Source organism: Rhinolophus sinicus, linkage group LG13, assembly GCF_036562045.2.
Source record: "Rhinolophus sinicus isolate RSC01 linkage group LG13, ASM3656204v1, whole genome shotgun sequence".
Taxonomy (NCBI): domain Eukaryota; kingdom Metazoa; phylum Chordata; class Mammalia; order Chiroptera; family Rhinolophidae; genus Rhinolophus; species Rhinolophus sinicus.
Genome location: NC_133762.1, coordinates 17669628 through 17805431, shown reverse-complemented (window position 1 = coordinate 17805431; position 135804 = coordinate 17669628). Strand labels below are relative to the sequence as shown.

The following is a 135804-nucleotide window of genomic DNA, read 5'->3' as shown; positions in this document are numbered from 1 at the left end:
TAGCTTTTTCAAATAATATGTTGCTAGTGTAGTAACTTTGGCTCCAACTGCATTCCATGTTCCCCGAGCATCTGAAGGTTTCTGAAGTGAACAACAGAAAGTTAATATGCAGAGAGTTTTTAACACAAAGGAAAGTGAAGGTCCTTGCTCTTTCAGTTGACCGGCAAGTCAAGTCACTGTCATCGGTCCAGTCACAGTATCAGGGCTTTGACGGAGAAGACGGTGGCAGGAAAAACTGCTTTGGGCGAAATGGCGCTGTCCTCTACATCCGGGTGAGCCGCACGGCCCGTTTCTAGACCTCTAGCTCCCCAGGTTCTGTGCTGTGGTCCAAAGGGGCACCCTGGGCTTGAACCACACAGCTGTCCTCCGGAAAGCAAACCCCGGGCCGGACATTGTACTTATTTTATGCCACGTGTTGAGAAAATCATGAAATCATTATTTGTAAATTATTTGAAATCATTATTTGTAAACCCACGGAGCCCACGCTTCCTCTGCCCCAGCCCTCTGGAGCGAGGCCTCCTCTGAGCTGAGGGCTTACGCTTTCTTCTCTCAGATTGTCGCAGCATTTTCCGATGCTTCTGCTCACCCTCATGTCTTAGGAACACTTTGAAAACGCCATGTGTGCATGTTGCAGGTGTGTCACCAGCCCCATAACACCCTTCAAAGGCTGGGGCCGTTCTCCTGGTTCTCCGTGGCTCTGGGAAGGGTGCTTAGCTGAGCCCCTTCCACTGCACCCCTCCCGAACTGGACAGGTACCCCAGGCCCCAGCCACTCTCCTCGAGTGTCCCTTTCACCCTGTAAACACTGTCCTGTTCCGCAGGTCCCCATGGGCACTTTGGTGAAGGAGGGAAACAAAGTTCTGGCTGACCTGTCGCGCCCAGGTGACGAGTACATCGCCGCCCTCGGTGGGGCGGGAGGAAAGGGCAACCGCTTTTTCCTGGCCAACGATAACCGCGCACCAGTCACCTGTACACCCGGACAGCCCGGTCAGGAGCGGGTCCTCTTCCTGGAGCTCAAGACCATGGCCCACGCGGGGCTGGTGAGTGTCACACTGAGCTGTGGAAAGTCTGCTGCTTCCGGTGGAGGAAAACACCACTGGCCGAGCGGGGAGTAACAGCCCCCCTTTCTCCAGTCAGCATCCTGTGACCTGGAATAGGAGCTGTGCCCTCAGCTGTCCAGCCCCCGTCCTGAGACTCGCCCTGACTTCAGGCCATCGCAGGCTGAGGACGTGCTGCAGCGTGTCCCCTCTCTTCCAGGTCGGACTCCCCAATGCGGGGAAGTCCTCGCTGCTCCGGGCCATTTCGAATGCAAAGCCTGCCGTGGCTGCCTACCCGTTCACGACCCTGAAGCCCCACGTTGGCATCGTGCACTATGAGGGCCACCAACAGGTAGCAGGTAGAGCTCCCTGGGGGGCTCCCCGGGCGCTGGGGAGGTGGCGTCAGGGATTCGACAGCTTCCCAGCTAAGACGGAGCCTTGTGTGTCCTCCCAGCGTTAGGGTCTAGGTTTGTTTCCCACCTCGTCCCCGGGCGTGTGTGGGTTCGGCCCAACAGTTGGAGTTCACGGCCAGCCTGAGGAGCGGACGCCTCTCACCGCCTGTGCTCTTCTCCTTTATCTGTGGGGACCTGGCTGCATCACGCGTGCAGACAGCGTGTGATGTTAAAAGCTTTGCCTGTACCATTCGGCGAGAAGAAAACTTTTCCCCGCAAGATAATGTACCCCTTAAAAATAGTAAGCCTGCTGGTAACATTATTCATATAGCACTTTATATTCACGAAGTACTCTGATAATTTCTACTGGTAATCAAATTATTAATAGATTGCAGGAAGCCATTTCCCCGGTTTTAAATCATTTTTGAAGCCAGAAAGACTGGCAGGTGTAATTCCAGTGAATAAGTATTCCTCTTTACATTGATCCGTCATCATGCCTGTCACCCAAATATTTCAAGGCATTTTGTAAAACTCAACACTGAAACGCCTCGGGTGGCAATTGGCCTAATGAGTCACTGAGGCAGTAAATTGAATGAGTTTGGTTTAAGATGTTCTTGGGAAGGAAAGTTCTAGAAGCCGGGGGCGGGGCCCAGCGGTCACCCGGGCCGCTGGCAGCCCTGCTCTGTGTCCCGCAGTGGCAGACGTGCCGGGCCTGGTCCGCGGCGCCCATCGGAACCGGGGCCTGGGGCACGCCTTCCTCAGGCACATCGAGCGCTGTGGCTTCCTCCTGTTCGTGCTGGACCTCTCAGTGCCGCAGCCCTGGACCCAGCTGGACGACCTGAAACACGAGCTGGACCAGTATGAGGAGGGCCTGTCCAGCAGACCCCACGCCATCATCGCCAACAAGATCGACCTCCCCCAGGCGCGAGCCAACCTGCCCGAGCTGCAGGCGCGCCTGGGCGCGAAGGCCATCGCCCTGTCCGCGGCCACCGGTGAGAACCTGGAAGAGCTGCTGCTGTGCCTCAAGGAGCTCCACGACCGCCACGTGGCTGCCGAGCTGCAGCAGGGCCGCCAGCCGCTCAGGTGGTAGCAGGCGCCACCTTCCGGGTCAGGTCGGCCTGCCCTCTGACGCCCCCCAGCCTGGGCCAGGCCCCCTCCGGTGGGGACACTGGGGCTGCTGACAGTCTGCTCCCTGTGCTCCCTGTGCGGACTGACATGCTGAGACGGGCGCGTCGCGGACTTAGCTCCGTTTAGGGGACCATGTGGCATGCGCAGGAAACAGCACAGCGGGACCGAGGCCAGGTGCCAGTCCGGTTCCAAAGCGTCAGCCCGCACGTGAGCCTCTGTCCCGCAGACCTGCCTTTCCATAGCTGTCCCCACGGCCTGCAGAGCGGCGGTTTCTACAGGGTGTTCTCTGCCCTGTGGGGCCGGGGACAAGGGTCATTTGCAGGTGTCCCCTCCCCTGTTGTCCCCAGACTGTGCTGTGCTCTGTAGGAGCCCGACACTGAAAAAGATTCACAGCTTTTGATTGACTGAATGCACCCAATATGCAACCCGGAATGTGGCTTCAGACTGGCATTTGCTCAGCAGATTATTGGCAGAGGGAAGGCCGAGTGCCGAGAGGAAATGCTGGGCCACATCTATGCAGCACTGTCACCTCCAGGACCCAGAAGGCGTCTGGGCCAGCGGCCGTCTCCAGCCTTGTGGCTCCCTGTGGTCAGCTCAGAGGACACGGCGGAGACAAGGCCAGCGTTTGTCTGACTGACTGATTCTCGGTTGGAGTGATGGCAGCTGAGGCTGAGTGCTCAGAAAGCACCCCTTCTCTGTCGTGTGGCTCGAGTCTGCACGGCCCAGTATTCACTGGAGCGCTGGCGTCCACTAACTGCTAACAGCTGCTGCCAACTTGCTCATCCAGCAACATATTCTCGAACTATTGTTTCCCTCAAATAAAGTCTGCTGCTTCTGACCTGACCCTGAGGGTCTTTTAGTGAATTGGACAGAGGTAACAGGAGAGGGGATTAGCCCTGGGGTCCTCTGTACCTGAGGGCTGAGCACACCGCAAGTGACATGCCAGCACCTGGGCTTCCGGGAGCAGTTGATTTGCTGGACCCCAAGACGCACCCCCTCCCTCCCCACAGAGCCCCCACTCGGAGGTGCTGTGATAGCGGAGAGATGGTGTTGGTGGCTGTGTGGCCACTCGCTCAGGCCCCACAAGGCCTTCGCAGAGTGAAGCCAGGCCTGAGTGCACGATTACCCACGGCCTGTCGTCACTGTGCCCCCCGCCACACGCGCTCTGCAGAGGGGAGACACTCAGAACACCCGTGGGGTGTCAGGAGCACCGGAGAGCAGGGTCTCTGTCCTGTTCCCGCTGTGCCCCCAGCAGAGGTATGATGGACACTTGTGCAGTGAACGAGGGAATGGCAGCTGCTATTAGGTGCATCTAGGTTTCTTTTACTTTGAAGATATTTGTAAAAGGAAGTGGTTGGTGGTCGCCAAGATGCTCACACCCCAGAAACCGCTACCCACGCTTCCAGCTGTTTCCACGACTATTGGTCTGTCCTGAAGCTGTTCAGCGTTGCCTTGTTTATCAGTCTTGGGCACCACCTGTCCACATCTGGCCCCCAGCCACACAGTGGCCTAGGGTTTGTGTTAGGCTGGCAGCGCGTGCGTGCTGGGGCCCTCAGTTTTCTAGACGCTAACATCCGCCCGCATTTACTGTCCTCATTTTCTCCCTGTCCCAACTTCTCTGTCCTTCCCCTGGTGCTGCCATCTCCCAGATGCTGCACTGGGCCAGCTCCCCCTTCCCTGGAGGTTTCCTCTCCAGCCTCCTAGCCCCACAGGATTGGCTGCTGAGAGCCCTGCAGTGACTCCGGGCGCTCTAGGGCTGTCCCCGTCCCCCTTCCCTCTCTCCTATTGGTGGAGTCCCCTCCAGAGGCTCCTTCTGAGCATCTTCCGCAGGCTGTCACCTGGCTGCTCACAGTCTCCAGAAGCAGGTCTGAGAATGGGGGTACCTAAGCTTCAGGGTGCAGAATTTCCTAAATTCCCATTTTCAGCCCTAAGGCCTGGCATCCCAGCTCCAGAACTCCTGAGTTCACCTGCTCCAGGGATCAAACCTCCAGGTGCTTGCAGGGCCCCCAAGGGTGCAGGCGGGGCCTGGGGATGCAGCTGCTGGCCCTGCCCTCCCCACCCCCAGCGGACCCCCACGCCCTCAGCCTCTGGAACGCTCTCCCTCCCCTCCCTTTGTAGAGTCTCATCCCTTCCTCATTCCTTTCCTGCTGCTCTGGGGCTTCAGATCGGAGCAGGTGGACACGCACCTGCTTCCAGGTGTGAAAGGCCAGGGAAGACGGGAGACCCACGTGCTCACTCAGAACTCGAAATCCGACTTGGGGCACCTGTGACCACCTCAGCAAATACCCCACTTTGTAATTGCAGCAGCCATAGTTTTCTGCTGTCCCTTGCTCCTGTAGGACGTGGTGTCTGGCCCTGCCTTCCTCCTGGGCTGCCCAGTGACCTTTCCTGCCATATAGGATGCAGGAAAGTGTGCAGCCCCACTGAAGCCTCTGAGCCTTGCAGCTCTCGTCTGCCGTCTGCAGCACCCAGCATGTGACCAAGGCTTGGCTGGCCTGCTGGGTGCGACAGGCCCACTGAGGCCGGGACAGCTTGACACCATCCAAAGGAAGCCTGTGGACCAGGAGGGGCCAGTGGGGAGACACCACCCACCTGCCTACCCTGGCTTCTGGGCCCCTGGAAGGAGGGCTGGCACGTCCCCACCCACTGCCTCCCCCAGTGCCTCAGCCAGGCTCAGCTGCCAGCCAGGCGTTGCTGCACTAAGATGGCCCAGCATTCAAAGTGCAAGCGTTTAAAGAGCATGAACTGGGTCGTGTTTCAGTTTGGAAACCGGCGTGACTTAGTGTCAGGGCAGTTCGGCTCCACCGCCTCCCTCCTCTTGACGTGCAAAGCCCATCTCTCTCCCTTCTTTTCTCTTGAAGGATCTTTTTGTGCCCCTCGGAGATGTGTGTCTGACAGACTTCAGACTGAGGCCCGACTTCTGGACACGCCTTGCTTCCCTGGGGCTGTGGGAGCCCAGCCCACTCCACATCCTGTGCCCATTGCTAGCCTGTGGGGAAGGGCCAGAGAAGGGCCAGCGGAGGTGACCCCTCTAGCCACCACCTGCTGGGAGGCGTGTGGCCCAGGTGCGCTCTGACAGGTTAGCACAGCACTGTCCGCTGGGCACAGGTGCAGGCCCCACGAGCTACGGGGCGGTTTCAGTAATGACAGGGACAGTGGGTGACCCCATACCTGGGGTCCCAGGCAGAGCAGCTCAGTGACTGACACCTGCACCAGTTACCCCACTGAGTGTGGCCAAGCCCATTCTGCAGAGGAAAAGAAACCGAGGCCCAGGAGCCACTGTCTGGCCACTTAGACCACGGGGACAGAGACGAGAGAGGGCCAGGTGCCCTTAGGATATCTGGGCTCCATGCCCAGCCTCCCCTGCCCCCGGCCTCAGTTTCTCCTCAAGCACAGTAAATGCCTGACCTGGGCAGTTGGGCAGTGGGCTTCCAGCTCCATGACCCACCTCGCCCCTGCTTTGTCTCCCCCACACCCGACTGGGCGGGGGCACCTCCCCAACCCCTGTGGACAACAGTGGAGAGCACAGTGGGCTCCCAGTTGTGCTTTCCCCTTCCCTTAAGGTCACAGAGCCGGGGCTCGGTTTCCTGCGAGCCCTCCCAGGTGTCTCGAGGACAGCTCTCCCCACTGTGCTCCCCATCCAGGACGGTGCGGTGCTGCTGCTGGACCCAGATGCCAGGGGGCAACCCAGGGGAGCTGGAGGGTGGAGCCCTGGTCCCACTGACTGCTGAGTGCGGTGCGGCCTCTGGAGGCTGCAGAATGGGCAGTGTGAGCACCCCTCCTGGGTGGCTGCATGGATGTAGGGTGCTTCAGTAGATGTGAATAGAAAGGTTATTTGCACCCCCAGGCCCAGCCACTAGAGTCAGGCTGGGATGGGGGGCCGTGAGGAGACAGCCACATGGCTTCCCCACATCTCCCTCCCTGGTCATGGCCCTGGCTCCCCAAAGAAAGCACTGACTAACAGCCTTTTGTGGGGGGATTTGGGGGTCACCTGCTGGGTGCCCTGAGAACTTAGGTTCTCCATCCCAGGCTGGGAAGGACCCTCACCCAGCATGTGCCCAGAACCGGCCCCTGGGGCTCCCCCAGTGCCAGCCCAAGGGGCCCAGTGGCCAGGAGCCTGTAGGCCCCTGCTGGGCCTGAGCCCCTCCAGCCTGGTTGTCAGCACCAGGAGGGCTGACAGGTGGCCCTGCTGGCAGCCAGGTCACCCACCTGCACGCAGAGCACAGTACTGCGTCCGAGGCATTGCTGAGTTCCCCATGGCCGCTCACCCCAGCGGGGTGCCCCTGCTGCCGCTGGGAGCCCACCACCAGGCTCAGTGAATGGGGCACGAGCAAATTGTCACTCCTCAGACAGGCTCCCTTGGCTTATGAACTGGGCCATCCCTGCTCTGAGTCCCCTGAGGGGTTAACTTCCCCTGCAGTCTCCTTCCCCCAGGGAATGGCCCCACTTATATGCCAGTTGTTTGTTTATCTGCCTCCTAGTAGCTGGCCAGGCACACAGTAGGTGCTCAATGAGCAGCCGCAGTAGCGGGAGGCGAGCTGAGCCAATGGTGAATGGCCCCCAGGCCTGCCCTGGGCCACCGCTTTGTCTCCTCCCAATGTCGGGTTCAAGGGGAAAGGCCCCCTGGTGTGTTTGTTTGCTGCAGGACAGGGACCAATAGGCTGGGTGACTTTCTTCTCTCCGACTCCGTCCCCATGCAGGAGCTCAGGGAGGGAGCAGCAGTTTCCAGAGATTGAAGGCAAAATTGCTTGAAAGCCTGTGCTTTTATCCTCCAATTTGTAGGCATTTAGCAGGACAGGGAGGGCTCTGGCTGTGCGGTGGGCCACAAGGCGCCGCGCGCACGCTCGCGGAGAACCAGTCTTTTGTCCTCGCTCAGACAGCTCTGGGCTTTGGGATGACGCCTGCTGGGGGTCAGGCCAGTGGTGCAGGGCCAGCAGGGAGGCCAGTGGCTAGTCTGCCCACAGCAGCACGGGCCCCCCACCCCCTCAAGTTACCTGTGCAGCCTCCCTCAGCTCTGGGCTCCACAGACAGCGTGTGCACTGTCCCTGCCACCACCTTCTCCAAGGGCAGCCCAGCCTTGCCCATCCCTCTGGTCACTATGGAGGGGGCCCAAGAAGAGGAGCCTGCCCTGACCAGAGGGGTGCCTGTGGTACAGAGAGAGCGAGCGAGGGGGAGGGGTGCCAGCTGAGGACTGTAGAGTTTTCTGGGGCACTTGAGAAATGAAAGTGCAGTACCGCTGCGGGGAGGAGGCTGTCATTCTAAGTGTCACTGTAAACAGCTCCTGCAGCAGTGGTGCAAGTCCGTTGGTGCTGTCCTGCATCTCCCCATGGGACGTGGGGCCATGGCACCCGGCTGTAACAGTCTCTGCCATGGGAAGAAAGGTGTGCTTAGAAGTGCTGCAAGCAGGGCCAGCACAGTGGAGAGAGGAGAGGCTGTCCTTGAAGTCGGCAGGGTGGGCCTTTATGGCTGGAAAGGAGGAAGGCTTCCTGGAGGAGGCAGCACCAGACCCCCATCCCCCCCAGTCTGGCTCTCCTGAGTTGGGCTGCTCTTGCCCCCCATCCTGGGGTGAGGTCCAGTGCCTGCCCCTTCCGCAGAGCTGACTGGGCTCATGTCAGGTCCTTCTCTCTGTCCCTATTTGTCCCCCATGATCCTGCCTCCAGGCCTTTGCACGGCTCCTCTACCAGGTAGGCCTCCCCTCCCTCCACCTTGGAGCTCAGCTCCAGCCCCCACGCCCTGGAAGCTCCCCAGGTGGAAGATCATGGCCAAGAAAGATGAGAACCCCTGTGCTGGGGGCAGGCAGGCTGCAGCAGGCGAGGTGAGCCCCTCCTGAGCTGGAACATGGGTCCGGCAGGTGGGGCGCTGCTGGGCACAGGTCCCTTATTAGGCTTACGCCCTGGTGTCTGCTGCCCACAGCATACCTCCCTGGGAAGAGAACACTGAGCAGGAGGGGGTACAGGTCTGCGCCACACATCCCTCTAGGAGGTCTCGGTCTACCCAGGGCCTGACTGAAGAACTGGAGCTCGGCCCACCCCTACTAGTCCTCAGCAATCAGCACCATTAAAAAAATACACTTTACTGTGGACCTTAAGGTCTGCAGAGCCGGCAGGCAGGCTGTGGGGAGTGGAGCATGCACAGTGCTGACGGGGTGCATGGGACATGGAGAATCAGCCCCTCCGCTAGGCACATCCTCCCACCCCGTCCCCTGTGACTGCCCCTGTGAGCCCAGGACCCTCAGGGCAGGGCAGAGGCCCTCCCACCGTCTACCCCAGGAAAGGCTGGTTGAGCGGATGGGCAGCCTGCTGGACAAGCAGTACTGAGGGACCCTGGCTACTCTCAGAGCTGCCAGTCAGGGCCCAGCAGCCCGAGCCGGGGGCAGGGTGGGCAGAAGCAGCTGGCGCAGCTCAGCCGGAAGCGGCAGCCTGAGGAGGGAGGGCGTGGGAGCCCACACCTGCCAATCCAGCCCTGAGCTCCTCAGCAATCTTGTCTCTTGATTAAACATCCAAGGAACATCGAGTTCACGGATGTGTTTTCTTGTTCTTTGTCTTCCTGAAACACCCAGAATGGGAAAGCAGAGAATGGCTGTGAGGTTCCTGGGGGCCACTTGGCACTTTGGGGGCAGAGAGAGCTGGAGGGAAGAGGAATGAAAGAGCCGGACCCAGGCTTATGCAGGGGATGGATGGCAGCAGAGCTGGGGGCCCAGGCTTGGAGTGGGGGAAGGTGTGCAGGTGTGTACAGACAGGTGTGCACGTGCAGGGGCAGACCGCTGGGTCAGGCAGCCTGGAGCACACAGCAGGCGTTTGCTTTGGCAAGGACACCAGCAGCAATTGTGCAAAGGGTGGACACCACAGTCCCACTGTGGGGGGTGGGCATTGAGGCTGAGACCGCTGGATTGTCCCTCCTGGGGTGGGGCTAGCATCTGAGTGGCAGGGCAAGCCACCCACATTCCAGCTCAGGCAGCGAGGGCCCCTCTGGCCAGCCCGCCAAGCTGCCTCCACTGCAGGCAGATGGCCCAAGAGGCTGCCTTGGCACGTAGGGTGGGCTGGAGACAAGGCCTGGTTCACACCCAGGGGCGCTGCCCAGGAAAGCCCGGGCCCCAAGATGCCAGGAGGGCCGCTCACTTCCAGCAGTGCTCTAGGGAGCTGTGGGGCTGGGCCTTGAGCTTGTGGGGACAGAGCAGCTTGGTGAAGGCGCGGCGGAAGCTGTAGTGGCACAGCGGGTAGAGGACCGGGTTGATTGCCGAGTTGGCCCACAGCAGCCAGAAGGACGTCTCGTACCAGTAGTCGGGGACGCAGTGGCCGTGGCAGGCGGCCCGGATGATCATCAGGAGAGTGTAGGGGGCCCAGCAGAGCCCGAAGACGCTCACGATGACAGCCAGCGATTTGGCCACCTTCTTGTCCCGCGACAGCCGGAAGCGCTGGGTGATAGTCTGGGACGCCATCTTCATGCGCTTCTCCAGCGACGAGGACGCCGATGGCTTGGAGCCCCTCTTGAGCGAGTGGGGCCGCTCTGTGCCTCGAGAGGAGCTGCCTGAGCTGGAGGAGGGCGAGGCCGCGGTGCCCCCTCTGCTGCCCCCCAGGGCCACTTCTCCTGCCTCGGTGCCAGCGGCCGCCTCGCCGCCTCGGCACCTGTGCAGCGGCACGGCCTCCCCACGCCCCTTCTGCCAGCAGCCCCAGCAGCCCCGCACAGCCTGCGGAGAGCCCTGGGCCTCGGGTGGGGGCTCCGGGCCGGCCGCCTCCCGCGCCCCATCCAGCCTGTCACGGGTGCGCTTCTGGATGTTCAGGTAAATGCTGAGGTTGAAGAAGGTGACGCTGAGGAAGGGCGTGAAGAACTCGAGCGTGGAGGCCGTGATGAGGAAGAACCAGTTGTAGAAGAACTCGGCGTAGCAGTGGCCCTCGGGGATGGAGCTGCCGCCCGACAGGTACTCCCAGCTCAGGATGGCCGGCCCGTACAGCAGGAAGGCCAGCACCCACACCAGCACCATCTTCCGCACCGCCTGCCGCGTGTCGCCCTGCTGGGCCCGGTAGGAGACCTGCCGGGTCGGGACGGAAGGAGACCCAGGTCAGCGCTGCCACCAGCTGCAGCAGCAGCAGCACTGGACCCGGAGCTCCGGGTGGCCTCTGGGTGCCAGCCTTCCTTCACAGGAGGCTTTTCCCTTCTCCTCGTCTCCTCCTTCCCTCTCCCCTCCCCCTGGAATCCTGGCTGGCTGATGACCTGTTACGCTGCCAGGCTGCCTGTTTACCACTCCCTCTAGCTGTGAGCTCACGCAAGGTGCTTGTGTTGTCCCTGTCTCTTGAATACCCACAGTGTGCCAGGTTCCGTGCTGGGCACTTTTCAGATATCATCTCATTTAATCTTTATAACAGCCCCATTGTTCTCCCCACTTTCTTTCTCAATGGCTCAGGGAGGGAGGGAGAGACCAGGTGCATCAGCTAAGGGGGCAGAGCTGGGCTTTGATCCAGGCCTATCAGACTCCGAAACTATGCTCTTTGCACTCTGTCCCATGGCCTCTCTAGACGAGGACGCATGTGGCCCCCGAGCAGAGGGCCGTCGGGTGCCAGATGTAGTCATCAAGGAGAAGCTGAGGGCGCAGGAGAGCCCTCTGCTCCAGTACCGCTGGCCACGTGCCCACATGGCACTGAGTGCCCCTAACTCATGGTGGCCACTCACATCAGGGACACCCATGGAGCCAGGAGCCATGACCATCTTCCTGGGGGCGGGTGGGGGGTGCCACCAAGGGCCTCTGGACCAGATCCTCCCTCAGCCTGAGACTTTGGACCTGCCTCAGAGTGGAGGCTGAAGTGACCCCCCTTCCTTCAGTGACATCTGATGCCAGGTCCAGACTGCGCCTCCTGCCTGTCCCAGGACAAGGCCTACCAGCAGCAAATGGCACCCACTGGACAGCTGGCCATATAGAGTGCCTGGCATGTCAGGTGTGAGGCTGGCGGGGACCAAGCCCACCTGGCACTGCCCACAACTCAGAAGTGGTGCCCCCTGCCCAGTGCCTCCGGTGGCCACTCCTGACCACCTCCCACAGGAGTGAACATGGGCACCCCCATCCCAGACTCACAGCACGGGTGACCGACAGGAAGCGGTCATAGCTGATGAGCACAATGTTGAAGACGGACGAGGTGCAGAGCAGATAGTCCATCACCAGCCACAGCTTGCACAGGCCCCGGCCAAAGGGCCAGCGGCCAGTCAGCACGTAGGGCACATACAGTGGGATGCAGAAGGCCCCTGTGGAAGAGTAGGGCCATGGTGGGCCATGGCTGCATGGGGCCTGGGGTCGGACCCACCACAGTACAGACAGGCAGGATCTGGCAGCCACCACCTTTCTGGAGCCAGCATCTGTCACCTTACCCACCCACTCCATCCGTCTGAGGCACACCCACTGCCCTGCAGCTCACCTTGAAACCCTGCCCAGCCCCCAGCCCCATTAGCGTCCCCTGGACTTGGGGACAGGAGGGAAGATTCTGGATGGGGACCTTTGGGCACAATGAGCCCCTGAGCCTGGATTGGGTACTTCCCAGGCTTCTGTCCAGCCCTCTCAGTCCCCAGTGGGAGAAAGACGGAGAATTTTTTCCCTCCCTCCCTCCCTCCCACTGGACCCCAGCCCCTATCCTGGGTTTGAACAGCCTTTCCTCATCAGCTCAGAAACCAAGAAAGCCGTCCTCCTGACTCAAAGGGCACTTGGCTGCCGCCACACCAGCCACTCCCAACGCCCAGCCCCGCTCTGAGCGTCTGGCAGACGCACCTCGCAGCCCCAACAGGTGTCTGGCGCTCCGACCCCCTCCTCGCCCAGCCTCCCAGCCGGCAGCAGTGCACGGACACGTGAGAGCGCGCTCCTGGAAGCATCTCCCCCCCACCCCACCCCCGCCTTCCCTACGGCCCCCTCCCCCAACACGTCTCTAACAACCCCCTTCCACATGCCTTCCTCCAAACCTCCCCCCAGCGCCCTCCGCGCGTCCTGAGTCCGCCGCAGCCTTTGTTTGGCTACCGCAAGAGCCAGCGCTGCGCCCGCGGTTGCTGAACCTGGCGCCTCGCCTTGCACCGGCCCGCTCCTGCCCCTTCCTCGGGGTCATCCCTCCCCAGCCCGTGCCCCGCGGCCTGGGAGGCAAGGAACTTAGCTCGCGCCCACCGCCCCTCGAGTCCCGGATGCCCCTTCCTCCCCAGGCCGGGGCCCCTAGCGGGGGCTCGTGCCTGAACTAAAGGCAGCCTAGTTCCGCGCTCCAGTCCCTGCTGGCCCGGCGGGCGGGGCGCTCCAGGGCTGGGGCGGGGGCGAGGGTTGGGGGCTTTACCCACGAGGAAGTCGGAGATGGCGAGATTGAGCAGAAAGAAGTTGTTCTGGGTGCGGAGGCTCGAGTCAGCCACGAAGGCGAGCATGACCAGCGCGTTGCCCAGCACCGTGGTCACGATGAGCAGCGCCATGAGCGCGGCCAGCACGGCGGTCCAGGCGGCGGAGAAGCCGCGCGCCGCGCCCGCCGCCGCCGCCGCCGCCGCCGCCTCGCTAGCCAGCGCCCCCGACGCGTTCAGCGGCCCGTCGGGTGGCGCGCGCTCCATGGCCTCGCCGGCTCACGCGGCACCGGGGCGCAGGGCCGGGCGCGGACCGCCGGCTGGGCGGGCGGGAGGGGCCCCAGCCCGGGAGTCTGGTGTTTGCGGACTCTCCGCCCGGCTGGATTCCTCGGGGGGTGCCCGGCACATGGTCCGCGAGCGCCGAGGCCGGGGCGGGCGGCACCGAGGGGGCCCGGGCCGGATTCTGAGCCAAATGGGGCCAGCGGCACGACCGCCGCAGCCGGAACGGAGCTGGAGCAGAGCCTCTGCAGGAGCGTCCCTACGACCCGAGTGCAGCGCGCTACCGAGTGCGCCCCGCGCCCAGCCTGCCGCCCCCCGCGACCCGCGCAGCGCCCCCGCCATTGGCTGCTACCGTCGCCCCGCCCCCGCCCCGCCCGGCGCCGGCAGCACCACGGACAGCGCCGCGTGCCCGCCGGGCCGCGGGAGCCCAGCCCCAGTGCTCACGGCGGCTGGCTGGGAGCCCATACGGGCACGGCGGGCGCGGGGCTAGGGACTCGCCTGCTGTTAGCCGGCCCGTGCGCACAGGAACCCGTCTCTGGGCCGCTCGGCCAGCCCCATGTCCTCTGCCCTGGTGGCCCCGGCCGCCCTGGTGGCCCCGGCCACCCAGGTCGGGAGCCGTGGCGCCTGTGTTGACTTGGAACGGGGGTAGGGGGCACACTTGCACCGCGCTCAGGGGAACTTACCCCGCGGGACCCCTCCTCTTTTCATGCTTGGAGCAAGCGAGTCTGAGGGAGGAACGTCTTAAAGAGAAAGAACGGGAAAGGTCTCCGAGAGCCCTTGCGCTGGCCAGGGGTCAGCTCTACACCCCCCGTCTGTGTGGGACTCTTGGTCTCAGTCTCCCCGTGTGCAGGGCCCAGCGCAGGGTCCAGGGTGATTTGCAAGGCGCGGACAGATGTGGGGTTACGTAAGGGAAGATGGGGAGCCAGTGGACCCCACCGGGAGGGGAGCGCACCCACCTAGGGCTCAGGCGGGGCCCCAAGTTTGGGGGGGGGGAGCGGCCAGCGGCTGGGAGCCAGCTACTGGTCCCCCTGGTGATCAGCGCGGTGGGGCGGTCACTGATGCAGGGACAGACGAGGTCACTGCGCTCAGGGCGCTGCTAAGGCGGTGGAGGTGGCTGCGTTAGCGCCTGCGGGTGGGGGTGGGGGAGGAGAGGCTGAGGGAGGGAGCTCCCCTCCCCCTCCATACGTTCAGATAGACAGGGTCAAGGACAGATTCAGCTGGAGACACTCACAGTGAGACAGACAGACATGCCCACGCGCAGGCACACAGACACCCACAGACCGGGGAAACAGCTCCCCAGCATCAGGCTGGGGCCTCCTGAGTGGCACTTAGACACACACACATCAGGCTGACAGCAAGGGAACAGCGCCAGAGGGAAAGGGAAGCAGGGAGTCTCCAGTCTCTTGCCAGTGGTGCACATCTGCCAAAGCCTCCGAGAGGATAGAAATGCATGTGTCTGCGTGTAGGTGTGGGGGGCAGCGAGGCTGCGGGGAGAGGCTGCAGATGGGACCCCAGGCACTAGCACACATAGGCACTCTTGTACTTACAGCAGTTTCTGGATCATGCTGGAATCCACCTCTCCTGCTAGCCCCAAAGGGTGCTTTAGAAACTTCAGGGAGTAGGGACCTGGGCTCCCTCTACCCCCTCCTCAGAGCTGGTTGCAGGGAGGAGACCCCAGACCCTCACCATAGTGGACCCACTCTTCCATGACTTGTTGCAGCCTGCACTGGGGGAGGGGCACGGGGCTGCAGCTCACCTTCCCAGAGCCCTCTCTGAATACTTGACTACACCCCTCCCCTCCACCAGCAGGACCTGCTCCTCCTACAGGTCCCCCAGCTGCCCCCTCACCACACCCCAATGAGCCTGGTGGTCAGTGCTGTGCCAGGACCAGACATCTAGTTGGCGGTGAGACAAGCCAAAGAAGAGAGTTCCTGGAGTGGTCAGTGAGAGCTGCTGGCCCGTCATCCAAGTCTTCCTGCATCTTTGGTGCTGGGTCAGGGCTCACTGCCCCCCAGCTCAGCCAGCAGCTCCCTGTAAAGTGGACCCCACCAACATCCTGAGGTCGGCTCTGGCTAAATAGGGCTGTGTGGGTACCCCCCACCCTGGCCCCAGCCCCAGCCCCAGGAACTGGAGTTGGATGAGGGTTAAGAGGTCTCTGTCACTCGCTGGCTGGGAGTGTCAGCCTCAGTGTCCCATCTTGGAAGGGGGAGTGTGTGTTGTTTGCTGTCCAGGGTGGAGGACCGAGTAAAGGGGGCGTCTGTGCAGAGACGGCCCCTTTAAAGTCTCAGTCAAGCTGAGCCATGGTTGTCCTTGTGACTGTCAGTGTTCTGGAGCTTTCCCTGATGGTCTCACTCCACAGCAGTTGGAGTGGGAATGGGCTCAGTTCAGATCAGGGCACTGGGCAGCCCAGCTGTGACCCTTGGGGGAGTTACTAAATATCTCTGAGTGTAAAGATCTTCCTCTGTAAATCTAAGCCATCAAGAACGGAAGGGCCAGGCTGGCCCAGAGGTTTGAGGGTGGCCATGGCCCATGGTGGTGAGCGCCCCCTCTTAGCACCTACATGCATGACCTCATTAGCCCCCATTCACCCTATCAGCTGGGTAGGACCAGTGGCCTCTGTACAGAGTCGAATCCACCTCCCAAGGTCACACAAGGGGCCACTCTCTTAATGGCCATACTCCTGGCCCAGCCCTGAGGTCAAAGTCCCTGAGGCCAGCAAATGCACCAACCCTTGGGGCCTTGACCTTGGCTGGACAGGAACCTAGTGTCCTCTGGGTCAGACCCAACCCAGCCAAGGCAATTCGGGGTGAATGAGGCGGGTCCCCATGTGGTTGTCCTGTAGGCTCTGTCCCAAAGAATGGGAGTCCAGGCTCCAAGATGGCGGAGAACGCTCTAAGGCCCTGGCAAACACTGGCTGAGGGTTGGGTAGAGGACAAGCCCCTATTCTGAGCTCACCCAGTTCCCCAGAGGGAGTGGCCTGGGGCCCTGGTTTCTCCATTGTTGAAACAGCCGGCATTTGGGTTGCAAGCTGTCCAGTGCAACAAGGAGGCCATGGGGCAAGTGCCCCATTCACACCAACCTTAGCCAGTTAGCAAAACCAGACCCTGCATCTCCCCACACGGAAGCGAGCTCGCCCACTGACCGAGTGATCCATCCATTCAGCCATCCACAGGTCTGACTGAGCGCTCTGTGCTGTGCTTTCACGGGGCGGGGCCACATCCGCAGTGATGGGTACCCCCCATGCCAGCTCTAAATGCTGGCTGGGGACAGTGAGTGCTAGCACGGGCTGGGGTGGCCATGGGATGTGGCGCTCAGTTCTACCTGCTGTGTGGGGTGCAGTGAGCTGACAGTCCCAGTGGCAGTGCCTTTGGGGTCTGCTGCTGAATTGGTGCTGAGGCGAGGGACATACCTTCCCAACGGGTGGAGCTTCAAGTTCCTGGTCATGCACTTTCTGTGGGCGGGAAAGTGGCCCGGGTGAGAATATCTACAGATTCAGGGGCAGTGGCCAAAGTCCCGGAGGGCAGGGGCCTGGAAGGAAAAGGACTGGAGGTGGAGACAGGGGTACGTATGGACATGTGACTATGGCAACAGCGTGGCCGTCCTTGTGTCTGTCACACGCAGACACCCACCAGGAAGCATCCACTGGAAGGAGACGGCTCAGCAAGGCCCTGTCCCAGGCCACCCCAGAACTGTCATGACCCCACAGATGGAGTGGTCACGCCGGAGGCCATCCTGGACCAGGAGCGTGGACTCCCACCTGCTGAGGTCCATCTGGCGGCTGCCACCTCTGAATGTGTGCCTCGCCAGCAACACAGGCCACGCTAAGGCCTGCAAATAGCACTTATTTTTTTAATTAAAAAAAAATTTTTTATTTGGAGAACAATGTGTTTCTCCAGGGCCCATCAGCTCCAAGTCATTGTCCTTCAATCTAGTTGTAGAGGGCGCAGCTCACTGGCCCATGTGGGAATTGAACCAGCAACCCTGTTGTTAAGAGCTCACGCTCTAACCAACTGAGCCATCCGGCAGTCCCAAATGGCACATTTTTGGAGGATAGCAAATCGCCACCTGGTGGCGAGTTGACCACATTGGGCCCTTGGGTACAGGACGGTCGTCACACACCTGCTGAGTGTGGGCTTGCCTCCCCTGCCCGCTGAGGCTGCACCATTGTCCAGGGGCATGTGGAGGCCTGATCTGTGGGTGGGGAACCCCACACAGCCTGGCACCCAGGCTGGGGCCCACTGCCTAGAGAAGGGCCCGCTGGTTGTGTCACCCGCCGGTCACACCATCCTGCAGCTGCTCACGCCAAGGGCAGTGGGACAGCCTTCCAGAGGCACAGCAATGGGGGCCATGCTGGAGGACGGGCACCATCCTGCAGGTGCTGAGCCTGTGCGTGGCACGACGTCTCCAACAAGAAGAGCAGGCACCACCCGGACCCAGCGGAAGGCTGGTATGGCCCCACTGGCCCCCTTCCAGTGACCCGCTGGGCAATGTGTGCCTCCGCCCTCAGCTGCAGGGCTAGGGGCCCATCCGCACAGGCCACACTCTCACCAGAGCGCCCAGGAAGGGTGCGTTGACCTGGGTTATGGCTGCCCCCAGGCATTTTGAGCCCCTCAGGCCCAGAGAGCAGTGGAGAGGAGGTGTCACAGTCTGGGGCTTTCTCAGGGCTGATTGGCCTCAGCAGCAGGAGGAAGCGGGGCTGGCACCCAAGCCACCAGGGGACGTGTGGCATTCAGGGCCCTCTTGGCACCAGGGTGCGCCTGCATGCCTGTGAGTATGAGTGGACAGTGCAGCTACCCTGCCAGAGAAGAAACAGTAACCAGGGTTCAGCGCCGAAGGAATGAGGGCATGGGTCACAACCCCAGGTAGGCCCCCAAAACCTGCAGAGGTGACAGCTGAGGTGGGGTGTAGGCTGCAGAGTGGAGGAGGGAGGAGACCAGCTGCAGCGACGGGGCTCACTGGCCTCCCCCTCTCCTGAGTCTCCCTGCAAGAAGAGAGGCTGGGCCACCCCTGCAGGAGCCCCCACGTGCAGGGAGAGAACCTGTGGCATGCAGAGGCGTGCTGCTCAGATGTGCCGTCCAGCGAAGAGGGCAGTGTGATGGCCCCAGATTCCAAATTCAAGGGGAGGGCACCTTCCTCCCAGGCTTCCCCCCTCCAGCTGGCTGAGCTGAGCACAGGGGACATGGTCCCAGCCGTCGTGCTGGACTCCTCTACGGCCAGTCTCTGCTGTGGAGCTGGCTGTCAGTGCCCACCCCCCCCATCCACCCACACTGCAGTGTTACCCAATGGCCTCTTGACCTCATACCCTGTCTTGTCTGCTTCCTGGAGGGCCCAAGTCCACAGAGGCCAGGTTCCACTTTTGAAAGGATGGTCAGGGAGGCTCCACTGGGAAGGAGAGCAAAGACCTACAGGGGCAGCAGGCAGCCAGGTGACGGTCTGGAGGGAGCAGCATCCAGGCAGAGAGGCCGTGCCTGGAGCAGAGGACTTGGGGTGGGAGCGTGTGCGCCTGTGGCTGGAGCAGAGAGCGGTGGGCGAGGGACAGGGCAGATGTGTTCTTCCCGCCATGGGAAGGATGCTGAGTGGGAAACCAGGAGGGTTTGAGACGTTTGACAGGATTCAGTGCACAGAAGTCTCTGGAAGGAGACGGCAGAGGCCGAGAGACCAGAGGGGAGGCTGCTGCGGTGCCCCAGGCGAGGGTCCTGGTGGCGGGCCGAGGGCGGCATGGACGCGGAGGCCTGGCCAGATGCTGGGTGCCTTCTGATGCTGACACATGAGGGTGTCAGACAAAGACAGGGCTCAAGGCTGCCCCAGGATTTCAGCTCAAGTATGTTGAAGGATGGCGTTCATAGGAATGAGCCGTGGAGTCTGCGGGAGGAGCAGACTGGGGGACGGTGGGGCAGCTTGATTGCCAATCGGATGTTCTGGAGAGAAGGTCGTCAGGCCCCCTAGGGCCCAGAGACCCTGCCCTGGAATTGGCGGCCTGGCCCAGCAGCGCGCACCCACCTCCTCCTGGGTCTGGAGACACAAAGTTGGGAGTTGCCAGCATCAGGCCAGCAGCAGGACACCGTCGCACGAATCCCATGTGTGCCCCACATCTAGTGCATCACAGGGCAGCAGGCTCTGCCCCCAGCCACTCTCACTGCACCTACAAAACGTTTCTCCTTCAGCCAACTGCAGGCCCAGCACGGTCACGTAGAGTTCTGCCCTTGTGCGTGGGTGCATGGCCCACTAGGAATGAGAAATAATGAGGGCAGCCGGGCAGCCAAGGCCAGCTGCAGGGCAATTGTCCTGCCAGCTCTAGCCACGGCACGTTTCCAGAGTGCTTGTCAGGGCTCTGGGGCAAGCGCCTGACCCCTCTTTAGGGGAACGCTGCTTGCCCTCTTTCTGTAGGAGCTCATGTGAGTACGGAAATGCAGATTTTTCTTTTTTTGTTCCTTGTCTTTTTTTTCCTCTTGGTGACATTCTGAGCCAGCTCCGGGTACGTCCTGATGAGCTCAGGGCCCAGATGTCATCAGAATGGCTTCCAAGGCCACCGACTTGGAATAAATGCGGAGTCCGATTTCCCCGCTATTAGGGACAAGGCTGAATTGGGCCCAGGGTCCGGGTGACAGGAAGGAGAGAGGACAAGTGAACAGGGACATAGTCACTGTGGTTTGGCTACAACTCAAACAGGCCTCAGGAAAAGGAGTGTTTATTGTGGCCACAGCGGAAAAGTCCAGAAGGTGGGCTTCAGACACAGCTGTATCCAGAAGCGGCTTCTGTCCTTCTGTCTTTTGCCTGGGTTTGCCTCATTCTCAGTCAGGAGTGTCTCCCTAAAGTCTCTTCCTGCAGCTCCTCGCTCATCTCGTGTCCTCTGGCTCACTCCCCAGGAGGAAGAGGGAGCTGCCAACAGCACCCCAGAATTAGCCCCGTTGGCCTGGCTCAAACAATCATGGGTCCACCCCTGTGGAGAGTATGGAGGGGAAGAGGTGTCAGGCAGGTGGCACGGTGGTCCCCTGTGGCCGCCCCCAGGGGTCCTGGGAGGGGCCTCTGCCTCTTTCCCCAACAGCGTCTTTCTTGGTAGTGCTGAGGAGCCTGGGCATGGTCCTGGGGGGCAGTGGGCCTGGGCACTGAGATCTCCTCAGCCTTGGTGGGGCTGCGCCATTCCTTTATCTGGACTCCTGGCCAGCAGCTGGCCCATTGCTGGCTGCCACCTGCCTGCCTTTGGGGGCCCTGCCCCAGCGCCGCGTGTGCCTGCTCTGAGCCCTCTGCCCAGCAGTGCCACCGTCACACACAACAGCACAGGAATGCGTTGTCCCAGCCTGACCTTCCCAGGCTGCCCTCCTTTTGGGTTCCTGCCCCCATTGGACCACTCCTGCAGTGACCAGGTGGAGTGGCCCTGTGACAATGCTGAGGAGGTGAGCTGGACCTGGTGACCGCGGTCCATTCTGCAGACCCCACCACAAGCCTTATCAGGGTCCCCTAGCCCCTGCCCTCAGGCAAGCTCAGCCCCACCTGACCCCTTTCCCCACAAGCCCCCATGCATGCCGCCCTCCCCTCTCAGAAGCCTCAGGGTTACTCCAGGTCTCTGAAATCTTGCCTGTGCTGTTCTATGCTGAGCCAGAGAGCGTGTGCGCATGTGCCGTGCTTGGCCCCAGCCCCTGGGCAAACAAGCAGCACCCTGACCTGCCATGACACCCTGCACCCTTGGGGGAGTGCAGGGGCTGCACTGAGGGGCCCAGCTGGAGGCTGCTTCCCGCAGGAGGAGACAGAGCCTGGCCCCAACGTGGTGCCTCTGTTTACCTTGGAGTCCCCCGAGGACGCAGGGCAGCTCCTGGGGAGTCTGTACCTGTCAGGAAAATGACGAATGAGCCACTGTCTCAGAGCGCAGGCTCCAGATCCAACTAATGACGACATTCCGAGTCCTTGAGGGAGACAGAGGGGCCTGGGGAACCCCCAGGGGCAGGGCGAGGGGTGTGTGTGTGTGTGTGTACATGTGTATGCCCACGTGTGTGTCTGTGTCTATGTATGTGGCATGTGGGTCTGGCTGTGTGTCTGGGTGTTCTTATGTCTGTTTTTCCAGTTGCATATATGCGTGTGTGTCTCTGCGGGTGTGTTTCTGACCCGAGCCAGGGGCAGGGCTCCTGGAGGAAGCTGGCGCTTGTCTTTCTCCCACCCTGTGGGGACAGGGCAGGTCAGAAACGTCCCCTCACTCCATGGAACCCTGACGGTAGGACCAGGTGGTGAGCCAGGGCAGGGGTCAGCCCCCACCCTGCGTCTGAGCCCCAATCTTAGCCACTCAGTAGCTGCACACACTCACACAGCTAGAAAACACGGGAAAGAAGCTGTCCCTCGTGGACAGTCCTCAGGATGCATGGGGGCCCAATGGGCAGAGGTGGGGCAGGAGCTCAGCAGGAGGAAGGGGCCAGTTAGTGGGGGCCAGGGGTCATGGCGGGGCCGGGGTACCCTGGAAGCAGCCTCTGGGGGCCCAGGAGCTTTGGTTAGCAGGCGGGTTAGGTTTGCTCAGTACCTGCCCAGCTGACAGGGTAGCACTGCACTGCCCCCTACAGCCTGGAAAACGATGACCAAGGTCACCAGCTGAAAGTGCAGCCCTCGGTATTCACTGAGGACAATGGAGTCCCAGCCCCCTGCCCCAGACCACAGCCCTGCTTTCCACAGGGGCACAACGGGCCACCTGGGTTCTCCCACAGCCCTGGGGAAGGGTACTATCTACCCCAGTGGGACCCCCTGCTCACTCCCCCACATCCTGGCCACATTTCACTCTGCCCACCTTCTCCTGGCATTGCATAATCCCCACATTTTCTAAATGTGCTTGGCTGATTCATGCGGACCTGGAAATATCCCTGTGACAAGTAACAATGTTCACTGGGAGGCTCTTCACTTCCCTGCGCTCAATTTTCCCATCTGTACAATGGTGCAATACTGGATAAGCCAGTGTCTGAAAGCCACATCTGGGGCTCCTTGGAGTCTGTCCTTGAGTGACTCACCTGTGCGACATCTGGAGGAAGTTCCCATCCTGGGGGGTCCTGATGAGGAGAGGAGGGCTCCATAGGCGTGTCCTCCCCACGTGTGGAGAAAAGGGCATGGAAACCTCGGCTCAACAGGGCACGTACCTGGCAGCTGGCTGGTGGTCTGTTTCCTGGATCAGGCATGGCTGGATCCAGGAGCCCCCATCTTTCAGCCCTCAGCTCAGCCCTTCTCTGCCCTCAGGCAGCTGTCCCCTCGCTGTGGCACCTCAGGCTGATATCCCAGAGCGCTCTGCCCCAGGAGCAGATGCAGGGCCTCATGCTCAAGCCCCTGGCCTGGCTCTCCCAAGGTGATGCAGCGATGTCCCAGCTGCCAGTCACGGGCTGCCATCTGGGGCTAGAGGTAGGTTCAGCCTGTGTGCGGGGGTCCCCGCAGGAGGGTGCGGGGATGCTCACAGAAGACAGGGTGGGTGCTGGGCAGAGCACTAGCTGCCCCCTCCCGCCCTCCAAGTGTGTGCCATTCGGCATCCTCTACCAGGTGCTTTCACACATTGTCTCCTCAGCCTCACCAAGCCTTGGGGAAACTGAGGCTTGGAGAGACCCTGTCTTACTTTTTTTTTTTTTTTTTAAGATTTTATTGGGGAAGGGGAACAGTGTGTACCTCCAGGACTTTTTTCCAAGTCAAGTTGTTGTCCTTTCAATCTCAGTTGTGGAGGGCGCAGCTCAGCTCCAGGTCCAGTTGCTATTGCTAGTTGCAGGGCAACCTTGTGGTTGAGAGGATGCGCTCCAACCAACTGAGCCATCTGGGAGGCAGCTCAGCTCAAAGTGCCGTGTTCAATCTTAGTTGCAGGGGGCAGAGCCCACCATCCCTTGCAGGACTCTAGGACTTGAACTGGCAACCTTGTGGTTGAGAGCCCACTGGCCCATGTGGGAATCGAACCGGCAGCCTTCGGAGTTAGGAGCATGGAGTTCTAACCGCCTGAGCCACCGGGCCAGCCCCGACCCTGTCTTACTTAGCAAGTGGCAGAGCCTGGACTTGCATGGGGCTGCAAGCTCCACCCCAAGCTCCGGCCACCTGCCCAGACTAGACCACCCCTGCCCACCTCCTGCCAGCATCCAGGGGCATTTACTGAGCACCTACTATGTGCATCTTAACCAGGAGCCCAGAAGACAGCATTGTTCCTGAGGCCAGTGAGTGGGTGGAGGTGCCAGGCTAGCTTTGTCCCCAGGGTGTGCCTTGGAGAGTACCCTGCCCTGAGGGTCCCCAGAGCCCTGAGCCGTGGAACTCCCAGGCAGACTGTTCTCCCTTGGCTGGCACTGTGCCCAGGGTGAGGCCTCTTGTCAGCCCTCTTGCCTCTTCCCCAGAACAAGCCTGGCCTGCTTGCCCAGCGTGCCACCCTGCCTGGAGAGGGCAGGGCCACCCAGCCAGCTGCATGCCCCTCCTGAGGCCTGAAACTGGACAGGCAGCACCCCATCGGCCCTGACTCCTGCCCTGAACCCTCCTCACTCAGGACAGCTACAGAATTGGTGGGGCCCATTGCAAAGCAAAGTGTGAGCCCCCGCCCCCAAATCAAGAATTTCAGGATGGTGAGAGCGGAGCAGTAAATTGAGCACGAGCCCCGTGCAACTAAACATGCTGCACCCCTGTGAGCCACGACACTCCCAGCCCGACACAGTCCAGCCTGCCAGGGCCACTTCTCATGCCCTCCACTGTGAGCCCTGAGGGCAGGCCTGGGCTGTGCCTGGCCCAGCGCTGTGACCCAGGGCCTGGCACACGATTGCTAGCTGTCCCTGTCACAGATGAAACGAGAGGAGTGTGCCTATCCCTAGAAGGACCCAAAAGCCCGCCAACTCTTACCCAACCCAAGCCCCCTAAACCCACCAGCCAGAGCGTGATTGCTGCTGGCCCTGCAGCCAGCCCCCTGCCCGCTGGCCCTGGCTGCTCTTAGGAAGAAAAATGGATCAGCTGCGCGGGGCCGCCCCATCCCCGCTCCCCAGACATGTGTAAGCTTTGTCCTCTCCCACCCCCCTGCCTGGCAGCTCCCCTGGCACCGTGGCTGGCCAGCAGCTCCAGCAAGTTAAATTTAACGCAGCCCAAGCTGTCTTTCCTCCTGCTCCCACTCGCCCCACTGGTCCCCTGCGCACAGATGCGCCCACACCCGTCCCTGACCACGTCAGCCCCTGGGAAGGGTGGCGAGAGCCCCCTGGGCCTGGGCCTACACATGGCAGCACCCCAGTGCCCACCCCATGTTGGGCCACCAGTGCAGGCACTCAGCAGGTACCATGATGAAACCACCTGCCAGCCATCAGGGCACAGCCAGGAAACAGAAACCACAGGCCCGCCATGAGTGCTTCAGCAGCCTCCAGGGACAGCACTGGGGCTCCCTGCCCGGCATGGTGCTGGCGCACGCAGTAGGGGACCAGACTGTATGTGGCGAGGGTGTGGGGCCGAGAGCTGAGACTTCTGCCTTGCGTCTGGCGCTGCGCCTTCTTCCCAGGCACTTGTTGTGATCCACACCTCTCAAGGTGTCCACAGCTCTGTGCCTGGCCTGGTCAAAGCTGGAGGACAGCTGGGGATCCCAGGCAGACCTAACCACAGGGCTCTGGTGGTCTCAAGGGTCTCCGGAGAGGCCAGTAGGCAGGTGCAATGGCAGGCAATGCACTCAGCTAAAATGCTGCTGTCCCATCAAGAGTGCCATGGGACAAAGTGCTGGCCAGTGAGATGTCAGCAGAAGTGCCTGATGTATCTTCTGGCACAGATCCTCAAAGGGAGCTGACTCACCTGGTGGGGCAGCACCTCTGCCTTTGTTCTTTCCCGTCCTCCTTCTTCCTGATCAAATATGCATGTGATGGCTAGAGCACAAGCAGCTGCATTGGGCCATGAGGTGCCAAGCAGGATGGAAGCCAGCACCGGGAGATACAATAATGCAGAAACTGGGTCCTGATGATGCCTCTACCCTGCCTAGACTTGTGTCACTTGAGAGAGAAGTGTGCTTCTACTTCGTTGAAGGCTCTGTTCTGGGTTTTCTCACATATGTAGCTATAACTTATCCTAAAGGCCAGGCAGCCAAACTGGCCCCAAAGCCCTCCCACTCAGACATCCTGCAAGAAATTCCGTAGAAAAAAAGTCTCCCAGTTTTAATCAATCCTGGGTCTTCAGGATTATGAATCTGTACCCTGGAGGCTCCCATGTACACGAGCGGGCCGGGCCCTCCCTGGGAAGCCCTGCACTGGAGTGGGACACTGGTTGGCTTTCCCAGACCTACTTGACCATGGAACCCTTTCCTCTGAAACACCTCATAACAGCCAGAAAGGCCTTGGGATTCCATGGCACTGGTTTGGGAATCGGGGGCATTTAGCTGAGACAAACACTCAAAGGTACGCAGACCAGTGCCAGGCACACAGTAAGTGCTCAATAAATGCTAGGGCTGCTACTGAAGCTAGAAGTGGAGCCCCATCAGCTCTGTGGGCATGAAAGTTGCGCCCCTGCCCCCTCATTCCTGCTCCTGCCCTGCCCTTTCTCTCAACTCTTTCACAGCCAGATTTCCTCCCAGAGGCCAGGCAGGGTGAGGAAGCACAGGGTAAGGAGTCGGTGAGCGGAGCGCATGCTTTCCATTTGGCAGAATCTAACGGCTGCAGATTGCTCAGGTCCCATGGCAGAAAGAAGAAAAAGCCCTTTGCCGCTGCTATTGATAACTCGTCTCTCTCCACGTGGTGGGTTCAACACTAAAAATACTCTCCTCCGACGACAGGGTGCCGAGTGCTGTCACGTTGCACAGGAGATTGGAAAGTCGTGTGGGGAAGGATCAGCTTGGGCCACGTGAGGGCCAGGGCTAGGCCTCAGTGGCCAGCCGTGCTCTGGCCATCCAGGCTGCATCCAGATAGAAGATTCCCCAGCATTCCATAGAAGGGAGTGGGGATGGTCTGCTCCAATGGCCTGGGGGCCATTGGGATAGAAGCAAGCCTCAGGCCGGGCTCCCCAGGTCAGGCTGGATGCCCGGCCCCACTAGAGCTCATGGGGCAGCTCTGGCCACAGCAGCCAGAGATAAGAGACCAGCCCAGGCCCAGAAACCTGCTGGGGAAGTGAGAGTGGAGTAGGGGAAAGGGCAGGAGGTTTGGGCAGGGCTGGCACTGCTGGCCCGCTCTGCTGTGTGGCCCTGGGCAGGCCCTTCCACTCTCTGAGCCTCAGTTTCCCCATCTGAAGGGGGAGCAATTGCCTCTGTTTTGCCTCCTCGAGGTGAGATAGAAGGGAGGAGGATAGTGCACGTGAGTGTGCTTCCTCAGGAGAAAACTAGGGCACGCGTTGCCACGTGGCTGGGACCTCTGACCCCAGCACACCAGGCTTCACGCCCACAGGATCTGCTGGCCGCTGAGGGGAGGAAGGGCTGCTTCCCGGGGGGCTTGTGGGCCATGATATCCACTGGCTCTCGCTGAGAAGGAGTTGGGATAGGATACCTCTGATTATCTCTGCCTGAGGGGTCAGTGGTCACAGACAGACGTGACTGTGGGGTTTACTCTTGGGTTTGGCCTGGTCTGAGAGCAGTTCCAGTGGTAGCAGATACCCCTCAAAAAATCTACTAGACCAGCACTTCTCAAACTCTGAGAGCCACACACAGAAGGACCCCTGGGGTCCTGAGAGGCTCTGGGAACTGAGCCAGGCCTGAGTGCTCAGCATGGAGAGGTCACTCTGACAATCCCCCACCATGGGGTAGGTAATCATTCAGTTGATATCATGAAGCACGAGGCCCCCGAGGTGCCAGCTGCCCAGGAACAGCTGGGCGTCATGTTCAGGTACAGATGCTGGCCTGGGAGGAGTGGGCATGGCTTGGCCTTTCTGACCACCTCCTGGGCCATGCCAGGCCGTTGGGTGGCAAGACCACACTGTGCAGGGGCCACTTCCTCACCAGGGGGCAGGGTCTGCACTTCTGCTGGACTCAGTCTGCTCACCTGGAAAGTGGGAATGGTGATACATAGTATCTCTATTGGCTGCTGCAAATGTGAAACTGGATGAGGCATGGAAATCACATCACTGGATACTGTCAGCTGTCATCGTCCTCCAGTCATTATTGCGCGGCCCAAATTGCTTTGTCTCCTTTTCTGCTCCTGTCTTCCATGCCATTCCTGGGAAATTTTGCCTCTGGAATTGGCCTCTTGACCTAGTGAAGATCATGAAAACGCTCCTGTGTTGGTCCCAAGGCACCGTTCCTCCAGCCTGGGGGCGGGGGGGGGGGAGCAGGGAGGAGGAAGCAGAGGCTGGTAGCCCAGCTTATTGTATCTGTTTAAACAGGATGGTCCGCGGTCATTCTCACTTAACCCCAGCCTCTCCTTGGCTCCCAGCTCTCTGATGCCGCCTCATGGCCAAAGGGTGGGCCGTGATGTTGAGCCCCTCAAGGGCCTGTGCTTTGCATGGGGGTCAGAGTCTTAGGGACTTGTCAGGGTGAGAGGCGTGGAGGATGATGGGTTTCGGCAGCCCTGCACAGGACTTAGGCCAGGCATGCAAGGGAAACTGTGAGCATCTCCGTGGCAACCGGCCTTGTCCCTGTCCTGGCTTGGGGGCCTGCACTCCACTCCCTTCCCTCTCCTGCTGGAGTGGGTTTCTTCATGGGTAACCATGGCAACGCCTTTGTTTCTGAGTCCTGGCCCCACCTCCCTCCTTGTTTCTCTCTGTAGCAGAGGCCAGTAGATCTCTTTCTCAGTCCCTGCACGTCGCAGTTGCCCACTGACAGCGGGCCCACCAGTGTGGTGGGCCAGCCCAAGGATGGGGGACCACAGGATTTCTTCCCCCAGAAATGCTGCCTGGGCCCTACCCCTGCCGCAGAGGGTCAATCCACTCACTTATGTCCTGCTGTTTATAGGGGATACCATCGTCTGCAGCCAAGGCCTGCCCTGCCCTCAAAGCACCCACATTCTGCTAGGGGCAGCCTGTGTGTCAGTCCCCCTCTGCCGGAAATGGGGAAACACGTTCTGAGGAGGGAGTTCTGGGGCTGGCTTTGTGGAAGAGGCAGCAAAGAGTGGGACCTGCAGAATGCGCTCTGCGAGCTGGGGATCTGTGAGTACTCCGTGATTCCCCCTCACTGGCTTAAGCAGAAAGGAAAATGTCCGCAACTGAAAAATCTAGGCTAGAGCTTGCTTAAAGTGCACCTGGTTCCAGATGACTCAGGCACATTTGTTCTTGCTTTCCTCTGGGTTGGCTTAATTCCCAGGTGCGCCCTCCCCTCAGGTTGACAGGAGGCCATCAGTAGCCCCAAACTTACATCTTTTTTTCCTTTAGCCCGGTTCTGGAGAGGTCTGCGGGCAGATGGGAGGGTCATTTGACCTCAGCCATCCCTCTTGAGCTCTCTGACCCCCAGCAGAAGTCCTAAGGCTGACCCTCACTAGCCAGCACAGGCTCACTTGCTCGCCCCTGAGCCAGCCTGGTTCACGTTACTCCACCCACCCAAAACCAGATCCATGATTTAAATGGGATGAAGGTGGGAGACACCTGGTTTGCAAAGGAAAATATTGGTGCTTAAAGGCTCAGAGAGGTTAGTTAACTTTCTCAAGGCTACACAGCTAGTAAGGATAAAAGCTCAGGGTCTGACTCCAGAGCTTCTGGGTTTAACCACGGAGAAACTGCAAGTCAGTGGGAGCCCCGGAAGGCTTTTAACAGGGGAGTGAACGGTCAGGGATGCAGCTGGAGCGTAAACTGGCACTGGTTTTTGGTGAGCGGCGACAGACATGACAAGGAGGGCAGGCGGTGGGGAGTCCTGCAAAGGTGCTTGAGCGGAGGTAGGCAGCTTTGGGAGGTTGACGCCCGCTTCTGCCCACTCCCAGGGGTTTCGAGCCGCCGGTGCAGCAGAGCCACCAGCCTGCTGAGTGTCCGCGCCCGGGCCACCTGACTCTGTTTGTAAACTCAGCTTTGCCAGCCACGCCCTTCCTCTCGCCCGCCCGCACCTTTCGGGTCACTATATGTATAACCCCGCCTCTCCGTGCTATGATTGGTTGTCCACATCGTCACTCCTCCGCGTGGGCGGGACTCCCGAGGGTGGAGGGAGGTGCCGCTCCGGCGAGGTGATTAGCATAGTCCCGCCTCCCGGCGCGGCTCTCGGGCCGGGCGCTGATTGGGCGGGCGGCGGTCGACGCGACGGCGCGGGGCGCAGCGAGTGGGGGGCGCCGGCTGTCAGTCTCCCGGGCGGCCGGCCGCACTTCCGCCTCGGTGTCAGTGGGTCGCGGGCTTGCGGGGTGGGGGCGGGGCGGGCTGCGCGGCTCGGCGGGCGCCAGAGGAGCCGCGGTCCAGGTGAGTGACCCCGGCCCGAATCCCAGCCCGGACCCTGCGTCGCCGGGAACGGCGCCCGGCCTCGGGCGGCCTGGTCTGGGCCGCGGGCGGGCGGCGGGGAGGTCGGGCCGGGGGAGCCGGAGCCCCAAGCCCACCGCCGGGCGACCAGGCCCCGACCCGACCCGACCCGACCCCCGCCCGGCGGCCTCGGGCCAGGAGTCCTGGCCCCGGATAAACTTGGGAGGAAAGTTGGCGGCGGGCGGCGGGGGCGGCAGGCCTGGGTCCCCCGTGGCCGCCGAGCCCCCGCGTCGCCAGGCAACTGCAGCCCCGGGGCCGGACCTGCGCCGCACCCGGAAGTCGGGTTTGGGGTGAAGTCGGAGGCCGGGCGCCTGCCCGCCGCTGTCACCCGCTGTCCGCGGTCAGGGGTCCCCCAGGTGGGCTCCCCGGCGGGGGCGTCTGGACCCCGGGCTTTGCTCGTGTGTTGAAGGTCTTGGGCGTCGGGGGGCCAGTAAGAAAGGGCACAGCGTGAAAAGTCGGTTCCCCACTGGGACCCGGCCCCTCTCCCCGGGGCGACCACCTGTGGGGTGATCTCCAGCAGGAAGGTTTGGGGGGTACCCACACCCCGCCGTGCTTTGTCTTATTTTTAATTTGTTGACCGTGGCAGACGACACAGACTGTTGGGAGGTGTCCACCGACTCCGTGTTAGATAGATTAGCCACGTAATTAGGTTTCCACAGGTCCCTTCCTTCTCCACAGCTCAATTTCAGTAACGAGGATAAGTTTTGAGACTCAGTCTCTTGACTTGGTACGTCTGTGAGCCCAGGTCAAGACTGTTGGGTAGTCACGAGTCAGACTTCCCTGTTCCTGCGGGACCAGCAGCTACATGGTGCTCCCTGGCGTCAGGAGGGTCTCAGCGTGAGGACCGGCTCCCAGGAGGCTGCGCCCCTGTTTGGGGTTTTCCTTCTCCTGAGTGGGCAGCACAGGACGGACGAGCCGTGGACCGGGGCCAGCAGCTCTCGCTGGAGTCCCTTTTCTGGTACTGCTTGTGCATCTGGACATGGGTCTCATTCAGTTTGGTCCAACAGACGTTTCTGGAATGCCCACCGTGTCCCCGACTGCCCGCTGCCCGATTTTTCCAACCCCCGGGAGATGTGGCGAGGACACAGCTCGAGAGCAGAGGTGTCCTGGGCCCGGCCCAGCACCTACGTCCTCGGTGCTCCTTGTCCTGGCAGCAAAGCGGAGGCCCTTCCTGAGTGTGGGCTGGGCTGTGTCGTCCCCTCTCTCCTGGCCTCGGGTGCTTCCTCTGTGACGGGCTGATCAGAGGTGCCGATGAAATGACTGTTTCCGGCAGTCCCTGGCACAGGGCACGTGCTTCGAATGGTCAGTTCCCTTCCCCTGGCTGAGGACAGGAACTTACTCTCGCAGCACTTCCTCCTTGTCCAGTGCAGGGCCGGGCCTGGGGTTGTTATTTGACATGATGTTGAGTAGATGCCTGAGCGAATCTCCTCAGAATTTACCTTTCCTGTTTGCCTCCCGTGTCCTGTCAATGGCAGCTCTTACCTACGGTGCTGATAACGTGCAGCCGTGTTCCTGGACGGCTGGAAGCACCTTCTGTTCACTTGATGCACGTGGTCTCATGACACCTACGAGAGCAGCACTAATGTGATCCTTGGTTTATTTCTGTGCAAGCCGAGGGCCAGAGAGGTTAAGTAACTTACTGTAAGTCACACAGTAGTAAGTCATGGAGCAGGGAGGCGGCGTGGCTCCAGAGTTCACACTCTTAAATACTTCTCCATGCTTCCATTAAAACCAGAATTTTCACTTACAATGTCCCCTTAACATTTTTCTTCAGAACCTTTAATTGTGCTGCCTTATTGCGCGTCAGAATGTTGTTTCTTACAGCATATATACTAGATTTTCATTTATTTTGTGAGCGTGGATGTTTATAAAACCATTTTATTTCATCTAAAATAAAGTAACTCTCCATCAGGCTATGAGCGGTTTTGCCGAAATACCCCAGCGGCCTCCCAGTGCCTCGGTTAGTAGCGAAGTTGTCGCTGTTCATTGTGTGCTGGGGTGCGTTGGAGGAGGCGGGGTAATGATTGGCAAGTTTGCAGGACGAGGTTGTCGTTTGGGACTCTGCTTTGAGTGAACTTAACGAAGGCAGCATGCAGCCCACCTTCCCTCCTCTCAGATGCGCGTAGAGGGCTCAGACTCTTGTTTGTTTGACACTTTGATGAGCAGCGTTACTTTAAGATTTCAAGTGTGTTCCTTGACTTTCATCCCAGTGTCTCATCCCTGCCCTCCAGGAGATGCTGGCAAATGAGCCTTGGGTGTGTGCTCAACTTTTAACATTTTGTTACATTCGGCTAATTACAAAAGTAACTTCTCTTTGTTTGGTGGGGAGATTTTAGAAACATTTTATGTACTCTTATACTGTCTTGACACCCGGGTTTACACCAGTCCTGCCCAGGAGTGCTTTGGCAACCCTGGGAAAAACCAAGGCTCTGTCTTGTCTTTTCCTGGCAGCGTGGCCGCGGCAGACAGAGGCATGTGAGGCTTCAGTCTTCGCGCAAAAGCAGTGGCGATGGGCCTTGGTGGCTAATGTGTTCCACTTGTGAGGTGACGAATCTTTCTGAAGGCGGCCTGCGGGTCAGAGGGGAGAGAGAATAGACTGCGGCTCCCCGGCTCTGGCCCCCCGCTCTGTACCTTGGCTGGGAGGAAAGTTACTTACCCACTCTTGCCTTCAGGGTCTTTGTCTGTGAAACGGATTATCGTGGAGAATGTCTGTGAAGAAATGTACCGGACAGTGTCTGGTGTTGTGCTGGGTGCTCAGTACCCTTCGGCCACCGATCTGAGAGCCTTGAAGTGGACCCCACCCGACAGTGACACACAGACGCACACAAATGCAATGTAGAATGAAGCGCAGGCACTCCTGGGTGGGCAGGTTTGCATTCCAGGGAAATGTCACAGTAAGACTTCTACATTATGACGACTCAAGTGACATTGTTCTGAAAAGGCCCCTGGGCCTGTGAGGACCTGCTGTCACTCAGCCGAGGGCCCTGGACGGCTCGCACAGCCTGGTCACTGCTCTGCTTTCCCTTCGAAGGCTAACGTTCGATTTAGTGTTTAACACTGTCAAGTGCCAGGCTTAATTCTGAAACATGCTGCATTTCCAGGTTGATTTATAGCTTCCTGAGACAGAAGTAAGTTAGTATTTGAACATGACTGATTATTAAGAAATATTGAAATCCTAAGAATTCATATTTTAGGGGGTCGCCAATTAGCTCCGTTGGTCAGAGCGCGGTGCTCTTAACAACAAGGTTTCTGGTTCGATCCCTGCATGGGCCACTGTGAGCTGCGCCCTCCACAACTAGATTGAAACAGCTACTTGACTTGGAGCTGATGGGTCCTGGAAAACACACTTAAATAAATAAAAGCTTAAAAGAAAAAAAAAAGAATATTTTAAGCTCTAGTTTGACACTGTAAATGCAGTTTCCATGTACAGTGGTTAATTTGTATTTTTGCTATAATTTTTTTTTTTTACTTTTTCAAAGTGTTTTTGCTATTAAATCTCCGGCATTGGCACTGTTGGGGCCAAGCCCCTCTTGGAAACGTGTGGAAGACACGCCATACCTGCAGCTGTCGTTAATAAACGTGCCATTAAATGGTCACTTAGCCATGCCCGTGAACTTTATGGCGCTTCTTTCCAAATTCAGAAAACAATTTAGGGTCAATTGGTAGAATTTTCGAGCATCACCGTTCTTCCCAATGGACCCTCCTCACTGTTTAGCGAGGAGCTAAACAGTGGGGCCGCCTCCAGGACTGTGTATTTGAGCAACATGGATGTGTGGAGACGTTCCCCTGCTGTTTGTGTGTTCTCTCTCCTTGCTTGCCTTCTGTTTGGGTTATTTTGAGATGTGGCCTCCAGGATGGGTGCTGACTGAGCTCGCACCTGGCCCTCCGTCTGGGCCTGAAGAATGAGGGTGGTGGGAAGCGCCTGCACCTTTGACCGGGGCCCCACCCTCCCATCGCTCCTTGTCTGTTTAGGAAGCCATTGCGTCTTGTCAGTAGTGGGAACGTCTGAGCGGCTCTCGGTTGGGTAGAGCTGTCTGACCTCGAGCTCGTATCTGGACCAGAGGGCAGGACCACCAGCTTTAACAGATGCTGGGAGAAGTGCTCAGTCCAGGCTGGTGTGGGGGTTCTTGGGGAGAGCATGGCCTGAGAACTGTCTGTGGGGAAGTTGTAGTGACTCCAGGTTCTAGAAGACGATGGCAGCCAGCAGGGGAGGGCAGGCTCTGATACACAGAGTGAGTGGCTGTGTGTTCTACTGAACAAACAAAGGCTGATCGTGAGAAAAGTCAGCTGGAATCTGGCATCTGTGCCACCCTGCTGGGCTGGAAAGTGACTTCCACGGGTGCTTTAAACCCAGGGTGCGTGTGCCATGATGTCTGAACGGGCAGCTTTGGCGCGTGAACAGGAGCTGGTGGAGCAGCGAGGGCAGGTGTGAGCCAGGCTGGGGCCGCGTTAGGTGCCACAGAGAGGACCCAGAGCTCCTGAACTTAGCTCGGTGTAAGTGAGGCCCTGAGTGCCTGGATCCCAAAGAAACATGAACTGTGGGGAATGCTCGGCGGCCCGGGGCCGGTCACAATGGGAGGATGGCAGGGGCTTCCCTGTGCGGTGCCAGCTCCCAGCCTTGCTGTGGGCTCGCCGCTAAGGCAGCCGAGTTTCGGGTTGAACACGGATGCTCGTCAGGGTAGCAGGCTCCTGGTGAACATAGGTTTTCACACCTGGCTTCTCATCAGAAGAACCTGGGGAGCTTTGTAAAAAGTGCAGGTTCAATGCCCCACCCAGATCTCTGGCCTTCAGGGCCCAGGGGTGTGTGGAGCGCATGCCTGCTTGTGGCTGTCCTGGGCTTGGGACCCCCCTGTTTTGGATCAAGGACCCCTTTAGAACCCAATGAGTCTGACTCTCCTTCCTGGGGATCAACGTGAACACAAACAGAAGCTTGTGATTTTGTCCTTAATCGTCTCTGTGGGGGAGGGGGGTTGGGCTAGAAATTCATGCATTCCCCCCCACACCTTGGCTTAAATCCCCACCCCCATTAGCGCTCAGGAAGTATAGTTGGGAGTGAGCTGGCAGGGCTGGTGTTAGGAGGACAGATTTCTCAGTGCCGTGGAACCGGTTAGGAGGCTGAGCAGTGGGACTTGGGCAAGAGCTGACGAGGAAGGACCTGGAACGGGAGAGGGAAGCAGGTGACAGGGCGAGGCTGGCAGACTGGACTGGGTCATGATGGGATGGCATCCAAAGCATCCTGCCCGACTGCATAGGTGCCACAGGCCATAGGTGAGGGGCCCTGAGGACAGCAGGCTCCCTCCCCCCTCCCGGCTGCTCCCCACCGCCCCCAGGCCCTGGTTTAGAGGTGGGCAAGCAGAGGGGAGGGTGGCCCTCCTGGTTGTCTGGTTTCCCTGCTCTCAGGGCTCCACAGTGGGTAGATACCCCCACCCCACCCAGTCCTCAGCTTCCCCTCCCTCTCTTCTCTCTCTCTCTCTCTCTCTCTCTCTCTCTCTCTCTCTCTCTCTCTCTCTCCCCCTTGGAACCATCTTTTCTGTTACAGAATGACAACAAGGTGGGTTAAAACAAACGTGTTTGCACTGGAGTTTGGAGGCACTTGGTTCTGGATTACACGATCGTTCGTGCTCCTCGAAGTGTGTGATGTATCTTTGGCTCTCACTATTGAATAATCAGTGTTGTCAAGGGGAGACCAGGGACTTGAGGGGACTTGACGGGGTGAGTGGCTGGCCGAGTCCCAGCAGCAAGTGCGGCTCCCACAGCTCCTCTCCTCGGGGCAGGCTCGTTTCCCCTCTGCCTGCTTTCAAGGCCGCCCTTTTGGGTGGAGAAGGGTAAACAGTGTGTGATTCATTCGGCTGTTGACATAGCAGGTAGGTTCAGGTTCGTTTACCTTCCTCGAGTCTAGAAACTGTCCTTGTATCTTGCATGAGCTCCTAACAAAATCAACAGTGGGGTGGGGAGGTGATGCCACACCCTAAGTCAGGGCCCATGTGCCAGCTGGCTGAGCCAGGAGCTGGGCTCTGCCCTGTAGTCCCGCTGGTGTCTGCCCGCTGACTCGGGGTTACGCCCACACTGAGCGGGCCCACCAGAGCCCAGAGTCACTGTTAAGGCCGCAGGAGGAAAGCACGCAGCTTCCTGGGTTTGGCCTGAGAATGATGCACTGTCGGAAATTTGAGGACGACCCATGTCACCAATTCCTCTGAGTACAAGGAAGCAGCATCCAGCCGGTCCCTCTCCATTCCTCCCCGAGTCCGCGTGACGTGAGCATGTGAGGGGGTGGGCCAGAGCCTGAGCACACACAGCAGCCTTTCAGACAGGTGCTATTGTGACTAGAGTACAGATTGTTTATTTGATTCTACTGCTAAGCTTTACAGTCGGCAATGTTAAGGCTTGATCTCGCCTCAGCAATGCGCACAACGCATGCTTCAGTGAGTTCAAGTTGAGAAATCCAGGCTGGTTTTGGAACTAAGGATAAAGAGTGGGTTTGGCCTGGCGTCCTTTACTGTGTTCCATGGACAGGGTGGTTTTGGGGGCCAGCTGTGCCGCTGTCCCCGCCCCCAACGTGCGCCTGAATCTGTGCTCGGGGTCAAGGAACGCCTGCCTGCCCCGCTGCTGCCGCTTTTTCATGGTCCTCTCGGGCTGCCAGATGGGCGGTCAGCGTGGAAGCCCATCGTGGTGTCTCCTCCCAGTGCGGCCCTGGCCAGCTGGCCCCCGCCCCCACCTGTGGAACCAACTCATGTATTAGCCTTACATGAAAGGAAACAGTCACTTCTTCTCCTGTGCGGGCCACATTGTCAGTGCTCAGAGACATCTGCGCGGGACAAAGCAAGTGAGGGCATTTCCACCACGGCCAGAGGGTCTCTGTAGTGGTGCAGGTTGAGGCTTTGTTTCCATTAACTTTTGTTTTTTCACAAAAGAAAGGAACTGGGGACTGTGGCATCACGGGTGCCAGTAGGGCCAGGGTCTTTAGGCATCCAGGTGACAGGTGAGCTTCATTTGCAAAGCGGTCATCTAAAGACTAAAATGCTAGGGTGACGGGTGGCTCAGTTGGTTGAAACACGGGCCCTAAACCACAAGGTTGCTGGTTTGACTCCCGCAAGAGATGGTGGGCTCTGCCCCCTGCAACCAGGTTTGAACATGGCACCTTGAGCTGAGCGCCACTGAGCTCCCGATGGCTCAGTTGGTTGGAGCGTGTCCTCTCTACCACAAGGTTGCCGGTTGGACTCCCGCAAGGGATGGTGGGCTGTGTCCCCTGCAACTAGAAAATGGCAACTGGACCTGGAGCTGAGCTGTGCCCTCCATAACTAAGACTGAAAGGACAACAACTTGACTTGGAAAAGTCCCGGAAGTACACACTGTTCCCCGAAAAAGTTCTGTTCCCCTTCCCCAATAAAATCTTTAAGAAAAACAAAAAACAAGAAAAACTCATTAAAAATAAATCAGGACTAAAATGCTGAAAAATCCATGACCACAGAGGCAGAATGGCCAAGAAGCACTGTCCACCCACGGTGGCGGTGGCATTGCCACGGTGGAGAGGGGTGGGGTCACCCAGAGGCCCAGGCCTGCGTGGCTCGGGCCGCGTGCTTCCTCAGGAGTTGCGGGGCGCTGGCTTGCCTTTCCTCAGCGGTGTTAAAATCACCCCGCAGCCTCAGTTTCATGCTTCCCGGTTTAAGTTTCCTGCCCCATCCTTGTGTCTTTAATGCCTTCCGATAGTTCATTGTGTTCCTATGTGTTAAACTTTGTGGCTTTCATGCTCAGAAGTGACACTGATTTTGCGGTCCTGGTGGGTGCCCTGGATAATAGTCCTCGCGTTATGGTAACATTTAAGCATCTTCCCGGGGGTCTGACAGGTCAGCCTGGGGGGATGCGGCCAGGTTGGTCCCTGCCAGGCTGCTTCCGGAGAGGAGAGGCCACGTGGGGATGTGAGGGTGGCTGTGGTTTGCTGTCACTGGCCTTCGGCCCACCACCGGTGTTCTCCGGACTCTGGATGTGTTTGGCCTTGACCTTAAGAGACTCAGGGAGCTGAGAGCCTTACAGGTGAGCTGTGCTCCTGAAGCGACGGTGACGGTGGGTCTGGAATACCACAAACACAACACACGGACTTTGCCACGTGGCTGCTCTCGCTTGGTTCTGTCTGATTTGTGCTTGATGAGCCCAGTGTCCTGCATCCGGCAGCCAGGCAAGTGTGCCGTTAAGGAGGCCGGCCCCTCGGCTGAGGCCCTCACCGGCTGGGTTCCTGTGGCGACCCTGCTGTGTGATCAACTACATGTGACCTCTGCGGGCCAGGACCAGCCCCCTGAAGGCCTTTCTCCAGGGACCTTCCTCAGCCCCTGCGTCAGGTTCCACATCTCCACTGTCCCCAAACCGCTGCCCTTTACAGCTCTGCACCCCCCGGTGGGAACGAGCCTGGAAGTCCAGGCCGCACCTCTGAACCGTCAGACCGAGGAGGGTTCTTGGAAGGGGACTGCGAGGTGGCTCTGGGTCCTTTCTGAGAAAGAAGCCTCTCACTGGTGGGTGGGAGCATAAGCCTCACCCCGGCATCTCGCTCTGTGCGTTGTTCGTTTCCTTTTGCACTACTTGCTAGCGCACTTTCCCGACGTTTAAAACTGCGATAAAATAACACAGAACAAAATGTACCATCTTAGTCATTTCTAAGTGTGCAGTTCAGGGACATTAAGTACACTCACTGTTGTACAACCATCACCAGCGTCCATCTCCAGGACTCTTCATATTATAAAAGTAAACTCTGTGCCCATTAAACACTCACTCCCCAGCCCCTGGCACCCACCATCTACTTTCTGTCTCTATGAATTTAGCAACTCTGGGTTCCCCATTTAAGTGGAATCACACAGTGTTTGTCCTTTTGTGACTGGCTTATTCCCCTGAACGTAGTGTCCTCGAGGTCCTTCCATGTGGTAGCGGGGTGTCAGGATTTCCTTTTTAAGGCTGAATAATATTTTGCTTGTCCATCATCTGTCAATGGGCACGTGGGTTACTTCCACCTTTAGCTGTTGCGAATCCTGCTGCCATGAACACGGACATGCAAATGTCTCTTCGAGACCCCCTTTCAATTCTTTTAGGTATATATGTAGAAGTGGAACTGCTGAGTCATGTGGTAATTCCGTTTTTAATTTTTTGAGGAACCACCATACTGTTTTCCACAGCAGCTGCACCATTTCACGTTCCCACCCACAATGTATAAAGGCGTTGATTTCTCCCCATCCTCATCGGTGTTGTTTGTTTCTCTGGATAGTGGCCGTCCTGGTGGGTGTGAGGTGGTATCTTTGTAGTTTTGAGCTACATTTCGCTGGTGATCAGTGATGGTGAGCGTCTTTTCATGGGCTTATTGGCCATTCGTGTGTCTTCTTTGGTGAAGTGTCTGTTTGAGTCCTTTGTTGCCTGTTTTTGAAGTGAGCTTTTTGTTTTGTTGTTGAGTTTCAGTTCTCTATATTCTGGATATTAATCCATTATCAAGTATGTGATTTTCAAATATTTTCTCCCATTCTGTGGGTTGCCTTTTTATTCTGGTGTGTTATTGACGCACAAATTTTAAAAATTTTTATAAAGTCCAGGTTGTTTGTCTAATTTTTTCTTTTAGTGCCTGTGCCTTTGGTAACATATCTAAGAAGTCATTGCCAAATCCAATGTCATGAAGCTTTTGTCCTATGTTTTCTTCTAAGTTTATAGGATTAGATCTTACATTTAGGTGCTTGATCATTGAGTTAATTTTTGCATATTTTGTATAATTTTTGTATGCCAGAAGGGTCCAATTTCATTTGCATGTGGATGTCCAGTTGTCCTTGCACCATTTGTTGAAAAGACTGTCCTTTCCCCATTGAATGGTCTTGGCACCTGGTCAATACCATCTGACTCTGTATGAGAGGGTGGATTTCTGGGTCTTCTATTCTGTTCCATTGATCTGTGTGTCTGTCTTCCTGCCAGCACCATGCTGTTTTGATTAGCTTTGTAGTAAGTTTTGAAATCAGGAAGTTGAGTCCTCCAGCTTTGTTCTTCTTTCTCAAGATTGTTTTGGCTATTCCAGGTCTCTTGAGATTCCATACGAATTTTACGATTGGCTTTTCTATATCTGCAAAAAACACCATTGGGGTTTTGATAGGGGTTGCATTGAATCTGTGCATTGCTTTGTGTGGTATGGACATCTTGACCGTAATAACCTTCTAGCCCACGCACATGGGACGTGTTTCCATTGACTCGTGTCTGCTTTGATTTCTTTCAGCCATCTTCTGTAGTTTTCGTCGTACAGGTCTTTCACCTCCTTGGTTAATTCCTCAGTATTTTAGTATTTTTGATGCTATTATAAATGGAATTGTTTTTGTAATTTCATTTTCCGATTGTTCATTGTCAGTGTATAGAAATGCAACTGACTTTTGTGTTTTGTCTTTGTATCCTGCTATCTTGCTGAATCTGTCATTTCTAACGGAGGTTTTTGTGTGCTCCTTAGGGTTTTCTACATGTAAGATTATATCATCTGCAAACATAGTTTTACTTCTTTCTTTCCAGTTTGGATGCCTTTTATTTCTTTTTCTTGCCTAATCACTGTGGCTAGAGCTTCTCGCGCTGTGATGAGTAGAAGTGGCAGAAACAGGTCTCCTTGCCTTGTCCCGATCTTGGAGGAAAAGCTTTCAGTCTTTCACCATTAGGTACGGTGTTCCCTGTGGGTTTTCATATGTGGCTTCTATTGTGTTCTGGTTCTGTCTTTTTATTTCTATTTTGTCGAGTGTTTTTATCATGAAAAAGTGTTGCAGTTTGTCAAATGATTTTTCTGCATCAATTGAGATGATCATGTGGTGTGTTTTTTCTATTTTGTTATTGTAATATATTGATCGATTTTCAAATGTCAAACCATCCTTGCATTCCAGGAATAAATCCCATTTGGTGAAGGCATATCCACCTTTTAATGTGTTGCTGAATGTGTTTTAATGTGTTTGGTTTGCTAGTGCTTTGTTGAGGATATTTGCAGCGATGTTTGTAAGGGATGGTGGTCTGTAGTTTTCTTTTCCTGTCTGTTTCTGGCCTTGACGTGAAGGTCATGGGACCTCATAAAATAAGTTAGGAAGTATTCCTTCCTCTTCAATTTTTCTGGGAAAAGTTCAAGAAGAATTGGTGGTATTTCTAATTTAAATGTTTGGTAAAATTCACCAGTGAAGCTACCAAGTCCAGGACTTTTCTTTGTTGAGAGGTTTTTAATTACTGATTCAACCTCCTTACTAGAGGTCTGTTCAGATTTATTTCTTTGTAATTTAGCTTTTGTAGGTTTCTGTGTTTCTAGAAATTTGTCCATTTTATCTAGGTTATCCCATTTTTTGATGTGCAGTTGTTCATAGTACTCTCTTATAATCCTTTTTATATTTGTAGAATTGGTTGTAATGTCCCCACTTTCATTTCTGAATTTAGTAATTTGAGTATTCTTTTTTTTCTTAGTCCATCTAGCTGAAGGTTATTCAATTTTGTTAATTTTTTCAAAAAAACAACTTTTGGTTTTATTGATTTTTCTGTTTTTCTATTCTCTGTTTCTTTATCTCTGCCTGACTCTTTATTTCCCTCCTTCTGCAAGTTTCGGTATTTGTTTCTTCTTCCTTTTCTACTTCCTTAAGTTGTAAAGTTAGGCTGCTGGAGAGCTTTCTTATTTTTTAATATAAATATTGGTAGTTCACTGCATCCTATAAGTTTCGGTGTGTTGTGTTTTCATTTTCATTCATTTCTAAGTGTTTTCTAATTTCCCTTGTGGTTTCTTATTTGATCCATTGGTTGGTTAATAGCATGTTGTTTCAGTTCTACAACTTTGTGAATTTTGCAGTTTTACTTTTGTTCATTTCTAACTCATCTGTGCAGAGACGATGCTTTGTATGATATCTGTCTTTTTAAATCTATCAAGCTGCATCTGTGGCCCACCACTTGGTCTGTCCTGGAGAATGCCCTGCGTGCCCTGGAGAAGGGTGTGTGTTTTGCTGTTGGGTGGTGTGTGCCGCACATGTCAGTCACATCCAGTTGCTCTCATGTGCTGCTCAATTCCTCTTTTCTTCACTTATCTTCTGTCGGGTTGTTCCTTGCTGATGTATTTTAAAGTTATTAAATAGAATTTATATTATTTTAAATGATTTGCATTCAGAATTGGATTTAGAGTTTTCATATTATTAGTGAACTTTTCGCACCTTGTGGAGGTGGCATCTAGGTTGCCATTTTTACAGAGAAGAGAAATAACATACAATTCCACCCTTCAGGGACTTGACCATGGAAATTAACCCCCAGGTCCCCAAGCTCTTAGCCAGTTGACTTTTTCTGAAGTGACTAGATCTGTTTTTCTAAGAAAAACATAAAGATGATTTGTAAGGCTTGGGTTCAGGTGTTCATAGATGTGGTGGTGGGACGTTTGCGTTCTGAGCCAGAGTCCTGGAAGTACAGGCTGGCACAGGCAAGAGTGGGCACCTCAAAAACAGTGGATGGGCTCTTTTCACGGGAATGGGCATTTTGTGGGAAAGCGGCAGGAATGATGGGGCGTCCTGAGCTGGTGTGTCCCTGAAGAGCCAGTACTCACTGCGGCCGGCATGCGGGCAGGGTTCTGCAGCAATGGTGGGGAGAGGAAGCCCCCCGTCTCACGCCTTCCCTTGACGTGGCTGGGTCAGCCCCTGGGAGTTGCCCGCGGGACCAAGAGTGGTGGGGAAGGAGGGCGGGGGACGGGAGGCGAATGAAGAAGTGCCGCCCGAGCTTGTTCTTCTGGGTTTTCTCCAGTGAGAAAAGGGAACAGTTGACCAGAAAGAGCTGATTGAAAAAAACCAAGTCATTTCCTGAAACACTGTCTTCATGGATTGTTTTCTGAGTGCACAATACAATCTGAGAAGAAGGACGTACTCAGGAAACAGAAGTTGTGCCTTTTGGTTGATGCTCTTTCTTTAGCGATTGGCTCCCTGCACATTCCTCCACTTTGGTGGAGTCCTGAGCCGCAGAGCCTAACTCTCCCGTACTTCCTCCAAGCTTCTTGTTCACAGCCCTCACTCCCCTCTGCAAGGTGTGTTGGCTGGATTGGGGGTGGGGGACCCACGTCCAGGATCAGAGATGACGTGGCCTTCAGGCTAGCTGGGACATGCCACAGGGCTTCTGGGGGTCCCGAGCGCTGGACCAGGCTTCCGAGAAGAGGTCAGGCGGGGGGCAGGCGTGAGGAAAGACCAAGGACCAGGCCAGGCTGGGCACTGCTCAGCCACATGGGCATCTGCTGTGCCATGAGCCTGAGGGGCTGGGGTGGCGTGCAGCCCTGCCCTCCCTCCCCCTGCCTCACTCACTCTGGCTCAGGTCCAGGGTCGCCCCCTTGTGGGGGGAGCCTGCTGAGGAGAGGACCCTCCTTGGGGCTCCGCCCCCTGCGGCCTGGCACACAGTGGCTCCTGGCGGATGCTTCTTGAATGAATGAATGAGATCACTGTTGCTTTGTGTTGACAGTCTGTATCTATAGGTAGTTTTTACTCCGTAAAACGAAGAAGATGAAATGTGCGGTGGCTGTTACCGCAACCCTTTTGGGAATTACCTTGAAACTGTGTTGGAATTAGTTACTGAACTTATAAAATGTGAGCCTGTCCTGTGGCTGCTGTGAAAGTTTCGGCCTTGATCTTGTGGAGGGGGCTTGGGTTCTTTGTGGCAGGCGGTCCACGTGGTGCCCGAGGCAGGGACGCAGTGCTACAGGTTGAGTCACTGCCCCTGTTGTCGGCCAAGCCGTGTCTTCAGTGTTCGTCCAGCCTAACATCTTACAGCCTCATTCTGAAGACTTGCCGTACAGTTTGATCAGTTTCCTTCAACATTAGGACACCTGAGGGGGGTGAGGGAGCACAATGCAAGGGCGCGTGTGTGACTTGCACGTGCTGTTATGCGAGGTGTGAAGCACATGGAAAGCAGGCAGGACAGCCCTCTGTGCCCATTTCCAGCTCTGTGAGTCTGCCAGCTGGGCACAGCCTGTTCTGTGAGCCACCCACCCACTCCTCCCAAGTTGTGTGGAAGAAAATCCCAGACATGGTATCATTTCATCCACGCATGCATCAGTGTGGCTCTGAAAGATAAGGTGTCTTTTAAGAAATGCTATGACCGCACCTATGCCTCGTTTGAGGTGTAATTGACATGCAATAAATTGTACATGTTTAAAGTGTACAGTAAGGTTTGATATAAGTGTACGCACATGAAACGCTCACCTCCGTCAGGACAGTGAAATAGCCCTCCCCTCTCTGTTGCTCTTTTCTTTCTAATTATCTGTTGGAGAAGCTGGGTTTGTTCTGCCTGGGTTTTGCTCGTTGTTCCCAGGATGTAGTTTGACACGTAGTTAACGTGACGTGCACCCCTGTGAAACTGCCAGTGTGGGGACATCCCCCCACCTCTCCAGCACACTCTCTTTTTCCTTTGTGCTTTATTGATTGAAGAAGCCGGGTTTTGTCCTGTTGACTTTCCTAGTCTGGATTTTGCTGACCGTGTCCCCACGGTAGCATTTAGCAGGTTCCTCGATTCTCTGTGTTCCTTGAGTCGGTACTTAGTTAAAGCTGGAGGCTGGGCCAGATTTTGGCTCGATTTTCTTGGCAAGACCTGTTGGCTTCAGAGGTGGTTGCATGCTTCTCTGCCACAAGGCACATAACACATCTGGTCCTGTGAGGGCAGCAGCCATTAGTGGCCTGTGCGTCAATTCCTCAGTGTCACGTGGCAGCGATGCTCACGCCCTCTCGTTCCTTTGTCATTGTCACTTCTGCAGAGTGACACGCTGGTCTCTATCATTTGCCTACACAGCAGCGAACACAGCCTGCACAGGACAGGCAGGGCAGACGCTCGATGCTTTCCTGTTGTGGACTAGCTTTCAGAAGATCGTGTTGACAGCCCCAGTGGTGACCAGTTCGTGGCTTTTCCAGCATCTTTGCGCACCTGGGACGGAAATGTACCGGTCATGTTTCCGTCTAGTACATGGTAGTGGTGCTCAGATTGTTCTGTTGTTACGGGGAGCCTCTGGGGTTCACCCTGGGTCTTGTGATAGCACCCCGGTAGCTTCTTGCTGCCTGCGGGGGGACCCCAGTCCTGGGTTCAGCCATTTCTCTTCCAGGGAACCCTGGTTCCCTTGAGCGGCCCTTGGAGGGCTAAGCAAATTGCTGGCAGTTGTAGCTGGGTCCTGGCGTATCAGAGAATTCAAAGTGAGTGATAATAGCTTCTCCAATTTGCAAAGGAGAAATCCTGCACCAGTGAGTGAGGCTCTGCATGGGTGTTTCCAGAAGCTGCACGGGTGCCCGATTCCCTGGGCCGGGTGGGAAGCTCGGAAAGAAAAAGGAAACTCAGAGCCTTTCCAGGAAGGAGGGTTGGAGAAATTAGTGCCAGTTTGCGGTACAATGTGGAAGCTCATGAGTGTGCTGCAGGGCGGAGCCCAGACCTGAGCCACTTTGCAGGTGTCACGAGGCCATGCAGCCACTCCAAGGACAGAGGGTGTGTCCCTGCCCCTTCACTGCTCTCAGAACTGAGGGAGAGCCCTGGGGCCCCCTCTTTATGTTGCTAACACAATTAAAGATAGGGCTCAGCTTACTGTCACAAAAAGCCAAACTTTGGGGACAAGGTTGACCTTTTCCTCAGGCTCTTGCCATTTAGAAAACGCTGCTCTTCCTGAGAAGTTAACATGCATGAGTTCTGCTAAAATATTGAGCTAAAACAATTTTGAGAAAATTTAAGTTGATTTCAGTTTGTGCTGATAGCAGCTAGCCTATTCAGCAGTCTTAATTCTCAGAATTGAAATTGGGTTAATGTTGATGTGAAACAAGTATTTTAACATCATTTTCCATTTATTTGTAACCCTTTGCCTACTTCTGGCAAAGATTTGCACCGACCTTCAGCACAATTCCTGAGACATGTTTGAGCCCCTGATGTGTAAAAGCCTCACTGAAACTTACCTGTTCATGTGACTTTCCCCAAATTAATCATTTTATCATTTTTTATACGATAGTAGATAATGATTTTCAAATAAAAATAACTTCCAATGATGATTACTTATTAGCTACTATTCATTGATGGATATTTGTATAATAAATGTTTCCTCTGATTTATACTTTTCGAAATCATGCATTTGTTATGAGATCATTCATTTTATTTTTTTGCTTAGATGTAATTGAGATTGATTTCAAGAATGATGAATGGGTTTTGAAAAATGTCTCTAACCCGTAAAACTTCGGAAAGCTAAGTACACCCTAATGTTCCCCCTCCTCAGATCTTCACTGCCTATTGGATTTTTACAAAAAAGGCTGCTGGTGTCAGATTGCTGGCAGTGTTGGTGTAGATCTGGTGGTGATGATTCAGTAGACGACCGCAGACCCGCTGGCCGGCGAGGGAGCCTGGGGCTGAAGGATGAACGGGGACGAGGAATTCTTCGATGCTGTCACAGGTGAGCGGACAGAGAACTGGTGCATCCTGCTCTCAGACGGAGCCTTGGTTTGGGACGTGAGGACGGCTCAGGAAGCCCACGCAGGAGGGAGCCATGACATGTGCCCAGTCCTGGCTCCCAGTTTGGTGACAGAGCTCAGCTTTGGACCATAGGAGATAAAAAGAAAGGGCAACTGGGTTTTAGTCTTTCAAAGAGTTGCTGTAGGGTATAAATACTCAGAATTCAGTTATTTTTTGCTTTTCCCATGGCCATTGTAAACAGCAGCTCGCGCCTTGTGGTGTACGCCTGGCTGGGTGTGTTTGCATGTGGGGGGGGGCAGGTGGGGCTGATGGGGAGGGTGGGACAGTGGGCCTGCAGGTCACATGTGCTTAGAGCAGCCCCTCCCCCATGGCTGGGAGGACGCCCTGGACCCCCACGCAGCAAGTACAGTGGTACCTCAGTTTTCTAACGTGATCCGTTCCAGAAGGCCATTCGAGCTCTGTAACGTTCAAAAACAGCCGACAGGTAGGCCTCAGGATCTTGCACTCAGCGGAAGCTGCGTGACGTGTTTGACTTCCGAGGCGTGTTCGAACACTGAAGCATTTACTTCCGAGTTTACGGCGTTCGTAAACCGAAGTGTTCGTCAACGGAGACGTTTGAAAACCGAGGTGCTACTGTGTAGCCACAGTAAGCTCGGAGGCCCGAGAACACGCTCCATCCCCACGGTCAATGGGTGGAGGGTCATCTTGTGGTTCCTGTTGAGGACTCTTCTTGGTGGACAGAGACTCCAGGAGACTACTGTCGTCGTTCCCTCCTGAAGCAGCGCAGCGGCTTTGAGGTACCACTGCGGGCCTGGACTTCAGTGATGGTCTTTCCAAGTGCAGTCAGAGGGGCCACGTCTGTAGTTACTGCCAAAACGACCTGGTCCCCAGCACAGCACAGGCTGCTTGCTGATGGCGGGCACTGTCCCCCTGGACACACCTTAGCAGCATGCTCTCAGGGGCGGTTGTCACGCACTAGCCGAGAGCTTCTCCCCGGGGGGATAGGCAGCCCCGATTATTGATTTATTCCTGTCGGAAACCCCAGGAGAAGGGGGCACTGAGTACAGAGCCATCAATCATGCCTGTCGCCTGGTCGCCGTGCCCCAGGAGGTGGGTCTGTGCAGCCACCTGCTCACGCCTCAGTCCTCGTTTGCAGCTAACCTGACACTCAATGGGATGGTCAGGGTCTGGCCCTTGGGCCACCTGGCTCTTGCAGGGTGGCTGTGTCGTAGCCCAGACAGCCCAGCCTCGGCGTGACCCCTCCTCCTGGGAGCCCCATGCGAAGTTCCCTGGGAACCAGTGTGACTGAGACCCCTGGACCACTCTGAGCTTCTCCCAGGGATGTTTTCCGGAGAGGCCTGGAACCCCACGTAGCACAGTGTTTGGGGGGACGCTGTCTCCACCTGTCCGCACGGTGGCACTTCTCCGTGTGGACCCAACAGAGAAGGGAAGAGGCAGCTGTCCAGGTGCAATAATGTGTCACCTCAGTCCTTTGGTTCCAAAACGAATCATGGGAAGAGCAATACTGAGTGTCCCAAGGTAGTGAAATGCCGTAGAAGATGCAGTGTCCCCACCACATCCTTGCCCAGAGCGGTGGGCTCACCTTGGAACTCGAACATAAAAAGTATTTAAACCCAGCAGTTATTAAATGTGTGACTTCAACAGGCAGTTCCTTCCTCCAAGAATCTGTACTATTAAAGTGAAAGGTTTTAAAGTACATGAAAAACATGTACAGACTGAGGGCTACAAAAATTCACACACTGTCCTGTTAAAGTGGGTATCTCTGGGGGTGACCGGTTATTAGTTCAGTTGGTCAGAGCTGGTGCTAATAACACCCAGGTTGCTGGTGCGATTCCGCATGGGCCACTGTGAGCTGCGCCCTCCTTAAAAAAAACCAATGTGGGTGTCTCTGAGTGATCCGATTGCAGATGTTTTCAGGTTTCCCCTTTGCGCCTGTGGATTTCCTTTTTTCTACAATAAGTACCTATTTGCATCGGCTTCATTTGAGGCAGGGCTTCAGCATGAGTGTCGGTGACGTGTGGCCTTGTATCCGGGCGCGGTCCAGCTGTAATTTAAATGACCTGTCTACATAAATGTCTTAGCACTGAGGGAGGTCCATGCAGACCAGACACCCGGGCCAAAGCAGGGGGCACAGTCCACAGGACGGGCGTCCTTAAGTTGAGAACCTGCTCAAGCTCAGTTTAGGGTGGGGGTGAAGTAGCTGTTGCTTTCGGGAACAGTAGCAAAAAGTAGAGGTAACAGGCTATGTCAGGAAAGGGATCATTTAGGAGGTTCATTTTTAATATATCCTTTCAAAATTATTGTGCAATAAATCTCCATGCTACGTTTTGTGAATCTGACCATATAGAAGGTTATGAAAGGAGATGTTTTTGCTTATTCTCGGGGAAGCTTAGCCGCAGATTGGTTTACGTTTTGGGGTCTGACAGCAATTAACCCCCGGCTTTGCGCCCTGGGCCTTGCCGTCCTCTCTGTGAAATGAGGGCTGTTGTGGAACCCTGAAGTCCTGTGGGCGCCATGTCCCCCAATAGTCGAGGTCATCACCGAGCAAGTGCCAGCAGTCCAGGAGCGCCCTCCCGCAGCTGGAACGGAGGCGCCCCAGCGGCCGCAGCTCCCCTTGTAGCTCTGGAGCAGAAGCTGAGTATTCGTTCCACTGGTGTACTGTCTGTGGCGGGAGGAAACGTGTTCTCCTTTCCCCCCAGAGTCGCCTGCTCTTTTGAGAGAAAACCCCCTTGGTGGGAAGGGTCATGGAGCATGGCCTAGTAGGTGGCTCTTACTGGGGTAACTGGATGGTCCAGGAGAACATACTCGGCTGTGTTTCACTAAGTCCCAAGTAGTTCATTTCCCCCAGGTTTCTTGTGCCACCGACTGCTCCGTAAGTTGCACCGATTACTCACTATTTCAGTGACTGTCCTGCATCTGATGGGTTCTGGCAATTGCATGGCGCAGGGTCCTCGTGCCGTACGAGTGAGTTCAGCGGGTTGGGGCTTAGAACCAATGCAGAGCGTGACCGCGACCTTGTGCAGAGACACCTGCCGCCCCCTGAAGAGGGAGCTGAGTGCTGGGGGCGGCCCGGAACGGGGAGGCGCTGACGACAGGCCTGAGCCACTGTCCTGGGCCCAGGGCTGTACCTCGGGCCAGTGGACAGTCCCCTCCAGGCCTGTATGGAAGCTGCAGTATTTGGAGTTCAGATTTGAGTGGGTATTCTCGCTCAAGAAGCTCCCTGCAGTGTCCCTGCCTCTCTGCTCTTTCTGCAGTCCCTGGGAAACTGATGTAATTATGCCAAAGGTGTTCATAAAAACCATTTAGAGCTCCGGGTATTCTGCGCAGTCAGGATTCTTGGAGGCAGACTTTTTTTTTACCATCTAAGACCTGTGAAAATTACCATTCTGCTTGTCTTGTGCAGGCTTTGATTCTGATAACTCTTCTGGGGACTTTTCAGAGACAAATCAGCGAGTCACTGGACCGATTCACGTGGACACCAGCCAAAGTAACGGGATTGGAAAAGCTGGGGAGAGGCCCCCTCAAGAGAATGGGATTCAAAAGCACAGGTATGTCGTCCCACACGTGTGTGTTAGAGTCTTCCAGTGTATCTGTAACGACCCCCTAACACGCCGCAGGCGCCCCTGCAGCGCTCAGAGTCATGAGCGTCACCCAGGCGGGCCCCTCCTGACAGCACCCAGCGCCTGGTCAGCCAGAGATTTGCAGACGCGCTGCCTCTCCTTGGCTGGAGACCAGTGATGGCGCGTCTGTGACTAGTGGTCCCGTCACCCATAAAATGATGGAGATGGCCATCCCTGCCCGGCCTGGCCGGGCGGCCTGAGCACAGGGGGTGACCTGGCGCCATACACGCGGCCGGCGCTGCCGACGGGCGCTCGGCTGAGGCTGATTTCCGGCTCATCTGTCTGCGCTGACCTCTCACCACTTTGAGTTTGGACTAAGAGTTGTTCAGTGCTGCGAAGCTGCGTTCCATTTTCCTCCCCCAGCGTGTCACTGTCACACAAGCAGAGTCCGGTGCCAGTGACCTGAGTGTTCCTCAGCAGAAGTGGGATCACAGGCCGGCCAGCTTGTCAGCTGGCGGTGGCCCCCCGAGATGACGCTGGTGGGGAGATGGCACCGGTGGGAAGGCGGCTTCCGTCCTCCCCACACTGATTTGCATTTTGGCGCCAGCCAGCCCTCCAGCTTCACCCTGACCTGCTGTGAGCTCTAGACCCAAATGCTCACCTACATCCCCACTCACGCCTGTTCGTTGGCACACGTCCTCCTGCTCAGGCGGCCTGGCCACCAGCAGACTGGGCTCTCCCGGGCTGGACCTCTGTCATCAACCCTCCCCAGCGTCCTGTGACTTTGGTCTATAGCCAGGTGACTGCAAGTCAGCCAGGATGCCTCCCTCCTCCGTCCCTGCCTGGTCCTGTCAGCCAGCTCTGATGCGCTGGCCTCTTCAAACATGCCTTGGGACGCTGCCGCTCTCCTGCCTCCCCTGTCACATCCCGGTCCAGTCCACACCATTCTGTGCCTCCGGCAGTCACCCTGGAACTGCGTCTGGACCCCCTCCTCCTCCTCCATGCTGCGGGCAGTCATTTTTCCAGAGTACAGTTCTGACCCGTCACTTAAAAGTCTCGGGCGGATGTCCACGTAGTCCCAAGCCATTGCTGACAGCACCACCTTTTCTTTCACAAGTGCCTCAGTTTGGACAGTGAGCTCGAAGGTCCCTGCTAGGACGAGAGCCAGCAGCCTCTCCTCCCGCCCTGGCCCCTCCCCAGTCAGAGCTCTGCCCCTGCCCCCCTCTGTCCATCCCCCTCTTCAGTGCCTACTGTTCCCTCCGGTCGCCATGCTCCCTTCCCTCCTCGGGGCACCCCTGCTCCCGACTGTGAGTGTTCCTTCCCATGTCATTTCCAGCTGCCTTTTTCTCTCCCTCTTATCCCACCCCAAATAAACAGCGTGCCCTGACTCAGCTCCCCTAATGTGACATCCCTGATGGAGAGCTCAGGTCCCGAGCAGGCGAGGACATGTCCTGAAGACCAGAGTGCTGGGGGAGAGGTGGCCCCACCACGTCATGGGCCTCCCATTGCAAATGCAGACACCACTTGACAACTGCTTACACAAAATCGGAATTCCACAGGGAAACCCAAAGTGGGTTCTGGAACGCAGGGTGGCCGCGGGGAACCAAGGCCCCACATAGCGCTGTCTGGGCCACACTGCTCTCCTGCCAACCGGCTCTGTCTGCAGTGCACGGGCCGGCGTGCCTGCCCCAAACCCCGACCTACGTCCCACTCCGGTGCCCTCCCCCGATGGAGCCAGTGTCTCATCCAGCCAAGTGCCCAGGAGGGAGATCAGAGCCCCCCTTGGGTCAGGGGTCCCTTCATCTGTGAGCAAGTGTCATGGTGCAGACATGGCTGTGGGCTTCCCCTTGTAGTGGCGGGGAAACAGCCTGAGACGGATTCGCTCAGGAAACACAAACACATGTTTAAAGGGGGTTGAACAGCTGGTTTCCGAAAAGGTTTTCTTAATTGGGTCCCTTTTGGTGTCCTCCTGGCCTGGCCTCTGTCCGTGGTCCTGCTGTGTTCCACTGCCCCTCGGGGAGGGACCGATGACCTTTCTTCCTGCTCCTCTGGGGCCCTGCCCCCAGCTCTGTGGGAGGAAAGTCGGCTGTGTGGTCACGGGCATTATAGCCCAGGAGGCCGTCCAGAGTCCATGCAGAAACCGTCCTTTGGGACTTCAGCAGGTAGTCTTGTTTCTCCCCAGGCACTGCAGAACGGAGTTGCTAATGTTGAGACAGAAAAAGGAGAGGGAAAAGTGGCCTTGAGGGTGGCCGGTTGGCTCCGTTGGTTAGAACACGGTGCTCTTAACAACAAGGTTGCCGGCTGGTACCCGCGTGGGCCACTGTGAGCTGCGCCTTCTGCTTGAGTAGGAGCTGATGGGTCCTGGACAAACACACTTAAATAAATAGAAGTTTAAAAACAAAAGTGGCCTTGAGCAGAGTCATCCGTCGTAAGCAGCTCTGCTTGGGCTGACGCCTGCTGTCCTCTCTCACCGCTCAGGACGTGCTTGCCGGCCCCCATGTTCACCAGGACCGACTTCAGTGTGTGGAGTATACTGAAGAGATGCATCGGCTTGGTGAGTCCCCTGGGCCCGGCGGCGCCCGCAGCTGCACCGTTCCTGGGCGTTCATGGCCTCTGCGTGTTTATAAACGGCACGAAACAGAGACAGTGAAGTAGCAAAGGCGCAGATGCGAAAGGGGAAGGGTGAAGAAGCTAAGTTGTTACGGCCTGTAGGAGGCAGTTCCGTAGGCTCCACTCTGGGCGTTCCCCTCGGGTCTGTGATGTGCTCCGAGTCAGCCGGCTTCTGGTGACCCGCGTGAAATGGGGGCTTTCTGGGGTTCCCGGACACGCTGAGCGTCCCCAGCCCATCCCCACGGGGCTGCCGGCCGAGCTCAGATGCTCAGAATCTGTAACAGAAGGAAGAGTTGGGCAGCTGGTGTCCAGAGGCCATAGGTTCTCGTTTGCTGGTCTTTCCTGACTGAGAATCCTGCTGTGACTCTGGGGAGGGGCACCCCAGGAGCACGCAACCCCTGCTGACTCTCCCATGGCCTTGACTCCATCCTGCTGCTGCGGTTACTTTTTGCTCTTCTCCACTCCAGTCCTTTGTTCCCAGAGGAAACTTCATCTTTCTTTAACCTTTTTGTTTTGAAATAATTTTAGACGTATAGAAAGTTGTGAAATAGCACTGTGAGTCCTGTAAACTTCACCCAGCTTCCCATAATGTCACCATCTCACCTATGACTGTGGTGCAGTGACCAAATGAAGGGCGTCTGTGGGAATGTGACTGCTCCCTGTGCCACACACGTGACCTGGCTTTCCCCGCGTTTCCTGACGTCCTTTTATTGGAGGACAGTGTTTAGAGACCAAGATGTGGCCGCTGGTCGTGCTCACCAGGCCTGGGTGGCAGTGCCCCAGGGCTCCCGCAGACTGGAGACCTCGTCTGCACCCTGCGCCCTGCTTGCACACACACACACGTCTGCACACCTCTCTCAGCGCTCTCTTCAAAACCATGTTGGGGAATTTTTCTGAGCGGTATCACCTCCTATATTTTGACTGACCAGTTCAGGTCCAGACAAAAGTGTCTGACGGGATCTGTGATGAACTCGACCAGCTCCTTGATCCTGACCCTTCAGAAGTCTGGTACCAAAAGCATCTTTTCCACAGTGACGTCATGGCAGTGCAGTCCCCATGGGACTGACAGATTTACATTAAAGCTGAATGGAAATACGGGTTGGCCTGTTCTCAGAGCCACCGGGCAAGGTGACCTTGCTGGGTCACCCTGCACCACTGGACACATTCGTCACTTCCCCCTTGAGGTGCTTATCTCACTGCACACCTCTAAGGGGACCGGTGGCACCCTCTTCTTACTACTTAGCTCACTAAACAAGAGCAACAACGAGTGAACAGAGTTTCCAGCTGTCGCTCAGGGCTGCTTAGGCCTCAGCCAATCCCCACCACTTCCCTCCCTGGTGTTCCAGCGGGTTCCAGACGTCCTTCTCTTTGTAGATATTTCTTATGTGTTGGACAGGATTGGATTCTTTTTCAAGACAGCCACAGCACTGTTCTCCTTTAAAAAGAACAGTGCTTTAGTATCACCAGGTAGCCAGCTGCCCCAAACCCGTTCTCATGGGGTTTACGTCTGTGGGTGGACCTTGTTTGGATCCTGCTGTCCTGAACCTTTTGTTGCTCTTCGGAGTTTATGAGCTGATGCCCAGCGCCTAGACCCACTCATTCACTGTCACTGTTCATTCATTCCCCGGGCTGCGTCTGCAGTGAGGAAGCCCCCTTCCTCTGCTGTGAAGGTGGTTTGCATAAGACAGTAGGGCTGTGAGTGCTTCTTCCTGTTTGTCAGTCTTCACATGAAGTGTCGGGCTCGCTAGCATCACCCAGCGTGGACAACATCGCCAGCTGGTTTGTCTCGTTACTTACTTTTGAAATCAGGGCATTGAGCCTATTTGCTGTTGCAGGCCGTGGCTGGTGATGGCCGTGGCTGGTGAAGGCCGTGGCTGGTGAAGGCCGTGGCTGGTGAAGGCCGTGGCTGTTGCAGGCCGTGGCTGGTGATGGCCGTGGCTGGTGAAGGCCGTGGCTGGTGAAGGCCGTGGCTGGTGATGGCCGTGGCTGGTGAAGGCCGTGGCTGGTGATGGCCCCTCCAGTGGCCCACTGTCCTTTACAAATGATGCTCCTGGCTCGTGCTGTACTTTATTGTCTGGCACCTGCAGTCAGCCACCTGTCCAGGGAGAGGACTCCGGACCACATCTGGGCGGGCCCCAGGCAGCCGCTGGATTGGTCTTGTTTCTGGATCTCCTGAGGGGAGACACTTAGGAACCGTGTTTTGATTTGTTTCAACGATGCTTCAGATCTGGGGCAACAGGCTTTATGGAACCACCATTGTGTGTGTGTTTCTCCCACACCGACCGTGCTGCAGGTACTGGATGGGGACTGGCGCAGAGCTAAGGGCTCACTCACTGTGTCCCCACGCGCTGCTCTGGGGAGCACCAGCTCCGCCGACAGCCGCGTGTTTACCAAAACGGTGGTCTGTTGGCTTCTGTGGCTCTTTTGTGACTAGTGCATCTCCAGCCACTGTGCTCGGAGGGCGTCTGCACTGGCTCCTTCACTGGGGGGGCTGTGCCCGTGGGATTTCACGGGCTCATTTGTTTCTTTTTATGCTTGATGCATGGAGGTTGCTTTTCTAAACTTAGTTTTGTTTTCAAATTGTAAGTCCAAAGTTAAATCTCCCAAACAAGATATAGTCCTAGATCTATCTGTCTGTCTGTCTGTTTATCATTTATCTATCCATCCATCCATCCATCCAGCTCCCTGTCCCTGTCCGCTCCCTCCTGTACTGTCCCTTCCCCAGAGGCAACCATTACAAAATCTATAGTCTGTCTTACCACGCCACCTGAAGTTGACCGTGTATATCTCCTCCCCGTTTCTTTGGGTGCACGATAGGCCCCCACACCTTTCTCCATCCACGGCACGACGTAGCTGCTTCTCATTCTTTTGGTCCCTGCGTTGTGCTGCCTCTGGGGCGTCCTGTATTTACTGACCTGGCCTGTTGTGGGGCATTTGGGTCATTTCGGGCCGTTGCCGTGTGTTTGCTGGAGGGTCTCTGGGATAATCTGGCACCTGGACCCCAGGATAAGTGAATGTGCAGTTCTGATGTGGTGAATTCCCTGGGGTGGGGGTGGAGGGTGTCGCACTTGCAGTGCCACCAGCAGGCGTGGGGCAGGTGAGCAGCTGAGCAGTGGAATGTCACGTCGCTTTATCTCTTCCCTCCTGACGTGAGCAAGGCCAGCGTGGCTCCTGCGCTCAGGGCTGCCTGTGTTTCTTTCCCTCCCTCTCCTCCGGTGCCCTCTGCCCTCTGGCCCCTCACCCTCCGGTCCTTTCTGACACCCTGCCATGCTCAGCAGGCTTTTTCCTGGGAGGTCCTTTGCCGTATTCCACTCTGTCAGCATCTGCTCCATACACACCAGCTCTCAGTGCCCTGTCACACTGTCCCTTAGTGTCCCCCTCAGCCTCTTCCTGGCTCCTGCCCTGCACTACTCGCTCTGCCCACCTGAACCTGAGTGCAGGTCTCAGAGGGAAACACTGTGGCCAGCTTTGAAAGCCTCTGGGCGCAGCACACCGGGCCACATTATGGAATGTCTCACCTGCCTGGTTAATGAGCCATCACCCCTGACATGCTGGGAAGCTAATGACTCTTTTGAATGATGCTTTGGGACCATCAATCTGGAGGTGGCCTGAAGGACACGCTGGAGTTGGGGGCAGGCCACTGGAGGTGGCCAGTCAGGGCGCTCCTGCACTCTCGGTGGTCTGGAAGGGGGCGGTGGGCGTAGACAGAGGAGTGGGGCGGAGCCATGGCACAGGCAGTGGGGGGGGGGGGCAGCGGCTTTACCTTCCAGGGGTGCTCCCCCATCGCTGGGGGGTTCAGACCTGTCCAGGAAGGGGCCCTCCATGCGGGGCGGGAGTGGGCTGTGCTTCCTGGGGACGGGCCCCTCATGGTCCTCGCTGGCCCTTGCAGGAGCTGTCCAAGATCACCATGCCCATCGCTTTCAACGAGCCCCTGAGCTTCCTGCAGCGGATTACGGAATACATGGAGCACGTGTACCTCGTCCACAAGGCCTCCCGCCAGCCCCAGCCCCTGGACAGGATGCAGGTGGGTGCCAGAGCGTGGTTGTGAGTGGGTGTGACTGGCCACGTCACGGTTGGGACCCGGCCCCTGCCTAGTGGACGTCTGGGAGGGGAGCCAGCAGAGCTGACCCTGAGTGTGGGTGCTGTCTGTCCTGCCCGGCGGCCGTGGTCTCACAGGCCTGCATGTCAGCCCCTCCTGGGTTCTCTCAGCAGCACTGTCCATGTGGGCACATGTGTGTTCCCTGTGTGTGCGTGTGTGTGCGTGTGTGCCACATGTGCACCTATATGCATGTCATGTGTGTCCGTATGCACGCACATGTGTGCCCACATGTACATGTGCACCCACCTGCCCAGGTGCACATGTATGTTGTGTGTGCATGTGTGTGTACCCGTGTGCATGTGTGTTGCATGTACCTGACTGCGCGCATGCGTGTGTGTGTGCCTGTGTGCGTGCACAGCTGGGACAGACAGGCTGCCCTTGCAAAGGGCCTGCAAGAAGTCCAGGCGGGGGCAGTATAAGCAGCGGGGAGTTCCTGCTCCTCTGGCTTAGAGGAAGTGGTGAGTGACAAAGGCATCTCCTGGAATCTCTGTAATCTCAGACATTTACACGTAGAGGACTGAACAGTCACCAGAGAGTAAACAATGACCCAGAGAATCTCGGTGCCTGAACCGCCCTGCAGCCCTTGGCTCCCGCCTCCTGCTGGAGACCCGCTCACGCCTGTGTGTTGTTTGCAGTGTGTAGCCGCCTTTGCGGTGTCAGCGGTGGCTTCCCAGTGGGAGAGGACTGGCAAGCCGTTCAACCCGCTCCTGGGAGAGACGTACGAGCTCATCAGGTAAGGCAGGCCCCTCACAGCCTGTGCGCTGGGCGCTCTGGTTGACGGTGGGCCGGTTCTTCCAGCAGCGTGGCTCTCTCCACTCTGAGGAGTTTACTGAAGGGCCTGGAAGACCGTGGGCGAGATGTTTCACGTATGAAGAATGTCATGTCAGGAGCATAACAAAACCCTAGTGAGGAAAAACAGTTGAAAATAGGACAATGTTTTCAATTCAGGAATGGAGAGAGAACGTATGTGAATGTGCTGGACAGAAGCGTAGGGCCGTCAGCTTTGAGCTAACGTGGATGTCGGCCCCAGTACACACACTTGTCCATTTCCCAGAGCATCAATCGGTGTTGTGCAGGGAGCGGGTGATTTAAACAGAACCTACGGGAGGCCCTGCTCCCAGCCTCCTGACCACGTGCAGCCTCGCGTGGGCTCTTAGGCGTGACCGGTGCTGTGGCACAGTGACCCGACCACACCTTATCTTAGGTGCCACTGAAGTTCCTTCTGATGGCGTTTCTCGTGGGAAGCTTCAGCAGCCCCTCCTGCCCCACCCCCACCCCCAGCGTCCCCCCAGTCCTGGAGCCCAGCACACACACCAGGGACTGGACCCAGGGCAGACTGGCCATCTGTGGTGCTCGCCACCGACCTCACTGCCCCACAATTATCTGTGCGCTAGCTCGCTCAGCGAGAGTGCCACCCAAAGCACAAGGAAAGAGTTCACACACAGCTGTGTTGTGGGCTCACCGTCGTCAGGTCACAGAGTGAGCACAGCCTGGGCCCGGGCTCCGAGAGCGTTTGGTGACATGTGCAGTAGCTTTTGTTCCATCCACTCTTGGTCCTGGTAGGAGCCTGTGGGGACATTTTATTGGACAAAAGTTTGTTTTTAAGTACAAGGGCATGCTCTCTCTCGAGAATGTGTAAAATTGAGAAAAGTGAAAAAGACTAGTCAGACATAATCCCATGAAAGACAGTGTTAACATTTTAGTAGATTTCTTGGGTGTGTGTGTTTACGTGATGTGACATGGTTAACTTGTATCCTTTTTCGTTTAACACTATGCCACATTCATTTCCCCCACGATATTAAAACCTTTTCCTAAGTTACAGTATTTTACTGATACCATGTGTGTTAGCATTTCTGCCTGTCATAATTTATTTTGTGGCATGTTTTCTTTCTTTGGTAAAATAAAACAAGGGTGTTGGTGTGATCAGTGGCCTCTTGGGTTCAAAGAAGTGTAGTTTCTTTGAAATTTCTGACTGTGGTTGCCGGGTCCCTTGTCCCATGTGTTAGGATGACCTCGGTGAGGAAACGGTGGTGGGATCTGGGATGTCAGTCTGCTTACAACAGGCAGTTTTCAGGTGTGTAAAGAGGCTGAAGGTGTGTGCCAGCTCTGGTTTCAGACCACGGGGGGGGGGGGGGTCAGAACGTCATCTGTAGGGCTGCAGGCCGGCCTGCACGTGTGCAGTAAATCACTCCCGGTTGGGCAGCGACATTAGGGCCGGAGCTGTGAATTCTAATCTGGCTTGGCCTGGACACTGCCGCTACTGCCCGATATCTGGCCCTCACTGCTGGCCTGGGAATGTGACTTCACTGGCCTTGAACGGTGGAACAGCTGGGCTTAAAATCTCATTACCTTGGAGAGAGCTGGACGTGTTAGGATGCCACCACTGGGCTTCTCCATAAATGACACGGGTTCAGCAGGTGATGTCACAGCAAGAGGGATGGTAGGGGCAGCCCTGTATCTTCAGTTTAGAAATGGGGAGGTGAAGCCCAAATGAGGGAAAGACTTGCCCCGAGAGTCAGTCCTAAGGGAATCTCTGTAGTGAATTGACTAGAGGGTTCTTTGTAGGTGTTTCTCCTGAGCAGGTTTCTTGCTCCGGCCCACATGTTTTCGTGCCAGGTTCAAGATGCTGACCTTATCTAGCTTTTAGCAAGTTATTACAATTTTAGTTTATTAAAGAGCATCAGTAAAATATCTTGAGGGGCAGCTGGTTGGCTCAGTTGGTGAGAGTGCAGTGCACGTAACACCCAGGTCGCCGGTTCGATTCCCATATGGGCCAGGGAGCTACGCCCTCCATAAATCAACTAGATTGAAAACAGTGACTTGACTTGGAGCTGATGGGCCCTGGAAAAACACACTGTTGCCCAATATTTCCCAATAAAAAATTAAAATATATATATATCTTGAAAAGAGAAATCAAAGCATAATATGAATAAAGTTCTAAACAGCGGGAAATAAGCAATACAGATTAAAACAATCTGAACAGTCCAAGTGCCGATGGTCGTGTGACAGTCCTAATTTTTCACCTCATCCAGGAGCTTCATTCTGGATTGGACTGAAGTGTCACAGACTGATAGAAAAAACTAACGTTCTTTCTAAACCAGTATACTTGGTTTGTCATGTCTTAGTCCCCAGGTCACATGCATGCCCAGTGTCCCTGCACATTAGGCACACAGGACCTGCTCAGTCTTTCTGTTTGGGGACAAACATGACCAAACCAAGTCACTCACTGATGTCTCTGTGTCCTCCCAAATTGCTCCGTAAACTAAAAATAGCACTTTCTTTTCTTAGACAAGTATTCATTTTGTAAATTACATACCTTGGTAGGCAACCTTTTAAAAATCTAATTTTCAACTTTCCTTCCTCTGTAATGATTGGAAATTCAGATTTCAGTTAAGTTAGTAATTATGTGGTTTAGCTTTTATAATTGCTAATGACTACAACTGTAGGTGTATTCACAGTTCCGGAACAATAAAAAAAATGACATTTTTATTGAAAAAGAGTGCACCAAAATCCTATTTCCTGGCCAGAAATACCTCAGGGCATAAGACATTTTATCGCAAAACTTCCAGGAGCCTCAGACGAAGGCTAGAAAGGAAACCCGTTTCGGAAAGGCTGGAAATTCATCCCTCTTGGTTTTGGGCAGTGGGCATCTCTTGAGACTCAGTGACAGTCAGGTCTCAGGCCTCTCAGTCCCTGGTTCTGAGAGGTGCTTGGAGACCTGCGTGAGCTCAGGTAGCCCCGTGGAGGCAGTTTGTGCGTGTGCGTGTGCTGTCGCATCAGGCCAAGTGTGACATCAGAGCAGGTGTTGGATATTTCTGCCACCGGTGGCAGCAGGTGTGGTTCCCAGTTGCCAACGGCTCTCCCCGACACGAGGGCCTTCCACTCGCACGAGCGTGTGCCATTGCGGCTGCACCGACAGGGCCACTGGGCGGACCTTGTTGGGGCTGCTGTCACTAACGTGGCTCCTGCTCTGTCTCTCCTGCTCCCCTCCTTTCTCTCTCGTTTTTGTACCTAGGGAAGACTTGGGGTTCAGATTCATATCCGAGCAGGTCAGCCACCACCCCCCGATCAGCGCATTCTATTCCGAAGGCCTCCATCACGACTTCCTGTTCCATGGCTCCATCTACCCGAAGCTCAAGTTCTGGGGGAAGAGCGTGGAGGCGGAGCCCCGGGGCACCATCACGCTGGAGCTCCTGCGGTGAGTGTGGCCGCCTCCCGCAGACCCAAGGGGCAGGAGCCCGTCCTCACTGGGAGGGAGGCTTCCTGGGCTGGCGGCCCAGGCCCTTCTGCGGAGGCGGCAGAAACCTTGCAGTCAGACCGTTCCCCCAGGTACCCAGTGGGGCTGGCGCTCCTGGGAGGAAGTCCTCCGTCGTCTTTCCCACGGGGTCTGGACGTGCTCTGGTCACTGGTCAGAGCTGCGTGCCGACCCCGCTCTCGCAGCACCAAACAAGCAGTGTTTGTGTCTCCCGTGGTGTCCGGGCAGCGGGACCTGCACAGGGTCCCGTGAGGTGGGCCAGGCCGGGTCCTGGGGAAAGCATCTGCTTCCACAGCAGTTGGCACTGGTGTCCCTCAGAGCCCGAGACCCAAGGGGAGAAGTCTCCAAGAGGGAAGCCACAGCGTGACCCAAACACCTCCCCTCCGCCCACCTGTGTGCTGTTGGTCACTCAGACCAACCTTGGCCTGGGCGGGAGGGTTTGAATTCCAGGACGTGGGGAACATGGAGGGGCCGTCCTCAGGCTGCCCCCACACCCATGCGACCTGAATCTAAATGCTGATCCGATGTTGATCAGACACTACGAAACAGAAACGGAGTCTCTAGCAGTCGCCTGCAAAGCCACTGCAGACGCAGTCCAGGCTGCGGCCAGCAGCCGCTTCCCAGGTGTGAGGCTGGCTGGGGAGCAGTACCCCGGGGCAGGCAGGCATGGAGTCTTGTTCCCCGTTGGGCTGGCTTGGATGGTTGTCAGAGGTCCACGAGGACCTGGGGGAGCAGGCTCTCCCCAGTCCCGCCCCTGCGTCCCACGGCTGGTAAGGTCCCCAGGCCCAGGAGGGCAGCCCCTCTGGGAAACGGGCCTGTCCCAGTGGCCTTTGCTTTTGGGAGAGGCACATAGAGATGAAAAGACGCACACCTCACTGAGTAATGTGTTTGGATTACACCTGGGAAATTCAAGGAGTTGCAACTATTTGTCATGAAATGTTTCTACACCGAGCTGCCCTCTGCCCTTAAATGTGGCTGCTTTCCGCAGCCTCCCTCGGGACATAGGTCCTGCAATCTCACTTCCTATCTGTGGGGGCTTCTCTTCTCCTTGGGTCAGGCCACTGGGGAGCATGAGGAAAGGTGTTCGCAGTGTGGGCCAAGCCACAGGCCACCCCCCGTCCTGCTGTGCCCTGGCCCCCAGCTCCCCAGGCTGCGGCTGGACCGCGTCCCATGGGTGTGTCTGCTGAGGCCGTTCTGCGGGCAACTTGACAGGAGAGCTACTCTCTTTGTCTCTGTGTTCTTTATTGCTTATGAACTTGTCTTGACATTCAAGTAGAAAGCTTTGTTGAGGCTACAAAGGGAAGAAGACATAAATTTCAAACGAATGCTAAATAAATAGCCACTGTCGGGGGAGTTCAAAGCAGTGTTCTCTCGCACAGGTTTTAAGGCAATTATGGTTCAATTCCGTCTGCTGCCTCGCTTCTGCGTCGCGGTGTCTGCTTTGCTCTCTGACTCGTTTGTTTTCTGGCCTCTGACAGACACAATGAGGCCTACACCTGGACCAACCCTACGTGCTGTGTGCACAACGTGATCATCGGGAAGCTGTGGATTGAGCAGTACGGAACAGTGGAGATCCTGAACCACAGGTAACGGCCGACGGCGTGTGGCCAGCGCGGCAGGGGCCTGACAGGCCACACCGCTGCCACCTGCACGTGTCTGCCCCGCCCCACGGCTTCCGGACAGGGAGCCCCGGCCCAGCCCTGGTGGCGGGACCTGATTCCGGTGGTGCTGAGGCAGGCATGTTGTGTTGGCACTTGTCTTGTTTTTAGTCACAAGAGTTATTTTGAAATTTTAAACAACAGTAAACAATGGCGATTCCTGGGCGAAAATATAGTGGCCATTCTCAGTTATTGTCCACTGTCCAGTCTGTCATTCTTTATTCCTGGACATTCACAACTGATTGGCTTTGTTTTTTAATAGCTTTCCTGAGATATAACTTACATGTCATAAAAGCCCTCCACTTAAAGTGGACACTTCAACGATTTGTAGTAAATGTACTGAATTATGCAGCCGTCACCACAGGCAGTGATGGGACATCTTCCTCAACTGGGAAAGTGCCCAGTGCCGGCCAGCGGGGCCCCGGCAGCCTCGCGTCTGCATGGCTCCCTCCCCTCCCGCGCCCTCCCTCCTCCCTCCTCTCTCCCTCCCTCCCCCTCCCTCCCCCCCTTCCCTCTCTTACCCTCTCCCTTCCTTTCCCTCCCTCCCCCTCCCCTTGCTTTTTCTGGATGCTCCTATCCCACAACAGAAGCCTGTGTTTGTTTTTTCCATAGAACTGGAGATAAGTGTGTGCTTCACTTCAAACCATGTGGGTTGTTTGGAAAAGAGCTTCACAAAGTGGAAGGACACATTCAAGACAAAAAGTAGGTCCGCATCCGGCTGGGTTCCCACTGTGCTCCTGCAGCACGTGTGCGCCTTGCAAAGGACGTCGTTCAGCTGTATGTCCGCTCATGGTGCAAAGTTATGGCTCTTGTTTGGGAGAAAACATGTCATTATTGAGCATACGAGGGGACAGAGGAGCAGTTTGCAGTGTCATTTCTAGGCTGGTGAATGATTGGAGCCCGTCCCACCCTCTCTTGAGGGTAAAAGATCTGGGTCTGTTTTCCTTTGGTAAAATGGGCAGGAGGAAAGGAGACCCTCCGAGGAGATGGTGCTGCAGATGTAAACTTTTCCCCTGTTTCCTTCTCTCCACCAGCATCCATCGCATGTTGTCAGACAAAACCCGAGCGTCAGCTTGCGTAAGCGTCATTTTCATTTGACGCCTTTGTTCCGATCCATAATTTAGGGATGTTTACAGTGTTTTTGAGCAGAGAAGTGGTCAGTATCATTTTAACAAATTTTCTGGGTTCCCCCCACCGTTTGGGTTAGTTATTTATGTTTTGGGTCCCAAGGTTCTCATTTTTTCCCCCCATAAGTAATTTGGGCCATATAATGTCACAAGGTTTGGCTCCTAAAATATATACATTTTCAACTAGAAACAAGTTTCCAACGTAAAGTAGCGTGTGCTTTTGCTCAGACCCATTCTGTTGGGTTCCAGAAACCCACCTGTTTAAACAGCCTGGAAAATACCTTCACATTTAAGCCGCCACCCACTTTGCCCATTAAAATCAGTTGGGACTGTGTGGACTTTACAGGACAGCAGTCCTGTTCTTGAGTGGCGGTGACCAGTGCCGTGAGCAGCCTCTCTGGTGGACTCACCCAGAGAGAGACTGCAGCTAGCTGGTCGGTTAGCTGTTCGGTTAGCGGGCCGGTTAGCTGGCCCGTGAGCTGGTCCGCCAAACCGGCTGTACATGAAGAGGTGGCCATGCCCTCAAGGCCTCGCTCAGTAGCCCTCAGTGAGCACGTGCAAACCCTGGTCCAATTTTCGGTTTTTCCACCCCAAATTCGAGTGAGCTCTGCCCTGACACTAGGCCTCTTGGAGACAGAGAGTGTCAGCCAAGCTGTCTCTCCAGAGTAAGGACTTCCCCGCCAGTCCCCACTGGCTGTCCTTCCAGGCTGAGCCGCTGAGACATGCGTGCCCTCCCAGGGTGTCACACGGCTGGCAGGGCAGTGGTCAACTGTGTGCTCTCCCCCTAGGAAGATACACAAAGAAAAGGTCCAACACTTGGCATGGCTCCTTTTGGAACCGGCAGGGAGCTCTGGTGGCTGGTCTGGAAAGGTCTTCAGAGGTTATTGTTATTAAATGAGAAAAGATGGCGGGCAATCAGAGAGGTACCCAACATGTGGTGACAAAGACAAGCAATGTCAGCTGAGCACGAGAAGGCCTGTTTGTGGAATTTCTAGAGAAAGGGCTGAGGAACATGAAAATTCAGTGTATTTTAAAAATCAGATCAGTTCATACAAATTAAGGAAAGGAGCATTATTAGAACGGATCCTAACAGCACATGTAAAAAACACTGAGAAGCCCAGCAGGGGCTGTGTATTACCTAGAAAATATGTACGTCCACACTGTCACTGCTTCTTGTCTCCCCAGCCCTGTCCCCCACCCTTTTAGGTTTCCGAACCTTCGTTTTCTCTTCTGCTTTGGTCTATTAGGAGTATGAATGGCCTCACGTGGCATGATTAGAGATCACACAGTGCAGTTTTCCCTTTGCCTTTTTGTCCAGAGAGAGACTAAGATTTACAAGAAGACAAGCCAGGACGGCCATTTATTCCTCAGGCAGAGTTAGGGTGCGGCATGTTTGAAGAACGGTGGCCCATTGCTGCTAACTTGCTTTGTGACCCCCTTTGATGCAGCAAAAGGAAGCTCTTCATCATCTATGGCAAATGGACAGAGGGCCTGTGGGGCATAGACCCGGCGGCTTATGAGTCCTTCAGGAAGCAGGAGCGGAGAGGCGACCCCCTGAGGAAGGCGAAGCTGGTAAGGCGCTGCTCGGGCACGTGTCCCGGCGGGGCAGCAGGCGGGCGGGCTCAGGGCTTCTGGGAAACCAGTCTGCCTCCCCTACTCCTTCATGGCCCTGCTGGGAAAGGCTGATGCGTAGACTCGTCTATCCATGAAACTGGTCGTCCTGTGGACTCTGGATTGGCAGTGGAGTTTATCTGCCTTCCGATGCTGCAGGCGCTGCTGTTAGAAACCGTGGGTGCAGGGGATCCTGTGTCACAGCGTCTGTCCCCCCAGGCCGGGCAGAATCAGGAGGCACCTCCATTTCTTCCTGGAAACTCCACATTCTGCATACTTCTTAATAAACCTGTCTTCCTGACCTATTAGCCTTCCTGTTAGCTTAGACCTATTAAAACAGCAAGTGACTGTCATTGCTGCATTTTAGTTCTGAGAACAGATAATGGATTCAGCAGTCGGGAAGTAGTGACAGTGGTGCCGCTTTCTCCCCTGGAGCTTTGCAATACCGCTCATCTGAAGACTGTTCCAGAGCTGCAACCAGCAGTGATAGTTCAAAGAGCTGTCATGTTTTCTAGATAACATAGAGCCTCCTCTGGCTTCTCCATGTTTTTCATATGTGCTGTTAGGATCCTTTCTCATAATGTTCCTTTACTTAGAAACAAGTAAAGTTCCATTTAAAGATTCCTTTTTTTTTAAATTTTTTTTTATTGGGGAACAGTGTGTTTTTCCAGGACCCATCAGCTCCAGGTCAAGTCGTTGTTTTCAATCTAGTTGTGCTGAGCACAGCTCACTGGCCCATGTGGGAATTGAACCCACGACCTTGGTGTTATGTGCACTGCGCTCTAACCACTGAACCAACTAGCCTCCTTATTTAAAGATTCTAAGACCTAGAATGTTAAATCCATTCAGCAACGCCTTTTCACGTGTTGGCTTAGCTTCCTTGTTCCTTTTGGGAGCCTGGAAATAAAGAGTCTTGTCCGCATTTAGCTCTGGCACCAACCCACCGACCCGTGGAGCCTGCAGTCAGGTGGGAGGCCTCCAGGCTGCGTCTGTGACATTTAAGTGTTCTCCCCCTGACGGCTGGCTGCATGAATAACCACTTTATTCTTTCTCTGGTCCCCTTCCTGGATTCTGAAAGCTGAATGCGGCCATTGTCTCTTTGTACTGAGATGCGGCCTCCAGATGGAATTGTCTGGAGGTGCTGGGATGCCCTGAAGTCTGCCCGCCGGACCGCTTGCTTGAGGCGGCCTGTGGGAGGGGCTCCATCTCAGAAACACTTCGTCACCCTTAGCTTGGACGGCACAGGCTGTTGTAGACGGTGTCGCCGTCATCGGCTCGTGGTCAGACTCCAGAGCATGGTCTTTATGCTGCCCGCGTGCTCCCACAGGAAAGTGCTGCCCCCCCAGGTGGGGCGAGCTCTGCAGAAGCAGCGCCCGACCCTCTCCTTAAGCTGAGGGACAGACAGGTCACAGACAGGGGGTGTGGTGGCTTCTCTTTCATTAGAGGGCGTCTGGCTGTGCTTAGGGGCTTGGAACTGGTCTGAAAGGCGCTGGCGCCACCCCCCGCCGGCGACCACAGGTGTGCCCTGTTCCAGGACGACGCTGCAGAGAAAGCCGACAGTGACGTGGCGGACGCTGTGCCTGTGGCTCAGGAGACTGTGCAGGTCATTCCAGGCAGCAAGCTCCTCTGGAGGATCAACTCCCGGCCCCCCAACTCTGCGCAGGTCAGTGCCCCCGGCCCCCGCCCACGCCAGCCGCCTCCGTGCATTGTCCCTGCGTCACCTGATCGCACTGAGCTTCTGAGCATGTGCCTCCGAGCTTCCTGTGCCCAGAGCCACTCCCCAGCCCCAGCCGTGGCGTGCTGTCTGCACGAGTCACGGTGACATGTTGACAGGTGACTGACACGCAGCTCTGTGCACACATGGCAGTGTTGTAGCTGCCCCAGGAGGCACCCCAGGCAGACTGGCAGTGGGGCAAGGCCCAGGGGCTGGGGACATGGTGGGGGATGGGGCTGCAGTGACTCCACCCCCACTCTGTGTGATGTGGCCGCTTGTTGAGATAGACTGCAAGGGTGGGGACACAAGCAGAAGGGCAGGCCAGGTGGAAGGCACGGCCCCAAGTCCAGCCATGTGGGGTGCACTCCATCTGAGATTGCTGTCATACCCCAGGGATGTTGGGGAGACAGTCGTGTAAGTCAGGAGTCAAGGGGAGGGTGTGGGGCCCCAGGACGGGCCCCCATGGGATGGAGAGGAGGAGCCCCCAGGGGAGACCCAGGCAACTGCGTCTCAGGCCGGGGTGGGGGGAGCGCCTGCCCTGAGTGACCTCGACGGGAGCGTCTCCAGGGAGCAGGCGTCACTGGCTGGGTTCAGAGTGTGTCTGTGGCTTCCAGATGTGCACAGTGCACAGGCGCGAGAGCCGTCACAGACCCGGTTTCGTGCCCGTCCTTGCAGATGTATAACTTCACCAGCTTCACCGTGAGTCTCAACGAGCTGCAGACCGGCATGGAGAAGATCCTGGCACCCACAGACTGCCGCTTGCGCCCTGACATCCGAGGCATGGAGGATGGCAACATGGGTGCGCCTGAGCGTGGGGCCTCTGTGGGCGCCGAGCGGGAGGAGGGATGCCCACGCCTTCAGCTGCACCAGCGAGCAGGCCTTAGCCCTCCTAGCACAGAGCCCCCAAATAGTCTGTGCCGAGCGGGTTAGAACTCTCCGGCCTGCTGCAGACCAATCCTCCTGGGAATATAATCTGATTACTAGAAAAATGAAATGAAAAAGAATACGTGCAGAACACTAGTCCCTGATATTGTTATTACTAGGTGCATTTCAACAACTGGACATGTTCATGAGAAGTCCCATGGGCTGTCCGTGTGGGGGGCCACTGCTGTGGGCGTCACTTGTCTGCAGCTGTGATGAGACAGTCCTGTGTCCCGCACCTGGCAGCACACGTTGGGGGACCGCTGTGCGGGGTGGCTTGGGGGGGTCAGGGTGAGGAGCCAGCTCGCCCCTTGCTCATTCACGCACGACTCTAGGTCAGGTCAGCGACACAACTCTGGGTATTGTCCCCATGGCGTGTCAGTAAAGAAACCACTCGGGAGGCGGGGGGGCCTCATGTTTGGGATCACTGTGGTCCTGGGAACAGGGCTGCCACAGACCCTGAAGGTCAAGGTCAGATGTAACCAGCTTTGCGAGGGAAATAGCACCGGGTGTGACACACTGTGGGGATGGTGCTGTCAGTGCCCCACTGTTCCCCACGCGGTCGGCAGTGGGGCCTGAGCCCTGTGGTGGGTTTGGTTCCCTGGTGGCAGGATTTACTCTCTGTGCTTCCCTAACAGTGACTAGGAGCCTCACTGGCCACCCCGACTCCTTACCCACACCTGTGCTTGCACCCTAGACCTGGCGAGCCAGGAGAAGGAGCGGCTGGAGGAGAAACAGAGGGAAGCCCGGAGGGAGCGCGCCAAGGAGGAGGCCGAGTGGCAGACCAGGTGAGGCCCCGCGGGGCGTGGGGACAGTGAGGACGCCCCACACCTGTGGCTGAGCAGAAGCCATTCCTGGTTCTGTTACAAGGGTAGCCGGCAGCCCAGGCCTGGCTCTGGACCCACTATGCAAACGGGCTGCATCTCCCAGAAGTGAGTGGACCCCACCAGGGAGAGGCGGCCCACGTGAGACGGGGCCTCACTGCCGCCCTGCCCCTGGCATCGTCCACCCTGAGCGTCTTCTGAAATAGGGCAAGTTTAACAAGGAAACACAGCGTGACTGAAGGAAAGAGATGCTGTGCGTCCAGACACCACGGCCACACCATGGCCTCCCTGCCCACGAGCGCTCCCCCATGACCGTGGCGATGACCGTTGCCGGGCTCCCGGAGGGAGCAGTTAGGTGACGCTGGCTGCTGAGCCTGCTGTCCCGTCGCCTACTGAAATGCCTCACATTACTTATCCTTTGTTGTTTAATAGTCATGATAGGAAAATAAGTCATTTAATAAGGATTCGATCAATTAAGTCCTGCAACACTTAGGCAGCATTTAAATCTGTACATAGAAAGGTTCCGATTCCAGACTTACAAAGCTGGGGTGGCTCAGAGCCGTCCCTGTCAAGCTGGATTCGTTGGAGTCATTCTTTTCAGGGCCCAGTGACATCACCTCGTGACTTTTATGTGACCGACAATTTTAAAACCAATTCTCGATTCTTGGGCTTCCAGTTTCATTTACTATTATGCTTCTAATAGTTTGATAAATGGAATTTGCTTTTATTCCAGAAAAAAAAAAAGGGAAATAGTGAAACTTCATTGTTTTTTAAGTAGTCAATTTAAAAAACATATTGTGAAAAAAATATTTGTCCTGAGAAGACAATTACTTGGACCTTGGGAGTCCTCCCAGCACGCTCCCTGCTAGGCTGCAGGCCTCTTAGTTGTCTCCATGTCCTGAAACAGATGCCTGTCCCGTGCGCCACACAGGTGGCATTGCTCTGGTGCCCGTGGGAACTGGTGGCAGAGACTGAACTGGCTGATCGGATGACCTGGGGTCCCTGTGACCCCTCTGCCCATGATGTGTCCCCTTTCCCCAGTTAATGACACACAAACCTGGCCCACTTAAAGGAGGGAAACTGAGGGCCATGACGGTCGTCACCCCGACAGGCATGGGGTGACATAGGGTCAGCACCCCTGCCCTGCTCACCACCCGGCCTGAGTGTTTTCTGTGAAATCCTCCATGTTTTGTCCGGAGTGAGGCGCCATCATGGATGTTTGTGGGGAGAGCGTTTGCGTGAAAGTGGATTAATACTCCTCAGTCAACGAGGCTGCCCTGGGCCGCGCGTTGCAGATGCACGTTGATGTGACAATGCCCAGTTAGAGGTGTTGGCCGCGGCGAGGCCCCCGGCGCCGTGAGTTGGCGCCTCTGGCTCCCTTACCCTCTTCTGTTTGCAGGTGGTTTCGCCAGGGCAGGAACCCGTACACTGGGACCCCCGACTGGCTGTACGCAGGCGGTTACTTTGAGCGGGATTTCTCAGGCTGCCCAGACATCTACTGAGGGCCTGACTGGCCCGGGACCCGGACACCTGCAGGGCTGGACTTGTCGAGTGCTCCTCGGAGCTTTGGTCATGGCAGGACCAGCCTTTCCAAGGACCGTGTCCACGGAGACAGCGCCATCCCTGGAGGAGGACTTGGTCCTAATTAACTTCTGATTGCCAAACCTTTATGGCTGTTGCCGTCTCTTCATAAAGCTCCCCTTGGGATCATCATGTGTTCATTAAGGTTTGAGAAGGAAATTCTTTAATTCCCTCTTATGTGACAGCAGTTAGCTGGGGCCTGCTTAGCTGACAGCGCTCTCTTAATTATGAAACTTATAACTAAAGGACGTCACAGGAAGGGGACCACTTTCCTCCTTAGAAGGAAGCATCACAGGGTTTCTGAATGTATTTTAAATTTGAACCCGGAATAGGAAAAGGTGGCTCTCGACAGTAGCCCTGTGACGAGCTTCCTGCGGGCGAGGAATCGCTTTCCGAATTATGGTAACACGAACGCAAGGGTTTTCAAAGCGTCAGATTGATAGTTGTCAGATGCTGTATTTTTTACCAGTCTTCAATAATGTAAAGATTACTTTTAAAATATTTAAGCTCAAACTACTTGAATAGTATTTGCCGAAGAGCAAGCCATGCATTACTCGCCAGTTGTGCGCTGTCCAACAGGAAGCGTTACTGTGGCAACCCAGGGTGACCAGAGGCACTGAGAGTTGTTGACCAAAGGCCCCCAGACTGCTCCCAGCATTGAAGGGAGCCCTGGCTCTGGCCATGCCTGTTCCTCTTGTCACAGGCCTCACTGTCACTGCAGGCCAAACCCCTGTCACAAAGTGAGAGTCACTTCCTAAAACATTAGGCCTGTACCCACAGCACTGTGTCCTTGTTTTCCCGCATGCATGTTTAAAATACAGGAGTCCAAGTGAGTCAGCCCTGGTGTGCACTGTGGAGGGTCAGAGCAGAGCCTGCTTCCAGGTGAATTAAAGTTATTGCCTAAAACACAGGTGTACGTCCTTATCAGGTGACTGTTTTCTTTCAGTAGAAATGTCAACACTGTAGATCATGGTACTGCTCTCTGAATCGAAGACAGCCTGCTGTGTGCACACGCACAGGCACACATACACACACGGCACACACATAGGCACACACATGCATGCACACTCATGCAAGGCACACACAAACACGCATACACATAAGGCACATGCACGCACACATGCACGCATACACATGCACATGCACACACGCAAGGCACACATGCACACATATCCTGCACACATGGCACACATGTAGGTACAGGCACACGTGCACACACATCATGCACACACAAGGCACACATGCACACAGCACACACATAAGCACACGTGCACACACGGCACACACACATCATGCACACACAAGGTACACACATGCACATGGCACACATGTAGGCACACGTGCACACACGTAAGCACAGGCACCCATGCACACACACACGTGCACACAGTGGTGCGGAGCAGGGGGTTCCCAGTGAGAGGGTGTCATCGTTGTGTGGCCAGGCTTCAAAATCACATTTGTAATTAAAACACTTTGAAAAGCGAAGACTTGTCCTGAAAGCTTGATTTTGTAGCTTCGGAAACTGGAAGCCACCGTGTTGTGACAGAGCCCTGAACGCAGCACAGGCACACACAGGCGTCTGAGCATCTCTGACGGACGGATTCGGAGAGGAGGTGTTGGAGTGCGTGGTGCTCAGACAGCCCGCGTGCTGTCAGCCTCTGCGACCCGGCCGTGTCAGAGGCACAGCTGCAGGGCACGGGGAGGACAGCTGCATTCAGGGTCGTCCATGTGTCACTCCTGGCCTTCAGTAACCAGCCGACAAGGTCTGCATCCCAAGTCCTCTCCTGAGGTTGGGGGTCCCAGGGGATGGCGGGACGCTGCTGCCACGGTGCGGAGCTGGCTCCTTGCTCAGTTTCCCGCCCGCTGTGCCTGCAAAGCTAACACAGAAAAGCCAGAGCCTCCGTTTCCCCGCCCCCCAAATACCGGGTGTCAGATGTTTGTCTCTATCAGACTTTTGCAGTGGAAGCCGCTTCCTAGAAGACGACCACCTGCAACTGACGTGTGGGGCCCGTGTGGAAAGGACAACCTTCTTGCCCACACCTTTGCATGACTGTGGCTTTGACAGCGTCCTCATGGGAGGGAGCAGAGTGCACTTTGCCCAGAGACTGTCCCATTAGGGGTTGGCCCTTTGAAGTCAGGCTGGCTACGTGTCCATTGATTCAGTGCCAGTTTTGGAGAGTCAGTTGCAACTAGATGCTGACGTCTCGGAGCGTGCTTTATGTGGAGTGTAAGTGAATGTGAGGGGGCCCACTGGTGCCGACTGGATTTAAGAGGCACCCAGTGTCGCGGCAGGTGGTCTGTCCCAGGAGTGGTGCTGCCCTCCCAGGTGGGGTCAGGGGTCAGGGCTCCTCTCCAGTGTAGACCTGCTCATGAGAAGGTCACTGAGAAGCAGGCCCTGGACCCTCACAGGTGTCACAGCATATGTCACTCCAGGCCACGGCAAATGCCAGATCCCCCAAATCCTTGTCTCCGTCGTGATGGAAATGAGACGAAAGTGCTCAGATGCCCCTCGACTTCTCTGTAGACACACGTGCTCTGAGTGGGGAAGTATGCCATCCCGGCTCTCCCCACGGATGGAAGTGGCTTGGGCAGGACCCCTCTGAGTGGTGCCATGGTTGTCCTGGTCATTCAGACTGTCCCCAAAGCTCGTGCTGCTTGTGCCTGAGGTAGGGTCGGCCTGCAGACCTGCCAGACACACGATCTAGTGCTGGGAAATGGATGTCAGACCCCCGGGCCAGCACTGGGGAAGGCAGGGCCAAGCACAGTCCCCATGGCCTCCAATGGCCCCGGCAGCCCCCTTGTGCCGAGGGACTCGGAGCTGTCCAGCTGGGGAGGTGCCTCGTTCACCGCCGTCATGCCATCTGCCTGCTAGGTTCTTACTGGATCACAAGGTCAGGGAATCGGAACAGGATGCCCAGATGCTCCCCATGAACCCGCCAGCCCTCTGGGCGGCCCCGGCAAGAAGCTTCCTCTCGGGATACCTGCTCTTTGGGAAAAGAGCTCCCAGCAGATGGTGCTTTACAAGTCTCACGTATGCATGAGGAACAGTGAAATGAAGACATAGTTAAAAATGCCAACAAGCTTCCAAAATTCAGAAGCACCGACAGCCCTATCCTTAGGGGGTGGAGGGGCGGCAAAGAGCTGTACTCTGCGTGGCACAGTTGGGCCTGGGGCAGAGGAATCAACAGAATGTTTTTACTGGTCCTGGTTTGTCCTGTCTCAACGGTTGGACTTTCAAACATTTCCCAGAGGACATTTCTCTGTCCACTGTGGGTATGAAAGCTGGGGCCCCTGATGGGCAAGTGTGTCACCAGACATACGGCACATGTCCTGGTGGTTCCCCCGATGTGTGTCATTTACGGGCCTCACTGCTCCTGCATTCTCAGGGTGAAGGTTCTGCAAAGTGAAGACTGTATTTGGCCATCTCTCTATCTTTTATTTTTTTAATGTTTATTGGGGTGACAATTGTTAGTAAAGTTATATAGATTTGGTACGAGCTTACTGGACAGTCAGTCTTTCACTGGACACACTGGTCCTTTGCCTCTGAGAACCACACTGTCCTGGTCACGTGTTTAATAAAGGGCTGCTTGGTCTCTGCAGAGGGTGACAACATACAGTCGGGTCCTCCCTCACTGTGCGTGTGTGTGGCTGGTCTTCACCACTGTTCATCCTATCCGTGTAGCACGAAAATATCAGGCAAGAAAATACGTTAGTGACGGCTTGTTTTATACTATGTGACAGCTGTCAGTACCCATCTGTGTAAAGAGAGTCACCCAGGAGGACTGCTACAGACCTGTGAAGGTAAATGTTCACCGTCTCAGTTGGCTTCTTGGAAAGGACTGCAGGCCGCCTGCAGACGAGCCTCACGGCTGGTCAGAGGCTCGGACTGTGTGTTCTGTAGGATCGGCCAGCGCGTGGATTGTTTCAGAAAACTGTGGGTCATGGCAGAGAAGGCATTCAGGGACACTTGTGACATCACTGGGTGGGCACACTTAATGGACGGAGGGGTGCAGCTTCTCTGAGCACCGGAAGCTCTGAGTGACTGCCTCTCCTCTCCAGGGGATTGGAGCCTGTTGCTGGAAGCAACGAAATGCCTGGAACACAGTGTTAGTTTGACTCGAGGGTCCCTGCCGTCTGGCCACTGTCCTGGGTGCCCTGCAGCTGTGTGCTTTCCGAGGGTGAGCGGAGTGGAGGCAGTCAGCCCGACAGCCATGGTGGCTCAGGGCAGGGGACAGACGGTCCCCACGGTCAGAATGCTCTGGGCAGGTGCACAGATGCAGGGTGCCACCCATCCGATGACGGGACCACAGAGCACTCAGCTCTGCCGGAGCCCAGGCCTGGTGCGTGGCTGCCCAACCCCACGATTACCATCCAGTCCAACCTGCGGAGGAGGAAAAATAGGTGCAGGGAGGGGCGCTTGCAGGAGATTTCACAGCAGGTGACTGGAGGAAGCAGGATTCTACATGCAGTGACACCATTGTCTGCAGTTAACAAATTCATGACATCTTGTAACCACCACCGTATCAACATATATAGTCAAATGACAAGGTGTCAAGCTATTCAAGGGGAAAGAACTATCTTTTCAGCAAATGGTGGAAAACTGGACAACCACCTGCAGAAGAATGAAGCTGACCCGTACCTCACACCATATACAAAAACTAACTCGAAATGGATCAAGGAGCTAAATGCAGGACCTAGAACAATAAAACTCAGGAGAAAACGGCACAAGCTTCACAACATTGGATTTGGCAATGACTTTGTGGGTATGACAGCAAAGGCCCAGGCAACAGAAGAAAAAATAGACAAATTGGATTTTGTGAAAACTTAAAAATTTTTTGTACATCAGACACTATCAGAGTAAAAAGGCAAGCCACAGAGTGGGAGAAAATATTTGCAAATCACATATCTGATAACAGGTTAATACCCAGAATATATAGAGAACTAAAACTCAACAACAAAAAAACCAAAAACCTGATTCAAAAATGGGCAAAGGACTTGAATAGACATTTAACCAAAGAAGATTATGCAAATGGCCCACAAGCCCATGAAAAGATGCTCACCATCACTGATCACCAGGGAAATGCAAATCAAAGCTACAGTGAGATCCCACCTCACACCCATCAGGACGGCCGCTATCCAAAGAAACCACAAGCACCGACGAGGATGGGGAGAAATCAGCACTTTTTATACACTGTGGGTGGGAATGTAAAATGTTGCAGCTGCTGTGGAAAACAGTATGGTGGTTCCTCAAAAAATTAAAAATAGAACTACCACATGACCCAGCAGTTCCACCTCTCTCTATACATCCCCGAAAGAGTTGAAAGGGGGTCTCGAAGAGATATTTGTACACCCTTGTTCACAGCAGCAGGATTCGCAACAGCTAACGGTGGAAGCGACCTGCGTGTCCATGGATGGATGATGGATAAATACAGGGCGCCCATCCACACACTGGAGTATCTATCACTCAGCCTTTTAAGCAGGAAGGAAATCCTGACACACACTGCAACATGGATGGACCTTGAGGACACGATGCTCAGTGAAATAAGCCAGTCACAAAAGGACAAACCCTGTGTGATTCCACTTATATGAGTTCCCTAGAGTGAAAATCGTAGAGACAGAAAGTAGGTGGTGGGTGCTGGGCTCGGGGAGGGGTGCACAGGGAGCTGTGTTTAATGGGTGTAGCATTTGTTTTACCAAATGAAGAGTCTGGAAATGGATGGCGGTGATGTTTTCATAACATGAATGTATTTACTACCACTTAATTGAACTCTACACTTAAAAGTGGTTAAGATGGTAAACTTTATGTGATGTGTATTTTACCACAATAAAAAACTTGAAAAATTAATTATCAGTGGCTGCTGGGGTAAAGGAAGAGGGAAGGCGGGATAGGGGAAGCCGAGAGGACTTTGGGGGCAGTGGAAATGCTCTGAATGACACTATAATGACAACCCATGTCATTATACGTGTCCAGTCACACACAGTGTACGCAGTAACTCGAATGTTAGCTATGGACTTGGCTGGTAGGACGTGTCACTGTAGGTTCATGGCTTGTCACAATGTGCCATCCCGTGGGGGTGCTGACAGTGGGCAGGCCGTACGTGTGTGTGGAGGGGTATGTGGCAACTCTTTGGACTCAGTATGAACCTAAAACTGCTCTAAAAAAGAAAGTCTAGCATTAAGAAAAGACAACAAAAACAACTGCAGAAACCACCTGCCAAACCCGCTTCCGAATGGCTGTGCCATTTTGTGTTCCCCCTGCACCAACACTGCCCAAGCACTGGGTCTTGTCAAGTTGTCTTTTCTTTGTAGCCATTCCAATACGTGTGCTCTAACTTGCGTTTCCCTTTTGAATAATGGTGTCCACCATCTTTTCCTGTGCATCGTGCACCATGCACACCCTCTTTTGTAAAATGTCTGGGCGTCTCTTTTGCCCACTTTCGGGCTGTGTCCTCAGGCACCTGCTGCCTTCCCTTCCCCCCGGCCGGCGGCCAGGCAGGACGAGCTGCTGTCAGCTTGTTTTGCTGGGGCAGGTGGTGAGCGGGCTGTGGCTGAGGTGTGGCAGGTCCCACGCGGGGCAGTGAGGGCTGGCAGGCCCACCCTCAGAGGCCTTATGGCAGCCACTGGGAAGCATTCAGATTCACACAACCCAGGGGCGGGAGTGGGAGCACAGAGGGTCTCCACAATGCTTCTCTCCCATAGCGTGTTTCCTTATTAGGTGTTTCATGGAATGTATTGAGTCTATAAACCTTCCTTATTCTGAGCCATCCCAGGACACGGGCTCCCGGGGGTTAGGAGAGGACGTTATCTGTTTAGGACCCTTCTGAAGTCACCGCCTGGAGGGGAAGCGCTGACTTCAGGTTCTGGAAAGTTGGTTTCCCGCGGCCTCTGGTGGCAGCTTTTTAACTTTTCATGCCTTTAACAAGTGACACCTGCCGCTGGCCCTTCTCAGGGAGGCCCACTGGATTGTCCCAGTGTCCCTCCTGGTTGCACAGAGCAGGGCGGTGCCAGGGGCGGGGCTGTGGACCCAGCACTTCCCGCTACCCTCCCCCCTCTGCGCAGAAATGACCAAGGCCCCCCACAGAGCTGTGGTGTACGTGGGTTTGATCTACCAATATTTACCATATTAGAAATTAAGCTGAAGACATTTACAAATCTTTAACTAATTAAAAGTTAACAAATCCATTACGTATTAACATTTTAAATGCAAAACAGCTACATTTTCAAAAACAAAAATTCGTGCATCTTGAGATCATCAGACGGTGGGCACTGAAGTTGTGCTTGAGGCACCCAAGTTCTGCAGAAGTCAGACACATCCTGAAACCGGTGAATAAAAAATACTTTTCACTCTTACGCTTTTAGTAAGAAGGCTGAAAACCCATTTCATGGACGTAGTCGCCGAGCAGCACGGGGTGGCCCCAGGGCTCAGATGGCCTTGTCCTTGGGGAGGGCAGGAGCCAGTCCGGCCGCGCGGGCACAGGGCTCCCGGCACCAGGGCTGTGGGACTTCCGCGGTCACACATGGCCGCGTGGGTGCAGCAACGGGAGTGGGTGGCGTCCTCTTCTGCTCTTGGGCCAACCATCGGCCTTAATGGAGGACAAACTTCACTCGGGAAACTCCACGCGTAGACGGGGAGGAAGGGGGAGGCGCATGTCAGTCAGCGCTGCTATCGGGCGGGGCCGCCGTTCAAGGCCCCGCGTGTACGCCACACGCGCCGCCGCCACGCCCGACTGGTCCCGCGGGCGCCGGGGCCCACGCACGGAGTCCCGCGGAGGAGCGCGAAGCCAGCCCAGCCCTGGCGTCCTAACATACCCTCCCCCCAACCCCGTGACTACTGCCCCCACGTCTCGGGACCCAGCGTGCCGCACTGACAGTGACCCTGAGAGACCCCGTCTCACGCCCTCCAGTGTCCCAGCCGGCCGGCCGGCCGAGGTCCAACGCCCACCTCTCGGCCCGCGCCTGCCCCGCCGACCCCGGCGCCGCCGCCAGGGGCCGCCGCCGCGCCCCTATGACACAGCAACAATAGGGGCCGCTCTGGCCCGCGCGCTGCCGGCTCACGCTTCCGCCGGAAGGGGTCCGCCGGCGTGGGGGCGGGCCACAGCAGGACGATGGACGGCCGCTCTCGCCAATCGCTCGCGGGCTAGTGTCGTCCCCGCGCGTGACGGGGCCCAATTGGCGGCGAGAGCGGCGGGCTGGGCGGGGCGAGCGGGGCTTCCGGCGGGGCCCGGCAGGCGCCGAGGAGGAAGACCGAACAGGACGGCAGCTCTCTCGTCCGAACCTCGGCGCGGGCCAGGTACGGGGGGCGCCGGGGGCGTGGACGGCAACGGAGGGAGGCGGGGGGCGGGGCCTGCGCCGTCAGCGGCCCCCGAGCCGGGCGCCGGGTTTGTGGAGGCGGAGGCCTGGGACTGAGGGGCCCGCGGGCTGAGTGCGCCTGGGGCCTGGGGGCCGGGGGCCGTGAGCGGGGCCGACGCTCTCGGGGGGCGGGGAGCGGGGGACCGTGCACGGGCGAGGGCTCGCGGGGACCGCGGAGGGGGCTGTCGGGGGCCGTCGGACTCTCGGGCCAGCCCGGGCCGCCGCCCCGCTGCGAGCTGCCTCGGCCCCTCCGCCCAGCGCGGAGCCAAGGGCGTTGGGCTGCGAGGGCTGCGGGTTGGGGGCGGGCCGTTCGCCCCACCGGACAGTCTGCGCTGTGTTTCCCCCAGGGGCGCAGTGTTTGTTTTCTCGGGGCGCAGACCTGCAGTTTAACGGGCCTGTGTCCAGCGGTAGATACTAGGTCAGCCTTGTCTCCCGCAGACGTGGTACAGGGGTTCCCGCCCGCGTCAAGTTTTTACATTCTTCGGACCCCAGACTAGGTGCAGAAAGGGGTGTTGCGGAGGGTCCCCAGCCTCAGGCAGTGATGTCGCTTGGACGCAGAGGTTACTCTCATTCTTTGAGAAACCTGAGAAGCTGCAGCGCTGGCCTCCTGGCACCGGGCTCCATTGGCTCGGCCGCTGTCAGGCTCTGTGGCCCTGCACGTGGCGTTGGGCAGCTTCCCCGTGCCCAGCACAGGGCCCGCGGGCGCAGAGGGGCGCTTTCACTCCGCGGGTGCCGGTGCCGCGTTTGAGTAAGAAGTTAGGACTTCCGTGCCGGTGACTGGGTGTGCGTGCTGCTCCCTCTTTCAGGATGACGACTTCAGGCGCGCTGTTTCCAAGCCTGGTGCCAGGCTCCCGTGGGTCCTCCAACAAGTATTTGGTGGAGTTTCGGGCAGGCAAAATGTCATTAAAAGGAACTACCGTCACCCCAGATAAAAGGAAAGGGCTGGTGTATATTCAGCAGACGGATGATTCCCTCATTCACTTCTGCTGGAAAGACAGGACATCCGGGAACGTGGAAGACGTAAGTGTCTCGTCCTGCACGGCCTCTGGTTGTCAGATCAGAGGGACCTGGGGCTGCGCTCACGACACTCTCTCTGGTTTACTGTTTGGAGGGCGTTGGTGGGGCCTGGGGCTTGTTGCTTTGCTGTCTCAGGAGCTGTTTTGTTTGCTTATGGGTCTTCCCAGTCTTGGTGATTAGATAGGTTTCTCCTGTCTGTATAAACTTTAAACTTTGAAGATTAGGTGCCTGGAATTGGAGAAGCTGTGTAAAAACCTTGATCTTTCTCACAGCCCTCCACAAAGCTTTCTCCGTGGTCGTCTTTTTCAGTGTTCTTTGTCCTTCTGTATCAGGTTTGAGAGCAGGTCAGAGTTGATTTTTTTAACTCATCTTGGAATGTTGTTCTCAAAATGTCTATTAAAAAATCCTTCAAGGGTCGAAAGCCTCCCTTCCCTGTTTAGCACTGAGCCCGGCTCCTGGCCGTCACGCCCTTCGTGGGGTGCCCCTGACCCTGGCTTATCTGCCCTGCAGATACTCTGCTGGTGAGGGCTTGGCTTGTTCTTCTGGTCTGTATCCTGTCCTCCCCACCCCACACATAGATGCAGGATCCTGCGTGTTTCCCTGGGAGGTTCTGGGGCTCAGCGATGCGTGTTTCCGGGATGCTGACTCTGACCTTCCTTTTCTGTAGGATTTGATCATCTTCCCTGATGACTGTGAGTTCAAGCGTGTGCCGCAGTGCCCCAGCGGGAGGGTCTACGTGCTCAAGTTCAAGGCAGGCTCCAAACGGCTCTTCTTCTGGATGCAGGTATGTAGGAGGTTTTATTGGCACTCAGTTTTTTCTCGCTGTTGTAAAACTAGGTTAGAAGCTTGCTCACTGGCTGGTAGAATTAGCTTTCACAAACTGGCTCATTGACCAGACATGCTTGCCATGGAACCTCAGAATTCCAGTGCATCACCTTGCATGGGCGTGTGGGTGAAGGGGGCCTCTTCCAGAGTCCCAGCACTTGTGTCTGGGCCCCAAGTGCCCTTTCAAGGTATGGTGTTTCCTGGCAGACACACAAGTGATTGTCAGGCTGGGCCCTGTCCTGATGCATCGATGGGCATATGGCCTCTGGTTTGCTTGTCGCCCAGTCATGAGGACCCCAGGGCAAAAGCCAGGGTGACCGTGTGTGACCCCCCTCCTCCCCAGTGGTGTGCTCCGGGGTCTCGGGGGCCAGCGCTCCAGGGCCGCCTGGCCCCGCAGCTGCCGGCAGTGTTCCTTCTCCCCTGGTAGCCATTGGTCCATCTCTGTTTCTTTCTGTTATGGGCAGTGTGCCAGGTGACTTCCGTGTGAGGAAATCCTCCGTGTTCCGTGTAGTTGTGGACTAGCTCGTGCAGTGAGTGTACGAGTGCGTTTGTAGTTTTGACAGACGTCACCTCGTTCCATCCCGGAGGTTGAGCCCCCAGCTCCCGAGAGCCCAGCAGGAAAGGTTTTCCTCGGGGTGGGCCTGGTGGTCTGTGGTGCGGCTGCTCACTTGTGCTGAAGTCGTGTGCAAGTGGCCGTGGACAATAAGGAATGTGTGGATGCGGCCATGTTCAGTAAAACTTTATTTGCAAACACAGATGAGGCCGTGGTTTGACAGCTGCTGGTGTAGAGCTTGTTTCTCCAGTTTTGCCAAGAAATGTTATCAGACTTCAGCACATACTGCCTTTGTTCTTCCCCGTTTTGCTCCTTTGCTGGCTCTTCCGTCTGTCCTGAGGGTGGGGACTGTGTCTGTGTCCCTGGCTCCCTGCAGGCCCATAGCACATGCGCAGTGACTGTTGGATAGATGAGTCTGGGGCACTGGCAGGGCGGCACTGCCTGATGACCCCCAACACACACGGGCTCGTTGCCCCCATTGACCTGAGAGCTGCAGGCCGTGCTGCTGCTTGGGCAGCCCTGTGATAAGAGGGTTGTTTCATTGCGCACGTGCTGGGAGGAGGGGTTGTGACCAGTGGCCTTGCAGGGTGTGCTGAGTACTCTTAATGCTTTTGTGTCCTGTCTGTCAAATGGGCGAGCGGGTGGGGGCTGGGTCCTCTCCCTGATGCTGGGTGACTGTGGACAGGTGACATCAAGTGTCTGAGCCTCAGGTGCCTCCTCTGAGCAGGGCCATGGTGGGCGGGCCGCTCACCTGCGGCTTGTGTCCTCCCGGCAGGAGCCCAAGACCGACCAGGACGAGGAGCATTGCCGCAAAGTCAACGAGTACCTGAACAACCCCCCGATGCCGGGCGCGCTGGGGGCCAGCGGGAGTGGCGGCCACGAGCTGTCTGCGCTGGGCGGTATGTCGCCTCCCGGGGTGCTGTGAGCGCCATGTGGCTCTCAGCTGCCATGGCCCCGTGGTGCGGGCGGTGTTCAAGGTGGAAACGGAGCAGTTCAAGTTGGGAGGCCCTCGTACCCGTCCAGGACAGCCCCACGCCCACCCGACACAGTGGAGTGGGGTCTGAGTGCCAGCGGGGGGCTCCCGGAGGGCCAGGCTGGCGCGGGCAGCGTGGCCTGAGTGCCGTCTGTCTTCCAGGCGAGGGCGGCCTGCAGAGCCTGCTTGGGAGCATGAGTCACAGCCAGCTCATGCAGCTCATCGGACCCGCCGGCCTCGGAGGACTGGGTAACGCCCGCCCCCGGCCTCTGCCGGACAGACGGACGGCTGGCCTTCGCTGTGCTTGCCTCGTGTTCCACTGTTGCCTTTCCGCTCCTCCCTGGCTCTGAGTGGTGTCTGAGTGCTCCCTGGGGGGCGGGTGAAGCCTTCCAGGGCCCCCAGTGAGGACCCCGCTGTGTGCATCGCGCCCACTGCCGGTGGGGGTGGGGGTGGGGGTGGGGCTGAGGACGTGCGCTCAGGACTGTGCCTGTGTCCCCCCATGCCTGCTGCCCGTTGGATTTGGGGCGGAGGTGTATTTCTTGGACGGGGGAGAGTTTGCTGCTTTGTACCTGATCTGCACTGCGGTCACCTGGAACCCAGGTGTCACGGGGGGAGGAATATAGGGCTCTGACTCAAAGCCATCAGCTTCCAGGGGCTGCGGTCAGAGCAGCCGCCATCCCTCGGTCCCCTGTGGCCACCGCCTTCCCCCGCTGTCCCTTGGCTGCAGTGCAGGGCGTTTCTGCTCCGTGGGCAGGGCGGGTGGGCGTGACATCTGAGCTCAAGCCGCCTTCGTTTTGCAGGTGGGCTGGGGGCCCTGACAGGGCCGGGCCTGGCCAGCTTACTGGGGAGCGGAGGGCCTCCTGCGAGCAGCTCTTCGTCCAGGTGAGCCTCGCACCCTGCCCCCTCGCATAGGCAGGTGCCACCAGCTGTCCCTTCTGCCCGAGATGGTTCGGGTTCTCCGAGCACCTGGCAGTGCAGGGGCCTTCGGGGCAGGACCCACGTGCTGTGGCGCCTTTGGGTGTGTGGTTGTTCAAGTGCTGCCCTGCCCTTCCCAGCTCCCGGAGCCAGTCGGCAGCGGTCACCCCGTCCTCCACAACCTCTTCCGCCCGTGCCACCCCGGCCCCTTCTGCTCCAGCAACTGCCTCGGCGACCAGCCCGAGCCCCGCGCCCAGTTCAGGTAATGGAACCAGCACGGCGGCCAGCCCAACCCAGCCCATCCAGCTGAGCGACCTCCAGAGCATTCTGGCCACCATGAACGTGCCGGCCGGGCCCGGAGGCGGCCAGCAAGGTAACGGTGCTCCTCGGCCCCAGGCTGGGGGGTGAAGGTGCCTGCTGCCCCTGCCCGCTGGCTCGCTGGTCTCCGAGGCATGGCCGCGCTGCCGCCTGCACGCGCTGCCTCTGCTCCCTCATCGCCTCGCCACACTCAGAACACCACGCCTCCGAGTGTCGCTCTCCTCGGTGTGTCCAGACTGGCCTCAAGCCGCTGATGGCTCTGTACTTGTGCCCTAGTTGACCTGGCCAGTGTTCTCACGCCTGAGATCATGGCACCCATCCTCGCCCACGCGGACGTGCAGGAGCGCCTGCTGCCCTACCTGCCCTCTGGGGAGTCGCTGCCGCAGACCGCGGAGGAGATCCAGGGCACACTGACCTCCCCGCAGTTCCAGCAGGTAGGCGTGAGGCCTGCTGCCTGCCATGTGCTTCTAGCCTGGCACCAAGAGTCCCCGTTAACCTGCGCTGGCCTGGGCCCTGCCCAAGTGTGTGCGTCCCCCACAGCCCCGCGTGCTCGCTCACAGGAGACTGGCTCTTCCTTGCAGGCCTTGGGCATGTTCAGCGCGGCCCTGGCCTCGGGGCAGCTGGGCCCCCTCATGTGCCAGTTTGGCCTGCCCGCGGAGGCCGTGGAGGCTGCCAACAAGGGCGGTAAGTACGTGCTGCTGCTCCTGCGGCCACGGCGCTTTGTTCTCCTGGAGCTAAAGGGCAAAGCCGCCCTGGTGGGTAGCGCAGGGTTGGCCGTCCCCGCCGCCTCACGCTTCTGCATGCGTTTCAGACGTGGAGGCGTTTGCCAAAGCGATGCAGAACAGTGCTGGATCGGAGCAGAAGGAGGGCGACGGGAAGGACCAGAAGGACGAGGAGGAGGACATGAGCTTGGATTAAGTTATTTCTGTCTTTCGGGGGCGGGGTTCTCGGCTGTGCGATAGTGTAGCGCGTGTGTGGTCTGTCGCACACCTCACACCTCTGTTCCCACTCGCTCGTAAATAAAAGTCTTTTCTTTTATCTGCCAACTCTGGTTTTTCTGTGCCCAGGAGGCATTGCAATGGCCCCGTGCCCTTGTTGTCTGGACGGGAGCTGGCGTGACAAGCGCCTCCGGCTCTGCAGTGTCACTCACGCTGGCGTTCTGAGAGCCCTGCCCCCTACGTGAGCCTCCACAGCCAGGCTTTCCCCATCGCTCGGCTGCTCTCTCTTCAAATTCAGTCAACACTCAGTTAAACAAGTTTCTTTTTAATTTTTGTTCTAAGCAGGGACCAGTGATTTACGGACTTCTCAAACTATTAAGAGTTGGGGAAAGGGATAAAAGGTATAAAAACCCCATTTCATAGTGTTTTACCCTTTAAATAAAAAGACAGAACTTAGACCGTTTCCAGAAACAAGGTCACCTGTAGAACCTAGAGCCTAGGTAGATCGACGCAGACTTCACCTGCGGAGCCGGCTGAGGGTGGCAGCAAGCGGCAGAGGGCTTGGGGCTCTGAGAGGTGGGACCCTGTTTGCCTGGGGTGGCCGGCCATGGGGACTGGGGGCCCCTGAAGGCCCTCCTGCATGGCTAGGGTCCCGGGGGACAGCTGTGCTATGTAGCTGGGCAGCCGCTGGCCCCCACTACCCCTTGGACGCCTGCAGAGTGAGACATGGTGACGGGGGACCAGTTCACCACCAGATTCCTCATGCAGCCACGGTAGACTGGAGGCCAGGGGTGCCTCGGAGTGCGGGGTCCAGCACGTGTGTCCGTGGGTTCTGGGGTGTGGGGAGAAATGGAGGGAGACAGGCTGGAGCAGAGACTGGCTTCCAGCTGGTCCCCCCCCAGCCTTGGTCTCCCCAGCTGTGCCACCACAGGAGCGGGGGAGAGCAGGGTGACTCCAGTGCCTGGTCCCCGAGGGGCAGTGCTGAGGCCACACTCACCAGGCAGGCCCCCTAGGTGCAAAGGCACCGGGGTGTAGGCTGAGGCCGCCGGCACGGGGCCCAGGGTCTGGTTGCTCTGTGAGTCCACCTCCAGCCGGAGAACGTTGCCACCTTTGGTCACTGTAGGGCACAGGCTCTGGCTGGGCTGGGAGGGGCCGCACACCGCCCCCAGGGCTGGGGTTGTTTGCCACATGTTCCCCTGCCTGGGAGTCCCAAGTCCCTCCTAGGCTGTCTGCTCTGCAGAAGCGGGGTGGGGGGGAGGGTGTCAGGAGTGGGTGTCTGACCATGGCCGAGGGGCCCCAGCTCACCTGCCAGTTGGTGCCACTGACCATCACATAGCGCCCTGGACAGTGTTACCAGCGTGGAGAACTGGCCTGCACCATCGTCAGCCCACAGCAGGACCTGGGCGGGGTGCGTGGGCATCAGGAGGGCCCTGCCAACCCCGATCCTGCCCTGTGGTCACAGACCCCACCCAGCTTACCTGCTGCTCCAGCACCTGCAGCTGCAAATAGGGGGGCACCTGAGGCCTGCCCAGGTGCAAGACGAGGCCAGTGGCTGTCTGGGGCCGCACCTCCAGCTCTAGGCTCACATCGGGCAGCGTAGCCCCCAGGGTGTCTGCAGGGAAGGGGCTGTGAGGGGAGCAGGGCCCCCCCTGCCCCAGGCCCCTCCCTCCCTGGGTATTGCTCCCATCCCACCCAGCCTGAGGCACACTTGGGGAGTGGGGACAGCAGGCAGACCTAGAGTGACGGCTCCCCCACTGCCTGCAAAGAACAGGCCCTTCTCCAGGTGGCCTGACAAGCAGGGTGTGACCCCCACCACTCGAGTGGGGTCCCTCAGGGGCTGCCCGTCCAACCTCAGATTCTTCACACAACCGCCGAACCATGAGCTGCTGACAGCCACCTGTGGGTGCGCAGAAGGATGGACATAGGGTCAGGTGCCCAGGGGTGCTAAGGAGGGTAGACTGCGTCTGGCTGGGCTGGGGACAGGGTAGGGGAGGCTGGGCAGTTCTCACTGGGAGTTTGGGCCTGTGGCCGCTGACAGGGAGGCCCCCCACAAACAGAGTGTGGGCCTGGGGGCCCTCTGCCCCTTCATGCAGCTGGCCAGGCTCCTTGTGACCCTGGACCTGGACCCCGTCTATCACCAACTGGATCCGAGTCTTCTCCCATCGCACGGACACCTGGGGGGGGGCGGGAAAGCACGTCAGGGTGGGGGCTCTCAGGGCCCCCCATTTCCCTTCTCCTCGTCCCTTACCTTGTGCCACTGACCAGCCCGTGAACGCTGGTGGCTCTGGACACGGAACTGGGGCCCAGGGCCTTCTGTCTGAGCGACAAAGTGTCGGTGACTCAGAAAGAGAGCCAGGGAGGGGCTGCCGGCTGCCAGGGGCACAGCGTAGACCACGAGTCCTCGGGGGGTGCGAGGGCGGACCAGCAGCGAGAGTTGGGACCTGTAATTCGAGTGGGGGCGTCAGCCTGGGTGGCCCCTCCACACCCCCCCACACCTGGCCCAGCCTTACCAGTCCCCAGGAGGAGCCGGGACGCCTGCAAACTCCAGATAACTGGACAGGGGACCCCCAAATTGGTAGGCGTCTCCTATGGTCCTGAGGGGCCGGAGCAGCGTGCAGGCAGGGTCCTGGCTGGGCTGCCGGCTGCGCCGGGAGGCCTGTGGGTTCAGATGGGGATGCTGGGAGGCTTGGGGGCTGCCTTCTGCCCACCCTGCCTCCGTCAGCACACCACCCCGGTGCCCACCTTCCGAGCCACTGTGGGCCGCAGCCCTCGTGGTGCTGGCGGTGTCTGGGTGCCTGGGACTGGAGCACAGCCTGAGCTCACGCCGACGCTGCCCACATTCTGCTGAAGGTCAAACACGCGCTGTGGCCCTGGGGGGAGCCTGCAGAGGGACGTCAGCAATGGGAAGTGGGCGGGTGGGGCCACCCCCCACTCCCACTCCCACTCCCACTCTGCTCACCGCTGCACAAAAACGTTGCTGATGCAGCCGCTGAAGTTCTGGAGCGTGCTGGTCTCTGGCAGGCCCCCCAGGATGAGCTTGTCCGGCTGGGGCTGAGGCCTGGGGCGTGGCCCCCGGTGGGGCGTCATCTCCTGATACTGGTCGTCCACATAGAGCCAGACCCTGTGGGGAAGAGCAGCAGTTGCTTGCCCTGCCCCCACCCAGCTGCATGCCCCCTACCCAGTCCCTGCCTTACCCTGTGGCGTTGCTGTAGAAGGCGACATAGTGGGGGGCGCCATCGGCAAAGACCCCTTTGGTTTTCACCTCAGTCCCCATAAACCGGAGTATCACATGGCCCTGCTGCAGGAACACCTCGCAAGGCCCATCCTGGGGACAGTGGCCAGGTCAGTGGACCAAGCCAGGGGCCCAGACTCACTCCCTCCAGCCACTGGAGCCCCCACTGCTGCTCCAGGAGGTCGTGGGGCAGCAGGCAGTCAGACTCGGGGGTGGCTGGACAGAGGTCAGACGGGGGAGGCGCGATGGGGGACGGGGGTGGGCGGACGCACCAGGAACTCTTGGTGGTACAGCAGGCCGCTGTCCTGGGTGCTGCGGAAACCCAACCCGGAGTAGAGGTTGCCGTTGAGAGGCACGACGTCGGCGAGCGCCAGGAGCAGGAAGCCAAGGCCGTGGAAAGTCATGGCCCGTTCCACCTACAGGGAGGACCACTTTGAGGGCCCCAGGCGCTGGCTGGGGAGCGGGTTGCTGGCTGGGGCGGCGCGCGGGCTCACCAGCAGGTCCGTGGTGCAGCCGGCGCTGATGCCCGTGGTGTTCAGCCGCTTGAGATCCACGTACTTGCCCAGAGCTTTGATGCCCTTGATACAGCCGCGCACTGAGCCTCCGGAGGGGAAGAGCCGCAGCAAACTGCGTGACAAGTGAGTGTGGGAGGGGACTGGCACAGGGGAGGGAGGATGGGCGTAGGGGGAAGTGTGCTCCGCCCTGCACATGCTCACCTGGAGGGCAGCTGGTCTACTGGCGCGCCACCCAGGTAGTAGGCATCGGCCCCATCCAGCACGTTCTCCTGCTCCACGCTGAACACGGTGACCCTCTCCACCCGCACCAGCACGCGCTTGCGGCTGCTTCCCAGCAGGAATACCTGGATCTGGACGGCCAGACAAGGGGCTTCAGGGCCAGCTGGTCCCTGCCACCGGGCTCTGCCCGCCCTCCCAGCCCAGGCCTTACCGCCTTGCTGGCCGCGGTCAAGGGCGGTGGGGTGTGCAGTGGGACAGCCTCTTTCAGGCCCTCGCCAAAGTCGTAGAGGAGCTGCAGGCGACCGTCCAGTACCACCAGGCACAGGAACTGGCCCTGTGGAGTGGGTGGGGTCAGCATGGGGCGGGGCCTGCGTGGGGCAGGCCTGCGTGGGTGGGGCGGGGCGGCTGGCCTGCCTGGTGCTGCAGGAAGAAGATGATCCCACTGGAGGACACCAGCCGCAGCTCCTGGTCAAAGCGCTTGGTGGTGCTGATCTGACTCTCCACGGTGATACGAGCAAAGCCGGAACCATCCAGATAGGAGCCGTCTGTGAGCCACGGGTCTCCAGTTGACTTGGAGCTGCGGATCAGAGGTCACGGGGTCAGCAGAGGGTGGGCCACGTCTGGGTGAGGGGCCCCAGGCTGTACATACCGGGCACAAGGCTTGTCCACGGCTGTGTTGAGCAGGAAGGTCTTCTCAAAGTTGTAGAGACTGACCACCGCCTCGTTGAGCGTGTCCATCTCAATGCAGCCCCGATAGCAGGAGAAGTTGAGGGGCTCCGGTGGCTGTGGGCACAGCACGTGATCAGGGCGCCGCCCCCGCCCCCAGACAGACCCAAAAGGAGGAGCTCAGTGCACTGGGACGGACTGAAGCCAGACACCCAGCAGGATTTGCTGGGATAAGAGCACGGGGTCGGCTGCAGGCCCAAGCCAGGCTCACCTTGAAGTTGCTGGGGTAGCCCCCGACGTAGAAGACAAAGTCATCGGGCTGCAGATTGAGCAGCCCCTCGGCCCCAGGGGCCACCGTGTCACCCTTGGTCTCGTGGACCATCTGCTTCTCCACTGTGACAGACATGTGGCCAAACTGGAGGGTCCTGAGGGCACAGGCAGAGGAGTTTGGAGTGGACATGCAGCCCTGCCTGGTGGTGGGGGAAGCATGGCAGGGCGGGGGCAGGCCTCCCACCTGTCGATGCTGACGGCTGCAAACTGCTCCCCTATGTCCTCATCGATGCTGAGGGTGGTATGGCCCGCCTTCCCCAGGCGGTACACCCAGTGTACCTTCTGGTTACGCAGAGCCACACCCATGTAGTCACCATTGGCCTGTGATGGCGGGAGACTCCGTGGGACAGGGACCCAGCATGGCCTGCTCACTCCAACCCGGTACCCGTCTCCACCCGGCCACCCAGCTCTCCCAGTACCTTGCGGCTGCCCATGTACAGCACAAACTGGTCCCCGGTGACCTGGTTGGACGCTGGCTTTGGGCTCTGCAGGTAGAACTTGAGAGCGGTGTAGGCAGCGAGGTCAGAGAGGTCCCGAGGCGCACGCAGCTGCACTCCCGAACGCCCGTTGAACTTCATGGGTACCTTAACCTGTGTGGAGGGTGCAGGGCCCCTCAGCATCCATCACGCCGTCTCCCAGACACCCCACAGCCCAGCACTCTGGCCCACCTGGCTGGCGGCTCCTCGGGCCTGGGCAATGAGCTCCCGCACACGGCTGATACTGGCAGACAGCGCCAGGCTGGCGTTGCGCCCCCCGCGGTTCTCCAGGAGGCTCAGCTTGGCCAGTAACTGTGGCAGTGTCTTCTCCAGGCTAGACACTGTGGGGACGGGCGACGGGAGTGAGCACCCTGAGCCTCGCCTGCCCCGCCCCTGGCCCACCCGCTGTTAGGCGCCTTGAGCGGCAGCCCACCTGAGCGGCCGGCGTCAAGCACTGCCTGGCCCAGGTCGTGGCTCTTTAGATCCCCGTACTGGCCCTGCCACTGCTCCAGAGTCTTCTGCATGTCCTGAAGCTGGGACTGCACGCGGGCGGCTGTGTTCTGTGCTTCCGTGGCCACGGCCTTGGCATGCGCGATCTTCTTGCTTGTCTCATCTGTGGTGGGCGGTGGGCAGGCTCAGTGGGAGTCGAACGCAGACCAACAAGTGCCCTCCAGTAGGACCAGCAACAAGGATGCTGACCCCCACGGATCTCGTGAGAACCTCAGAGCCGTGGAAACCCACCCTCCGTCCCTCTAGATGGCTTCGCCCATGCCAGCCTGTTGGGCCAGAGCAGGGTCACCCTGATGCCTCCCTGAGGCAGCTCAGCTTCATCTCCCCATAGCCACCATCATCTCTCCCAGGGCCCTGCCAGAGCCCCCACGGCCCCCACAGACATGCTTGGGGCGATGTTCTACTCTCGAGTGGGCCGCCACAGGGATGCCTGCAAACCTGGGTAAGATGCCTCGCTCCTCAGCTCCGAGCCCGCTGGGCTCCCCCGAGGCCTCCCCCTGCTCTCGGCTCCAGCCACACCAGCCCCCTTGCTCCCACGTCCACCTCTGTGCTGCCTACTGACTGCACCCCCCTCGACGCCCCTGTGACCCCAGCCCCCAGCCACTCCCCCAACCCGCCACCCTGCATTATTTCTCTCCGAAGCACTTCCTGTTCCTTCCAGTTTTCAACTGCTCCTTGGGGCTATTTTGTTTGCTGTTTGTCTCCTGACCAGAGGCAGGTCCCCAAGGCCAGAGCCACCCGTTATTGGATTCCCATCAGCTGCCCTGGCAGCCATTCTGGACGGCACAGTTGTGAATGTGTCCCCATCAGAGTCCTGCTGGACAGCACTGGCCGCAGCGATGCCTGCGCAGGGCGGGTGGCTGTTCCGCTCTAGGACGAGCAGTGAGGGTGGAGGTCGGGAGGGGGCCCCACCTACCTGTGTCCATGGCCAGCATGGCCTGCACCTCCTGGATTCGGGCTGCCAGCTGCTCCTTCTTGGCCCAGGCATCATGGAGCTGGGTCCCAGTGCTCTGGAGCGTGGCCCACACTGCGGGGGAGGTAGCCTCAGCACAGGGAGCCCCCGCCCCCAGTGTACCAGGAAGGACCAAGGCTGACATGCACACTGACAGATGGAGATGTCGACACGAGGGCCCTCGGCTGGGGGAGGCGCTGGAGCACCCCCGTCTTGGGGCCCCCTCCGATCCCACAGCAAAACGCAATCATCCCCATTTTATGGATGAAACCACTGAGGGCTCAGAAAAGCCAAGCCATTGTCCAGGGTTCTAGCAGCAGGGGGAATCCTCCACTCCCCGTCTTCACTTTCTCATCTGATAGCTCTCCAGCCAGGACACAAGGAAGACCCGTCAGCTAGTCCTGTGTCCTCTCAGACACCTCCACAATCCCACAGCCCCGTCACGGAGTCAGCGCTCCCAGGGATGGACATGCAGAGCCACTGGGGAGCAGGGTTCCCACACAAGGCAGCCGCCACCCTGACTCTCACCATAACAACCCACAAACCCCCACATGTGCCCAGAGCCTGAGGGTCCCCGCGAGCCTGGACCCCCAGACAGATGCCGGCACTCACCACGGCCCAGCCGCTGCTGCTCCCTGCGGAGGGCTCCGCCCAGGGCACTGCTGTTGGCCCGTAGCTCCCGGGCTCGGAGTGCCAGGCCCTGCTTCACCACCGTCTGAACACATGGGGACAGGACGCAGTTCATACCCACCCAGCAGGAACTGCGGGGGGCAAGGGCTCCTTTGGGGGTCAAGGACTGAGGGGAGGGTGGGCCTCACCGTCCATGTGTGGCCTGCCTGCTGCAGGGCTTGGTCCGCGGCGCCCTCGGCTGCCTGCACGGCTCGCAGGATGCTGCCATAGGCGTTGGCGGCCTCAATAGCCCTCTGGATGAAGCGGTCCTGATTGACGCCACGGATGATGCTGGGAGCAAGGTGGGGGGTCCGAGGGAATGAGGGCAGATCCAGAGGGCCTCAGCCCAGCACGCGGGGCCATCACAGCTACCTCCCACAGCACCGAGGGCCTCCTGCCGTCACAGCTGCCAGGCCAGCCTGGGCCAGGCTGGGCCCCCAACCTCTGCCCGTACCCTTCCACTGCCAGGCGTGCCTTTCCTGCTCCCGCCTGCCCTGGCCCTGTGGGGACGATGGCTTCTCCCTCTAGGACCTCCCAAACCAGTTGTGCTCCCTCAAAGCCTGGACTGCCCAGCAGGAACCTGGGCTGTGTCCCAAGGGCACCCTCTTCAGGCCCTGCACCTGGAGAGATTGCGTGCCAGCTGGTCCAGCCGCCATGCGTGTGCCTCTGCGGCCTCCACCAGGTCCACCTTGCTGCTTGCCGGGAAGAAGGCCCGCATCTTCTCCAGCAACGGCGTCTGGGCACCGTCCAGGCTGGCAGCGAGGTGCTCGTATTCCTGGGGGTGGGGGGATTAGCTAGGTGGGGCCCTCATCTGACCCCCTCCTCACTGGCCCAGGGCTGGGACCCCAGGGCCATGCTCTGCATGCAGACGAGCGTCCAGGCCGCCTGGTGTGCAGCCCTGGGAGGGGCGGTGCTCACCTCCTTGGCCCGGTCAATGTCGTGTAGAATCTTAGAGACCGAGGCCAGGGTGTCGCTGGCCACCTGCAGAGTGGCCCTCAGGGTGGCATTGTCCCGGGACAGCTCCTGCTTCCGATGCTGGAGGCAATCAGGAGTGAGGTGGGGTGATGGTAAGGAGGGGTGATGGGGTGAGAAGTGATGGGGTGAGGAGGGGTGACAGGGTGACGTGGGGTGACACGGTGAGGTGGGGTGACAGGATGAGGTGAAGCACAGGGTAAGCGGGAGAAGGGGAGGAAGAGAGGACAAGGGGAGGGGAGAAGCAGGGAGGGGCAGGCAGGGCAGGCGAGGGGCCCTCACCAGGGCCTCCTCCAGGCGCTCCTGGTTGCTGCTGTTCAGCTCCTCCGCCTCCCGCGTGGTGCTCACCGCCCGGTTCAGCGCCTCACGCAGGTCCATGAGGCCAGCCTCGTGCTGGGCCAGCTGGTCTCGGGTGCGGGCAGCTAGCGCCTGGTTCCCCTCCCAGCGGCTGGTCAGCTGCTCCTGCACACGGGCCAGCACTGGCCGAGACCCAGTGTGGGATGGTCACTTGGGCAGTGACTGCTGGTGCCCACCCGGCCCCCATCTGTCCCCACAAGTTGATGTGATGCCACTCCATGCAGACCTCAGCTCTGGGGCTCCTGGCTGTGTCCTTGCCCCGCCCTCTCCTGCCCTGCGGGGCCCACACCACTCACGTCTCTGGGCCTCGCCCAGCTCAGCGTCAGCCAATGCTCGCGGGGCCCCCAGGTCACGGGCCCGCATCTCCCTGAGCAGTCGGTCCACTTTGGCCAGTGTCCGGCGCAGCTGCTCGCCCGACGGGACCGAGGCATTAGCTGGTGACAGCCGGTCTGTCTGGGACTTGAGCTCTGTGGGGTTTGAGGAGGGCTGTCAAGCCCAGAGCAGACCTTGGCCCCCTCCCAGGCCGACCCCTCCTGAGCTGCTTCAGCACCCCCGGCAGCCCCCAGAGCTCCTGGCTCAAGGCCATGGCTGTGCTCTGCCTCCAGGCCCAACTGACCGTCTGGCCCACAGCCCCCACCCCGACACCCCCGCTGCTCATCTGCCCAGCCAACAACCTTGGCGGCCTCGCCTGGCCAACCCCTCCTCCACTCCAGTGCTTAGCTGAAACTGTACTTCTTCCCAGACCCCTGGGCTGGGCCAGGTCCCCCCTCCTTCTTAGTGACACATTTCAGTTCATAATTAAGGTATTCACTAGCAAGCTTTCCCAGGGAGGCAGGGTGCCCACGAGGAGGGCACTGCCCATCTTGCAGGGTCCACCCGCCCTCTCACTCTGGCCACACTGGCCACCTCTCCCACCTTCGAACTGCCCTGCTGTTTACTTGGCCAAGGCACCCTCTCCCGGTCGAAACCCCAAACCCTGCCAGCTCTTCAAGGCCAAGGCCCCTGGAGGCAGCCCCTGGCTCAGCCCAGAGCACCATTCTGCTCAACCCCTGCCCCGCCCCACCCATCTGGGCCAGCCCCTACCGCTTAGGGTTCGGTCCACAGCCTGAATGGCCACCAGCAGTGTCTGTGCCCGGCCCAGTGTGGCCTCTGTGCTGTCCAGCAGCCGGCCAGCCTGGGCTCGGGCCCTTGTGGCCTGTGGACACAGCATCCCATCAGCCCACAGTCTGTGCTGGCTTGGGGGGTGGGGGGATAAATAGGGAAAGGTTAGGGGGCTGGGGAGGGGCCCTTGGCCTGAGCAGAGGGTCAGGAGTGACAATGCATGGTTTGGGGTCCAGGAGCAGGGGCCTATGGGAGAAGTGCACTGAGGGGGAGGGGTCCCTGAGGTCCTACCTGGCTGTCCAGCCCCTGCATGTCCTGCCCAAGGCTTGCACTCTGTCTTTCCAGCCCTTCCAGCTGCTGTGTCGTCTCATGGCGGGGGCCTGGAGGGCTCCGGAGCTGGCTCTGTGGGGAGGGGAAGGTCAGAGCCTGCAACCTGGGCGGGGAGGCTAGGGGGCCGGCCGCGCAGTACCTTCAGGTCAGCGATGGAGGCATTCAGCCTGTGCAGCCGGGCCCAGGCCATGGAGCTGGTGTTGACGCCACGCAGCTGCTCGCGGATGGCAGGGAGGAGGGCGCCGACACGCTCCAGGTCGTCCAGGAGCAGGACCACACAGTGGTCACACACTGTGGGCAGGTTGGGTGGGTCAGCACAGGGTGTGGGGTTGGCATGGGCCAAGGAGGGAGTCATGGGGTTGGCACTGGAGTACTGAGCTGGGCTGAAGGTGACAAGGTTGGTAGGGGTCAGAGGTCAGCATGGGGTGGTCCGAAGGTCAATGTAAGGACAGGTGTGAGGTCCCTCAGAAAATTGAGAGGGAGAGTTGGGGCCACAGGACTCCAGAAGTCGAGGTTAATGTAGGGGTCACCAGGAGGTCAGTGTGGAGCAGGGACCGCACTCTTCTGGGGAAGGTGGGAGGGCTGGGGTGAGACAGGTGGGTCAGGAAGGGCAGGGGTGCAGAGGAGGGACACACCTTCACAGTGCACGCCTTGGCCCCCAGTCCCGCCAGGCACCAGCACCTGCTGCTGGTGGCTACAGGTGTCACAACGCTCCCCACTGAGCCCAGGGGGGCACGTGCAGCGGCCCGTGTGCAGGTCACAGTGGCCCCCCTGGCACTGGCAGCCTGGGGGAGAGGAAGGATGGGGTGAGTAGCCGGCTGAGGGCCCAGGGTACTCGCCACCCCATGGTGCCCCAACAGGCTGCACTCACGCCTGCAGCCCTGCTCAGGAAGACCCCAGTGGCCGGGGGCACACTCTCGGCACTGGGGCCCCGCAGCCCCTGGCCGGCAGTGGCATTGCCCAGTCTGGGGGTGGCACTTGGAGCTCTCAGCGGCCGGTCCACAGGCGCATGGTTGGCAACCCTCGCAGCCCTCAAAGCCGAAGTGTCCTTCCTGTGGCACAGGTGCAGTGTCATGGCTCTGCCCAGCCCTCAAGACCCAGCGTCCTCCAATCCATCAACCTTAAGGCTCCGCCCTTCCAGCCCTAAGGCCCCGCCCCTACACACCAAGTCCCTCCCCTGCAGCCCTGAGACCCCACCCGTCCCAGGCAGTCTTACCTGACAGCGGTCACAGCGGGGCCCTGTCACACCCGCCTTGCACAGGCAGTGCCCACTGTGGGGGTGGCAGGTCTCCGTCCCACATGGGGAGCAGTCACACCCTGCAGAAGGTGGGGCTGTGACAATAGCCCTCCCCCCCAGCCTCTTCCGGCTCCTACCAGGCCCTGAGTGAGCGCCTATTCCTCCTGGACCTCCACCAGCCCCAAAGGAAACCCTCAGCCCCTCATGTTTACCACCTCCCCCCCTCCATCCTGGTCAAGACAGCCTGCATCTCCCACCCAGACCACACAGCTGTCCGCTCACGGCTCCACCCAGCCCACACTCAGCCAGAGGGGCCTGCAAGAGCCCTCCCAGGGATGCCCTCACTCAGTGGAGGACAGTCCCAAAGTGGCCTTCGGCCTGACGGTGGATGGGCCTGGCCATAAGCCCTGGGGGCCTGGCCAGGTCCACCTTCTCCCTGCAGGGCCCAGCATGGGACCCAGCCCCCAGCCTGCTCCTAGGGAACAGGCAGTGCCCATCGCACCCCTCCCTGCTGCCTACGGGTACAGTTGCCGGGCAGCAGGGCATTGCCGTGGAAGCCGGGGGCGCAGGTCTCGCAGCGGGGCCCGGTGGTGTGGCGCAGGCAGCCGCGGCAGGTGCCCGTCAGGGGGTCGCAGTCGCTGAACAGCAGGTTGGGGTCACCATTGCCACTGCAGTCGCAGGGCTGGCATGAGCTGCCCAGCACCAGTGGGTTCCCGAAGAAGCCAGGAGCACACCTGGGATGAGGGTGGGGTCGGTGACCTGTGCCAGCAGCCATGCTCAATCCCCCAGGGGCCCACGCACACGAGCTGCTGGCACTCACACCCGGCCCGCCCCACCCAGCTCACCGCTCGCAGGAGGCCCCGGCGTAGCCATGTTTGCAGAGACACTGGGCGCGGCCACCTCGTAAGACACAGCCCACGGCGAAGCTGCAAACACAGACGTGGTTGTCACACACCTGCGTGCTGTGTATGAGCATCCATGTACCCAGACAGGGCCAGACTCCAGGGTCGGGGGCCCCACCTCACGGGCCCGCCCCAGATGCCCTGGCCTCTGCAGAGGTCAGCGCTGACCCAACCAGCTTACTTGTTGGAAGGCACTGCGAGGGGGCAGGGGCAGCTGGCACAGGGGGCGGTGGGGTCCTCAGAGCCAGTGCGCATGAAGCCCGCCTGGCAGTGCTCACAGTGGTCACCCTCTGTGTTGTGCTGGCAGCCCTGGGGCAGAGGAGACAGGTCAGCACTGACCGTGCAGGTCCCGATTCCCACCGGCGGGGTCTAGTCAGCTCCCACCCCAACCACCATGGACGCTGCCCAGGGCACCTCACATCCCCGACCTCAGTGTAGCCGCAACTACTGACCCAAAGGCCTCTGGCCTTCCCGAGTGTGTGCCTTTGGTGGCTGCCCTCCCTCCATCAGGGCCCACTCACCACACAGATGCCCGAGCCAGGGAGGCAGCGGTCTGAGTGGCCATGGCACTGACAGGGGACACAGCGACCCAAAAAGAGACCTTTGATGTCCCGGTAATAGCCAGGGGCACATTCCTGGGGGGGACATCAGTGGTCAGGAAAGGAGGCAGATGTGCTCATAGGTCAGACTCAGAGGGTGGACAGACACACGGCGGGTGATGGAATGAGGGCTGTGGTCAGGTGGACGGCATCTGGGTGAACTGGTGGGCGAGGGGTGGACTGGGCAGTGAGTGGATAAAGGGCTGGACAGAGAGACTGGGTGACCATGGATTAGCAGACAGATGAGCAAGCGGCTGGCTGGGCCTGAAGCGGGAAGATAGGGCTGCTGGGAGGGTGACCCCGTGGTGAGAGACATGAACAGAGGTGGGGAAGGAGGGCAGCAGTGGCGGCTGGTGGGAGGACAGACGTGTGAGGGTGGGCAGACCGGTGCCCGCCCCACTGCCTTACCTGGCATGAGTCCCCGAGGTAGTTGGCCGGGCACATGCACAGCTCCACATTGCTGGCCGGAGGCCCCCTGCCCCCCTGGCCAGCCACCTCCAGCGCCACCTTGCGCAGGGAGACGGCCGAGGAGATCTTTGAGAAGAGCGCACGGATATGCAGCTGCTCCAGGCCGGCCAGCACCATCATGAGCTCCTCCCGCGACACACTGCTGTGCGTCTCCGTGTGCCGGAAGTTCCCCTGTGGGGCCACGACAGGGCCTCAGGGGGGCAGAACAGAGCCCAAGCCCAGGACAGACCCTCCCATCGGGGACAGGGGCACTCAGGTCACAGGGTGCAGGAGGGACCTGGGAAAACCTGCACCTGATCCCTACCTCACACCGTGGACAAAAATCAACTGCAGGTACAAGATTTCAAACACACACAGACAGTTTAACCTCTAGAGGAAAACACAGGTGAGTACTTCCTGCTCTTGGGGTACAGGTACTTTCTTAAACCAGACACAAAAACACTAACTGCAAATGAAAAACTGATAAATCTGAGTAGTGTAAACGTAAGAACTTCTGTTCGTCGGGAGAATCTTGGAGAAAGAAAGACGATGTCCGAACTGGGAGAAAAGGGCCACTTCTCCACAATCAGGCAAGGGGTCCGTGTGGAGAATAACACACAACTCGTCTGAAAGGAAAGACCACGAGCCAGAGGGAAATGGGACAAAGACACAAACAGGCAGCTCACAGAGAGAAGCACAGGGCTAGAAGCGTTGCCCTCACGGGCACTCGGAAAAGTGCAGCGAGGTGAGTTTGGGACGAGCCCCGTCTTTCTCCTAGACGTTCTCCATCATGGAGCGGGCACAGCAGCCCTGGGCCCCGGGCCAGCTCCACTTACCTCCACGAGCTGCAGCTGCCCGCGGTGCACGTGGCCAGGGCCCGGGTACGCCGGCTCCAGGAACATGATGCTCATTTGGTTGCCCTGGGGAGGCAAGCGCGTGCATGTAAGGGCTGCCCGCTGTCCTGGCTCAGCTGTGCCCGCCTGCCCACCCTGCCGCCACCCTCGCGTCAGCCACCTGCAGCACCACATCCGGCCTGCTCTCCGTGGGGATGAACACATCTCCCCGCTGGGTCTCTGAGTGCAGCTCGTAGCGGAGGGTCCCGCCGTAGGATGACACCTAGAGACCGGACCGAGGACTGTGACCTGGCCAGACCACATCCCCAGGCCCAGAATCACCAGCGGGGGTCTGGGGTGGGGCCTGTGTGCACTCATCGCGCCCCCACACCTCCCTGGACATGGGCGCCCTCCCTAGGCCCTGATGTGCCCGCTCACTCGGTCCCCCAGGTAGGAGGGGGGGGCCTGCCAGTACAGCTCAGTGACGGCCTCGGGCACGCGCCGCAGGTCCGCGTAGAGCAGCTCCGCCTCTGCCCGCAGCTCGTGGGGCACCGTCTGCCGGTCACTGCTCAGCAGTGTCCAGCCCTCCATGTCCACAAACTGCAGGGCACATCGGGGCATGGTGAGCGCCCCCAAATGGCATGTTCCAGACGCCGCTGGTTGGGGAGCAGTGTGTCCCCTCCCCAGGGCAGCCCTGCCTGCGCACCTGCTGGCGGATGTGTGTGGAGGTCCGGCAGCGCTCCGTGGCCCCGAAGCAGAAGCAGCGGGTGCAGCCCTTGGGGTTGGCGGCATCCAGGGAGAAGGTCCCAAGGCGGCACTGGTCACACCTGGGGCCCTGCACGTTCTCCTGGGGAGAGGAGGGCAGGGCAGGTCAGCCGGCTGGGTGTGGGCCCCCGCCCAACCCACCTTGGCTTGCTGTCATGCTCTTGCCAACTGGCCAACTGTCCCAAAAGCATGCAGAGGCTGACCTTCAGCTGATGGGGTAGGATGACAGGCAGGGTAGGGGCCGCTTGGCTCTAGCGCTCACCTTGCAGTAGCACTGGCCCGTGAGGGGGTCACACACACCGGGTGCAGAGCCAGCCTGGTGGCAGTCGCAAGGGCGGCAGCGTGGGTACCCGTGGAAGCCAGGAGCACACACATCACAGCGGCGCCCGGCCACATTGGGTCTGCACCTGGTGGAGGGGTCAGGAGCTGGCTGGGCCTCCCCTCCAACTGGACCCCTCATGTTGAGTGAGACAGTAGGCAGTCCCCTGCCCCCAGAGCTGAAGGAGAGGGCATTGCTGAACCCGGGGAGCGATACGGGGCGAGTGTGGGCTCAGGACCCCCTGGCGGCAGAAATCCCACCCAGACCTCAGGAGCACCCAAGGCCGTGGTGGCAGGCGCTTCTGGCTCTCACTTGCACTGGCCGCTGTCCTCGTCACAGGTGGGGTCCGTGAGCTCCTGGACACCGGGCCGCGAGCAGTTACACTCCTCACAGCCAACCAGAGGGTGGCAGCCGAAGGTCTGGGGCTGGCAGATGATGCAGTCGGGCAGGACGGTGCGCGGCGGGCAGATGCACTGGCCCGTGAGCTCGTCACACAGGCGGCCACTACAGTCGCAGGCTGTGGGGAGCGTGCACAGGGCTGCTGGAGCCCTCGGCCCCCCTCGGAGGCCCCGGACTACAGCCCTGGGAGCCAGGCCAGGGGCACCCTAACCCCAGCCTGCTTCTACCTAGCTCTGGGCCCAGAGCCGCAGGCAGCAACTTTGACGGGGGTGAGCCGCCCAGAATAGCCATCTAGTCCCTGGAACTTTCTGGACAACCCTGCAAGGCCTGGGCCACAGACAGGTGGTGGCTGGACTGGTCTGCCAGGCTCTAGAACGTTCTGACCACTGCCCACACTACCTGGTGGGTCCCCCTCCACCAGGAAGACCCCCTGGGTTCAGGCACCACCCTCCTCACTGGCAAGCTCGTGGACTGAGGTACTCACGCCTGCAGTTGGGGAAGCCCCAGTATCCAGTGGCGCAGCGGGAGCAGTCTCGGCCAATGACGTGGGCACGGCAGGGACACTGGCCCCCGAAGGGCTCGCATGTGGGGCTCGTGGCGCCTACTTCATGGCAGCCACAAGGCCGAGCCCCGTTGTTATAGAAGAGGGAGAGGGAGGTGGCAGCATCTCGGCAGAACTGGGACGAGCTGGTGGGGCTGGAGTGAGGGGCAGATGGTGAGGTGGGCTCCCTGCCCTGCCTCAGCCCTGCCCCCAGCCCTGCCCTGAGCCCAGCCCACCTGACATGGTAGCCGTGGGTGGCGCAGTGGCTGATGAAGTCATAGGACTTGTCAAGGGGCTCCTCCCGGAGGTAGCTGGCGCTGTAGGCATCCTCAGGGACCACCAGCACGTACTCCTAGGACACCAGGGCCGGGTCAGGGGAATGCCAGGGCTTGCCGGCAGGAGCACATTCCCAGGGGGGTCTCTGCGACTGGCCATGGTCTGACCGCGCAGCTAAAACAGTGGTAGCACCACACCCTGGCCCAGGGCACTGCAAGGCTGGCAGGTGCTGGGACCCCACCTGGACCACATAGAAGGGAGGCCGGCCGGCCTCCTCGTCCTCCTGGGAGCTCGGGGAGTGTGAGGAGGCAACGCCAATGAAGAGGCACCCAACCTCCGGTGCCCCTCCCCTCCCCTTCTGATGGGCATCTCCCTGTCCATCCCTCCAGGCCCCACCTCCTCCAGGACGGCAACTCTGACCAGCGGGGTCCCCGGGGGTTGGTGAACAACATCTCGGCTCCTGGCCCCTGGTATGGCTGGGCCGAGGCCGGCAGGGGACACACCCTGGCTGAGTGACTGATGGTGATGTGACAGATGTGAGGACGGCTAGTCCCTGAGCAACTTCAGAACGTCCACACGCAGGGACCCAGCCTCAGGACTCACCAGCCAGAGCCACCGGCCCTCGGGCACACGCACGGTCACTGTGAGCTCGCTGTCAGTCACGTCCAGGATGGTCTGGCCCTCACATACCACCAGGGTGCGACAGCCATAGCCGTGTGGGCAGAAGCTGGCGTTGGCATAGCCTGGAGGGGCAAAAACGGAAGGTCAGCCCCAACACGCCAACTACTGTGGCCCCATGGCCTTGTCCAGGGTCCAGGGCACTCCTAGGGTAAGCAGGGAGGAAGGGCTGGGCTGCGCTTGCTCACACCACATGAGTCAGCTGTGGTCGCCCATGAAGACCCACTAAGCGCAAGTCCCTGGGCTTGGCAGAGTTGGAACAAAACAGACACACGTGGTGGAACATGTGTGCCATCAGCCCGTGTCCCGCAGTGAACCCTCAATTCCCTGTGACAAGAGAACCCTACTTTGTAAAACAGACGCAAGGAGCAGAGTCTGGGAAGGGAGCCAGGAGGCTGGGGCTCCTGGCACTGGACACTCAGTCCTGGGGCACCTCGTTTGAAAACTGACAGCCCGATGGGGTGCGTGGACCTGTCACTCACAGCCAGGTAATGGGTGCTGTGCCAGGGGCCATGCGAGCCATGGAACCAGCATACCATCCGTCCACATGGTGTGATGCCCACACGATGGGGCTGTGTGAATGAGAGACCCCTGGGAGGCTCCTCACCAGGAGCTGTCCCCTACCGCCGGCCATAGCCACTCACCTTGCCAGACGCGGCCCCCGTTGATGAGGACTTCCACAGGAAAGGTGGGGTGGGCCGGCTGGTAGCTGTGCAGCAGGAAGGCATAGCGGCCCAGGGCAGGCACGTGGGTGTTGAAGACCACTGTGCCCTGCAAGGAGAGGCAGCCGTGAGCAGACAGGTGTGGGGACACTAGGGGGAGACCCGAACTGGTCCCACTGCTGCCTGGACCACCTGCCAAGGGTGGCTGGTTGGGGGGCCACAAGTCCCGCCCCAGCCCACACCCACAACCCCAGGGCCGGGGCCTCACCTGGGGGTGGCGCAGCAGGGTGGGCTCCACATTGGGGTCCACAGCCGTGGAGGGCCGAGGCTGGGGCCCGGACGGGGGTGCGCCCGGGGTGAGCTCCTGAGAATGGCTGAGTGGGAGGCCGGGTGGCAGCGGCAGCACCTGACAGTCCCTCAGGACGATGGGCTGGGGCGGCTTCGGGAAGCGGGAGGGCAGGCAGGCGGCACTGAGGGAACGTGGGGTGAGTCTCTGATTCCTGGCCAGTGCACCCGCCAGCCACTCAGGCCCCTCCAGCCCTTCTACCTGCTGGGGTTGAAGGCACCATGGCTGCTGACACAGTGGACCCGGGGCTCCACGAACTCCGAGCTGAATGTCTCCACGGGCACCAGAGTGACACTGTGCTGTGGGCAGAGGGCCAGGCATGGAGGTGGAGGGGGAGCCCGTCCACACCCCAGGGTCCGACCCGGGTCCTGGCCTTTGCACCTGCACAGCTCTGCTGCCCCCTCCTCTGGCTGCACAACCCCTAGCCCTGCACTGCAGTTTCTGGAGCCCAGGGTACCTCCCAGCTGTCCCGATGGCTGCCCCTCTCTACTGGCCCCCCATTGCCATCTGCAGTTATTCAGTCACATGTCAACCGCCTGTCCCCAGGTCCAGGGACAGGCAGGCACTCAGTAAACACAGGCTCATGAGCAGGCATTCTATCGTGCCATGTAAGTGTACAGGTGACAACTACGACAACAGACGAGACATCACAGCAGGTCTAGAAAAACCCTACAGCAAAGACAAGGAATGCTGCATGACCGCGGCAACACACAAATCCATCTTCCGCACAATGTCGGCAAAAGAGCAGCACAGAAGAACTCTGCATGATTCCTTTCAGAAATTCCAGAACAGGAGGCTAAGCGGTGCTGTCAGTGTGGGGAGGTGGCTGGCCTGGGGGGCCCGCGGGGCAGGAAACACCTGGGCTGTGCGCCACAGCTGCTCTTCCACGTACACAGGCAAGTTTGCCCCGAGCTGGCCCACGACCACAGTGCAGGAAAAACCACAGGGTGGCCACATGGACCGACAAGGAGCGAGCTGTCGTCCACTTCCATGAGCAACATGGAGGACGCGCATGGACCCTGCAAAACGGGACTGGAAACCCTGACACCAGGGCTCGGGGTCAACCATTTGTGCTGCAAGTGTTGTAGCAGCATTTGAGGCTTTGATAAAAATTGTGTACGTATCGCACTGATACATTTCACACTATAGACCGTATCGTACTCTGCAGAGCAAGCGCCGTCCATTTTGTCTGATATTGAATAAACATGGACGCTTGGTTCTGGGCACCAGAAAAACGGTTAAGACTGCACAGTGTTTAGTGGTTCTAATGACTTAATTCTCACCCCCCTGTGACGTTGACAGGGAAGCAAATTACCATGATGCCACTGAACCTTAAGCCTCCAGACCCCCGGGGAGTGGACCCCTTCCTAACTCCAGTGACCCCTGTTCATACACAGGTGTGTTTTGGTAAATTATACCCAAAAAAGGGCTTTTGCTTTTCAGTCCTACTCCAATGCATCATACTTCCCCTTAGGTGGCCACGGGTGCTATTACTAAATAAATATACATTTTGTACCCACAGAAAAAGAAACCCCTACAGGAGAAGGGGTGCTGGAAGAAATGTGACTGGGCTTAAGCCAACAGTGGCACTGGTGACAGGTACCTGACACGTGACACTCTTCTCTGTACTCTTATGCCTGTTGACAACCTCCTGAAAGACCTGACCCACAGGGGTCCTGGGGCCCATGCAGGTGAGGGTCAGGGCCTTACCAGGAAGAAGCGTGCCTGCTCGGCCGTGAGCTGGACACTGGCCTCTGTGTCCAGGTGGAAGACTGCCAGGTGATGCTGGGCATCCAGGGCGGTGCCCCGGCACAGGGTGCTAGGGGACGGGCAGGAGCGGTCAGCGGCTGGCAGCCCTGGCCGCACCCTCCCGCCTGCCCCCGAGGCCCCTCCAACCCACCTGTACAGGCAGGGGTGCAGGGTGAGCGCCCCCTGCTGGGGAGCCTGCTGGGGGGTGTGCACGGCCACACCCAGCTCCTGACGGGCACCTTTATTGGCGTATTCCACGACCAGAGCATAGCGGCCTGGCTGTGGCAACGCCACCTGTAGCTGGACGTCCATCTGAGGGGACAGGGCAATCAGGAGCCTGCCCCAGCCCCCACCTGGAGAATAGGACCCCACCTGCGCCCTGGACACTGCAGCCACTCGGCCTTCTGACTGACCTCTGCCCTCTCCCAGCCTCCCTTGCCCACGTGAGGCCCGGCCTCATCACTGCTGAGCGCTCAGTGCCCTGAGGTCTAGCCCAAACCTGCTGCGTCCTCACAGTGAGTTGGAGGGCTGCGGTCGTTGATGCCCAGTTACAGATGAGGCCCTGGGCGTCCTGATTCCCGAGGTGAAACCCTGAGCCTTGCCCCAGTCACCCTTGCCCTGTACCTGTGTGCCATCACTGCAACATGGACCCATCCCCCAGGCCAAAGGCATGCCTCCCCCTAGGTCTTGACCCTGCCTGCCCCTCTGTGGGGTCCCAGGGACACGCACGTCACTGCCCTGGCAGGCGGCCAGTGGTGGGTGTGAGGGGCTGAGCTGCTCTGTGGGGCAGGGCCGAGGTAGGCTGTTGCCGTGGCGACACAGGGCCTTGGGTCCAGAGGCTGAGGGGAAGCCATCCAGGGGCAGGTGGGTGTAGAGGAGGCAGCTGGGAAGGGGGACAGTCTGTGGTCAGCATGGGGCGGGTGGCCTGAGCACAGTGGACGGTCAGGCCCCGCCCCAGCAGACCCATGCTCACTTGTCCCCAGCGCGCTGGGCAGTGGTCTGGAACGTGCAGGCCTCGGTCACCCGCAACTGTAGCACAGCCGCCTCGTAGTAAGCGCTGGGTAGCAGGACCACGTAGTCCTGGAGGGGACGGGTGGGTGGGCGGGAGGTTGGTGCTGTGCCCCTGCATGGGCCCCCCCACCCTGCTCAGCCCCACCTCACCAGGAGCACCCCTTCAGCCTCCACGAGCAGGGCCCAGGTGCCAGGGTTCAGCACGAAGGGCTCCCCAAAGCCCCTCTGGGGCACGGTGACGAAGGCAGGCTCCGTGCTGGGTGGGAAAGCCACCGGCTGGCTCTGCTCCGTGCCTAGGGGTGGGGGTGAAACTCTGCACACAGCCCATGGGCCACCCCCAGCTGTGCTCCCCAGAGCCAGCAGGCCAGGCCAGGCCTTCCCACCCACACATGGGCCCCAGGTGGGGCTTTGGCTGGGTGGGACGGAGGTGTGAGTGGATGCAGGGGGTGACGGGAGGGTGGGCGGGAGCGGCCCCAACACACTCACAGTTGGCACAGGTGGCAAACTTGCCCTCCTCCCGTACAGAGACACGCCCGCTCACGCTCGTGGGCCCGCGGTTAGCATAACGGAAGACGAGCCAGAAGAGGTCAGGAGAGGTCACGTTCAGCCTCGCCACGATCCTGGGCTGGTGGGGGGCAGCGTGGACAGTTAGGGTCACCCCTCCCTGGCCATTTCCAGCCCAGTTCTGTGACCTCAGGAGCTGGCCCACCCCACTCTGCCAGCCACACAGGGCACTTGAAGCCAAGCCCTGGGACCGGGCAGGGCCATGCCCACCTGGATGGGTGCCATTTGTGCATAGCCCCTCCAACTGAAGTTCTCAAACTCGAGGGGGTTGAAGCCAAAACGCACGGCATGGCCGTCGGGCGTGGTTGCTTCCTCCAGCTCCAGGCGCAGGTGATGTAGGTCAGGGAGGTAGTGGTTCCGTGCAGGCCTGGCCACAGCAGGGTGCTCAGGGGCAGGTCGCTGCCCTGACTAGCCCACCGGGGTCCCCAGGGTGACGCCTCCCCCAGCCCTCTGTCCCCAGCCCAGTTGGGGTGGGGGCACCCACTCGCTGCAGGTGGGGCCCTGGGTGTTGGGGCGGCACCGGCAGGCGCCTGTCCTTGGTTCACAGCCCTGGCCCAGCGCACCTCCAACATCGCACCGGCAGCCTATAGCAGGAGGGCATGAGGTCAATGCCACCCAGCCCCCACCCCACCCTGGCGCACCTCCCATCCCCTCCAGCCCCCCCTGGCTCGGGACCCTACTCGATTCACAGACTGGCCCCTGGGGCTCGGTCCACCCTGACAGAACAGGGGATGAGGAGCTAACTCTTCTCCACCACGAGCGCTACCTCGGGCTCTGGACCACGGAGGCCCTGGGTCCAGGCTCAGGGGCAAAGGCACTGGGATTGACTGGTGAGTCCTGCCAGGGGCGCAGGATGGAGAGGACCGTGGGCAGAACCCGTGCTCCTCTCTCCCACACCCAGCCCGGGCCTGGCCAGGCAGCCAGAAGCAGCTCAGTGAGTCCAATGTCTATCCGGGCCTTACCATGCCCAGGTCCTGCCTGGGGCCTTTGCCTCATCTGTCCCTCCTTGGGCCTTAGCCTCCCCCAGAACGTGGTCTGAGAGCCCAGTAAGTGGGCACTTACTGCGGCAGCCAAAGTAGTCGACCTGGTCCAGCCCGAAGAAGCCATCCTTGCAAGCTGCACAGGTCAGGCCACACACGTGGGGCTTGCAGAAGCACTGGCCGTTGCCCTGGGGGCCAAGGGAGAAGGTGGGACCAGGTGGGGGGGGTCCCAATGCACCTGCACCCTAAGCCCCCAGCACGTCAGCCCTCAGACTCACCAGCTGGCACTCGGTAACTCCACCCAGTGTACCCCTGGGGTCACAGTTGCAGCCTGGGGAAGGGGCAGAGCAGGCCTGAGTTGGGGAGGGGACAAGAGGGCCTGGACTCCATGGGGCCAGCCCTCACCTCCCTGGCGCCCCAGGAGTCTCCCCCAGCCCCTAATACTGTCTCCAGGCAGACTTACGGGTGCAGCCCTCAGGGTTGCTAGGATTCAGCCCCCAGAACCCAGGTTTACAGCGATCACAGCTTGGCCCTTCCACATGAGCCCGGCATGTACAGGGGGTCTGTGCCTGGGAGAGAATGAGACTGAGGGTCAGAGTGGGTCCCTGCCCTCCTATCTATAAACTCTCAGCCCTGGAGCCCTGACTCTGTCCTTTCTGGCATGCCCCTAGAGTGGGGACAGAGGACTAGCCAAGGGAACAAATGGGCCCTGAGGTTGCCATGGTGACCAAGTGGCAGGGGAAGTGATGGTCTCACTGGAAGCGATGGCCTCAGCCCCACCAAGGGCTGACCTGGGCTCACCTCAGGAAGGACGCGATTGGCTGGGGCCAGCCCAGCAGGGTGGCAGGAGCCAGCTGTGGAGAGACACCCGGGCTGTGGTCATTCCTTGGTCACTGACCCTGATGGCCAAGAACTTCCCCAAGGCCTGGCCAGAACCCACGGTCCCATGGGAGCCAGATCACATTATCTCCCACATGCATAAACAGGCATGAAGATGTACGTGTCCGTGCTCTGGTCCCCACACCGCGAGGGCGTGTACCCTCCCTCACCACACAGCACATGGTTATGAAGTGAAATGAGCACACACAGCACGGGAACACGTGTGAACAAGCACTTTGTGTGGATAGCCACATGAGCACACAGACACAAAGCACGTGAGCGTGGACACTCACGAAGCACACGAATGCAAAGGCACAGCACACAGACACGGACATGAACGCATGCGTGAACCCCCGCACATGCATGAGCACATGGACGGTGGTGGGAACCCCGCATGGGAAGGTGTGCACTGCATGAGCCACAGACGGTACCCGGCACGCACACTGTGCCGGCCTCACCTTCGCAGTAGGGGAAGTTGTAGGTGCCGGGAACACACGTGTCACACCGCAGCCCCGTCACACGGGGCCGGCAGCTGCACTGCCCACTGCGGGGGTCGCAGGCTGCATGCAGAGAACCCTCGGCAGAGCAGTGGCAGGCTGGGGGAGGAAGAGGGTGTGGGCACGTGGCGAGATACACTTGCCCTCCTGGCCTCCCACAAGGATACTCACGGGCACAGGCGGGGAAGCCGTGGAAGCCGGGGCTGCACTCCTGGCAGGTGGTGCCCGCATAGCCGGGGCGGCAGCGGCACAACCCGCCCGCCCCGCAGAGCTGGTCCAGGGCACCGTGGGGGTCACAGTTGCAGGCTGCAATGGGCACAGGTTCAGGCCATGGGCACCTGTGGGTGGCCCTCCTGCCCCTCCCCGGCCCTCTGCTCACCGCGGCAGTCAGGGTAGCCATGGTGGCCAGGGCGGCAGCGGTCACAATGAGGGCCATCAAACTCGGGCCGGCACGGGCAGCGGCCAGCCTCATCGCAGCCCTCGGGCAGCGTCCCTGCAGGGCTGCAGCCACACACTACAGAGTGGAGAGGCACACAGTGGCCCTGAGCCGGGCAGGCCAGGCCCCAGGCCCCACGCCCACCCAGGCCCCTGGGGTGGCCCTGCTCACGCTGGCAGAGCGGGAAGTGGAAGAAGCCAGGAGCACAGCGGTCACACGCGGCGCCCTCAAAGCCTGCTCGGCAGGTGCACTGGCCGGAGTCACGCTCACAGGCAGCATCCAGCACTCCAGGGCTGGAACACTGGCAGGCTACAGGGAAGGATGCCCACGCCCGTCAGAAGGGGCCCGGCTCCCAGCATCCACAGAGAGACAGGGCTGGGGGTGGGGCTGCACTCACGCTGGCAGCCTGGCCCGAAGAACCCTGGTGCGCAGAGCTCGCAGTGGGTGCCCTGGAAGTTGGGTTTGCACACGCAGCGTCCCACCCGCGGGTCCTTTCGGCAGGCGTTGCCCTGGGTCCCAGCGGCGCTGCAGTCACAGTCTGGCAGGTGGGGGACAGGAGGGAGTCTCAGACGCCCGGCAGAGGTGGCCCTCCCCGCTGGAAAACCTCCCTTGTTCACAAACTCATTTGCTTACACTTGTACACTGCACGTGTACACAACTAAAAGACAATAAAAATCTCAACAAGGGAAAGCCGACATTTCAGGAAATACATGGTGTGTGATAAAATAAGGGCAACTATACACAGTGTACTGGTGGTTCGTGATATAAACAATTGTGGGCGTTAACACAGCCAGAGAATGTAAACACAAAATCATAAAATCATCACATGGCAAACAAAAAAGTATAGCCTTTATAAGTAATTCTGGGGTTGGGAAGAGGGAGCAAAAGCGCGCTAAATATCATCATTTATGCATAAACACAAGGTCATAAATACCATTTAGTTTTTGTTACTGACAGAAAATAACAGTTCAATATTTGTCAGAAAGGTAAGGGTTGCCACGGACCAGACCAGAAGACAGAAAGAGAACTTGCAAACGCTCCGAGAAGGGAACACAAACCAACCCACCAAAACCAAAACACATTTGGTTGCTCACTCCAGTGAAAGGCAGGAAAGGAAGAATTAAGGGAGGACAACTGACAGTGGCCACCATCCCTGTGCCAGGCCAAGCCTCCTTTCCTGAGATACAACCCAAAGGTGTCAGTTTGACTCTAAAAGGAAAATCCAGGCATGTCCTCTTGAAAGGACACACCTTGAACCGAAGACAGATGCAGAGCAGGTGAGGATGATGAAGAGTCAGCAAACCCAAGGCCACAAGCATTAATGGGGACAAAGGGGGATGTCCATTGAGAAAATGGACTCGCTCCCCAAGAGAGGTGGCAAGCCCAATGCTCTAGGAGCAGGAAAAATGTGATCTTGGGGTACAGAGAGCTAAACTATTACAATCGCGAGGAGAATTTGGCAAAACCTAGAGACAGACTGAATGCACTGTTCTCAGAATGTGACAAAAATTAAGTAAGAACGTAGTGGATTTAAACAGCATAATAACACGTGTGCTTTAATAGATGCCCACACAGAAACGTGTGCCCAACAGAGAACACACTGTCCTGTCAATCTAAAAGAGTGAAAAACAAAGATCTCAAATTCAAAAGACAAAAAGCAGAAATCAGGCTACCACATCTGACCCTGATGCAGTAAAACGAGAACTGAACCAACGAAAAATGAACAGAAAGGAAATCGAGAAGCCTTTCAACCAGGCTCACTAAGGAAAGCACCATGTTCAGTGTGGTCCGTATGAGGGAGGGCGTTCACAGAATTCATTGTACAATTCACAAATTGGAAGTGAAATTCTGCTTGCTTGGCAAAGGAAACCATCAATAAGACAAAAAGGCAACCAACTGAATTGGAAAAGATATTTTCAAATGATACATCTGATAAGGGGTTAATATCCAAGATACATAAAGAACTCATACATCTCAACATCCAAAAAAAAATCCAATTAAAAAGTGGGCAGAGGACCTGAATAAACATTTCTCCAAAGAGGACACAGACGGCCAATAGACACATGAAAAGATTCTCAACGTCACATCATCAGAGAAATGCAAATCAAAACCACAGTGAGATACCACCTCACCTGTCAGAATGGCTGTTCTCTGAAAGACAAAAGATAAGTATTGGCGAGGATGGGGAGAAAAGGGGACCCCTGTGCACCGTTCGTGGGAATGTAAATTGGTTCAGTACTATGGAAAACAGTAAGGAGGGTCCTCAAAAAATTGAAAATAGAACTACAGTAGGAACCAGCAATCCCACTTGTGGGTATTTATCTGAAGAAAAAACCCACTAATTCAAAAAAATATTTGCACTCTTATGTTCATTGTATCGCTATTCATAATAGCCAAGATATGGAAACAGCCTAAGGGCACATAGATAGATGAACGGATAAAGAAGAGGTGGTACATATATTCAATGGAATATAACTCAGCCACGAAAAAGAATGAAATCTTACCATTTGCAACAACATGGATGGCCCTAGAAGATATAACACTAAGTGAAATACTCATAAGTCAGACAGAGAAAGACAAATATGCTGTGATTTCACTTACGTGTGGCATCTATAGACAAAAAAAGCAAAATAAAACAAAACAGAAACTCATAGTAGATACAGAGGCCAAACTGGCGGTTGCCAGAGAGGAGGCAGGGGTTGAGCAGAAAAGGAAAAGGGGGTTCAGTTATAGATTAAGCCACGGGGATTAATTACTCTGTCCCCTGCGTACAGAGTAATAACAGTGTAATAACCTTGTATGGTGTCAGATGGTTACTAAACTTATCCGAGTGATCGGGTGATCGCTTTGCAAAGTATATAAATGTTGACTCACTGTGTCATACGCCTGAAACTAATATAATATTGTTATGTCAACTATAATTAAAAATAAATGTAACAAAAGACACAGAAGAAAAAAAGTAAATAAAGACACAGAAGACCTAGTTTCAAAAACAAGGAAAGTGAGTACTGGACCATCACAGGAATCACTGAGTAACCTCGGACCAGTGGGGAAAGAACGGATTGTCAGGAGTTACAGCAGGGACCAGCAAACTACGGCAGGGCCCCTCCACCCGATTTGTAAATAGTTCCATTGGCACAGGGCCCACTGTGACATGCAACGGCAGAGGTAAACGCCATGACAGACACCACACGGCCCTCCGTGTCCGAAACACTGGCTGTGTGGTCCTTTTCAGGAAACGACTGCCGGCCTGGTTTGCACCACGGACAAAAAACGAAACAAGTAAATGTAAAAAAGAAAAACTGTCAGAGAGCCAACAAGCACAACACTAGGTGGACTTAGGGACCGCCATCTAAATATGACTGAGTCAGAAACCACGAAGCAGAATGTCCCCAGATTCACCTAAAGTTTACAACACCGGCACACAAATAAAAGCACACTAAACAGTAAAGGGCAAATGACCTGTGGGGAGAAAAAAACACAAGCAGCGGGGAATGGGTAATAATTAACGTGGAGAGAACTCGCCCCAGTGAACAAGGAAAAAATGCAGCTGAAAACAATGAGCTCCAAACGCAATCTAATCGACGACATCACCGAGTATAAAACACACCATTATTTTATGTCCTGTTATGAAAGGAAGACACCTGCTGATTAGACAATGACACACCATCAACCCAAAGACGGTGCCAGTGCCAGAAACAGTCAGGAGGTGGAGTGCGTTGCCCAGTGGATGCAAATCAAGATGACAATAAACGTTGCTATGTCGTCAACACAATGAGCTGATTAACGTGTGTGAACGCTGCTACCGCCACCCAATTTAATTTGGAGCCTGTTTAATTTGGAGAGAGCAACTTGGCAGCCTACAGCCCAGAATGTCCCAGCGTGTGCGTGTCTAGCCTGGGCAGAACCTCGTTTGGGAAATTGTCCTTCAGAAAAAAATAAGTATTTATGGAAACCTTTAGCTGCAAGGATGTTTATTGGAGCATTATCTGAAAATAGAAAATTGGAAAGAACCTAAATTTCCAACAATCGAGAGTTGGTTAAATAAATGCTGCAGCTTTCTATAAAGCACAGAACCAGAAGTGACATGTTTACAGGGTTGCGGTGGGTGGAAAACGCAGTTATGAAACAGCACACAGCACATGTCAATGTTTGTGAAAGCCGGGTGTGTACGCAGAGAGAACGGTTCTGCAGTGGAGAGGGGTGACTTGTAGGTGGTGAGAGTCTGGATAAAGTTTTACTTCGACTTTATGCTGACTTGTATTTTTGAAGGTTTTCTCGTATGAACATGTATTATTTGCATGCAAATAAAAGAATCAAAATTGACGTGACAAAAATGAAATCCTCCCTCTCTGCTGGGCCTTCGTGTGGCCCCCTCCTGTGCCATTGCTCCCGTGGGACCCAGGGCAGTGAGGACCTCGGAGACACTTACTCACAATCTGTCCAGCTGGCAGTACCTGTTCCCCGGTGTCATTGTGGGAGGGCATCGCTGAGGGGAGGAGACATAGCATGTCAGCCAGGCAGGACAAAAGGGCCCCCTGGGCTTCCCCCACCCCCAAGGCGGGCACCCTCACGGTAGCAGTGCGGGAAGCCTGTGAAGCCCTCGGCACACGTGTCACACCACTCCCCCGTGAAATTCGGCCGGCAGTAGCAGCGGCCAGTCAGGTCCTCACATGTCCCGTCTGTGAAGTCCGACTCGCAGTTGCAGCCTGGGTGGGGACCAGGGGCCAGGAAGTCATGAGACCCTGAGCCCAGGGCTATGAGACCAACCTGGACAGTAGGATGAGAGCCATGGCCAGGACTCCCAGACCGGCGAGGGCCTGCGGCACGCAGGGAGCTAGAGACCCTGGGACACCCTGCCCGGGCCATCCCTGTCCCCAGGATGCCCCCCAGGGGGACCCCACTCACGGCGGCAGGCATGGGGTGAGTCCAGGGGTGTGTCTGGGGCGCGATAGAAGCCGGGCAGGCAGCGCTCACAGTTGATGCCGGTGGTGTGGTGCTGGGGTGGGACAGAGCACGGAGTCACGGGCACTCCCACCCCAGCACGGCGGCCCCACCCTCCCCGAGTGCCTGGTGTCCCTGATCCCCATGGCAGGCCTGGCCTGGCTGCACTCGGCCCACCTGGCAGTCGATGCACACCCCGCCGCCCTGGTAGACGCTGTCCTGGTTCTGGCTGGCGTTGCTCCGGTCCACCTCGGGGTCGTAATAGCAGTCATGTGCGTGGCCATGGCAGTTGCAGGCTGGAGAGAGGGGCACTCAGCTGTTGGCAGCCCGGCTAGGACCTCTGCACCACATCCCACCAACCACGGATGATCCCAGATGTGGCTCGGGTGGCAGAACATGCTGTGTTGCCCGAGTGTGCCTACAGCACACGTGTGCATGTGTGAGCACATGTGTGCATCTGCGAACACACAAGCATTTTATGTGTGCACACGCGTGTGAGCACCGTGTACATGTGCGCCATGCCAGTGTGCATTGTGCGTGTATGCCCGTGTTGTGTGTGCACGTGTGAACGTGTGCACGTGCCTGTTGTGCAAGCATGAGCACAGGCATATGAATACATGTGTGAATGGATCTGTGAGCACCGTGTGTGCATGTGGGGCCACTCACACTGACACTCGTTGGCACTGTCAGACGTCGCCGGCCTCCATGGCTGCTGGTTGAAGCCGGGGCAGCAGCGGTCACAGGAGCCCCCGCACGTGTTGTGCTGGCAGGCACACTGCAGCCTGTCGGGACACAGGGCACAGGAGGGGCTCAGACCCACCGTGGACCCAGGGGGACACAAGGAAGCAGAGGCAACAGGGGCTGTACAAGGCCTTTGTGGAGGGTGGGAGCTACAGCAGGGGTTTGTGTTGGTGGGTGGTGCCTGGGGCAGGGCACTGAGTGGTCAGTGCGATGGCCTCTGCATGTAGATCAGCCTAGGGCCCTGGGCCCTGGGGCTATGCCATCTCCTCCAGGGCCAGGACCCAAGGCCAAGCCCATGGCGTCCTGGGCTAGCCCCGAGGGCCAGGTCTCGCTCAGCAGGCAGCCCTGAGCTCAGCCAGACGCCCCCACGCATCCAGGGCACCTCCCCGGGCAGGTGGCCAAGAGCTGCTTCCTCTTCCAGCCAGGGGTGGACACCACTCAAGAGGGCTGGAATCCTGCCTGCTATCCTGGAGAACAGCGCCTGTTGGCTCAGTGGGCAAGGGACAGCTGGTCTCAGCTGGGAACTGAGGCTGCAGCCACCTACTGCACAGGCACCCATGCCAAAGCCCCACCCCCAGCACAGACCACAGCTCAGTCGAGGTGGGGGCAGGAAGCAGCCCCAGGCCGGGTTGTGTGCTCCTGGGTCCCAGGCCAGCACCACGGCTGCAGTGCTATGTGAGACCCTGCAAGCCAGTCCACGAAGGTGAGACCCAGAGCTCAGATCACGCAGCTTTCGCTCTGTCCCCATGAGGGTATGTAGGGCCTTGGGAGTCAATACTGCTGTCCCGCAGCGTCCAGGGACATCTGGAGGACCTCAGTGGATGAGGCAGTGGGAATAACCTGCCACAGAGAGGCAATCACATCCCGTCTGTCTTGACTCTGGAGCCAGGGGCCTCTAGCTGCTGTTTGATTTTTCAGTAATCTACACAGTCAGGGCACATTTAAACCAAGAAATTAACATAAAAAGTGGTGCTAGGCTGGTGACACCCTGGGGTGTTTGGCAAAGGGCCTCGCAAAGCCACTCCATGGGGCTTGTTCCCGCTCCAGGGACTCGGGCATAACAGAGCAGCATGGCTCCCGACGTGACTAACAGCATGACTCGACCCCAAGAATTTCACAGAGCAATCGGGTAGAAAATGTAAAGTAAGAATGTTTAAAGGTTATAACCGAAGGAATCTAAAACATCATAAAAAATGCAATGCTATGAAAAATAGGCAGATGTGAGAAAAGAAACCATCAGAACATCCATAAATGAAAAATAAAATTATTGAATTGAAGCCGCAATGGGTGGGCTACACAGCAGGTCAGACGCAGTGGGACTGACTCTGAACTGAAGAACTCTCCAGGAGGGAGCTGGGAAGGCAGCGGGGTGGGGATACGTCCCAGAAGTCCTGAGACAGAAGGAACCATACTGGGATTCCAGAAAGAGAAAAGACAGAATAGGGGAGAGCTAACGGCCAAGAAGGGTCTTGAATGAACAGAGATTCGTATTCTCAGATTCAAAAAGTGTGAGGAAATCTGCAGAGCACCAAGACGATCATAGACACATCCAGAAGAGGCAGAGGGACGACAGCGGACTCTCCCAAGCATCCAGAGACGCCAAAAGACAGTGAGCGGACGTCTCGGGAGTATTGAGACATGGCCTTCAACCAGGGGTTCTACAGTCAGCTACAGCTTCACCCCAGAGTGAGGGCGTGACAGGCATTTTCAGACATGACTAACAAACAGACTCTCATGGAAAGAACAACGAAAGGGGGCATTGCAGGAAAGAGAGTCCCCAGGGATGCTGTGAGAGCCCGGGAAGAAGCGAAAATGAGGACCGGGAAGACGTGGGCGGCCCCATGGGCTGTGCCTGGATGAGCACCCTCAGGCCCATCGCTCAGTCTATGCCTGTTAAACAGGGTTCCACTACAGTAACGCAGAACTGGAAAAGACATGTCTGGCACTGCCAACTGGCACAGACTGAATGGTTGTGTCCCCCCAAAAAGTCCCATGTGGAACCTAAGCCCCCCGGATGGTATTTGGAGGTGGGGCCTCTGGGAGGTGAGGAGGGCATAGGGGGAGCCCTCATTAATAGTGTCCTTATTAGGCAACCCCAGCAAGCAGCTTGCCCTTCCGCCCCGTGTGAGCACACAGCAGGGAGATGCTGGCTACGAACCACGAAGTGACCAGCCAGCATCCAGAGCCAGGCGCAAACTGCTATCAGCCGCCCTCTGTGTTTTGTTACAGCGTCCAGAGGTGACTGAGACCAACGCATGACTTCTAAGTCAAGGGGAAGGGGACAGCGAGTGAGGGGTCCAGCACAGAGCTGGGCAGGGCGTCAGCAAAGCGATGCAGGTGGCAGGCAGGGTGTGGGCAGGGCTGGAGGTGACAGAGGCAAAGGGGCGGAGCCTCCCTGGAGGAGAGGCCGTGGTGCCAGGAGCTGGGTGCAGGGACGACAGGGCCTAAGTATGTGACGGGCGCTGGTGTCTGTGGTTCTGGGGACGATGCACAGTTCACGCACCCCTGCTGCCCGGCAGGGTGAGCTGAGCTCAGCCCACGTGCAGGTACAGGTGAGTGAGGGTGGAAGTCGCCACCCCAGCAGGGGAAGGCAGACCTGCCTGTCCTCAGACACCAGCCAGTACAGCAGGCTCTGCTCCCAGCCCTCATGAGTTGCTACTGGGCACTTCATTTCCCAGAGTAATTAGCGGTGCTGTCCCAGGGCCACCCTGAGGCTGGACAGACCAGGGGTGTCCAGAGGGCCTGTGGGAGGGGAGCAGCGGGCCTGAGTCCTCCAGCTAGGGTGACCGCACCCCTCCCTTCTCCAGACCCATCCGCCCCAGTGAGGAGGTTTGGGGCTCTCCTCTTAGTGTGGCTTTGACTGCGAGATCGGAGGTGAGCTCTGCTGCCCCTGCACCTTTCTGTGCATATGGAGAAACAGGTCACAGGGTGGTGGCTCGTGCAGATCACCAGGGGCCGGGGACACGGCAGGCAATGGAACCACGTGTCCTCCCCTGGGATTGGGGAGCAGATGAGGGGGTTGGGCAGGGAGCTGCAGGTCTCACCTGAAGGGGTCTGTGGGGTCCTTGGCGTCGCAGACGTCCGCGTGGCCGTGGCAGACACAGCGACCACCGACGCTGATGTCCTTGATGCTGTAATAGTACTGCAGCCGCCAGCCGTGAGCACGCGCCGCCACGCAGCCCCGCCCCCTCTGCTGCCACGCCGCCCCGCTGCCTGCCTGCACCCCTCCACCCCCTGCCCCCATGGGACCCTTCACACTGGCGTGCTCACCCGGCGGGTGACGGTGGGGTCCCGCAGCGCCTTGCCCATGAGGTGGCCCAGCAGCGTGTTTGTGCGCAGGAAGCGCAGGCGGATGTTGGTGGCTTTGGTGAAGTCGCGCAGCAGGGGTGAGTAGGAGAAGTTCATGGCCCCCGGACGCCTGTTCACTAGGGACACCACAATCTGCAGACAGCAGGGTCAGGGTCAGGGTCAGGGTCAGGGTCAGGGTCGGGCTGGCACCGCCCACCACAGCACACGGGCTTGGACCCCCTCCGTGCCGTCCGCCCACCTCGCCGTTCTCCAGGGGCACAATCCGGGAGTACTCTGTGGTGCAGATGACATCGTCATCCCGCGTGATGCGCTCCAGTGTCCGTGGCCCAAATCGCTCAAGGCAGTCCCTCTTGGAGGCTGCAAGAGACAGGCCAGGAGGTGAGGGTGCAGAACCCCAGGCCCGCTGCGTGTCTAGACCCCCAGAGCCACATGGCCTCAGCCCTGAGATGGGAGCACAGCCCTGCCTCGATGGGTCACCCGCCACCCCGAAGAGAGAGTGGCACTCGGGAACCTCTGGAGGGCCTGGCGGGGGCCCATGCCTGAGCCCGGTGGTTCTGAACGGCCCACATCACACTGGCTGCCTCTCTGCTGAGAACAAGGCCCCTGACGGCCCTCATCCCAGGCTGGGAGGCTGTTCTCCACTGCCCTTTAGGCAACTACCTGCCCCCACTCTCGGGCGTGCAGTACTGGGGGCCAGGTGACCCAGGCCCACCCAATCAGAGCTACCCCACGCACATGACTGGGCCGGGTGGCACGTGACATGGCCAGTCAGGGAGCATGGGTGTGGAGCTCCGTGCTCGCGCCATTGGGCAGCTCAGTGGGCCACCTTTGTCACTCACAAGCTGCCAGAGCAGGAAGCCAGTCCAGAGGGAGCCAAGAGACTGCATGGGGACTGTGGGTTCCGTGTCAGGGACAGGAACCGCTCCCCCCCCCCTGCCTTTGGGGACGCACACCCAGTCCTGACCCAGGCAGAAGCTAGGCATGAGGGAGCACGGTAATGACAGCCCACCCCAGGGGACACCCGCCTCCCCCGCCAGCCCCTGGCTCTGGGAGACTCACAGGCAAAGAACTGCCACGGCTGGTAGGTGTGGCCGAAGTCCATGGACCGCTCCAGCACCCAGAGGTCCGGCCGAGGGGCGTTAGCGAACTTGATGAGCACATAGGCCACGTGGAAAACCTGCAGGTGGTGTGGGTGTTGACGCCCTGAGGGTCCCCCCGCCCTGCCCTTGAGAGGCTCCCTTCTCCCCAGTGGACATCTGTGGGTGTGCCTGCGAGGGCCTCCTGGCTCAGGGAGCAGCCCCTGGCCTGGCTGACCGGCCAGTGGCCACTGAGGCCCTCCCCAGGACACCACCATTTCTGAGGGCTCCCCTCCTGGGTCTGGGGGTGCGTTGGCCCAGGGCCCAGACCCGCTTGCCTCCCCATCCCTGCCCCAGGCCCGTGGGCCACACTGGCCCCTGGGCTCTGAGGCTGAGACAGGCCTGGTGGTGCCAGGACACACGGGGCAGCTCGTCACAGGGCCCAGGCAGTGCCCCAGCTCCCAAATGAGCCTGGTCTCCTCACGGAGCTGGCAGGTGACCCCTACTCCTGCGATTGGGCCCCTGGTCATCCCACATCATACTCAGAGCCAATTTAGAACCTGCCTTTCCACTGGCTGACCAACCCCCAGCCACCGAGGCCCCAGGGGCAGGTGGCCTGGAGCAGCCAGGGCCCAGCCCCTGCCATTGTCACAAGGCCCCAGAGGTGGAGACAGACTGGAAAATGGGGAGCCGGGCTCTCGCTGCCAAAGACAACCCTCATTCAGCTCCCTAGGGGTGAAGCATGAGGCGAGGGGGGTCCCCACATCAGCACCTGGAGCCCATGACCCCAGGTCACAGCTCCCAGGAAGGGTATTGGGTCCACTGGGAATAGCCCTGGGCTCAGGCAGAATCACCTGCCCAGCTGGTGGCCTCGATGGCCAGGCTGGGCCACCCAGACCCCCGAGAGGGTGGGCACATGAGCAGGCTGCACCCTCACACCCCTGACATGTGCATCACTGTGCCCCCCACACACATGGAGGTGCCCACACCAGGCTCGGCCTCCCACGGGGAAGGACTGTGGTTCCTGGGTCTCTCAGCTCTGAGGACCAGTGAGCCCCTCCCCCTCGACCCCAAAGCCAAGGGAAGAACAAAGCAGACGGGCATTGTCCAGGCTGGGCTCGGCTCCAAGGAGACTGAGCAGGGTGAGCGGGGGGACACAGACACCCCCAGTCTGCATTCAGGAGTGGGAGGCCCCAGACACAGGCAGAGAACGTGGCTGGTGAACATGCTACATGTGGGGGGATGTCCACCCCCCTACTCAGGGCACGCTCACAGGGGTACCACACCAGGTAGGCTTGGAACTGTCCACTGACCTCGAGGGTGGCGTCACATTCCAGGCCACCCACTGCACCCTCAGTGGAGCCCTGCCTAGCCCAGGGAAGCAGGTCCCCTTCTGCTGTCCACTGTTCTGGATTTTTGCCCCAGACGAGCGGAGGCAGAGCAAGGCTCCCTGCCTGAGGTCCAGTCACCCCTCAGCCTGAGGCTGCTGTGGTGACCCCATAGAGGGATGGTGGGCCCCTCGTGGCCCAGCCCTCAGGAGGCACAGGCTGCTAAGAATGCCGGCAGGGGCACGGTCCCAGGATCCTGGACACGCCTGTTGAGTCCTGCCCTTCCTGGAAGGCCGCCTGCATCAAGCCAAGTGGCCTTTCCCTGGGGTGGGGGGGCACAACCTATTTACCCACTGCCAGGCTCTGCGGTCATCTTCCCCTGGGCCTGTCCAGTCAGGGGAGGGAGACGAGCCCCCGGGGGACGTACCCTGCACACAGGCATTCTGGGGAGCCCTGGCGGACTTTGGATGGCCCCTGTGCCAGGAGGGGTCTTCGTGAGAAAGCGGGTCAGGGTGGGGTCCGGAGGTCTGGGTGTGTGTGAGTCACAGACACAGGCTGGGGCGGGGGGGGGGGCATGCAGCACAGGCAGGAGATCCCGCAGGAGATGAAAGGCTCCCACCCAGCCCCTGGGACCCACCCCCGCCTTTCCCTTGAGTGAGGCCACCAGGCTGCACCCTCCGCTGGCCAGCTTTGTCCCTCCCCCGGGTCAGGTCGGCGGGCCGATTGCATTTTTCCCAGCTGAGAGCACTTGCACAAATATTGATTCGAAGACTGATCGGGCAGAACAAGGGCGGCACGGAAACTCCTACCCCATGCCTGGCACCCAGGGATGTGCCTAAGGACCCCAGCTCCTGTCCGTCTGACCACCTGGTCATCTGTCCCCAGGCCCTGGCCCAGGCTGGAGGGGAGGCAAGGCATGCCCGCAGCGCACCCCCTCTGTTCCCACACTGGGCATGACCCGGGAGGGAGGCAGACCTCTGGTCTCCCTGGACACGGCCCCCTCAGCACCCCACACCCCACACCCCCGCCAGGCCCACTGCTGACCTTTCCCGCTGCTACAGTTCTCTGCAGAAGGAAAAAACGTCTTTTAAAGCAAAAGCCAAACAAAAGCCTCCTGAGTTATTTTTAACAATCTGGCTATTTTGGGGCAGGCATGCCTCCAGGATAGCAGCCAGACCTCTCGGCCACCGCACCCCAGCCCCCACCCCCAGCCTGTCTGTGGAGGGCCAGGGTCACCCAGGAGGGCATCTGTCTCCGGACCACTGCCTGACGGGGTAGGGGTGGGGGTGCTGGGGCCTGAGCAGGAGGCACCAGGGGCTGTGTGGCCTTGGGAAGTCACCTCCCCTCTCTGGGCAGCAGAAAGACAAACGGGAGCAGTGGAAAGACAAACACAGCAGAGGTGCAAAGCCCAGGAGTCAGGCAGGGCACAGGGCCTTTCAAGATGGTGTGACGGCTTTGAGAGCCTTGTATGGGACGTCGCCACCTGTCCCTGGAGCGGGACAAGCAGAAGCTAGCAGCCACCTAGCAGGGATGCTGCAGAGAGTACCTGACACTACACCACACTCTGGTGTCCGGAGGCAGAGGTGAGGGGAGGGGAGTGCGCAGGGGCAGGGCTGACACCACAGGGAGGGCTAGGAAAAGTGCTGCAGGCCCCAGCAGGGCCTCTGCACCCCTTGGGAGGAGCTGGGGGAGAGGGTGACAGCTGGCCACAGCCTCCTGGGCTCAGGCACCTATGTCACCAGGGCAGGGCCCTGGCTGGAACCCCGGGAGTGTAAGATGGTCAGGGTCGGGAGACCCAGGCTGGCCCCTTGTGCCTGTCCTGGGAGAGGAGGGCCCAGCCCCCACTGCCTGAATCACCAGGCAGTACATGACTCAGCCTGGCTCTGCAGGAAGCAGGGCCCGTGGGCCAGGGTCCTGGGCAGAGGCCGGCTGGAGGCAGGAAGCCCCTCCTAGAGCCAGCGTCCGGGCCAGAATGAACACTGGGGCACCCAGACCTGGACCCCCGCCCCCAGACTGCTGGGGAGCCTCCACGGCTATGCGCTGAACCCACCTGACCTAGCCCCGGGTTTGCTCTCTCCCCAGTGTGCCCACCCTCTCAGCAGAGACCCCATCTGGAAACCCTGATAAGGATAAACGCCACAGCAGGGGCCAGCAGGGGCCCGGACAGGGCAGGGCAGGCGTGTTTGCTCAGGCCCCCAACTGGGTAAATAAGCATGGCTGTCCACACACCAGGTCAGGGAGCCCAAAACCAGGCCACTCATGGACCAGCTCCAGGAGAGATGGGGAGTGGAAAAGCCACTGCTGGAAAGACAAGTGAAACATGGCAATGCAGAGGACAGGCGAGGCCCCAGGGACCCAGCTCTGCTGGGCGGTACCCAATGCACAGGTGTGCAGAACAGGGATGGGAGACGTTCAGGGAATGGGTGGGGGTAGAGGGGCCCCTGATGGGTGGGCAGGAGCTCACCAGGTAGAGTGGAGGGCAAATGCCTGGCATGGCCCAGCACCTGGATGGAGGGGAATCTGGGGGCGGTTCAGAGACCCTCAGCCACCCAAAGGCTGTCTTGGGCCCCTGCCTTGAAGGCGCGTTTTCAGGCCTAGGCCCAGCCCACAGGTCTCTGCTCCCATCCCATACTCCCTGCAGCCTGGCCCAGGTCAGGCCAGATGGTCAGCCACAGGAAGTAGAGTTTATCCCAAGGGACCCCAAAACCCAAACAGTTTAGTCTCCGGTGAGCAGTACTGCTGGAGGTCAACACTGGGGGCTTGTTGAAAAACAGATGGAAAACAGGAGTCTTTGGGAGCCAACAGGGTCTGGGGGGTCCAGTGTGAGATGGCAGGGGCTTCTGTGTGTGCCCAGAGTGAGCAGAGACAAGCAGTCCAGAGGGCGAGTGTGGCAGCAGCAGGACACCCAGGCCGGGGACAAACGGCCCCATGTCCTCCAAGCAAAGGACAAGCAGAGGCAGGATTTCATTGATTCTCACGAGGAGATGAGGGGCCAGAGCAGGGGGTGCCTCAGGCTGGCCACCCACAACCGCCCCCACTCTCCTCCCTCAGGGAGCCCAGCTCAAGGGGCCATGTCCGGTCCAGCCTCCACACCTGTCCCGGCCGCTGGGCTCTGTAACCAGAGCCTGGCCAGCCCCAGCCATACTTCCTACCACTCCCCTGGAATAACCTCATTGACCCTGCTGGGGCACCGGCCACATGGCTGAGCGCCCAGCCAGGCCGGGAAGTCAGGCCAGCAGGCACGCCTGGACCAGGAGGCTTGCCCTGGGAGCCCTGAGCTGGCCAGCCTCTGAAGGCATGCCACCCGGAACTGGGGGGGCCGACCAAAGCAGCTCATGTGTCGGGGGCCCTTGCCAAGATTCAAAGACCCATGGGCACATGCTCTCACCCCACCACGTACAGAGGGGAAACTGAGGCACGGAGGCCAGGTGGCCAGCTGCGGCCAAGCCCTGGGTCTCCTCCAGACACCAGTATAGGGTCTCAGTGTCTGCACGCGTGCGCTCAGTTCCCCAGGTGCCAGCGAGTACTCTCACCCTCCAATATGGCAGCCTCACGGGAGCTCTGCTTCTTGGCATGCTACCCCCTGCGCCACCCCACTGTGCCCCAGGGAGGGCACACACCACTCACCTGGCATTTCTAGTCCCCAAACAACACTGTTGGCATCACCGCCAAGCACCCCAGCCTCCAGCCCGAGGCCAGCCTCAGTACCCCCCTGCACCTGCACCCCTACACCCCACCTGGCCTCCAGCCCTGGGCAGACCTGCCCCACCACAGGGCACCAGCACTCCTTACCTGAAGCCAGATCTGGGGAATGTGGGCTGTAGGTGCAGGCAAGGGGTGGGGCTCCCCCACGGCCAGGGCTCCAGGGAAACATGTCCGGAGAGGGAGCCCCAACTCACCTGCCCAGGTCCTTAAGACAACTGGGCTGAGTGGGGACAGGGCCTGGGACCTCATGGCAGAGCCCCTGGTGGCAGCCGCAGGGCACTCGGCTCAGGACCTGCCTTGCCCTGGGTCCAGAGAAGGGGGAGCCTGAGGCAGCCAGAGGCCCAAAGTGGGGGAAAGGAGACAAGCTAGAACCTCTGGTCCCTGGGGGAACCCCAGGCAGGTCACCGCTGGGACATGGGAAACTGCCCCACCGGCCCCAGCCGTGGAGCCTTCCTGACCCTGAGGCCAGACCGAGCAATGCTCAGACCAGTGGCCGGTCCTCTCAGATCTGAGGTTTCTGGCTGAGGGCCACACAACAAGCAGGCAGGGCACCAAAGTCCAGGCCCCCCATGCCCTCCCCAGCCAGGACTTGGCTCCTGGAGCCTCAGTTTCTCCATGTACAACACGAGGAGGAAGAGGGTCGAACACCCCCACCATGGGAAAGGCGTGACCCCTGGAGAAGGGGCAGGTTAACTGGCCCCACGAGGCTCCTCTGCCCCAACAGGCAGACACCGAGGGGCCCAGCCTCCAGCCCTGGGCCACACACCAGGCAAGAGATGGGAGCTGTGCTGCAGCCCACAGACCCCTTGCCAGCCTTTCCAGGGGCAGGAAGCCTCCTGATGCCCAGTGTCAGCTGCCCCCGCCCCGTTTCCAGGGCATCCGCTCCAGATCCCAGAACAAAGGCTGCTGGCAGCCTGTCATGGGGAGTGCCCAGGCCTGCTGCCCACTCAGCCCCATTTCCTGATGGAAGCCCCAGCCCCATGCCTCGACCAGAGCCTCCCAGGATGCCCTAAGTGGAGGAACCCCAGTCAGGGGTCGGGATCCCGGGCTCTGCCCCTGGGCTGGGCCCTCCCACCTTGTCTGTCCCTGATCTGCACTGGGAGCTGTGCTGCCCTGGGGACATCCTGTCACCAGACCCAGGGTCACTGTGAGGGCCAGCTGGACACACTCCAGGTCCAGTCCTCCAAAATGCCTCCCCCCAAGGCTCTGGCCTGGCCGCCTCCACTGGTCCCCCAGAGCCCTCACTTCCTACCCCATGTGGGTCCCTTCTGCCCCAGACTGGTGATGGCAGGACCCAGTCTCCGACCCCAACCCCAGCAAGTGGGGACACCCCGAAGGGACCCAGTCACGGCTCTGGCTCTGGCTCCGGGGGGAGGGGCAATGAGCTCCCTTTCCCAGGTTTCTCCTGGAGTAACACCATGGCTCAGAGGCCCGCTCAGCCGTGGAGCTGGGAACGGGGCCCACTGGCCGCCCAGTTCCAAAGCACACAGGTGGGCCGTCGCTGTGCTCCCCTACCCCCACCCCGACAGGGCTGCCAGCCCCTCGGCCCAAACTGAGTCAGGGGCTTTAGTATGTTCATGGGCGGTTAGGGAAAGGGGGCTGGGGAGGGAGAAACAGGTGATGGAAAGAGGGTGGGTGAGTGGGTGGAAAAAAGGGAGGGAGGGTGGGGGGAGAGAGAAGGAAGCATGTCTAGATGGAGGAGCGGGTCATCTCCCTCCACACGGACCTGGAAATGGTCCTCTGCCCTTCGTGTCATTTTATAGTTGGGGAAACGGAGGCATAGAGAGGCAAGGTGTGCACCCAGACCTGGCCTGGGACCAGTCTACAAAGCAAATGAGGGCCTGCGGCCCCATCTCAGGCAGGGTTCACAGGTATGGAGACAGCAGCTTGGGGCGCAGGGCCCAGTAGGGCGGGGGGCCCTGTGAGCTCCTCAGCCACCACTGCACTGAGGCTGGGCGGGACAGGCATTGCCCACCTGCTCTGAGGCCACTCAGTGGTTGCCATGGAAACTGGGCCACTGTGCCCCCAGCTAGGGCCGTCACCCCTCCCCCAGCCTGGCCAGACCTGTCCCTCCAGGAGGAGGGGGAGAGGGAGGGGCAAGAAGAACTCACCAGCTCAGCACAAGTTCCCTCTGACCAGGGGTGGGGGCCACTCCGCTTCCCTACCTACCCTCCCACATGGCTGTGAGGGCCCTCCCAGGCTCCCAGAACAGGACGTGGGCCAGGTAACCCTTCCAGCCCTGGGACCTGTAGGCAGGGAGCTCAGGACCACAGGGCTCTCCCCAGCTCCACCTCCCCCACTTTGGTGACATAACAGCCAATCCAGTCCGACCCCCGAAATTCCAGGCCCCTGGTTAGGACTTGAACCCACTCCCCTCACTGTCCACCGCCCACTGGACCAGGCCTGCAGGCCTCCAGGCTGGGGGTGAAGGTACCGCGACGCTGCACCCCAAAACTGCCGGGGACCTGCCCTTCCAGCAGGCGCTCAGAGACACTTGACCACCTGTCCTCTAACACCCTGGGCATTACAGCGGGAGGAGGCCCAGCGAGAAGCACAGGAGACTGGGCTTGGGCCTCTGGGTCTGCAGCCCAGGACTCCTGCCCGGCCCCTGGGAACAGGGTGGGGTCTGGCAAGATGGACCTTGCAGCCCGGACCCCAGACAGGCCCAGCCTCATTCACCTGCTCCTAACCGATCCCAGGAGGCAATGGGATTGCCAGTCCATTTCACAGGCCAGGACGCCAAGGCCAGGCCCCTGGGCAGTCACACGGGGAGCAGGATGCACACATCCCGGGTCTGACCCAGCCCGGGTCCACCAAGGGGGGCTCCCTGTCACTGGGAAATGCCTGGCCCCACCCTCCCGTATGCACCTAACCCCTGGGTGGATCCCAGCACAGGTATCCCAGGAATGTCCATGTTCACCAGCCTCCTCCACATTCCTGAGGCCCCTCCCACACCCTCAGCCAGAGCCTGGTTCCCTGCAGAGGATTCCTTAGAGTAAACACCAAGGACCAGCACTCCCACGGGCCTCCTGCTGGACCCTCAGCACCCCGCACCCTAACTCTCATGGTTCCGTAGGTCAGCCCTCATTTTCCCTGTGTGCCGCGGGGGGTGGACACAACACACACAACACACACGAGGTGCCCACCCACTGCCATGCCTGTCTGTGCCCAAGCTCCAAGCTACTCAGGGTAGGCACCTCACCTCCGGGTCCATGCCCCAGGGGAATCCTAGGGCCAGAAATGCAGAGGCGAAAAAAGGGGCTTTACCTGGCCCAGGTCCAGGGTGACGTTGACCTCATTGTACTCCAAGCCGCGGGACAGTGGCGGGCTCTGCCACCAGCGCTCTGTGCCGTCGATGGCGTTGCTCACGGGGTGTGCCCTGTTGCTGTTTGCAGCCGTGCAGATGTCACAGTATTGGCCCTGTGGGGACAGAGTGGTCAGATGGCCGAGAAGGGCTTGGATCCCTTCCCTCTCTAGTCACCCTCCCATCCCCAATCTTCAGACCCTCGTCTATCATTCACTTATTTTCTTGGCAAACCTACTACATTCTTGACTCAGGGAATATGATTCATATGACAGGTGATCACATCCGTTATGGAAGAAGCAAGAGTGAGGAAGAAGAGGGGCACTTCTGTAGGTGGGAAAATCAAGGTGGGCCTCTCTGAGGAGGTGGCATCTGAGGTACAAACTGTAAGGGGGGGGTGCTCCAGACAGAGTGGCTGCCGGTACAAAGGTCTTGAGGCAAGAAGAACCATGCAGTAAAGACAGAGAGCAGGGGAAAAGGGACAAGTTAAGGGACAAATCACATGCCCCCTACGAACAGACAGCTGGGATCATTTGGAGGCAAGGGGGCAGGAAGATCAGGAGAGCCAGACCCCTGTTTCCCCTCCAACAGCCCATTTGCCACAACACCCCTGCCAAGCTCTCACCCAGAGCCATCTGGATTAGGGTCTCCAGAGAAACGAAACTAAGCCATTCCAGTGGCCTGTGGGGACTGGCCCCACAGTGGAGGCATGTGGGCTGCCAGCAGGCAAGGCCTGGACCTCCTGGCTCTGCCACTTCCGAGCCCTGGGACCTGACCAAGTCACGGCAGCCACTGAGCCTCAGTGTCCCCATCCAAAGAGTGGGGATAATGCTGCCACCTGCCCTGGCCACACCAGGATTAATGATCCCACCCCGGGCCAGGCAGCTGCTTCTGTCACAGTCCAGACACCTGCCAAGGGCCTGTCCTCTGGGGGCACAGAGGGCTCCCAGCAGCATCCTGGCCTGCTGGGGAGGAGCAGGTGCTGGGAGCCTGTGGTGGGGTGGGGGCAGGGCTGGGCCCTGGCAGCTGGCAGAGTGGAGGCCCAACCCCCCAGCCCCGAGGAAACCAGACCTGCCATCCCTCTGCACACAAAGGCAGCCCTCCGGGACTTGGCACTGATTGAAGCCGAGAGGCCTTGTCTGGGAAAGGCAGCCACCCCACCCCTCCCCGTCTCCCAGGAGGCCAGACCTGTCCTAGAAGTTGGAGGTGGGGGCGTGGGATGCCCTGCTCCAAGCCCCAGCCCGCACATATGCACAGTGCCCCACACCTCCTAGGTTATGTCTGCTCCAGGCTTCCACTGTGTACCCGGGGCGGGGGGGGGGGGGTGAGACCAACAGGCAGCAGCAGGCCCCCAGACCCCTGGTGCTGGGTGCTTTGGGTGGCCCCATCTCAGACCTTGTTCCTGCCTGGGGCGTTTGCACCCTGACCTCTTGCCCTCCATCTCAGCTCAGATGTCACCTCCTCTGCAGCATCCTACCCAGCTCTGCACCACCCAAAACGCTGCCCTGACACCCTGCTGACATCACCTTACTTTATTTATTCTACCTGCAGACCTGGGATTGTCTGGCTAGTAATGATTTTGTATTTACTGCCTCCGTGGGGGCTGAGAGCTCAGAGGTGGGGGCTACACCTGCTTTGGGTCCTGAGCTCACTACCCAGAGCTGCCACACCCAGGGGCTAGAGCAATGGAGGACACCCAGAGAAGTGGCACAACCTGTGCGGCCGTATCACCAAGCTCAGATGGTGACACCTAAAGGGCAACCTGGGGCTATGGCTCCCAGGCCTGCGGGGGCTCTCGGGGCAAGCAGAAGAGGGGTTCAAGGGTGTCACCGAAAGCACCATGCACATGGCTGCAGGCCATTGGGGGCCTGGCGGGGTGGGCTGGTCAGGAGGAGGGGGTGGGCAGGGCCATCTGGCTGGGGTGGTGTGCCTTCCAGATGAGGGTGACTGTGGTCAAGACCTCCCCTCCCCCCCAGGCCTCTGAGCACTGTGCTGGGGCTGGGTCAAGGGGGCCCAGCGAAGGCTCTGCTCAGGCCCACCCAGAGAGTCAGGGAGAAGTAATTCCAGTGGTCCTCACATGGCCACAGCGGGGGGGGGGGGGCGGGGGGGCCAGTGCCTCCCTGCTGGCATTTCTGGCTCGGGCTCGTGTGCTGTAGAGGGTCGTGCTGGGAACAGAGCTAGGAAATAGGGAGCAGCGATAAGAACTTCCCCTCCTAGTGAGTCACCAGCCCTAACTTCCCCTAGGGGTGAGGCCAGCCCGGAATTCCTCCCATGCCCACCTGAGGCTGCGCAGGGCCAGACCGGAGTTGCCCTCTACCTGCTCCAGTGCACAGACCACCACGCCCAGCAGGCCTCTCCCAGGCCCCAGTTGGGATGCCCCCCGCCAGCTTCTGTCCCACCTCCTCCAGGGGTCCCCTAGGAGCTGCCGGACTGCAGCCTTGGGTCCCATGTCCTCCATGACCCATCCCCCCATGCTGGCACAAGACTGGGCTCTCAAGATGGAGAGAAGGTGGGCTTCACCTCCCTGGCACCTCCTGTACCCTGCCACCACCACTCGCCACCACACGGGGCCTGCAGACAAGTCTCTATCAGCAATCCAGTCAGAGACCAGGGCACTGAGCAGACCCCGGTCCCAGAGGAGAGGGCACAGGTGCCAGCCAGTCCAGGGACTTGTCCGAGGACACACCGGTGCCCATCCGGCTGCTGGTCTGTCTCCCATCCCCTGCCCCGGCAGCCTCGTGGCTGAGGGCCTCAGGCTTCCAAGGGGAAGTTTTTGCCTCTCTTGCTAGATTGAGGGCTGGGTGAGCAGGGCAGACACTTTTCATTCAGGGCCAGTTCCGTGGCACATAACACCAGGCTGCCATGGTTGTGAAGAAGTCACTATGTGACAGATGGCTTCCCGGGCTCCAACTCCTGGTGAAGCAGGCCCTCACGAGGTGCCCGTTTCATAGACGAGGAACCCGAGGTCTGGGAGGAAAACCTTGAAGCTAAGGAGAGGCAGAAGAGAGGGGCTTTGATCCCTGGCCACAGGCTGCCAGGCTGCTCCTGGGGGCAATAGGAGGGGCAACAAAACCTCCCCATCCCCCTCAGGGACCCTCGCAGCTGCCCCTCCTCAAGAGCCTGCAGAGTGCGCTGCGGTTCAGAGGTGACCTGGAGCCTGGGCTGCCCTAATGGCTGAATCTCAGCTGAGCAGCAAGAGGGGCCGCGGGGGCTGGCCAAGCCCCTGAGGCAGTTTTGGAGACCCCCACACAAGCTCCTTCCCTAGACTCGGCCCCTGTAACATCAACCAGATGTGCCAAGGGCCCCAGCAGGGGCCCAAGTTTCCACCGAGATCCTGGTCTGGCTGTGGGGCTTCCAGCAGGTATCTGTGCATTTCCAGGCCTCAGTTTTCCCATCTGAAATGTGGGCTTGAGACCCCCCATCGCAGCTGTGCTGGTCTTAGTTTAGAGGAGAGCATGCAGGGGAGTCCAGGAGCCCGACGAGGCAACACTTCTGTCCCAGGAGCTCTCTGCCACACCAGGAACCCTGTCAGCAACTGCCTCCACTGGGGGCCAAGGGCGGTTGGAAGGCAGTCATTGAAGGGGCCCAGTGAATGGACTCTCCAGCTACCTTGGTCCCTCCCCCAACTTCTTACTGCCTGTGACCTCCTCCCTGGAGGAAGTGGCTCAGTTTACATCAGCCCTGAGGCCCCCAGATTCTCCTTAAGATTTGGCAGGGGTGGGAAGATAGGCCTAGCATGGGGTGTCAGGGAGCCCTGGAGCAGACCCTACCACCGCCTGGGCCAAGGCTAACCCCAGGAGGCTGAAGAGCCTCACCACATCGGGAGGTCTCAAAGCCCTGCTTCCCTGGTGAGGTGTCCATGTGTAGGGCCACCTAACCCGTCCCCCACCTACAGGCTCAGGCTGGGGCAGGGATGCCCCCCAGCGGGTCTTCAGGGGTTGAAACCCTATCTCCCCCAGGGAGACTGCAGCCCACGCACTGCACCACCTGTGGCGCACAGACGCTGCCCCCGAGTGTGCGCCCACTTAGCACCCCCAGTTAAAACTTCCGCTGTTTGCCGCCCTCCCCCACCTTGAGGGTCCCACCCAGTCCCTAGATCCCCAGTGGGGACAGCTTCAACTCTTTGCTGTCGGCAGTGAAAGCCTCCTGTCTGATCCCTGCCTCCCATCCGTCCCATCCCGACCACAGCAGGTTCCAGCCTGTCCCGAGGGAAGGAGGAGCGGTCCACCCCCTCCCCGCAGGCAGCAGGCGGAGGCCACTAAGCCCCGCCTAGCCGGGATCCCGGGACTTGGGGCCGCCAGGGACTGGGCGCCAGCGCCCCTCCGCGCGCCACCGCCGCCCCGGGTCCCCAAAGAGACGCGCAGTTCTCTGGCGAGCCTGAATGGCCGAGTTGGGGCTCCCTTCCGTCCCCCGAATATGGAACCAGAGAGTCGGGGAGGGACGGGAAGGTTTTGGTCCAGCCCCGGGCGATCCCCGCCAAGTCGGGCTGGAGTTGCGGAGTCCAAGGCCGACCCGCCGCTGCGCGGGGTTCCTCGGGACGCTGTTGCCCGCCCCACCCCGTCCCGCCCACAGCGACCCTGCCCCCAGTAGGCGCTCACCTGGATGGTCTGGTTGGGGTCCCCGCCAGCCACGGGGCCCCCCACCAGCTTGCAATAGAGGTCCTCGGTGGGGCGCGGGGCGCCGCGCGCCGGGGTCTCCTCGCCGCAGGTGGCCGAGGCGGTGATGCGGGCGCCCTCCGCCAGGTTGAAGTAAGGCGGGTGCAGACTGAAGCCGCTGCCCGCCGCCGCCCGCGCCGCACCCAGCAGAGCCAGCCCGGCCAGCAGCAGCAGCATGGGGCCCGACCTCCCCATCTCGAAGCTCCCGGCTGCGCACTCCGCGACGGGGCACTGCACACGGCGGGAGCCCGGCGGGGTGTGAGCGCGGGGCAGGCCGGCTCGCTCCGCCCGCGGACGTCAGGCCCCGCCCCAGCCCGCCTGGGCGCCCGAGCCCCGCTCCCCAGGGAGGGGGGAGGGGCGGCCTTAACCCTTCGGACCCTGGCCGGGCAGCCTCCCGGAAGGGGCACCTGCTGGCCCTTCGCCAGGCCGTGAGACTGCGGTATTGCCCAGGCCCCCCAGGGCGTGGGTCGGTCCCCGGCAGCACTCCCCGCCGTTCTCCCGCCGACGCCCCGGGTCGCCAGCGCGTCCGCCCGACTCGTCCCAGCCTAGAGGCTCTGCTCTTTGTTTCCCTAACTTCGGGCACCTCTCGGCGGCCGAGCGCCCCCGGCGGCCTGGGCGCAGGCACCGCGGCCGGAGTCCGGCACGCTAGCCCGAGGTCCAGCCGGGCATCTGTCCATCGACGCCCCAGCGGGTCCCCACCCGCGCTCCCAGAACCGCACACTGTCCTGAGCGACCGCTGCCGGGAAACGGCCAGACGCTTGGCTCCCCCCTGCGCAGCCTCACCACCCTCCCCAGGCCGGTTTTCAGTTTTATTCCCCTCGTACTGCCTCCATATCTGCCCCATCTTGCAGGTTTGCGAGACGGTGCACTCTGCCAGCTGTGAGTGGCAGTGGGCGGGGCAGGGAATCAATCTGCAGAGGGACAGGGAGACCCGACTGGGGACCTCATGCTTCCCTGGGGCGGCCAGGCCAGATTCAGCCCACCCACCCCCCTCCTGCCTGCCCCGTTTTGGTTTAAAAATACTCTAAAACAGGGAAATGGATCAAGAGGGACTGGACTGGGTGCCCAGGCTTGGGGTCCCCTGTGGTCAAGGGGGGTGCTCAGAGCCCTGTGCGAGCCAGAAATACTCTGAAGGAGAACATCTATTAAGCACCTGCTGTCGATGGGGAGGGACCAGGTGTGAACCCACCCTTGTGCCAGGGGGTGCCTTGCTTGGGGTCCCCACCAAAGACCTCTACTGCAAGCTGGTGGGGCACTGTGGACCCCAACTCTGTGTGCCAGGCTGACCCCTCCTGCTCAGGGCCACTCCCTTGCACAAGGCAGGCCCTGGAGGACGCCCTGGGAAATGGGACAGGACCTAGAGGCCTGAGCTCTGGGGTTATGTCCCAGCTGTTCTGAGTTTGGGAGGCTCTCGGCCCAAATCGGCCTCAGGGAAGCCCCGAGGGGGTGGGGATAAAGCCACAGCTGCCGGGCTGGCCGCTCCCCCTATTCTTTGAGCCAGGCCAGCTGGGTGTCTGTCCCACATGGGACCCCCTGGACAGTCCTGAGGCAGCCGAGTGAGAGCGTCCGGCAGAGACCAGCTGGCCCTGGGGGACATCATGCACCAGCAGCTGCTCCCAGAAGCTTGAACCACCGTCCACATCTTCCTGGCCGCCCCTGACCTGCAAATCCAGAATCCCCAGGGGCTGGGTGGCCCCTTCTCTCTCTCTCTCCCCCCCCCCCCACTTGGGAACTAGGCAGTGGGAGCGACTCTCCCTCCCTAACTCCATAATTCTGTAACTTCACGTTTAGTTCTTCCACTTGGGGGAGGGTGAAAAGAGGTGGTTCCCTTTGCAGAAGCTCCGAGTCAGGGAGCACCTGCCCAGAGGGCGGATGGGAGACGTGGAGGAGACCAGAGTCCCCAGACAGGCCGTTCCCAGCTAAGTTATGATCCCTTTGGAGGCACAGCCACTCCTAGGCAGTAGCCGGTCCTGATGGGAGATTTGACCTGCCCCGCCCTCCCTCCTGCCCAGAGGCCCCCCCAGTCGCAGTGCACTTTGGCCCTTGACAGCTGAGAGCCTTGGCAGTGTGGGGGCTGGAGACTGGGAACCCTCTTCCCATCTCCATCAGCTTCCCAACATCCCTGGAGGGGCCAGCAGGCAGAAATGTGGGGGGGGGGAGCGCCCTCTGAGCCCCCCTGGCAGCCAGGCCTCACAGCCCAAGGGCACAGAGCAGGCACGGCAGGAGGGAGGGGCCACTGCCAGAGAATGTGCTGAGTCAGCCTGAGTACCCAGCTGGGGGAGGGTCAACCATGGACAGCTGACCTGAGCAACTGATGGCCCAGAGAGGGCAGTGGGGTCCGGGACTGAGGAGAATGGTGGCAGCGGCTGGGTGAGGTGGCCACACTCTGTTCCCACTGTGTGCCTGTGCACCCTGGCCCGGGAGGGGGCAGCCAAGGAGGGGGCAGCGTGGAGGATGGAGCTGCTATGCTGGCCAGGCTACACACAGGCCGGGGGGCTCTGGGAGGAGGTGAGCTGGGCAGGAAGGGGTGACCCATCTCCGCCCACTTCCACCCTGCTGCCCATATCACGTTTCCACTAAGTCACCCCCAGTGGCCCAGGGAGAGGTCTCCAGCCTTCCTCCTACTCCCAGGCCACCCAGCCACCCTTCCTACTTACAAATGGGGAAACTGAGGCCAAAAGGTTCAGGGGTCAGTCAAGCTCACACAATTAACAAGGGGGAAGGAGTTGGTCAGTCATTCATTTTCTCCCCCACATTTATTGGGCACCGGTCCCTAATGTAGTGCCCCACCCCCCAAATCAGGCAGTCCCAGCGTCTGTCTGTCCGGAATCCCCAGGAGAGGTACCCCAGTCCTAGGGCTGGGTGCTCCCAGGAGTCCCATCCTCCTCCCCACCCCCATGGCAACAGCAGTCCCATCTGCAGGCAGGTGTGGGGACACCTGGCTCAGCCAGAGGCTCTCCAGGAAGCAGATGCACGGCGCCCAAGGGCTCCACACACTCCCAGAGTCACTGCTCACAATTGGTAGCAGGTGACTGTGCTGGGCCTGCCGTCACCAGACCCCAGCTCTCCCACTGGGCCCTGCACCCTTGGGAGAAGCTGCACTGGCAAAGCGGGGGCCTGGGGCTTGGGGGACCCTGGGAGTGAGGCATGTGGCTCCCGGCACCATGCCTAGAATGTCCATCTCAGCAGGAAGAGAGTTGGGGAAGCTGGGCTGCAGTTTGGAGTGGTGGCCAGTCCCTTTCTGGTGGCCTTCCAGGGAACCACACCTACCCAGAGCATGGGGCAGAGAGGCTGGGAGCGGGCGCAAGGCTGATTCTGGTGGGCAGGGTGGAGCCCATCCCTGGGGAGGATGCGCACCAGCTGGGTGCCCGAGTGCTCACAGCTGGGAGCGGCCTCGTTAGGAGGTTGTAAACCCAGCAGGACAGGGAGCGCTCTGGCCTCAGCCACTGCTCAGCCTGGAGCCCCCCCATGGCTCTTGGCTGGCACAGTCCACTACGGGAGCCAGCCCAGCACTTGGGAGGCAGTGGGTAGAGGACAGACCCCGAGGAATGGACCCTCCCCCAGGCCATGAGCACCCCTGGCTCCCACCTGTCCTCAGAATGGTGGGGCCAGGCCACCGCCCCTGAATTTGTAGCATGAGGAGAGGCCAGGGACAGGCCCCTGGTCCTTGCTCTGGGAGGAGTGGTGCCTTCTCTGCTGCCTGCGGCCCACAGGCCACCACCAGGCTTCTTAGCTTCTAGGGCATATGGTTCTGGGAAAACTCAAAGGCCACAAGGCTCTGGGCTGACCCCAACCAGGAACAGCTGGTTTTGAGCCACGCACTCGCCAGCCAAGTCCCCTCCTCTGGGAACCTTCTGACCCTGTGTGCCCCGCTCATAGGCCACACTCTCCAGGGTGCCCACTGCAGGCCTGACCCTTGGGCATCCTGGTGAGGGAGAGGGGAATGAGTCTGCAGACCAGACGGGCACAGACAGGGTTAGATGAGCCCAGGTGCCAGAAGGCATGTGCTGGCCAGCACCCGCCCCACCCCCTCCACCCCCACCCCGGCCCAGGTCCTGGGCTCTCTGAAGAGCTTCCCCAAAGCTCCCCTCCCCCACTTGTCTCAGCTTCTTTCCAACTGGCACCCTGGACGGGCCAACCCTATAAAAAGCACATGCAGCCGGGATGCTCAGAAACCATGGGGCTTTGTGACGTTCCATAGGGTGATCAGCGTGCCGTCCATGGGCAGAGAGCCCTGCACCTGCATCCAGAGCCTGGGGTCCAGCTCCAGGGCCCCTTTCATGGCCTCAGCATCTCTAGCGGAGTATAGGAGAGCCCCCTCTCCCAGCTGATGTACGAAATGTCCAAATTTGCAGAGAATTTTTATGAGTTTATTTGAGTCAAACTGACGACATACGCCGGGAAGCAAGATCTTAAACAGTCCGGAGAATGACAGTTTTGCAGCTTCTTTTATGCATTTGGAATTAAGGAGGGAAGGTGAGGAAGATGACAAGGGGCTGGGAGAAAGCACGGCGGGGATGGGATTACAGAGTTCAGATTAATGCTTTAGAAGGAGGATCTGACGGGCATTTCAAAGGCGTGGGAACC

The 135804-nt window shown here is 58.7% G+C and overlaps 5 protein-coding genes and 1 long non-coding RNA gene across 26 annotated transcripts in view; 3 read left to right on the top strand and 3 right to left on the bottom strand.

The window, feature by feature from the left end:
* MTG2 (mitochondrial ribosome associated GTPase 2) overlaps positions 1-3399 on the top strand; it is a 9286-nt gene extending 5887 nt beyond the window's left edge. For all 15 annotated transcript variants that reach the window (XM_074318215.1, XM_074318213.1, XM_074318212.1 and 12 more), the window contains 4 exons: positions 157-272; positions 821-1039; positions 1257-1395; positions 2124-3399. In XM_074318215.1, the coding sequence (XP_074174316.1) occupies positions 157-272; positions 821-1039; positions 1257-1395; positions 2124-2518 (869 nt within the window). In that variant the 3' untranslated portion in view covers positions 2519-3399. The remainder of the gene's footprint in view (positions 1-156; positions 273-820; positions 1040-1256; positions 1396-2123) is intronic.
* Positions 3400-8613: 5214 nt separating this feature from the next.
* On the bottom strand, positions 8614-13472 carry HRH3 (histamine receptor H3). The gene is made up of 3 exons (XM_074318207.1): positions 12852-13472; positions 11624-11790; positions 8614-10585 (listed from the first exon to the last, which is right to left on the bottom strand). The coding sequence occupies exons 1-3, from the start codon at positions 13111-13113 to the stop codon at positions 9671-9673; spliced, it is 1344 nt and encodes a 447-aa protein (XP_074174308.1). The 5' UTR covers positions 13114-13472; the 3' UTR covers positions 8614-9670.
* Positions 13473-28039: 14567 nt separating this feature from the next.
* OSBPL2 (oxysterol binding protein like 2) lies at positions 28040-71303 on the top strand. 5 transcript variants are annotated; one of them, XM_074317669.1, is made up of 14 exons: positions 28040-28137; positions 45644-45817; positions 49262-49406; positions 51897-51972; positions 55918-56052; positions 56763-56860; positions 60143-60325; positions 61861-61968; positions 62653-62742; positions 64616-64739; positions 66313-66441; positions 67168-67291; positions 68111-68201; positions 69637-71303. In XM_074317669.1, the coding sequence occupies exons 2-14, from the start codon at positions 45781-45783 to the stop codon at positions 69737-69739; spliced, it is 1443 nt and encodes a 480-aa protein (XP_074173770.1). In that variant the 5' UTR covers positions 28040-28137; positions 45644-45780; the 3' UTR covers positions 69740-71303. The 5 variants fall into 5 exon arrangements, with proteins under 5 accessions (XP_074173770.1, XP_074173771.1, XP_019608955.2 ...); XM_074317670.1 differs by having other exon boundaries at positions 28086-28137; positions 49298-49406; XM_019753396.2 differs by lacking the exon at positions 28040-28137 and adding an exon at positions 29221-29364 and having other exon boundaries at positions 49298-49406.
* A 3327-nt stretch (positions 71304-74630) lies between these two features.
* LOC141568196 (uncharacterized) lies at positions 74631-77823 on the bottom strand. The gene is made up of 2 exons (XR_012491242.1): positions 77688-77823; positions 74631-77132 (listed from the first exon to the last, which is right to left on the bottom strand). It is a non-coding gene; the product is annotated as an uncharacterized LOC141568196 (long non-coding RNA).
* A 156-nt stretch (positions 77824-77979) lies between these two features.
* On the top strand, positions 77980-83806 carry ADRM1 (ADRM1 26S proteasome ubiquitin receptor). 3 transcript variants are annotated; one of them, XM_074317673.1, is made up of 10 exons: positions 77980-78108; positions 78974-79187; positions 79852-79968; positions 81338-81461; positions 81698-81784; positions 82336-82417; positions 82591-82712; positions 83045-83202; positions 83350-83452; positions 83580-83806. In XM_074317673.1, exons 2-10 carry the CDS (start codon positions 78975-78977, stop codon positions 83684-83686), a joined length of 1113 nt encoding a protein of 370 aa, XP_074173774.1. In that variant the 5' UTR covers positions 77980-78108; position 78974; the 3' UTR covers positions 83687-83806. The 3 variants fall into 3 exon arrangements, with proteins under 3 accessions (XP_074173774.1, XP_074173772.1, XP_074173773.1); XM_074317671.1 differs by having other exon boundaries at positions 82591-82823; XM_074317672.1 differs by having other exon boundaries at positions 78040-78108; positions 78606-79187; positions 82591-82823.
* Positions 83807-84015: 209 nt separating this feature from the next.
* On the bottom strand, positions 84016-131876 carry LAMA5 (laminin subunit alpha 5). The gene is made up of 80 exons (XM_074317667.1): positions 131161-131876; positions 126526-126678; positions 118209-118326; positions 117388-117506; positions 117111-117281; positions 116885-116982; positions 113766-113881; positions 113277-113395; positions 113064-113154; positions 112730-112864; positions 112588-112644; positions 108553-108693; positions 108327-108464; positions 108099-108233; positions 107891-108025; positions 107681-107818; positions 107145-107197; positions 106807-106912; positions 106622-106674; positions 106426-106531; positions 105848-105947; positions 105574-105730; positions 105286-105424; positions 104950-105092; positions 104762-104868; positions 104518-104671; positions 103940-104100; positions 103750-103858; positions 102241-102338; positions 101962-102163; positions 101676-101802; positions 100957-101096; positions 100314-100429; positions 100021-100232; positions 99450-99654; positions 99081-99225; positions 98760-98900; positions 98492-98653; positions 98235-98336; positions 98057-98140; positions 97182-97412; positions 96696-96809; positions 96356-96483; positions 96118-96198; positions 95792-96006; positions 95252-95352; positions 94907-95087; positions 94671-94820; positions 94175-94326; positions 93997-94107; positions 93688-93799; positions 92901-93071; positions 92530-92726; positions 92194-92310; positions 91896-92050; positions 91425-91566; positions 91219-91321; positions 90571-90681; positions 89578-89757; positions 89337-89485; positions 89088-89258; positions 88853-88989; positions 88610-88763; positions 88322-88455; positions 88087-88249; positions 87884-88006; positions 87655-87803; positions 87433-87565; positions 87211-87354; positions 86901-87031; positions 86666-86827; positions 86449-86587; positions 86217-86362; positions 85955-86147; positions 85716-85880; positions 85441-85603; positions 85185-85318; positions 85012-85105; positions 84704-84823; positions 84016-84538 (listed from the first exon to the last, which is right to left on the bottom strand). Exons 1-80 carry the CDS (start codon positions 131410-131412, stop codon positions 84375-84377), a joined length of 11058 nt encoding a protein of 3685 aa, XP_074173768.1. The 5' UTR covers positions 131413-131876; the 3' UTR covers positions 84016-84374.
* Positions 131877-135804: the final 3928 nt, after the last annotated feature.

Excerpts from the sequence above, each read along its gene's own strand:
- HRH3 (XM_074318207.1), bottom strand. The coding sequence starts at position 13,113 with ATGGAGCGCGCGCCACCCGACGGGCCGCTGAACGCGTCGGGGGCGCTG. Across the intron at positions 11,791-12,851 it reads CATCTCCGACTTCCTCGTGG|GGGCCTTCTGCATCCCACTG; the intron begins GTAAAGCCCCCA and ends ACTCTTCCACAG. Across the intron at positions 10,586-11,623 it reads TCCTGTCGGTCACCCGTGCT|GTCTCCTACCGGGCCCAGCA; the intron begins GTGAGTCTGGGA and ends CCGACCCGGCAG.
- LAMA5 (XM_074317667.1), bottom strand. The coding sequence starts at position 131,412 with ATGGGGAGGTCGGGCCCCATGCTGCTGCTGCTGGCCGGGCTGGCTCTG. Across the intron at positions 98,141-98,234 it reads GGCCGGATGTGGTGCTGCAG|GGCAACCAAATGAGCATCAT; the intron begins GTGGCTGACGCG and ends TTGCCTCCCCAG. Across the intron at positions 85,604-85,715 it reads GCCACAGGCCCAAACTCCCA|GTGGCTGTCAGCAGCTCATG; the intron begins GTGAGAACTGCC and ends GCGCACCCACAG.
- ADRM1 (XM_074317671.1), top strand. The coding sequence starts at position 78,975 with ATGACGACTTCAGGCGCGCTGTTTCCAAGCCTGGTGCCAGGCTCCCGT. Across the intron at positions 79,969-81,337 it reads GGCTCTTCTTCTGGATGCAG|GAGCCCAAGACCGACCAGGA; the intron begins GTATGTAGGAGG and ends TCCTCCCGGCAG. Across the intron at positions 83,453-83,579 it reads GGAGGCTGCCAACAAGGGCG|ACGTGGAGGCGTTTGCCAAA; the intron begins GTAAGTACGTGC and ends CATGCGTTTCAG.
- OSBPL2 (XM_074317669.1), top strand. The coding sequence starts at position 45,781 with ATGAACGGGGACGAGGAATTCTTCGATGCTGTCACAG. Across the intron at positions 45,818-49,261 it reads ATTCTTCGATGCTGTCACAG|GCTTTGATTCTGATAACTCT; the intron begins GTGAGCGGACAG and ends TGTCTTGTGCAG. Across the intron at positions 67,292-68,110 it reads CATGGAGGATGGCAACATGG|ACCTGGCGAGCCAGGAGAAG; the intron begins GTGCGCCTGAGC and ends CTTGCACCCTAG.